The sequence below is a fragment of the Aquarana catesbeiana genome, linkage group LG05 (genome assembly GCF_042186555.1).
Source record: "Aquarana catesbeiana isolate 2022-GZ linkage group LG05, ASM4218655v1, whole genome shotgun sequence".
Classification (NCBI taxonomy): Eukaryota; Metazoa; Chordata; class Amphibia; order Anura; family Ranidae; genus Aquarana; species Aquarana catesbeiana.
Window position 1 is genome coordinate 485326808 of NC_133328.1, and position 144179 is coordinate 485470986.

The following is a 144179-nucleotide window of genomic DNA, read 5'->3' on the forward strand; positions in this document are numbered from 1 at the left end:
TTATGCCCTTTGAAATCCTGAAGGCGGTGCTTGGTTTTCGGGGCCCCGTACGCGGCTAGGCTCCCAAAAAGTCCCACACATGTGGTATCCCCATACTCAGGAGAAGCAGCTGAATGTATTTTGGGGTGCAATTCCACATATGCCCATGGCTTGTGTGAGCAATATATCATTTAGTGACAACTTTTTGTAATTTTTTTTTTTTATTATTTATTTTTTATTTTTTTGTCATTATTCAATCACTTGGGACAAAAAAAAATAAATATTCAATGAGTTCAACATGCCTCTCAGCAATTTCCTTGGGGTGTCTACTTTCCAAAATGGGGTCATTTGGGGGGGGGTTGTACTGCCCTGCCATTTTAGCACCTCATGAAATGACATAGGCAGTCATAAACTAAAAGCTGTGTAAATTCCAGAAAATGTACCCTAGTTTGTAGACGCTATAACTTTTGCGCAAACCAATAAATATACGCTTATTGACATTTTTTTTACCAAAGACATGTGGCCGAATACATTTTGGCCTAAATGTATGACTAAAATTGAGTTTATTGGATTTTTTTTAAAACAAAAAGTAGAAAATATCATTTTTTTTCAAAATTTTCGGTCTTTTTCCATTTATAGCGCAAAAAATAAAAACAGCAGAGGTGATCAAATACCATCAAAAGAAAGCTCTATTTGTGGGAAGAAAAGGACGCAAATTTCGTTTGGTTACAGCATTGCATGACTGCGCAATTAGCAGTTAAAGCGACGCAGTGCCAAATTGTAAAAAGTGCTCTGGTCAGGAAGGGGGTAAATCCTTCCGGGGCTGAAGTGGTTAATAACAACAACACATGGAAAAGGAGCAATACAGCTGCTACCTGATCTGCTGTATGTCCCGCTGGAACTGCTGGATGCTCCCCTTAATGTGGACTGAATCTATGTCCTTCTTCTGGAGTTTGGCATAGAGGAGGTCCACATGTGGCATGATGTTGTGGAAAAGCGTAAGAAAATATTTAAAATCCTGATCCTCCAGCAGCACGGCAAAGCCTGCTGCCTCTCTCATGGTAACAGGGTCAAAGTCACTTGAGTCTCGCATGGTTTCAAAACAGAGGATGAGGTCCTCTCTGTGCTCAAACACTGTATTGATGGCACGGCTGTGGAAGTTCCATCTGACACTGCTTGATGTTGGTAGTCTATGGGCAACTACTTTATCAAGTACATCTGTGTGCTTGGGTGATCTTGCAAAAAAGCTGGCAAATCCTCCAAGGTTAGCAAAAAAAAAGCCTCACTTTGGGTATTTGAGAAGTGGCCTGTTGCATTATCAGATTGAGCTGATGTGCATAGCAGTGGATATAATGGGCATTTGGGTACAAATCCTGAATCTGCTTTTGAACCCCTGAAGTGGTACCCCTCATCACGCTGCCTCCATCATATGCTTGGGAGATAAGTTTATGTTTCTGATCCCCTGGAAGGATGACAGCAAGACGCTCTTGTAGTGCTGTAGCAATGGAATCTGCATTAGCGGAATGTAGAGGAATAAACTCAAAAAACCTCTCCTGTATGTTTTTTTTGGCATCAATGTAGCGCAGTACAAGCACAAGTTGGCACTGTGTGGCACAATCAGTGGTCTCATCAGCCTGGATTGAAATTAAATTGCTGCTCTGTGCTTCTTGAATAATGTGCTCCTTCACTACAGACAACATACAGTCCAACAGCTCGTTCTGCACAGTTTTTGAAGTTCCCTTAAAAACAGTGGCATTCTCAAGGTGCTCTTTCAAAACACCATCAAGAGAAGCAACAAAATTGATCAAGCCACGGAATATCCCAGGATTATCGGAGCTCTCACTCTCATCATGGCCACGCAAAGCCAGCTCAAATGCACCACAAAATTTCACACAGTCTATTATTCGAGATAGGATGTGTCTATTTTTTGTGACCTCTTCATTGTGTTTTCTAACGGCAATTCTGTAGCCTGCATCTAGCTGTTCACCAATGCTACGCTTCCCAAAAAACTCGAGCCTCATAACATTGTCAAGATGGCTTTTGGTAATTTCATGCCGCTTGCACTTTTCAGTGAGATGCTTAAGGTCGTTAACCCCTGTTGATATCCACAGCGTGTCGGTGCCATGACTTTGGAATAGCAAACAGGGAAAACAATAATAGGTGTGAGTCACATCACATCCAGCTAGCCAACTCCATTTTATATAAGAAGCAGTGGAAAAGCTTCGAGTGTAAACTCGACCACGATCACTTGACCTCTGCTGAATTTGCAAGTTGGGTTGATGTGGTTCAAGCTCCTTTATCCTCTTTTTTTCCTCATCTGAACGCCTTGTGAAGGGAAATAGTTTCAAAGATGGAACCGAATTTTCACTCATTTTCAAAACAAATTCTACAATGATCAATACCTACGAGTCAAATGAAAATATGGGTAAGTTTAAAAGAGAGATGGCACTGCCAAATGCAAGTGTCTATTTCATCAAATGCAGCCTCACTGTGCCCATCAATTGCAGCCTTACTGTGCCCATAATGAGGGGTTCCCACCATCCCTGTGCTGAGTTCCCGGGTCTGTACAGCTGCTGGCTGCTGTGCCCATTATAAGGGGTTCCCCCCATCCCTGTGCTGAGCTCCTGGCTGGCTTTTATACTGTGGCAATAGACTTCAGAGGACAAGTGTACAGGGTACATTATGTAGGTTCAATCTGATCACCAAATTTTTCCAGCTGTTCTGGATGCATGTTTATTCAATATTGCCATGTGAAAAACACAGCCAGAAACTTTAAGTTTATCTTGGAAAAACAATAGCTATCAGTTGTTATTTTGGGGTATTTCCCTTTAGATTGCACACTTGAAAGGCAGTATAGACTAGGGGTCTCCAAACTATGGCATGAGAACCACATCTGACCCACTACAAGATTTTACCCGGTCTGCAGCAACTCTGATATGATGGGGGCTTCTGACATAAAGGGCGGAGGGGTGGCTCTTGGATGTGATGAGGGGGCTTCTAATTTGAAAGGGGGATCCTGATGTGATAGGGGGTGTCTGGTGTGAAAGGAGGGACTCTTCTGTCATGGGGAGCTTCTGATGTGAAAGAGGTATGCTGCACATCATATACCAGGCTGTACATTATACACAGGGCTCTGTACATCATATACCAGGCTCTGAATGTGAGTGACTCCCGCGCTGTCACGAAGAACCTATACTAAGGGATACTGCTGCAACACCTGTGTGACTGATCCAAACAGAAAGAGTGTAAACAAAAAGTAAATGGTAGTTGCGCTGTGATAAAAGGGGAAGGGGAGTGGTATGTGGAAGGGGCTAAGTATATAATAAATGTGATAGAGAGGTGAAAACAGCCCAAATGGGGCCACAGATACACTAAAAAAGAGGTATCGATATAAAAAATGATTAAATCAAATGTAAAGTGTGTAACAAATGTGGCAATTATGTGGCCTAGAACAAATATCTCAAAAAATGAATATAGAATGGGTGAAATTGATCAAACTTAAATGAAACACTCAACAAAAAGTACAAATGGTCTAGTCATAAAACTAGCACAAATTGGCTGACATAAATAAGGAGCTGATTACGGTGAGTCCTTATAGGTGAATATATAGCAGTCCCACCATCAAGCAGCATACAGATCTTCAGTGTGATCACCTCCGTGTCTATAAGCAGCTATAAGGGGGAAGGGATGCACTCACTTTTTAAAAATGAGTGTGGGCATCAATCCACGAACGCTGAGTTCGAAGATATCTACTAAGGCATACGAACTCGGCGTTCGTGGATTGATGCCCACACTCATTTTTAAAAAGTGAGTGCATCCCTTCCCCCTGGTCCGTCCCCCTTCTGGTCATCACAGTGTTATACTTGATATATTGCTTATGTAATTTTTCATTATCGTTCTATATATCCACCATTGGAACCATTTCAAACACTGGATGGGATATCCATGTCCGCACGTGGTCTGCATTTAAGCACACGCTCTATACCTTACAGCAGTAAGGTGAGCTGCTTATAGACACGGAGGTGATCACACTGAAGATCTGTATGCTGCTTGGTGGTGGGACTGCTATATATTCACCTATCCGGACTCACTGTACTCAGCTCCTTATTTATGTCAGCCAATTTGTGCTAGTTTTATGACTAGACCATTTGTACTTTTTGTTGAGTGTTTCATTTAAGTTTGATCAATTTCACCCATTCTATATTCATTTTTTGAGATATTTGTTCTAGGCCACATAGTTGACACATTTGTTACACACTTTACATTTGATTTCATCATTTTTTATATCGATACCTTTTTTTTAGTATATCTGTGGCCCCATTTGGGCTGTTTTCAGCTCTCTATCACATTTATTATATACTTAGCCCCATCCACATACCACTCCCCTTCCCCTTTTATCACAGCGCAACTACCATTTACTTTTTATATACCAGGCTGAGGCTCTACATTATACACAGGGCTCTGCACATCATATACCAGGCTCTACATTATACACAGGGCTCTGAACATCATATACCAGGCTCTACATTATACACAGGGCTCTGCACATCATATACCAGGCTCTACATTATACACAGGGCTCTGTACATCATATACCAGGCTCTACATTATACACAGGACTCTGCACATCATATATCAGGCTCTACATTATACACAGGGCTCTGTACATCATATACCAGGCTCTACATTATAGATCAGTGACACTTGTCACTAGGCCTCTCCGTGAGGCGATCGCGGGGATCCCGGAGGCGATCGAGTCCGCGACCCGACTCACGGAGCTTCCAGCAGCGCGCGCGGGCTGGTGGCGCGCATGCAATGGCACGGTGGGGAATTCAAATGGACGTACCTGTAAGTCCATTTGCCCAGCCGTGCCATTCTGCCGACGTACAACAGCGTGCGCCGGTCGGGAAGTGGTTAAGGACACTGCTGCGATGTGGGAACCCTGCGAATCTACTGCGGGTTCCCGCATCGCATGTCTCCTGGCGGCAGTCCTGGTAACTATTTTATAGTTAGTCTCTTGCGTCTTCGAGCAATTTGAGGATTTATATGTGAAGTGAAGGATATTTTGTTTTTGACACGTCGTGAAGGTGCACTGCAAATCCCTTTCCAACGCATCTAGGCAACGTAGGTGATGACCGTCTGGTGGCATAATCAACAATTGATAGATAGCCGATAAGGTGTGGGGCATGGCACCATCCTCCGAGCAATAGGTCTCTAGGCTGGTTATAGTTTGGTCAGAGCTACCTGGTAGTGGTATTAATTTAAGGAAATGACAGAGTTGAAGAGCCCTCCAATAATCTAAGTGAATGGGACTGCCTGGATTCGTAAGATCTGTCACAGATGGCCACTTTCCGTTAACAAGAAAATGGGAGGCTTGGAAATATCCCGCCGTTTTCAGAGAGCAGAAGATGGCGTCTGTGTGACCTGGAACAAACTCTGAGGTTCCCAGTATCGGGCGAAGTGGGGAGTTTAGTGACACAAGGCAAGAGCGTGTAAAGAGAGTCGAGCATATTTGTGTGGTTGTACCTATCCGGGGGTGATTCTTCACGTCTCTTGGCAGTGAGTTATGGCACCAAGGGGCCCTATTCAGGGGTATGTCACATTGGGTCTGTTCCAGACTGGTCCATAGTTTCGTGGATTGGTGACGGTTCCAGTCAATAAGTCTGGTTAGATGAGTCGCTTGGTGATACTTGCAAAGATCTGGTACTGCCAGTCCCCCATACTGCTTGGGCATTGTAAGCTGTCTTCTGTTGAGTCTAGGACTTTTATGGGCCCATATGAAGTCGAAGAATAGGGCTCTGGTCTGGTCAAAGTAACTAGAGGGGATTGGGATCGGGAGGGCTTGGAGTAGTTAGAGGAATTTAGGAAGAAAGCACATCTTAAGGATATTGCATCTCCCAAACCACGAATGTAGCCCTGTTTGCCATTTGGCAAGCAGAGCTCGAACATCTTCCAGCAGAGGGGGGAAATTCAGGGGGAAAAGCTGAGAAATTTTGGGGGGATATGTGTGCCAAGGTATTTCAGGGCTGAGTTTGTCCATTTAAACTTAACCACTTCAGCCCCGGAAGGTTTTACCCCCTTCCGGACCAGAGCACTTTTTACAATTCGGCACTGCGTCGCTTTAACTGCTAAGTGCGCGGTCATGCAATGCTGTACCCAAACAAAATTTGCGTCCTTTTCTTCCCACAAATAGAGCTTTCTTTTGATGGTATTTGATCACCTCTGCCGTTTTTATTTTTTGTGCTATACACGGAAAAAGACCGAAAATTTTGAAAAAAAATGATATTTTCTACTTTTTGTTCTAAAAAAAATCCAATAAACTCAATTTTAGTCATACATTTAGGCCAAAATGTATTCGGCCACATGTCTTTGGTAGAAAAAATGTCAATAAGTGTATATTTATTGGTTTGCGCAAAAGTTATAGCGCCTACAAACTAGGGTACATTTTCTGGAATTTACACAGCCTTTAATTTATGACTGCCTATGTCGTTTCTTGAGGTGCTAAAATGGCAGGGCAGTACAAAACCCCCACAAATGACCCCATTTTGGAAAGTAGATACCCCAAGGAATTTGCTGAGAGGCATGTTGAGCCATTGAATATTCATTTTTTTGTCCCAAGTGATTGAATAATGACAAAAAAAAAAAAAAAATTACAAAAAGTTGTCACTAAATGATATATTGCTCACACAGGCCATGGGCATATGTGAAATTGCACCCCAAAATACATTTAGCTGCTTCTCCTGAGTATGGGGATACCACATGTGTGGGACTTTTTGGGAGCCTAGCCGCGTACGGGGCCCCGAAAACCAATCACTGCCTTCAGGATTTCTAAGGGCGTACATTTTTGATTTTACTCCTCACTACCTATCACAGTTTTGAAGGCCATAAAATGCCCAGATGGCATAAACCCCCCCCAAATGACCCCATTTTGGAAAGTAGACACCCCAAGCTATTTGCTTTGAGGCATGTTGAGTCCATGGAATGTTTTATATTTTGACACAAGTTGCGGGAAAGTGACAAATTTTTTTTTTTTTTTGCACAAAGTTGTCACTAAATGATATATTGCTCACACATGCCATGGGCATATGTGGAATTGCACCCCAAAATACATTTAGCTGCTTCTCCTGAGTACGGGGATACCACATGTGTGGGACTTTTTGGGAGCCTAGCCGCGTACGGGGCCCCGAAAACCAATCACTGCCTTCAGGATTTCTAAGGGCGTACATTTTTGATTTTACTCCTCACTACCTATCACAGTTTCGGAGGCCATGGAATGCCCAGGTGGCACAAACCCCCCCCAAATGACCCCATTTTGGAAAGTAGACACCCCAAGCTATTTGCTGAGAGGCATGGTGAGTATTTTGCAGCTCTCATTTGTTTTTGAAAATAAAGAAAGACGAGAAAAAAAAAATTTTTTTTTCTTTTTTCAATTTTCAAAACTTTGTGACAAAAAGTGAGGTCTGCAAAATACTCACTATACCTCTCAGCAAATAGCTTGGGGTGTCTACTTTCCAAAATGGGGTCATTTGGGGGGGTTTTTTGCCACCTGGGCATTCCATGGCCTCCGAAACTGTGATAGGCAGTGAAGAGTGAAATCAAAAATTTACGGCCTTAGAAAGCCTGAAGGCGGTGCTTGGTTTTCGGGGTCCCGTACGCGGCTAGGCTCCCAAAAAGTCTCACACATGTGGTATCCCCGTACTCAGGAGAAGCAACAGAATGTATTTTGGGGTGTAATTTCACATATTCCCATGGCATGTTTGAGCAATATATCATTTAGTGACAACTTTGCGCAAAAAAAAATAAAAAAAATAAAAAATTGTCTCTTTCCCGCAACTTGTGTCACAATATAAAATATTCCATGGACTCGACATGCCTCTCAGCAAATAGCTTGGGGTGTCTACTTTCCAAAATGGGGTCATTTGGGGGGGGTTTTGAACTGTCCTGGCATTTTATGCACAACATCTAGAAGCTTATGTCACACATCACCCACTCTTCTAACCACTTGAAGACAAAGCCCTTTCTGACACTTTTTGATTACATAAAAAAATAATTTTTTTTTGCAAGAAAATTACTTTGAACCCCCAAACATTATATATTTTTTTAAAGCAAATGCCCTACAGATTAAAATGGTGGGTGTTTCATTTTTTTTTTTTCACACAGTATTTGCGCAGCGATTTTTCAAACGCATTTTTTGGGGAAAAAACACACTTTTTTAAATTTTAATGCACTAAAACACACTACATTGCCCAAATGTTTGATGAAATAAAAAAGATGATCTTAGGCCGAGTACATGGATACCAAACATGACATGCTTTAAAATTGCGCACAAACGTGCAGTGGCGACAAACTAAATACATTTTTAAAAGCCTTTAAAAGCCTTTACAGGTTACCACTTTAGATTTACAGAGGAGGTCTACTGCTAAAATTACTGCCCTCGATCTGACGTTCGCGGTGATACCTCACATGCATGGTGCAATTGCTGTTTACATTGGACGCCAGACCGACGCTTGCGTTCACCTTAGCGCGAGAGCAGGGGGGACAGGGGTGCTTTTTTTTTTTTTTTTCTTTATTATTATTATTTTTTTATCTTATTTTTAAACTGTTCCTTTCATTTGTTTTTTTTTTTAAATCATTTTTATTGTTATCACAGGGAATGTAAATATCCCCTATCATAGCAATAGGTAGTGACAGGTACTCTTTTTTGCAAAAATTGGGGTCTATTAGACCCTAGATTTCTCCTCTGCCCTCAAAGCATCTGACCACACCAAGATCGGTGTGATAAAATGCTTTCCCAATTTCCCAATGGCGCTGTTTACATCCGGCGAAATCTAAGTCATATAATGCTCGTAGCTTCCGGTTTCTTAGGCCATAGAGATGTTTGGAGCCACTATGGTCTCTGATCAGCTCTATGGTCAGCTGGCTGAATCACCGGCCGCATTCTCAGGTTCCCTGTTGAGACAGGAGAGCCAGAGAAAAACACGGAAGACGTTGGGGGGGGGCATTCCCTCCCACTGCTTGTAAAAGCAGTCTAGAGGCTAATTAGCTGCTAGGATTGCTTTTACATGAAAGCCGATCGCTGGCTGAAAAGAATGATACCAAGATGATACCTAAACCTGCAGGCATCATTCTGGTATAACCACTCAAAGTCGTGAATGGCGTACCTGAAGACAAAAAAATGGTTAACAATAAAGCACAGTAAACGGTAAGGTATAAAAAATTGCATATCTGAAAAGCAAACGTGATAAAACACAACAACAATAAAACATTGCAGAATAGAATACAGTAAAAAAGAGCAGAACAATAGAGAGAGAATAGAGAGAGAGAGAACAATAAAACGACAACTATTTTTTTTTTATTTTATATTTTTGTATGTGTTTTTTTTTTTTTTTTACACTTTTTTTTGTAACTAACTTTTATAACTGTAACCGGTTCCAGGTTCGGGTCTCTCAAAATGCGATGGCATCTTGGGAGACCCTGTGAAAGTGTGCCTAGTCTGTGCAATGCTGTACCCTACGCTAATACTCAACTAGTGAATGGTAGCGTTCAAAACATTCACCAATGCAAAGACCAGGATTGTCAGGACAGGAGGGACAATAATAGCGGGTGTCACGCCTATATCCGCGCTTGCTGCAGACACAACATCTTTTTTGGGGGGGTTCGTTGGGTAGGGGTACTCGGGAGGACATAAAGAAAATGCCTCTCATGCAGCCGACTGCATTTGGTTGGGGATGTGAATGGGGGAATTACGGGCGCTGCAGAAGCGGTGGGTTCCCAATTAGGATTGGCGAATGCAGCAGGAAGGGCACTATGGGCACGACGGGCCTGTGTTTGTCTTTTTGGTGGCAGCGGGACACTACTTGTGCTTGCCACCTCACCAGCTTGAACTGCACTTATGGGACTCGCCACATCACCAAGTGTTACTGCAGTGCTGGTTTGACTACGACCGGGGTGTACTAGGCCGCTGGTGCTTGCCAGTTCACCAAAACGCTACAAAAAAAACTGTTAGCAATCGCAGGGATCAGGCCTGACTCTGCGAACGCTGCAGTTATGCGTTTAGTGTTTTGTAAGTGTCAGTGATCGATCGATACTGCACTTGGGTGGGCTGGGCTGGGCCGGGCGGAGGGGCAAAACGCAGGTGCTAGCAGGTATCTGGGCTGATCCCGCTAACACTGCGTTTGTGGGAACCCTAAACTGCTGGGGACGCTAGTATAGATCTGATCAGATCAGATATTGATCCGATCAGATACTATACCACTAAGGGAGGTGTACGGTGTGTGCGTGGGTGTTAGCGGTACTGGCGCTAACCTGACGCTGCCTGGGGCTGGTGCTTGCCAGTTCACCAAAACGCTACCAAAAAAACTGTTAGCGATCGCAGGGATCAGGCCTGACTCTGCGAACGCTGCAGTTATGCGTTTAGTGTTTTGTAAGTGATAGTGATCGATACTGCACTTGGGTGGGCTGGGCCGGGCGGAGGGGCAAAACGCAGGTGCTAGCAGGTATCTGGGCTGATCCCGCTAACACTGCGTGTTTGGGAACCCTAAACTGCTGGGGACACTAGTATAGATCTGATCGGATCAGATATTGATCCGTTCAGATACTATACCACTAAGGGAGGCGTATGCTGCGTGCGTGGGTGTTAGCGGTACTGGCGCTAATCTGGCGCTGCCTGGGGCTGGTGCTTGCCAGTTCACCAAAACGCTACCAAGAAAACTGTTAGCAATCGCAGGGATCAGGCCTGACTCTGTGAACGCTGCAGTTATGCGTTTAGTGTTTTGTAAGTGACAGTGATCGATCGATACTGCACTTGGGTGGGCTGGGCCGGGCAGAGGGGAAAAACGCAGGTGCTAGCGGGTATCTGCGCTGATCCCGCTAACACTGCGTTTTTGGGAACCCTAAACTGCTGGGGACACTAGTATAGATCTGATCGGATCAGATATTGATCCGTACAGATACTATACCACTAAGGGAGGCGTATGCTGCGTGCGTGGGTGTTAGCGGTACTGGCACTAATCTGACGCTGCCTGGGGCGACGCATATCACCGCCGGGCGATCAGGGGGCTAAACCTTTATTCGGTAATAAACGGCGGGTGCCCTGACACTATAAAAAATAAACAAACTAACCAGCGTCACCCGTAACGGTTATACGGTGATCAGTGGTGAAAGGGTTAACTAGGGGGCAATCAAGGGGTTAAAACATTTATTAGATAGTATATGGGGGTCCCTGTCGCTATAAAACGCTGACGGCGAACCTAAATATTTACCTCCCTAACTAGCGTCACCAGCGACACTAATACAGCGATCAGAAAAATTATCGCTTAGTGACACTGGTGACAGGGGGTGATCAAGGGGTTAAAACTTTATTAGGGGGGGTTAGGGGGGTATCCTAGACCTAAAGGGGGGTAATACTCACTGCCCTAACACTGTAACTGTCACAAACTGACACCATGCAGTAATCAGAAAAAAAAAAAAAAATACTGCTTGCTGTCAGTTTGTGACAGGGGGGGGGGTGATTGGGGGGGGATCGGGGGGCGATCGGGGGGGGGATCGGGGGTGTAAAGTATGCCTGGCATGTTCTACTGTGTGTGTGTGTGTGTTGTGCACTCACACGTCTTCTCTCCTCGGCGCTGGGACGGAAACTGCCAAGCCGAGGAGAGATGACATCACATCCTCTGCCTGTGTGAAACTACACACAGGCAGGGGAGGATTCCGATTGGCTGGGAGCGATCGCGAGGGGGGGGCCACGATCGGATGGTCTCCCCCTCGCCTCCCGACGCTCCCAGTCAAATGCCGACCGCCGCTGGCACCGGGGGGGGGTCCGATCGGACCCCCCGCCCGCGGGAGGCAGATCACGTATGGGTACGTGATTCTGCCTGCCCGTGCCATTCTGCCGCCGTATATGTGCGTTAGGCGGTCGGCAAGTGGTTAAAACTGGTTTGGAGGGCTGTGAGAGGACGTGGGGAAACACCTATACCCATTGCTTCGGACTTGCTGAAATTAATCTTCAAGTTCGAGACATTACCATACGTTTTAAATTTGCTTAGAAGGTTTGGGAGAGAGATCGATGGATTGGTAAGTGAGAGCAACATATCGTCTGCATACACGGCAATCTTCTGTTGCGAATCTCCCATAACCACTCCAGTGATGTCTGGGTTGGCTCGTACAGTACGCAGAAACGGTTCCAGTGACAGGGCAAAAAGGAGCGGGGATAGAGGGCACCCCTGGCGTCTGATAGTACCCCGTTGTCACATACACGAGCTGAGGGGTCACCATAGATCGAGTTTATCCAACATAGCATGGTGTTGCCCAGACCTATATGTTTCAGAAAAGAGGTCATAAATCGCCAGTTCACCCTGTCAAAGGCATTCTCCGCGTCCGTGCTTAAGAAAATGCAGGGAATCTTATTCTTATTGACCATGTGTTGGAGGTTAAGGACTTTAATTGTGTTGTTACTGGCCTCTCGGGTCAGGACAAATCCAACTTGGTCCAGGTGGATCAGGGAAGGAAGGTAAAGTTGAATCCTGGTAGAAAGTAATTTCGTGAAAATTTTTAGATCTTTGTTGAGTAGGGAAATTGGCCTATAGTTCCCACAGACGGTAGGATCCTTCCCGTCTTTGGGGATCACTGTGATATGGGCCGAAAGAGTGTCTCAGAGAAATGTTATACCGGATCCCAATGAGTTGAAAAATTTGTGCATAAATTTCTCGAGGGACGGTAGTAGGATTTTATAGTACTGTGCGGTGAGGCCATCGGAGCCCCCGGAGCTTTCCCTAATTTAGTGGCCCCTATCGCTGACTGTATCTCCGCTATGGTAATGGGTTCGTCAAGCAGTTCTCCCACTTCTGTGGACAGTCTGGGCATGCCTGAATTGGTCAGATAGTCCTTGATCTGGGATTGTGAGGGAGCTGGGGTCTGCAGATTGTAGAAGGATGCATAGAACTCCTTAAACTCTCCTAATATGTTGCGTGGGAGTGTGGTCTTCTGGCCGGAGGACATCGTAATATGAGGTATGTAATTAGCCAATACCTGATCTCTCAGGGACCTGGCCAGGAGTCTACCACATTTATTCCCGGATTCATACGATACTCGATGACAGACCTGAATCACGGCCTTAGCCCGAATTTGCATTAAGTCGGTAAGTTTTCTACGTAACATCAAGATTTCTGTCTTCAGGGCTTGGGTCTGGGCATGTTTGTGCCGGCTTCAGCAAGGTTCAATTGATTCAAAAGTGACGTCATCTGTTCCAAACGCTGTCTCTTAATGCGTGAGCCATGCTTAATAAGTACTCCATGAATCACCGCCTTGTGGGCCTCCCACACAATGCTGGGATCACTATCAGGAGTGTCATTGGTTTGAAAATAGCAGTCCAGCTCCCTGACTACGTCTTGAAGTATATCTTTGTCTTGAAGGAGGCTCTCATTTAATCTCCAGGTCCTTGTTCTGGAAGTAAAAACATCAGTCAGGGCATAGGTCAATAGAACAGGGGCATGGTCAGACCATGTAATATGCCCAATTGATGAATCTCGAATTGCATGTAGTTGGGAATGGGGGAGTAAAAAGTAGTCAACCCTCGAATATTGTTTATGAGGTGTTGAGTAAAAGGTGTAATCTCTTTCAGTCGGGTGTATGAGTCTCCAGGCATCAATCAGCTGTGCCTTATGTAGCGAGCGTGCAATGCGTTTCCTAATACCAGGAGTGATTGAGGAATGTCCCGTCGATGTATCTTCAGAGGGAATTAGTGGAACATTGAAATCTCCACCTAGTAGCAGTTGACCCCTAGAGAACTCTAACAATATGTCTGTCATTTTGGTGATAAAGTGTTCCTGGCCACTGTTCGGGACATATATGTTGGCCAGGGTCACCTCCACCCCGCCAATTGCACCCCTGAGGAACAGAAAGCGCCCCTCTGGGTCCGTTTTTATATCCTCACAGGTCCAAGGAACGGTACGGGAAATGAGAATGGATACTCCACGAGATTTAGCGTTCCCGTTGGTGGAGTGGTACACCATCGGGAAAAACTTATTTTTCAATAAGGGAAAATTGCCCCCTTTAAAGTGTGTCTCCTGAATGAACGCTAAGTCTGTCTTAAGATGGCGCAGGTCTTGGAATAACATGCACCTTTTTTCCAGTACATTTAGGCCCCTCGCGTTCAACGAGAGCACATTCACTGCCTCCATGGCCCCCAGGTTTTAGGAAGGGAAGAGGAGGGGAGCAGGGAGGGGACGGGAGGGAGAGGGAAAAAGGCAGGAGAGGGGTAAAGAAAGTGAACTTTAAAAAGAGGTTAAATCAGTAAGAAGAAAAGAAAGTAAAAGAGAGGGAGGAAAAGTAGTTAAAATACCCCGAAAGTGTATTGTATTCTCAATCTAATGAAGTAGCACTTTAAGTGGGTTTGTGGAAAGAAATGAACAGCGAGGTTCTCGCTGATCACCCCCCTCATCCCAAATGTAGTGTGGTATGAAAAGTCAGGTATGTTTACGGCAATCAATCAGAAGCAAGCAGGCTGGGATCAGAAAAGGAAGGTGAAGACAAAATAAGATAAAATAAAATAAAATAAAATGCGGTACGTGCCCCTTGTTATACAATACTAGTATATATCACTCCGACACATCACAAGTAACAAAACATGAACAATGATTATAACATGAACAACCCCTTATAATAACTGGAAGTTGATGGAGAAAAAGGAAGGAAGCCGACTGCTGTCATATCAACAAATCCCAGTCCGCCACAGGGTCATTCAGCTCTAAGGGTCCCTCCCCCCACCCCCTCTCCTTGTTAAAGTGTGGGTAGAGCGCACCTCCCAGGTTTATACTTCCCTCCTGAAGCGCTAAGCCCACAGTCCAAAGATAGTATATTCCCCCTGGGTGGGCACCATAATTGGGGGGAAGGGCATCCCACGGGACTGCCCTCCTATCCGCTTTCTCCTCCGGTCCCCTACCTTAGGTATAAGTGAGATCCCCATCATCATAGGGGCGTCCCAACCCCACCTCCCTCCCAACCAAGGTGGCATCTCATAGTATATGTAACATACATGAAGGAGGGGGGACCCGCACCCTAATCGAAGTAGGCGAGACAATGACCAAGGAAACACAGTATGGCAGTAAATCCTAAAAGCATGCATTTCAATATAGTAAACATAAGAACAACATCCAATGTCTCTCAGATCTCAGACTCAGATCATCTCCAATACAAATCTATAGAACGTTCCGGTATGTTGGAGTGTCCCCTGGGCTCGAAGTCCAGCAATGCATGTAAAGTGCGTCCTACCTTGCCCGTGCGTGGATATAGTGTACAAGTGTCTTACCTCGGGGGCGATAATGCCGGAGACTCCCTTAGCTTTATCTGTACTTACTTCGCAACTATAGCTCCAGATCAGCGTGGTTCGAATCCTCTGCCACATTAATCACGGGTCATGTCCCAGATATTGCAGCGGGCTCCGTCAACAGTCTGGGAGCGCCATCAGTAGTAAGCATAGGTCTGGGGGGTGAAAGTCACAGACTCCAAAGTGGCACAGCAACTCTTTCCGATGTACCCTATATCCCCGAAAATAAGACCTAGAGTGATTGTCGGTGATGGCTGCAATATAAGCCCTACCCCCCAAATAAGCCCTAGTTAAAGTCCTTTTAGGTCTTATTTTCAGGGTAGGGCTTATTTTCGGGGAAACAGGGTAGAGCTTATTTGGAGGGTAGGGCTTATATTGCAGCCATCACTGACAATCACGCTAGGTCTTATTTTCGGGGAAACAGGGTATCATGAAAAATGCATGCAATGCCGGCAAGACAGTAGCAGGGGATGGTCAGAACTCAAAAGTCAGGGGTAACCAAACTGGATGTGTGTTTTCTTCCACATTGGGGCAGCTAACAGGCAGAACAATCATGACTCCCGTGTCCTCTCAGCGGAGGGTGACCGGGCTCTCCTTCTGGGCCACTGCCGACAAGGGAGTTAGTAGTTCTGATGTACAGAGGATCCCGAACGGCCCGAAGTGCAAGGAATAATGGCAAGCCAGTTTGGTACCTGGATCGGTTCCATTCCCAGGAAGGCAAAGAGAGCTGGTAGGTCTGCCGGTGCACGCAGAGTGAAGGAAGCATCTGTTTTGCAGAAGATGACCTCTAAGGAGTATCCCCAGCGGTATGTGCCATCTTGTCTTCTGGCCAAGTCCAGAACGGGTCTCAGCATGGCTCTTCTCTGTAGTGTGGCTCTAGAGAGATCTGGGAGGATCTTAATTGTGCCGCCATCAAATTGTACGGCCCCATGCTCCCATGCTTTGTGAAGAATAAGCTCCTTTTGGTTGTAGTGATGTATCCTGCAGAACCCGTCTCGTAGCCTGTCTGGGTCTGGCGATTTAGGTCCCAGGGTTCTGTGAACTCGATACAGCTCTAGGGATGGTGGAGAGGTGCCCAGAACTTCCTGGAAGATAGCCGCCACAGTCGCTGCCAGATCCTCCGCTCCGGTAGCTTCCGGAAGGCCCCGCAGCCTAAGATTATTGCACTGGCTGCGGTCCTCCGAGTCCTCCAGATGGAGTTGTAGGTCGACGGCCGTGGTCGCCTGAAATTCTTGGGAATGCTCTAATGCTGCAACCTACTGTGTGAATGAGGAGATCAATGCCTCTCCAGAGTCAACCCTTTCCATGAGCGTGTGCAAATCTACTTTGACTTCCTGGATGTCTCTGCTATGCGTCTCTTCAATGTGGAGGATAAGGACCTCTATATCCAATTTGGTGGGGAGGGCCTGCAGGATAGCGCGAAGGTCATCAGGCATGCCACTTGGCTGAGGAGATGTGCCATCCATGTTTGGGAGACAGGCTCTCGATGTCTCCGGGGGAAAGTCCATGGCAATAGATGAGGTTGGGGATCCCGGTAAGTCCAGTGTAGTGTCCTCTGCCAGTCGATGTGCACGTGGCGCTGCTATAATGGTGCCCGGCGATGCTCTCTGTGTGCCTCGAAAGTACCGCTGGATGCTGCTCCGTGGGGTGGAAGAACGATTACCGCCAGCCGTCAATCTCGTTCGGTAATGTCTGGTGGTTATCATGCCTCTCTGTCGCTCTAGTAAAGCTGTAAATTTTGCGGGACAGAACGAGGTGGCCAGGAACTCTCTCAAAATGTGTCCTCACTCGGCCATTGCTAAGCCACGCCCCGCCTATGGAGATTTTTAAGGGTAAGAATTTGTTGCCATTCCACGAGCAGGCGCAATTTTGAAGTGTGACATGTTGGGTATCAATTTACTCGGCATAACATTATCTTTCACAATATAAAAAAAATGGGCTAATGTCTTATTTTTTAATTCAAAAAGTGTATTTTTTCCAAAAAGTGTGCTTGTAAGACTGCTGCGCAAATACAGTGTGATATAAAGTATTGCAACGACCGCCATTTTATTTTCTAGGATGTTAGAAAAAAAATGTATAATGATTGGGGGTTCTAAGTAATTTTTTAGCAAAAAAATTGTTTTTAACTTGTAAACAACACATCTCAAAAAGAGGCTCGGTCCTTAAGTGGTTAAGCATTGGGCAGCTGAAGCTTCATGCAAAAAATATTTAACTGGAGAATGCCTGCATGGGGATGACCTGGACAAATATATCCAGAATATTACCGGGGGTAAAACCACGTTGTTACCGGTCAAAAGGAAGAGTAAACATCATTCATTTAGACATTCTCTATCCCCAGCCCCTGGAGCGTCATCCTCCAGGCAGTGGTGACGGCCTCCCCAATCAAATACTAGGGGAAAGGTCCAAAGTCAAGCCCAAGGACAAAAGAAGCCTTGGGGCCCAAAATCTGGTAAACAGATCCCCAAAGACTCCCTATGAAGGGGTGCCCACGCTCGGCTGAGTGGGGGGAAGGCTGCTGCAGTTTGCAGGCGACTGACGGGAAGAGATTCAAGCCAGATGGGTAGCCTCCACGGTGTCTCTGGGCTAAAAGCTAGAGTTTCGGGTGCTTCCGCCATCTCGTTTCCTAAAGTCAAGAGTCCCCAGGGATCCAGAAAAAAGAAGGCCCTTACTTCTGGCCTTAGAACATCTGTTAACCCGAGGGGTAATTATAGAGGTGGCCCTGGAAGAGCAAAGCTCAGGGTACTACTCAAACCTCTTCACGATTCCAAAACCAAATGGGGATGTCAGACCTATTCTGGATCTAAAAGACCTGAATCAATTCCTAGACATTCATCCTTTCTGCATTGAATCTATCTGCTCAGTAGTCTCAACCCTTCAGGGGGAAGAATTTCTGGCATCCATAGACATCAAGGACGCATATTTGCATGTGCTAATATTTCCCGCTCACCAAAGATTCCTAAGGTTTGCGATAGATCAACGCCACTTTCAATTTGTGGCCTTTCCTTTTGGTCTTGCTACTGCCCCTCGAGTGTTCACAAAGGTTCTAGCCCTGCCCCTAGCAAATCTAAGGGCTCAGGGCATAACTGTGTCAGCTTATCTGGATGATTTACTACTCATAGAACAGTCCGTAACACACCTAAGCCACAATGTGCTCTGCACAGTAAAGTATTTAGAGTACCTAGGTTGGGTCCTCAATCTATAGAAATCCTCCTTGCAGCCCCTAAAGAGGCTTGAGTATTTGGGCATGGTCATAGACACAGTCCAAAGCAGAGTGTTCTTACCCAGGTCAAAAGCCAGGGCCATAAAGGATTTGGTCCGGGTAGTCTTAGCAAAAAGAAGACCCTCTATCCGACTATGTATGAGACTATTGGGGAAGATGGTCGCCTCTTTTGAGGCTGTCCCTTACACCCATTTTTACTCGAGGCCTTTACAAAACAGCATCCTCTGTGTCTGCAACAAGAAGGTTCAAGTCTTGGATCTTCCAATGTGCCTACCCCCAGGGATACGCCAGAGCCTCAATTGGTGGTTACTGACCAAGAATCTTCTAAAAGCAAAATCCTTTGTCCCAGTTACTTGGAAACTCATAACCACAGATGCCAGCCTAATAGAGCAGGTCAGGAAGAAGCTTCCACCCAGGGAAGAAAAACTCTTGCCCATCAACATTTTGGAAATTCGGCCAATTCATTTAGCCTTCAGGATCTGGACTTACAGACTACAGGGTCATCCTGTTTGGATACAGTCCAACAATGCCATGGCTGTGGCTTATATCAATCACCAGGGAGGCACCAGGAGCCTGGATGCCCAAAAGGAGGTGAATCACATTTTTCTCTGGGCAGAAAGGCATATTCCTTGCCTGTCTGCGGTCTTTATTCCAGGGGTAGAAAATTGGCAGGCAGATTTCCTAAGCCGCCAGCAGCTGTGTCCAGGAGAATGGTCTCTACACCCCGACATATTTCAGACCATATGTCAAAATTGAGGTAGACCTGTTTGCGTCCAGGTTCAACAAAAAACTGGACAGCTTTGTATCAAGGACAAAGGATCTGCTAGCACAAGGGTCAGATGCCTTAACAATTCCATGGGATCAGTACACTCTGATCTATGCCTTCCCTCCAATTCTGCTTCTTTTGCGGTTCCTTTGAAGGGTTAAAAGGGAAGCAAAGTCAGTCATTCTGGTGGCTCCGACTTGGCCCAGGTGACCTTGATATGCAGAGATCATAAAGATGGGAGACCTTGGGTTCTTCCACTGCGTCCAGATCTACTCTCACAAGGGCCAATATTCCATCCTGCCTTACAAAGTCTAAATTTGACGGTTTGGCTGCTGAGACCCACATTCTAAAAGGCCGTTGACATGGACATTCACTGTATTGTTCACTTAAGCACAAGAGACTCCATTTTGTTCTCACTGTTGAAATGTGTTCTGTAACCTTCACCTAACACACAGACACTTCTCCTACTAAATGCTCTCTACTCCCCCCTCCCTTCTCAAGGTTTTACTTTTGCAATTGTTCTATTCGCTAATAATATATTTCTATTTGTTAGCTTTTAATAACATATTTCTATTTGTTAGTTTTTAATAACATCTCACACCACCCCTTTCTTATCTATGTATTAAATACATTTTCACTGAACGGACATTTTAAACACAGTGATTGAGTCCTGTGAATCTGTTCCTGCAGCTGGAGTATTAACTTTGTTTTAGAGTTCCAATCAGAAATCAGTCATATCAGCTTGGCAAGTCATAACAGGAGTTTGGCAGAGCCTCCAGAAGGAACCGCGCTTCGATCGGGATCATCTGGATACACAGACCTCAAATGCTGGCTAGGTAAGCTGCCCTTAAGCTTGCTATATTTCTGCCTTTTCCTATGTATCCTATCTGTCAGTTCTCAAGGAAACCAGACCACTCTCTGACCTTTCTGGTTGGGTAACGTGTGTGTGTGTGAATGTGTATGTGTCCCCCTTCACGGGTTGGATAGGGAAAATCCTCTGCAGTTCCCTGCGTTGACTCCTTGTGGGCGACCTGGGTCAGAGGTGCATGGTAGGGTCAGATAAAAATCACAGAGAAGAGAAGAGACAAGGAGGGCCTCTTAATGAGTGTTTTGTCTATTGTCATAAACCCCTTTTATCCACGTAGATAAGTGGAGACTATTCTTGTAAATTTGCAGATTTGCTGTACTATTTGTTTTAGAGGCAAGAGGGTATAGGCACAAGTAGAGAAGACTGGCCAGTCATTATGGGCATTAAATTAATTAATAGAATGAAGGGAGAGAGGCCTCCAGAAAATGCCCAGCGCAGGATGAGCGCTAGAGAATATATGAACCGAAGGTACGGTTCCGCCTATACTGAGCCCTTAGATAAATGGGTAGAATGGACAAAGGGAACAGCTAAATCTTTAAAATCTGAAGGGACTTTTGATTTAAAAGTATGGCAAATTTTTCTGCACGATTATGGCCCACTACTGTGCAGTGAAGGAACGTGGAGAATAGCTTGCACATGGAAGACAGAAGCTAAAGTAGCAAATCAAACTGGCTTGACGGAGATATATAAATAAAAGTACTGCCCAAATTTACTACGTTTGGCCAGAAGACTCTGTAGAGGAGGACCCCCCACCTTATGTGGCTACCAGTTTGGCTTTAAGGGGTCCATCCACAAAAGCAAAAGAATTAGATTACATGGAACACACAAAAGATGAGCTATGCAATATAGTAGAGAGCAGATGTTTAACAGCCCTATATCAACCTACAAAGAGGATTTTGGCTCGTATCCTAGAAACAGATGAGTGGCATAAATCAAAAGGCACATATGCAAAACTAGATCTCTCTGAACTTAAGGCTTTGGCCAGAGAAAGAGAGATAGAGTCTGAACTTCCAGAGCAAACCATAATTTCCAAATTGTGGCAGCAAGATGAAGAGAGAAGGAAGGGAGATGCCAGCCCTTTTGCCCCTGGCACAGAGCAATCTGTTGCAGTTTATCCTGTCAGAACCCAATTAGTTTTTGAAGGTAATGCTGTTGACAGTAAGTCTCAAATTAAATGGCATGTACCTTTTAGTCCCCAAGATATGAGAGCCATATTAGAGGGATTGGGAGATCCTAGAAAGGAACAGGAAGCATATGAGGCTTCTGCTACTGACATTCATCAGCTTCTTATTAAAGCAGTGGGAAGCAACATGTCTGGCTATATACTTAAAGAATGTAGTGTAGACGTCAAAAATCTAGGTAAGACGGTTAGTGTACGGGAGGTTTGTGAGAAATTGAAGGAAAAATTGCCCCAAATATATGGACAAACCAGACATGCTGAATTTATGAATGCTAAGCAAGGGAAAGAGGAAGCCGCAGGGGCTTATTGGAGGCGGTTAAGAGATATGGCTGAGGAAGCAGGCATTAAAATAGAGGAAGAGAAGGCAGGAGAAACTGCAAGTCCATCTACACAACTGGTGAAACAAAGGTTTCTTGATGGTTTAATACCCCAGTTGAAAGAAAAGTTGTTCACAGCAAGGCCTGAGGCAGGCAATATGTTTATTTGAGACGTCCTGCCTATCCTGTTATCCATTGAAAACAGGATTATCCAAAAAGACAGCAAACCCAAGGTAATGTACATGGGGAAGCAGAGAGGAAGAGGAAGAGGAAGAGGCAAAGGCAATTTCAGAAATCATGGCAATCATGGCTGACCGTAGACTGGAAAAGAGCTTAGAGGCACCTCATGCTGATCCCAGTTCTCTGTCAAAAGCAGTGGATCAGGCATAGGAAAATGGCATGCCAGTATCAATCATGTTAAATAGGTGAGACAATGGTCCCGAGGCCAGAGTAAAAGTATTTTTACAAGAACTCCCCTATCCTGGAGGAGAAACAGAATTAACCTGTTTAATCGATACTGGTGCAAGCCGAAGTGTTTTTAATATAGAGGACTTACTTCCAGGATTATTATCTACAAATGTTATCTCTGGTGTTGGCCTAACCGGGACCTCTACTGATTTGGTTGAGTCTAAGCCACTTAAACTCAGGCTAGGACAGCAAACAGAAATTGTCACTAAAGTGTTAGTTTCAGACACAGTTCCTACCAATCTTTTGGGAGCTGACATTTTGAACCAAATTTTAGCAAACATAGACTACACTCGTACAGGAGTCCAAGTGGCCAGTAGTCTTTCAGGAGAAGTTTTAAATTCTGCCTGTGGAGTATTTTTAATCCAGGACTCCACTCCGCCATTTCCACCAGAATTGAAAGTGATTCCCGCTGAATTATGGGCCACCAGCAAATATGATGTAGGTCTGCTGGATTTCACCCCAGTCATGATAAAAATTAAACCAGGAGCCCATCTCCCACAGATTAAACAGTACCCACTGAGTATTGCTTAGACTAAGGGGATGAAAGCAGCACGGGTTGTTGTACCAATTAAGTCCCAGGTCAATACACCCCTGTTCCCAATTGCAAAGAAGCTAGACAAGAAGGGTGGACAGGTGACATACCACATGGTGCATGATTTGAGAGCCATTAACAATATAATAGAGGCAGATACCCCGATCGTGCCCAACCCCCGCACTTTACTAAGTGGAATACCTGCCTCCAGCACCTGCTTTACAGTGATTGATCTTGCAAATGCTTTCTTTTCGGTGCCCCTGCACCCAGATTGCTGGCACCTTTTTTCATTTACCCATGATGCCCAAAAGTTAGCATCGACAAGATTGCCCCAAGGCTGTGTGAGTAGCCCCTCTGAATATAATACTGCGTTAAAGCAAGTATTGGACCAATGTCCCCCTCACACCCAAACACAGTTTTGCTTCAGTACATAGACGATTTGCTTATTTGTTCTGATACAAAGGACATTTGTAGCAGAGAAACAGTAAGCCTTCTCATGTTTCTCTATAACAGTAACAACAAAGTTAGTAAAGATAAGCTACAATACTGCCAAGAGAAAGTGATCTTCCTGGGTCACTGCATTTCACATGGAATCCGTCACCTAACCCCAGATCGAGTTAAAACTCTACAAAACTTTGAAAAGCCAAGAAATGTACGGCAACTACGTGCCTTCCTGGGGTTAGTGGGATATTGTAGGGATTGAATTCCAAATGCATCAGAACTTATGGCTCCTCTATATGAGGCTACCACTAGAAACCCTTTTAAACTCACATGGGACAATGAATTGCAGATGAAGGAGCTTATTAAAATTTTGTCTGAAGCTCCCCCCATTGGACTTCCTGACTATACTAAGACTTTCTCGTTGTTCTGTCATGAAGTCAATGGATTTGCTGCAAGTGTACTCACCCAGCTACATGGAGACAAATAGAGGCCTGTGATGTATGTATCAGCCTCATTAGACCCTGTCATCAAAGGCTCCCCCAGTTGTATGCGAGCCATAGCAGCCTGCATTTTGCTGCTAGACAAAGTAACAGAGCTTGTACTAGATTCTGCTCTGATCCTGTATGTACCACACGCAGTACAGGAAATCATGAATCAAGTAAATACTAGACATGTGTCTGCCAGTAGATTTGACAAGTACCAGTCTGCTCTTTTTTTCTCATGTTTTTTCTCATGATTGTATGGCTCTTATGGAGGTAGAAAGGGCCTCTGTCACACCAGCAAAAGAGCACCAAAAGAGCCTTTATCAGAGCCTTTATCAGATTGTGACACACACTTATTCGTAGATGGTTCCAGATTTTACACTGATGATAGTCAGCCACACACAGGGTTTGCTGTAACAACTACAGACACCATTTTGCATCAGGAAGCATTGAAACCGCAGATGTCAGCACAGGAAGCGGAGTTGTGTGCTGTAGTCAAAGCATGTCATCTCCTAGAGAATCAAAGGGGAAACATTTACACTGACAGCAGATATGCATTTGGAATAGCCCACGATTTTGGGTCTATCTGGAAAGCACGGAACTTTCTGATTAGTGCAGGGAAGCCAGTGAGACATGCAAAACTCATAGCGCGGCTATTTGAGGCTTTTCAGAAACCAGCAGAAGTTGCCATCTTGAAGGTAAAAGGGCATGCAAGGGGAAATGACATGACAGCCAGAGTTAATGCTTTAGCGGACCAAGCGGCAAAGGATGCTGCCCTTATGGCATTTGGAGTCACACCCATTGTAGGGGTTGCCCAGGTAGCGAGGACAGATTACCCTCATCAAGAGCAATGGGATGTAGAAACTCTAATTCAGTTGCAGAACCAGGCCCCTGATGAAGAGAAGGATAAGTGGATCAAATGTAATGCTACCCAAAATCAGCAGGGCCTGTGGAGCGCTGACAACAGGTGGTGTCTACTCAGGAGTTTGTACCCAGTTTTAGCACAACTGGCACATGGCGTCAGTCATCTTGCTAAGGGCACAATGGTGGCACTTACTGACTGCTATTGGATAGCACCTGGATTTAGTGCATTTGCAGCCAGGTTTTGTGCTTCATGTCTCACTTGTGCTCTGTACAATGCAGGGAGGCCTGTCCATGTTCCCCAAAAGCATTCTCCTAAGCCAGATTTCCCTTTCCAAAGAATTCAAATAGACTACATTCAGATGCCCAGAACAGGCACCTATGAGTTCGCTTTAGTGTGTGTTGACATGTTCTCAGATTGGCCCGAGAGCTGGCCAGTAGCTAAAGCAAATGCAAAAACAGCAAAGAAAATTTTGAATGAAATAGTTTGTAGATATGGAGTTCCTGAAACTATTGAGAGTGACAGAGGAACCCATTTTACTGGGGAAGTAATGAAAGAGGTAATGGAAGCACTTCACATACAGCAAGCTTTCTATACACCTTATCATCCACAAAGTAGTGGTAAAGTTGAGAGACTTAATGGAATTTTGAAAAACAGATGTGCAAAAATTAAAGCAGATACAGGAAAAGGATGGGTGGAAGCTTTGCCATTAGCCCTATATTCTGTACGAACTACCCCTAATGAAGGTGTTTAAAAATCTATCCCCGACCCAGACTCTGTTTCAGGTATTCACAGAATCCAACCAGGTGACTGGGTGGTGGTCAAGCGACACGTCAGAAAGCCACTAGAACCAAAATTTGATGGACCACATTTGGTGTTTTTGACAACCGGTTCTGCTGTCAAGTTGGAAGGAAAGCCCACCTGGATTCACGCCAGTCACTGCAAGAAAATCCTGAAGTGATGATATCCTTTGAAAAAATGATGATAATGCTTCTTTTCTTTTTGTTGTTTGTGAAAACTGAGACATGGAAAACGAACCCTTTCATGCAAATGTTAAAATTGTATGCAACCCATAGCAACGCTAGTAACTGCTGGATGTGTTCTCACTTACATCCCCAAAAAGGAACAATACCCATGATAGCAATGCCTCTCAATTTCACTGATCTAAACAGGACCAGAATAAATGGCTCATGCATAGTCTCCACGGCTAATGAGCACAGATCAGTAACTTTGATGGTTTTGAAAAAGATAAACACTCCACAGATGTGTTTAAACATTACATGCTCGTTTAACACTAAATGTACACGGTTGGGCAATTGAGATTGCACCGGAGCAAAAATTACAGTTTATGGAGGAAACTATGGTCAATATTATTATATCCCAGGTCCAGAACTAAATAGAACCCTTTATAGCACAAATTGCTCACAGTTCCCAATATGTGAAAATATCGGTTACCTGAGATTCCATGTTATTGCTTCCAGTTTTTTAGGAGCAGGCATACCGTCCATACGTAGAGGGTTATATTATATATGTGGAAATAAAGCTTACGCCTGGCTTCCTACTAATGTTACAGGTACATGTTATATTGGGAAGTTAGTACCTGCTTTGGCTGTTCGCAAAGATACAGTGCGACCAGATCAAAGTCCAGAATGCCCTTTAGTGTTCAAAAGAGAGCTGTTCACTGAAGGTGACATGGCATGGTCATGGTTCCCTTCCTGGACAGGATGGGGAATTGAAGCAATGAAAAGACTAAATAATTACACTAGAATTGTAGATGAGATTAATAACCTTACTACCACTGATACGGGTTTATTAAATGAAGAAATGGCTCAGCTTAAAAAAAGTAGTATTAGAGCACAGATTAACGCTAAATTATCTCACTGCAGCTCAAGGTGGGATGTGTAAGGTATTTCGCACTGACTGTTGTATATACATTTCTGATAATGAGGACATTATTAAAGGGCATCTTGCTAAGATAAGAGAACTACAGAATAAGGCCAGAGATATTGCTAAAGATGTATGGAACCCCTTTCAGGGTTTAGGAGGTTTTGGTGATTTTTTATATGGCATAGCAACATGGTTACAGAAACCAGGCGCTTACATTGTGATGTTCCTATTTCTCATATTTGTTATTTATTTCCTCATCAGGCTATGCCTCTGTGTGACTACCCGCTATACCAACAAATGTACCACCAGCCCTGATGAACCCATTATTGTGAGAAAGCTAGGAGAGAGCTGAACAAGACGCCGTCTCTCTGCGCTAATGTAACAGGAGTTACCAGCAATCGGCTGAATGTAACGTGGAGAAGAATGGTGTGAAATAAACAAAAGGGGGGAAATGACATGGACATTCACTGTACTGTTCATTTAAGCACAAGAGACTCCATTTTGTTCTTACTGTTGAAATGTGTTCTGTAACCTTCACCTAACACACAGACACTTCTCCTACTAAATGCTCTCTACTCCCCCCTCCCTGCTCAAGGTTTTACTTTTGCAATTGTTCTATTCGCTAGTTTTTAATAATATATTTCTATTTGTTAGCTTTTAATAACATATTTCTATTTGTTAGTTTTTAATAACATCTTACACCACCCCTTTCTTATCTATGTATAAAATAACATGTACTAATAAATTTTCACTGAACGGACATTTTAAACACAGTGATTGAGTCCTGTGAATCTGTTCCTGCAGCTGCAGTATTAACTTTGTTTTAGAGTCCCAATCAGAAATCAGTCATATCACCGTGGACCCTCGGAATCAGTCCTTTCCACTCTGGCTAATGCTAGGAAGCCGTTCTCCAGGCTCATTTACTACAGAATCTGGAAGGCATATGTTTCCTGGTGTGAACCCTAGGAGTACCCATAAAGTATGCCATTAGCAGGATTCTTGCCTTTCTTCAATTAGGCATTGAAATGGGGCTGGCTTTGAGCATGATCAAGGTCCATATCTCTGCCTTATCAGTATTCTTTCAAAAGCCACTTGCCTCACATTCCCTGGTCCAGGCCTTTGTTCAGGGGGCATTGCGCTTGAATCCGCCAGTCAAATCTCCTGTGTGCCCATGGGATCTGAATTTGGTTTTGTCCGTTTTGCAAGAACAACCCTTTGAACCATTACACCAGGCTTCTTTAATTCTTCTGACAAAGAAACTGGTCTTTTTTGATAGCCATTTCCTCGGCTAGAAGGGTATCAGAATTAGCGGCTCTTTCTTGTAAAGAGCCATACTTGATTATTCACAAAGACAGGGTGGTATTGCGTCCTCACCCAACTTTCTTACCTAAGGTAGTGTCAAGATTCCATCTGAATCAAGATGTGGTCCTACCGTCCTTTTTTCCAATCCGCAGAAGAGTCGTTACACTCTCTCAATGTTGTAAGAGCAGTCAGTATCTATCTGCAGGAAACCGCTCAGATACGAAAGTCTGATTGTCTGTTTATTCTGCCAGAAGGCCCCAGAAAGGGCCAGGCAGCGTCGAAATCCACTATTTCCAGATGGATTCGGCAAGTTATTATTCAGGCCTATGGCATAAAAATGAAGATTCCTCCTTTTCAGGTTATTATTATTTGAAGATGTGGGTGAGGGAGCGTAGGATAGAAGAAGAGGGTGGCCGTAGTAGTTGTGAGGGAACAGGATCCAAGGGACAATTGGTTAGGTGGGCATCCGAGAAAATTTTTGTAACCTCTTCAGTAGTAGCCAATTCAAAAGAGGAGAGTGTTGAATGTGGTGCTAGGCAAGGTATGTTGGGTGGGGAAGATGTAAGCACAGTGGAGATGTCCTCACGAATTGCATCGATCTTGTCTTTGAAGTGATTGGCAATCTCTTGGGCAGTGAGTGAGTTAGTGGGTAGAGGGGGTGGTGGACGAAGAGAGAGTTAAAGGTTGAGAAGAGCCGATGGGGACTGGATGACAAGGAATTAATAAGAGAGACAAAGTAGGCTTGTTTGGCAGCATGGAGGCATGAAATGTATTTTAGAAGGGCAGATTTATATAGGGTGAAGTCTTGCAGGCATTTGGTTTTACGCCACAGTCGTTCAAGAGCACGACAATTTCTCTTGAGATTTCTAGTGTTGTCAGTTTGCCAGGGTTGTAACGGTCGGGGCCTGATTCTGCGTGTGGTTAGAGGAGCAAGTGCATCTAGTGATGATGAGAGTGAACTGTTGTAGACAGAGGTAGCCAAGTCAGGACAGGACAGGGGAGAGATTATGTCATATAGGTGGTCAGTAGCAGAATAGAGAAGAGAAGGGTTAAAGTGGCAAAGGTTTCTACAGGTAATTGTTTGCTGCTTGGAGGGATGGGTGGTTGGAGGCAAGGATACAGTGAAAGTAATGAGGTTGTGATCAGAAAGAGGAAAGGGGGTGTTGGTGAGGTTGCCAGGGTTGCAGATATGGGAGAATACAAGGTCAAGGGTATTACCATTGGAGTGAGTGAAAGTATGTGTCCATTGGATTAGGTCAAAAGATGAGGTTAAGTCGAGAAGTTTAGCTGTAGTTGGGCTGTTAACATTGACAGGAATGTTAAAGTCACCAAGAATAATGGTGGGTATTTCAGAGAAGAGAAAGTAGGGTAGCCAGGTTAAAGCGCATTCAACTAGAGCAGTTAGTGTTTCATGGGCAGTGCATCACCAGGCCTCCATGGCTCAGATCTGCAAGGCTGCAACTTGGTCTTCAGTCCATACATTCACTAGATTCTATCAGGTGGATGTAAGAGGGCATGAGGATGCCGCCTTCGGGTGCAGTGTGCTGCAGGCAGCAGTTTAGATCCTCTTGTCCGTCGCCGGTCTATGTATTTTCTGATCTGTGTCTTCCTCCCCTCTATTTGGGCATTGCATTAGGATATCCTACTAAGTAATTACCAAGCCTCTGTGTCCCATGATGTGTGAACAAGAAAATAGGATTTTTAAATACAGCTTACCTGTAAAATCCTTTTCTTGGGAATACGTCACGGGACACAGAGCTCCCGCCCCTCTTTGGAATTATACGTTGGGGTACTTATTGCTTTGCTACAAAAAACTGAGGTACTCTCCATATGGGAGGGGTTATATAGGGGAGGAACTCACATTGTAATTAGGGTTACCAGTGTCCAATCACCTGGAGGTACTATCTAACCCACTAAGTAATTACCAAGCCTCTGTGTTCCGTGATGTATTCCCAAGAAAAGGATTTTACAGGTAAGCTGTATATTAAAATCCTATTATTTTTGAAATGACAATTTACCTAAAGCAGAAAGGGCAGCAATGAAAACTTTAAAATCACAAGCCAATTTAGTGATCAGACAAGCAGACAAGGGAGGAACAGTTGTCGTTTTGAACTCTGAGGACTACAAACTTGAGGCTTTACGTCAACTCAACGCTATGTCAACATATCGTATACTAAAAGATAATCCTAACTCTGATTTAAAACAACATCTGTCTCATCTCTTGGATACAGGACAATATATGGGAATCATAGCACCTAAAATGGTTGAACATCTTCTTGTCGACAATCCAGTCTTTCATCATCTGCCCAAACTACACAAGAACATTGCACCCATTCAGGGACCACCTATAGTTGCGGGCATTGGGTCTCTTTTTGAGAGACTTGGCCACTGGGTTGATCAATACCTACAGCCTTTTGTTATCAGGTTACAGGGATACATAAAAGACACCACAGTAGTTCTAGCTAGTACACAAATTATAAAGTGGGTAGGTACATTCAGCTGGATTACAATGAATATCAAATCCATGTACTCCTGTATCCCTCACAAACTAGCATTAGAAGTGCTTAAATTTCATCTACCCCACTATAGCTTGTATAATATGGAACAAAAAAAGTTAATTGTAACAACTGTTGATTTTCTACTCAAACATAATTATTTCACTTTTGACAATGTTTTTTATTTGCAAAGTAAAGGAGCTTCTATGGGAGCCAAGTTTTCTCCCTATTTAGCAAATCTTTACTTTCCAATTAATGACATCACCTAATTGGTGGCAGTGGACATTATCTTTTTATTCATGTGTATTTATATGTTGTGTCTGTTACTTTGAAAATGCTGTGAACAAGGCTTGTGCCGAAAAGCGTCAGCTGTCATTTTAATCTGGTCATGTTTAAATAAAGATCACAGATGGGATTTCAAAAAGTGCTGGCTCTTTCGTTTCATTGCTCAAGTTCCTTTCACTGACCTTGTGCATTTGTTTACTCACACTGACCACTGAGCCTGGGGCATTGTTTATTTCTACTAACCACTAACACCAGGGGATTTTTTTCTGCACACACTGGCCACAATCTTGTTCCCATAGACAATGAACCGTCCCTTAGTTTAGAAGGTCTGGGGACCCCTGATTTCTTTATAAGCAGGGTTTAGAATATGAATGATTGACACTTTAGTGTCTATTGGTGGATTGGTGAAACCATCAGCTATGGTTCTAGGTGCATTTCAAAGAAGAGATCAATAAAACACACAGTTCAATTAAATATACAGTATGTGCCTGAATGACTTGCAATGTTGGATCCTTCACACGCAACCTGGTTTCTGGTGTGTGGGAGAGTTATATTAAAACATGTATTCTAGGTATACTATAATAAGTTAGAGTTAGAGGATAGAGGGTTAGGGATTTTTTTTTTCAGAAAGTCCACCCAATTTACCCTATGCCAAAGCCATATAATCAAAATGTTCTCACAATTAGCATGTGCTTCTAGCTAAAACTACAGCCTCTTTTCACGTGATTTGGTTTTCTTTCAATGTCCTTGTCATACTCCTGTGTGATGCAAGAATCTATGATCACATTGGCTAGCAATTCTTCAGAGGCTGAATTGAGGTTAACAGCAACACTGAGAATGTTTATAGCTGGGCAGTGTGACAGTGCAGTACCCTGTCACGGTGTCACGTTGTTAAAAGGCAGTCTGGGCCAGATTTTGTAGAGAACTAGCACACTGATGGTGCAGGTGTTTTCTGGGTTCTTAGGGTAAGCAGAACTAGAGAGCAGCCAGAGAAGTGTTCATGTCTGCACGGTGCTGTCTGAGACAGAACAGAGGCCATGTCTGAGAGATGGTGCAGCAAGGAGCTGCAGGACAGAGACTGAGGGGTTGATTTACTAAAATTGGAGAGTGTAAAATCTGGTGCACCTGTGCATGGTAGCCAATCAGCTGCTAACATCAGCTTGTTCAATTATGCTTTGACAAAAAACCTGGGAAGCTGATCGGTTGCTGTGCAGAGCTTCACCAGATTTTGCACCCTCCAGTCTTGGTAAATGAGTCCCAGAAAGCTGACAGAGGTACAGCATTTGTGCACGAGCACTGGGATTTTATGTTAGATGATCAGGAGGGCCAAGGCACAAGGCTTGAGCAACGGGGCTGACAAAGAGAGCCATAAGACTGAATATTATTCATTTTGTATTGATGGTGGAAACCCCCTGCAAGGTAAGCTGATTGCTGTTAACTTGTTTCCTTGTATTTCAACAAATGTAGGCCTACAAGCCCTGAAAAGGCATATCTGGCATAGACTGGACTCATTGGTGAATGCTACATTTGAGTTAAAAAAACCCAAGTTGTCACAGCAGACAGACAAGCCACAAGATCTCTAGATCTCTGAAGGGTATTCATTAGGAAGACTGTGTCTATTAAGTTAGTTTAAAAAAATTAAAAAGTAATGTTCCATTAGAGCTTACTGACTGTATTCAGAGTGAGGTAAACTGAAATCAAATTATAGAAATTGAGTGTTTTCACAGAAAACAAATGCACAATCAGTGAATTTAAGTAAAATGATGTTTAAATGTATTCATTGATTTCTAAATTACCAAAATAAGCTGCAGGAAAGGGGTTGCAGTGATTAACCAATAGCAGTCCTTGTTGCCTTTAAATCGTTAAATTTAATTGGCTGCTAAGGGCAGTTACTCACCTTTACTACTGATTTCTTTTAACAAGTAAATTAGTCTCTATATTCTTTTCAAATGAGCAAAGTAGCTCACACCAGGTTTGCCTATTTCTTATGATATATATATATATATATATATATATATATATATATATATATATATATATATATATATATATATATATATATATATAATTTATTTATTTTTGCAAGTTTGTTTCAGCTAGAATAGGTTTGACTTTAAGCCTTCTAATAGATCTTGATCAACATTGCTCTGACAACTGTCAGTTTAATTATGACCCATCTAAATATACAACAGCCATAGGTGGAATGGAAAGTTCAGGATGCTTTCTACCTCCACTTTGATATAATTCTCTATTTTGCATGAGTGGTATGGCTACTTTTCTGTCTATAAGCAGCTGCATGGCCAGGCGATTTGTAGTAAACCCTCTGGCAGGCCATGTAGAAGAGTAGGGGCTCTCTGGACAGTTTCATCTCCATAGTCCTATTAAACATTAATAGTGATAGTCTAATCCTCACATCTCCCCCACTGATCACAAACTTTGATGAAGCAAAGCATCCACTACCATCTGGAGATGATGTAACAATTTGTCTCTTGGGTTCTAGAGGCAGCAATCATTATTTTAAAAGAATAAGCCTTCCTGAGTCTAGGTTCACTTATTTGCAGCATATTTGTTCAGGGTCTGGGGCTCAGGACAGAATTATTTGAAGTAAATTGAATTAAAAGGAATCTGTATTTATGTAAGAATAAAAAGATAGAGCTTGTCCTTCACATAAAGGATGTTGAAAGTGAACATTGGTTCACTTACCTTTACCTCACATTTTATTTTACATTTACAGTATGTAGCACTAACTCACGGTGGAGCTGCTGGTTTAAAGCGGGCTGTTGCCATCACCTTTGTTACCTCAATTTCACCGGAACTGGGTCCAGGGTCCCGTTGAGTTTAATCCCAGACAGTGTAGACACCAGACACTTGAGTAACTGAAGGAAGTAGCAGGAAAGAGGTAGAACAAGAGTTGCAGGGAAGTTCAAATACCTTTTCTTGATGCAGTATTATGAATTGGAATCTTGTAGATGAATGGACTCTCCTTTTAGAGTTAAATCTTTGCCCGCCCGGATAGGTTTCTCTCACTAACCTAGCAACCAGCACGCAGCACGAACAAAAGTCTCTGCCACAGACTTGAATGGAATAGAAACCCGTACGATCCTCTGCCACAAGATGTAATGGTTTACGATGAATAGCAAACACAGCACTAGAACCTTTAAGCCGACCCGGCAGTACTATGCGGTAGGTTAACTTTAGGATGCGTCCTCCAACTGAGTCACCAGGCCCCTCCCCAGACCAGCACTCTGCATGATCCTTCTATGACGGGTCCTCCCCAGGGATCTTCTCAGTTGTCCAGTTTCTTCCCACAGGACAGACAGTTGAGTCTCTCAACTCTTCTGCTGGCAAATATTTACAAAGAGTCCCAGATATGTTCCCCTTTGAACTCTCACCCATTTCTGACGTGGACTTCTCCGGATCCATGTATTTCTCCGGCTCCGGTTCGGGTAGTCTCTGGGGTAGGCCTCGACCATGGCCGCGGGAATCCTTCACATATCCCACCTTCCTTTGGACAGGTGCAATGGGGATAGGTGTGGTAGAAGTAGAAATGAAGGTGATGTCCGCTGATGAAGCGGTCACAGCGACATCTTCCTCGGAAGCACTCACGGTAGCAGACAAGATCACGGCCTGTTGCTCTCCAGCAGCAATGGCAGTAGTTTCCACTGTGGCAATTCCTGTAGCCCAATCCACATGATAAGCACGGGGCGACATGGTTGGTTGCTCCACCGTGAACAAATATTCTCCGCACTGCAAACATCGGACAAATGGATGGAGATGTATGGCCAGTCCTTCACACTTGTGGCAAAGCATGCCCAGCCCTTTAATATCTTCAACAGTGTATAACACAAACCTCCCCTGCGACTGCAAATGAATGCCTGTATCTGTCAGCAGGGTTCCGGTCAGCATAGCACCCACAGCGGTACTTGTAGGGAACATCTTAGGCCTCACAATCGAGAATCCTCTCAGCACGATCACGAGGCCTCTCTTCTCCTTTGGCGCCAACACACACACACGCGCGTCCCACGCGGTAACAAGTAGGTTAAGCTCCTCCCACTTGTTCTTCTGATCACATAGCTCCCGGGCTTTTACTTCTCAGCCACAGCCTACGCAGTCAGAAATAAAGTCCTGCAATTTAACCCCTTCTTTTCCTGGAAAAAGTGACAAAGTCCAGAAACCTCTTTTACCATAAACTCCCAGTGAAATACTTCTCAGGGCTGCGAGAGGTTGATGGCTAACAATCCCAGATGATGCCCCCACATGTAGCACTAACTCACAGTGGAGCTGCTGGTTTAAAGCGGGCTGTTGCCATCACCTTTGTTACCTCAATTACACCGGAAACGGGTCTAGGGTCCCGCTGAGTTTAATCCCAGACAGTGTAGACACCAGACACTTGAATATCTTATCCAATGCTTTAATAAAGAGTAACTGAAGGAAGTAGCAGGAAAAAGGTAGAAGAAGAGTTGCAGGGAAATTCAAATACCCTTTCTTGATGCAGTATTATGAATTGGAATCTTGTAGATGAATGGACTCTCCTTTTAGAGTTAAATCTTTGCCCGCCCGGATAGGTTTCTCTCACTAACCTAGCAACCAGCACAAAGGATGTAATGGTTTACGATGAATAGCAAACATAGCACTAGAACCTTTAAGCCGACCCGGCAGTACTATGCGGTAGGTTAACTTTAGGATGCGTCCTCCAACTGAGTCACCAGGCCCCTCTCCAGACCAGCACTCTGCATGATCCTTCCGTGATGGATCCTCCCCTGGGATCTTCTCAGTTGTCCAGCTTCTTCCCACAGGACAGACAGCACAGGACCATTCTCTCGTGGCTGTGGTAGGCCCCAGACAGACTTCTGGGCCCACCCACATGCTGCAGCAGCGTGGTCCTCCCGCGGTAGTACTCCTAACACATACCTGTCGGCCAGGAGGGCCAGCAGGTGGAATGGAAAAACCCCTAAAACATGGCATCTGTTCCATAAATACTCTCTCCCAGAATGCAACTCGGAGGACCACCTCCACCAAGTTATCTCCGGGACAGAAGAGCACCCATACGCTTCAGCGCGTTGCCTTTCCAACACTGACCCATGGCGACAACGACACCCACAGGCACAGTGTGAAACTACATGCAACACAGCCAAACTGGAACAGAGGCTAATCTGACTATGTATAAAACAGATAACCCACTAAATTTACCTATAAGCGGTAGATGAAAATCTACCAGCACTACAAGTAGTTAATCGCAGATTTAGTAAATTGATAGCCTGTAGCTTTCTTCCATAGGATTAGACAGTCAATGGCTTGTTCAAAAGCACAGTTTTCAAATATATTCACTTTAAATATATTTTGCTCCTAAAAAATGCAACATTTTACCTATGAACATTAACATAAGCAAGTTTATAAAAGTAATTTATTTTATGTTTAATAAGCCCTCCATATTGTTGATCCTAAAAACAACCCCCAATCCTATTTTACCCTGTCAATTTAGCAATACTTCATGACATAATTTTAATAGGCTCTGGCCTGCTAGTAAGCCCTTCTAAGTTTTATTGGTCCATCTCAAATAAAAAGTGGGATAGTATTTCTATGCATGGTGCATAGAAATAGCTGTTGGGTATGTCAAGACAGGAACAAATGTGTGATGAAACATTTATTTCTGCATAGAATAAGTGTCAAGAGTGAAAAGCTTTTTTACGCAAACAACATTAAATCAAGAGCAATCAAAAGGTTACGACCAGCGTGAAAGAAAAAAATAATATTTTTTCCTCTGTTCCTAGGTAACTAAAAGGAGTCTAATCAAATACATGTCAGGTGTTTGGTGCGCTGTCCAGAACATTCCTGTATTTGTGCTGGTGCATCCGTACATCTAGTTCAAAAACACTTAAAGAGTGAAGAAGTAAAAATTAAATCAGGCACTTTAGCATGTTTTTTTTTCATTTAAGTATGACCTTTTTTATTCTTAGACATACAGTAGTACATTCATGGTTAACCACTTCCCGCCCGCCCTATAGCGGATTGACGTCCGGGAAGTGGTTCTGTTATCCTGACTGGACGTCATATGACGTCCAGCAGGATAACATGCCGCAGCGCGCCCCCGGGGGCGCGCATCGCGGCGATCGGTGGAGCGGTGTGTCAGTCTGTCACACCGCTACACTGATCTTGGTAAAAAGCCTCCGGCGGAGGCTCTTTACCACATGATCAGCCGTGTCCAATCACGGCTGATCACGCTGTCAATAGGAAGAGCCGTTGATCGGCTCTTCCTCACTCGCGTCTGACAGACGCGATTAGAGGAGAGCCGATCGGCGGCTCTCCTGGCAGGGGGGGTCTGTGCTGATCAGGGCCGATCCTAGGGTCACCGGCGCCTGGGTGCAGAAATATTTCTGGCTCCCCCACATGGGCGTGGTCATCTTACCAACTCCTCCCCTTTACAAATGTTTCTATGGCAAGGCAATGACTCAAACACAGAGATGCTCTCCTAAGAACTCTTTGTTACCCTAGGATCCTCCCATGATCTTTTAACAATAAAAAAAAAATACAGGAAGAGCGTACACTAATGAGACCTGGAGGGGAGTCTCTCTGATGCACACAAAGAGGGCTTCTGTTAGAGAGTCTGTTAGAAAGAACCCCCAGACATAGTACAGGAGATGATCAGAGACTGCAGACATAGTACAGGAGATGGTCAGAGACTGCAGACATGATACAGGAGATGGTCAGAGACTGCATACATGATACAGGAGATGATCAGAGACTGCAGATATTGTACAAGAGATGATCAGAGATTGCAGACATAATACAGGAGATGATCAGAGACTGCAGACATAGTACAGGAGATGATCAGAGACTGCAGACATAGTACAGGAGATGATCAGAGACTGCAGACATAGTACAGGAGATGATCAGAGACTGCAGACATAGTACAGGAGATGATCAGAGACTGCAGACATAGTACAGGAGATGATCAGAGATTGCAGACATAATACAGGAGATGGTCAGAGACTGCAGACATGATACAGGAGATGATCAGAGACTGCAGACATGATACAGGAGATGATCAGAGACTGCAGACATGATACAAGAGATGGTCAGAGACTGCAGACATGATACAAGAGATGATCAGAGACTGCAGACATAGTACAGGAGATGGTCAGAGACTGCAGACATGATACAGGAGATTGTCAGAGACTGCAGACACGATACAGGAGATGATCAGGGACTGCAGACATGATACAGGAGATGATCAGAGACAGCAGATATTGTACAGGAGATGATCAGAGATTGCAGACATAATACAGGAGATGATCAGAGACTGCAGACATAGTACAGGAGATGATCAGAGACTGCAGACATGATACAGGAGATGATCAGAGACTGCAGACATGATACAAGAGATGGTCAGAGACTGCAGACATGATACAAGAGATGATCAGAGACTGCAGACATAGTACAGGAGATGATCAGAGATTGCAGACATAATACAGGAGATGATCAGAGACTGCAGACATAATACAGGAGATGGTCAGAGACTGCAGACATAATACAGGAGATGATCAGAGACTACAGACATAATACAGGAGATGATCAGAGACTGCAGACATAGTACATATTGGCCGATCGGCCCTCTCACCTGACCCAGCGATACAGCAACGGTTCCTCTGATCAGGAGTCAGCTCACTCTGAATTGCCCATGGTGACTCCGCTGTATTCCTGCAATGACTCCATTCCTTTCAATGCCAGCGATGGCGCTAGGCTGTGTGACTTTCCCTCTGGTGGCGCAGGGCAGCGGGGTTCTCTCTCTGATGGTGTTCTCTCAGCACTGTCCTCTCCCTCTGGAGTCCTGGGTGTACTTCCCTGAAAACTTTCCCAGGCTCCTGTCTCTCTCTCTCTCTCTCTTTCCCATTCAGCTGAGCATGTTGTGTGGGCTGCAGTTTCCGTGTTACAGTGGGGCTGCCAGTTCTCGGGACTATATGTCCCACAATCCTCTTCTCTGCTCCTTTTTTCTTTTCCATTAGTACAGACCCCCCAGGACAGACCCCCCTCCATTAGTACAGAACCCCCTCCATTAGTACAGACCCCCATATTAGTACAGACCCCACCATTAGTACAGATCCCCCCTCCATTAGTACAGACCCCATTAGTACAGACCCCCCCCTCCATTAGTACAGACCCCACCTCCATTAGTACAGACCCCCTCATTAGTACAGACCCCCCCCATTAGTACAGACCCCCCAGGACAGACCCCCCTCCATTAGTAGAGACCCCCATATTAGTAAAGACCCCCCCTCCATTAGTACAGACCCCATTAGTACAGACCTCCCCTCCATTAGTACAGACCCCATTAGTACAGACCCCCCCTCCATTAGTACAGACCCCCCCTCCATTAGTACAGACCCCCCCTCCATTAGTACAGACCCCGATAGTACAGACCCCCTCTCCATTAGTACAGACCCCCCAGGACAGACCCCCTCTCCATTAGTACAGACCCCCTCTCCATTAGTACAGACCCCCCTCCATTAGTACAGACCCCCCAGGACAGACCCCCTCCATTAGTACAGACCCCCCAGGACAGACCCCCTCTCCATTAGTACAGACCCCCCAGGACAGACCCCCCTCCATTAGTAGAGACCCCCATATTAGTACAGACCCCACCATTAGTACAGACCCCCCTCCATTAGTACAGACCCCATTAGTACAGACCCCCTCTCCATTAGTACAGACCCCACCATTAGTACAGACCCCCTCTCCATTAGTACAGACCCCCTCTCCATTAGTACAGCCCCCTCCATTAGTACAGCCCCCCTCCATTATTACAGCCCCCCCTGCACTAGTACAGCCCCCCTCCATTAGTACAGCCCCACCTCCATTAGTGTAGCCCCCCTCCATTAGTACAGCCCCCCCTTCATTAGTACAGCCCCCCCCTCCATTAGTACAGCCCCCCTCCATTAGTACAGCCCCCCCCTCCATTAGTACAGCCCCCCCTTCATTAGTACAGCCCCTCCATTAGTACAGCGTCCCCTCCATTAGTACAGCCCCCCCCCCTCCATTAGGGTACATATATACACCCGGGCGGCAGCTGAAGAGGAGAGAACAGTGTGCAGCCAGCCGCGCCGCCCGGGTGAAGAGCAGAGGAGTTTAAAATAGGCAGGAGTGGGAGACACAGAGCAGAATGTGTCGGGCACTTACCGCTCCTCCGCTCCCTCCCCCCGCGCGACATCACTGTGCGGCTGGTCTCTCTCCACGCAGAGACCAGCCGCTCAGGAGGGAGGGGCTTGAGCAGCACACACAGCGGCGGCGGCGGCGCCTTTCTTCTTTTAACACCGGCAGAGAGCGCCGCCGCTGGACGCAATCAAGAGGAGGAGGAGGAGGGAAGGGAGCACTCCGGCGCTTCAGCGCCTCCACCTCTCTGGCGCCTGGGTGCACTGCACCCCGTGCACCCCGTCTAGGACCGGCCCTGGTGCTGATTGTTTATCAGCGCAGCCCCCCCTCAGATCACCACACTGGACCACCAGGGATCGCCACTAGGACCACCAGGGAGGGGGCAACATGTGGATGGCCAGGTATGTACCCCATGGCCATCCACATGTGCCCAGTGTGCCCAGTCAGTGCCAATCAGTGCCCACAAATGGGCACTGATTGGCACAATTATGTTGCAGTGATGCCCAACAATGCCACCCTTAGGGGCATCACTGCAAACAACCAGTGCCGTCAGTGCCACCCATCAGTGTCCATTCATGCCACCTGTCAGTGCCCATCCGTGCCCATCAGTGCCCATCTATCAGTGCCCATCCATGCCCATCTGTGCCAACTATCAGTGCCACCTATGAGTGCCCATCAATGCCACCTATGAGTGCCCATCAATGCCACCTATGAGTGCCCATCAGTGCCGCCTATAAGTGCCCATCTGTGCCACCTATGAGTGCCCATCAGTGCCGCTTACCAGTGCCACCTATCAGTGCCCATCAGTGCCGCCTATCAGTGCCCATCAGTGCCGCCTATCAGTGCCCATCATCAGTGCCCGTCAGTGCCACCTCATCAGTGCCACCTCATTGGTGCCACCTCATCGGTGCCCATCAGTGCCGCCGTATCAGTGCCAGTCAGTGCCCGTCAGTGCAGCCATATCAGTGCCCGTCATTGAAGAAGAAAACGTACTTATTTACAAAAAAATTTTAACAGAAACAAAGAAAAACTTGTTTTTTTTCAAAATTTTCGGTCTTTTTTTATTTGTTGCGCAAAAAATAAAAACCGCAGAGGTGATCAAATACCACCAAAAGAAAGCTCTATTTGTGGGAACAAAATGATAAAAAATTTGTTTGGGTACAGTGTAGCATGACCGCGCAATTGTCATTCAAATTGCGACAGCGCTGAAAGCTGAAAATTGGTCTGGGCGGGAAGGTGTCTAAGTGCCTGGTATTGAAGTGGTTAAAAAGTGATTAAAAGTTTTTATGGGTTTGGAAACGTAAATAAATTAACCTTGTATAAAATGAATAGATATCAAAGTCTCCATACAGCTACAGTAATACCTAATGGTTTTTATTTTATGCTTTACCTTTAAATAGTCAATTTACAGGTCCAGCTGCAAAGTTATAGCCTTTTCTGACTGGGTATAGTATTTGTGCAAATAAAAAAAATAGCCTAAACTTTGCGCAGGAAAGAAAAATTTAATAAATTCATGTATATCAGACTGCTGCATCAACCTAAATCCTGAATATTGAATTCAAAAACACTGATACAAAAAAGATGTGCTGTCTAGTGGAAAACTCCAATGATTCTGAAAAAATTCTAAAACAAATTGTGCAACTAATACAATCCATACCAAAAAACATAATTATAATAATGAATAAATAAACTTCTTCATATGTAAATGTGCAATTTATGCAGTTTTATAAAGTTCAACAATTACATTTCATAAAAAAATCATTTATAAAATAAAATGAAGTCAATTGTGCTCTTCTAAGTGCTTGTATCACACAAAGTGCTCCAGTGCTCCAAAATGCTTCTCACATGACAAAGCCTCTTACCAGACACAGCTGATCTCTAAATGATAAGAGATAGATAGCACTTTTACTTTCCAAGTCACTGAGCTGATGTTCTTGCCACTGGAAAACCTTGATTTTCAGTGGCCCTGTCTGTAAGATTTAGCAGCCATGTCTTCACACCAAGCACTCCCCCAAAATGCCGTTTACTAGTGGCCATACCATCTCCAGTGATGGTACAGAATGTAAAAATGTAAAAGAGAAGAGGGCTCATAGCGCAATAATGTAGAAATACCAGTTTAATATAAAAACGTTACACTTACAATCTTCAGGGTACTAGGCAGCAGTAAAAACAGAGCAGTAGCCAGCCCTGGCACACTCTGGCCAGCTCAGACACGATGATATCTCAACTCTAACTCCACCCAACATGTTTCCCCGTAACACCCACCCTCTGGGATTGTAGGGTACCTTTGACTTCATTGTTTTTTTTATGAACATTCATTTATGAACTTTATTTAATTGCTTCATTTGCACATTCACATATGAAGAAATGTATTTATTTTTTATTATAATTATCATTTTTGGTATGGATTGTATTAGTTGCACAATTTTGTTTTAGAACTGTTTCCGAATCATTTGTTTTCCACTAGTCAGCGCATCTTTTTCATATCACATATATGTGCAGAATGTCAATAAAACGTGTCATTTAGGAGCATGGATATATACATGGTACACCTTTGCCAGTTATTAGGTTTTAAATAATCATGTAACATCCTATGATCTTCCACACTCATTTGGGATCTGAAAAATACCTTGATTTCAAAAGGCTGATGAAGCACAAAATCCACAGAACTACAATATTTATTGAGAAAAAAAAAAGAACAGTAAAATGGAAAGACTTTCTCCAGACACCTATACATCTAGGATGTCTAAGATGATTATTTCGGAATATGTATTAACTGGGGAAAGTCGGTGTTGTTCCCACTGCACTCTGGGGTTTGCACTTGCACTTGTGCACTTGCACTTGGACGCACAGCTTCGCCAGGTATCACAGTTCAGATACCTTGGCGTAGAGATACATAGAGACCTTCGTCAATTCATTGGCCTGAATTTGGCCCCGGTGATGTGTCGGGTGACCCAACAATTTTCCTCATGGAAGTCTCTTCCCCTTAGTCCAGTGGGACGCGTAAATTTAATTAAGATGTCTATCCTGCCCAAATTCACCTACTTATTTAGGCAAACTCCTGTCCCCATACCTATTTCTTTTTTTTAACAAATTGGACAGTTTAGTCGTATCCTTTGTATGGAATGGAAAGGCCCCTAGAATCGCAAAAACAATCTTACAACTACCGGTTACATTGGGAAGCCTGGCACTCCCATGTTCCCTAAAATATTACTGGGCGGCGGTCCTGGTGACGTTAAAGTGGTGGTTGGTGGAGGAGCCCTCCAACCCGGCATCCGCTGTGGAGGCCGCGTTGCTTGGTTCTTATTCGGAGCTAAGAAATCTCATACATAGAGGGCCCCGCTCCAATCCAAAAATGTCTGTGCCCATGAAAACGACCATTAAGGTATGGGATACGGTGAACACGAAGCTAGGGAAGCAAATTACGTGGTCCCCAGTGACACCACTTTGGGGTAATCCACGGTTGAGTCATTTTCAATCGATACCAGATCCTGTCATTTGGGCTAGATACGGAATAGTTGCCCTGAGTGATATTGTATCGCAGGGACAACTGATAACATTTGATTATCTGAAGAGTAGAAAAGGCCTCCCAAACCAGATATTTTTTAGATTCCTTCAGATAAGACATGCTTTTCGCTCCCAGTTTCCTGGTCCGGTGATCTTGCAGATGTCAGATTTGGAAACTGAACTCCGCGCACCTGAAGGAACCAGACTGCTGTCGACTATTTATAATAAACTTGCACTCCTGGACACATCTAGAGTCTCACAATTAATGTCAACCTGGCAGCGTGACATTCCTGACCTGACTGATGAGGACTGGGAAGAGGGGGTGCAGCAATACCTAACTCTGACCATCTCCTCCAGGGATAGATTTACCCAATTAAAATTTCTGCATCGGCTTATTACTCCCCATCGCGCCTTGCTAAAATTTACACAAATAGAAAAGCCACCTGTCCTAGGTGTGATGCGGATGATGCTGATTTCTTCCATACGGTGTGGACATGTCCAAGGATAGTGGGTTTTTGGAAGATAGTCCTGGATGATATTAACTTGGTGGGCAAAATCAGGGTCCCCTACAGTCCTATCCCCCTCCTGTTGGGCATATGTGACTCTCTTGAGGCCCCCAAAAGGAAAAAAATATTTATTTTTTACACAGCAATGTATGCCAGAAAGGCGATTCTCCTCAACTGGAACCAGCCTCAATCACACACTAAACAACTATGGCTCTCTCTCATCAATGCAGCCCTGCCCCTATATAAGCTAACATATATGGGGAGAAATTGTCCAAAGAAATTCGATAGGATCTGGGCGGATTGGGTGGAGGCCAAACACCTGACCATTCCATAGATAAATTAAGTACCCTACCTTATACTATTGGCTACCCATTCATCCCTAATTCCTGTAATTTTGCTCCGGACATGGCCTGCCTGATACACAGCTAGTAAATAACTAGGGTTGGGGGACCCCTATCGGGCTTCCCCCTCCCCCCTGGGCCTCTCCCATCCCCCCCCCCCACCCCCTCAAGGGTTTTATAAGGTGACTATGATTTGGAGTTTTAATAGTCTACTTTCGCCACTAAGTGTGAGATTGAATTGTATTATCTTCACTGTACTTATTGACTTGACATGGTATGGATGATCATTGTACATTATCTGTCTTGAGCTAATGTAACTTGTTTTTTTTTTATGTTTGTTCAGAACAAATAAATAAACTTTATGTTAAGATGATTATTTAACAAGGTACTGTAAAATATAATGACAGTATGCATCCTCCACAGACAAATGCAACCAGATTTCAGGTTACAGTTTGCTATTAGGAAAGGAAAAATGTGAACTCTGCTTGCTGTGGGTTACTGCACTCAGCATCTAGTCAATACATTTTTGGTTACCCTATGGAAAAAGCCTTTTATTAGTGGCTTACTGGTTATGTAAGTATATTGTCGTGTCTAGATTTGTTGAAAACACACAGCTCTGACCTTGACCCTTCTAATTATAATTCTTGATACTGGAAACAACTACAGGATCTACTGAAATTTAACAAGAAAAGAACCCCCTTGGGAATGGGATTTTGAAAGTGACTGGAAACAACAGATTATAAAAAATACAAAATGTATTTTATTATTATACAAAATATTCATGGATTAAAAATAAGCTAATTCATGTGGAATATACAAATCCAAGTAGATTATTATTATGATACAAAACGGCTCTTAGTAAGACCCAACGATCGTTTCTGGCATTGATGCCCTTCTTCAGGAAATTTACAAACGTATAGAGCCAGATGTCTGGTGAAAAGACATATTACATTAATATATAAACACACACCTATGTCATACTGTGCTAATGCAATGTACAGGGGCAGTTGAATGAGGGCAATAAAGTAATCTTACATCAATAATGATTCTACATGGTACCCCACATGACCAAAAGATGGAGTGCGGCTAGTATTGCAGGTTCTTTCCAGATACAGCAAATAACATTCAGTGCATCCCAGCGAGGGTCCCCGCACAGTCTCCGCAAAGGGAGCAGCTCACAAGCTAGAGATCTAAAATTAATAGCAAAATAAATTAAATATATTCAAGAGGAGTCACCTAGGACCTTGCAAGATTCGAAATATTGGCAAATAGGGCACCTGCCTAGATGGAAGATCAAAGGGGAATAGTGGTTACCTGAAAGAAGCCCACTATACAGCAACATGCATCCCAGTGTGGAAAAAGGATTAATATGGTCCTATACTCCGAGGGATATACCTATGGATGCAAATGTATATCTATCGTAAATGCCCCAAGGAACCACACAAGTAACCAAGTAGAAGTGCATAAGTAGCACATAGCCTATTTACCTGATTCGTTTGTGAAGCAAGGAACAAGTAGGTATCTCTAAGCAATAAGAGCCGTCACCGCTAGCATGTCATTGCTGCTCAATGGTTTAAATAAGAAGCTAGGTCGCCCGAGCATGCGCAGTGTGCTAGAACAGTGGAATGACGTCATCGCGACGGTGGATAAGAACTGTCGCATGTAGATGCTGCGCCCATAACTGTAGTGGCATTCTGTCGCCAAGACAACAGCCTGGCATCATAATGTTCCTTGCTTCACAAACGAATCAGGTAAATAGGCTATGTGCTACTTATGCACTTCTACTTGGTTACTTGTGTGGTTCCTTGGGGCATTTACAATAGATATACATTCGATACCATAGGTATATCCCTCGGATTATAGGACTATATTGATCCTTCTACTTGGTTACTTCATCGCGACGGTGGATAAGAACCGTCGCATGTAGACGACGCGCCCGTAACTGTAGTGACATTCTGTAAAACAGAATAGCAACACAAAATTGCATGATAAAGTGGCAGAACATTTTCCAAATAATAACTAACAACCAGCAACGAGTAAATGTCCCAATTTAGGAGAAGGCAAGGGCCCCCTGCACAGGAAGCGCAGAGCACCACCCCAGGGAAGGAGTTGTGCCAAGTGTGCACCGATGCAGATTCATGGCAAAAGCCACGAGTATACAGGGATGTCAGCGCCAAATTAATGGCATCCACATCCCTGGGTGCACCGGTTGGAGCGCACTGAAAGCTGAAAATGAAGAGAACCAAAAATTCACATGGGACACCACAGAACCCAACAGATGGATTAAGTGTAAACATGTATATATGAAAAATATAATAATAAGAAGCAAGAGGGAAGGGAAAAAGGGCGCTGACGTCCCTGTATACTCGGGGCTTTTGTGTTAATTCCTCATGATGTCTTCACGTTATGACGCCAGGCTGTTGTTATGGTGACAGAATGCCACTACAGTTACGGGCACGTCATCTACATGCGACGGTTCTTATCCACTGTCACAATTACATAATTCCGCTGTTCTAGCACGCTGCGCATGCTCGGGCATCCTAGCTTCCTATTTAAACCGTCCAGCAGCAATGACAGCTATTATTGCGAAGAGATACCTACTTGTTCCTTGCTTCACAAACGAATCAGGTAAATAGGTTATGTGCTACTTATGCACTTCTACTTGGTTACTTGTGTGGTTCCTTGGGGCATTTACGATAGATATCCATTTGCATCCATATGTATATCCCTCGGATTATAGGACTATTTTGATCCCTTTTCCACACTGGGATGCATGTTGCTGTATAGCGGGTCTCTTTCAGGTCACCACTATGCCCCTTTGATCTTCCATCTAGGTAGGTGCCCTATTTGCCAATATTTCTAATCTTGCAAGGTCCTAGGTGACTCCTCTTGAATATGTTTAATTTATTTTGCTATTTATTTTAGATCTCTAGCTTGCGAGCTGTTCCCTTTGCGGAGACTGTGCGGTGACCCTCGCTGGGATGCACTGAACGTTATTTGCTGTATCTGGAGAGAACCTGCAATACTAGCCGCACTCCATCTTTTGGTCATGTGGGATACCATGTAGAATCATTATTGATGGAAGAATACTTTATTGCCCCCATTCAACTGCCCCTGTACATTGCATTAGCACAGTATGACATATGTGTGTGTTTTATATATTAATGTAATATGTTTTTCACCAGACATCTGGCTCTATACGTTTGTAAATCCCATGAAGAAGGGCATCAATGCCAGAAACGATTGTCGGGTCTTACTAAGAGCCATTTTGTATCATAATAATAATCTACTTGGATTTGTATATTCCACATGAATGAACTTATTTTTAATCCATGAATGTTTTGTATAATAATAAAATAAATTTTGTATTTTTTATATTTTATATTTTTGTTTCCAGTCACTTTCAAAATCCCATTCCCAAGGGGGTTCTTTTCTTGTTTCTACATAACCTGGATGTGGTGACTGCCAACAGCTGTCTTCTGTGAATATTGGGTTTCCTTTTTTCTACTGAAATTTAACTGAAAAGTTGCTTTCTGAAAACATAAATTGCTGATGCTATTAGAATGCACCTTGTTCCATTTTTGGAATAAAAGGAAAACTTTTAATGCACCCTCAATACACCAGAAGTGGTGATTTAAATCAAGGGCTTTCCTAAAAGACCAGTGAGGAATGTCACAGTGAGGAAAGTCAGCAGCTCATAGAACACTGAACAGTGGGCATAGCCAGATTGCACCTGCCAGGGGAATGGCTTAAAGGGGTTGTAAAGGTAGAAGGTTTTTTATTTTAATGCATTCTATGCATTAAGATAATAAAACCTTCTGTGTGTAGCAGTGTCCCCCCAGCCCTCTAATGCTTCCCTGAGCCCCACTTAGATCCAGCAATGTTGCAGGAATGTCTCATCTGCCCGGGACTCCCCTCCTCATTGGCTGAGTCAATCAAAGTCATTCAGCCAATGAGGAGAGAAAGGGGTGGGGCTCCATGTCTGAATGGACACAGGGAGCTGTGGCTCGGCTCGTGCCCCCATAGCAAGCTGCTTGCTGTGGGGGCACTCGTCAGGAGGGAGGAGCCAGGAGCACTGAAGAGGGACCTGAGAAGAAGGGGATCTGGACTGCTTTTTGCAAATCCACTGCACAGAGCAGGTAAGTATAACATGTTTGTTATTTTTAAAAAAAAAAAATAGACTTTTCAATCACTTTAGGAGGAATAGGTTAAATAGAGTCTGAATATACCTGCTGTATGCACTGCACACATATCAGCATCATTGTATTTACAACATATGCCTTATTACAGTGCCACAAGTAAAAGTCTCAAAGTTACAAATAAACCTTGGCACAAAGGATCATATTAAAAAAATTAAACCCTTCCATTACATTTGCTTTTCTGCACATGGAATATACACAGATAGCTAATACTTTGTTTGGTCTTAACTTAACGAAGAACGTAATTAAAATATAGGGAAATTACTTTGCAACCAGTAATTTTTGATTCAAGAAACGCCCCAGTCAGGAGTAGATAATATGCATCATAGTGAATGCAGTGCAATTATCCCAACTATAGGATACACAATAGAGTACAGCAGTCATGATTATGTAACATACAATGCAACGTATAAAGTGCAGCATGCGGGGTTAAGTAATGTACAACACAGCATACAAAGTGCAACTGTCAGGACTGCATACCATACAACATAAAAGTGCAGTGATCAGTGCAGTATAAAATTCAATAATCAGGACTATCTAGTCTATAAAGCATAGCAGTAAGGACTATGTAACATACAACATATTGCAGGGATCAGGACTATGTAGTGTGCAAAATAGCATGACTATGTAGCATGAAAGTGCAGCGATTAGGACTGTAACACACAACATGGCAAGGTTTAGGACTATGTAATTGCACAGCACAGTTCGCACAGTGTAATGGTCAAGGGTAAGTGTATCTGTTGTGTTGGTGGTCAGTGCACTCCCTTACACTGGTGGTTAGTGTTCACCCCTTATACTGGTGGTCAGCACTCAGTTCAGCCTCTTACATTGGTGATTAGTGCTCAGCATGCATATTTACATCAGTAGTCAGTTCTCAGGTGGTCATGCACAGTGTGGTTCTCTTCACAAGCAATCAGCAGCAGCAGCATTCTTATGCAGGTGGCTGGGTAGGGTGCAAGCAGACAGGTAGGCCGATGCTGGCAGTGGCAAGTCCCCAACTTTAATGTGGAGACTAACTGTGCTTCCTGTTTGTTGGGCATATATTCCACTTGATGACAAACCTATGGGAGTTCTTGGAAACAGGAGCAGTGTCCTCCCCAAAAACCCAATCTTCTCCAGAGATTTGCTTACAGCCATTATGATAGGTGGGGGTAGCAATATAGATGGGCATTGTGCAAATTAAAAAGCAGTTATTGTTATTATTGTATAGAATGTATACAGTTACATTAAACGGTGGGTGATGTGCAGCCTCGGGACCCAGGTCACCAACTATCAAATGTGGAGCAATGCTAGCAATAACGATGCTTTAAATACAGTGCAGTTATAAATATACTTTCTAGGAGAACTTCATTGCATTCAATTCACATTTAGAAAACAGCCTGTGTTTTTCACTGCACCATTTTGAAAAAGCCCCTATATATAAACACAAAGTAAAGATTGTACATCAAGGTAAATTCTACTGACTCTTCAGTAGAATTGCCACCTCTGGCTTCACTATTATATTTCTCCCAGCTTTGAAATTGATGTTAATATGATTATTTTAAAATTAGGTCTTTGAATAAGTAGTTGTATGATGCGCCTATCTCTCCTTAGTATTAATTATCAGTTTGTCAAACATATACACATCAGCTTTGAAAAGAATATAACATTTCTACTTTTCTCTCTATAGGAGTGCCCTTATTCTGTATATAACTGTACTTTATGTAAAAGTAAAATGGATAATCCACTCACCAGGGTCCTCCAAATTAAACTATAGAATAATTTGTTAAAGTCGTTATTCTTGGAAGAAAAAATAACTTTTCCAGAGAATGCACAAATCTCTACATGAAGCAATGGAATGCCATTTTAAAATGAACCTGTCATATGTGCAACTTTCTCAACAGACAGAACATACAGGTATAGTTATTATATATTGGGGTCGATTTACTAAAAAAGTAGAGACTGTTCAATTTGCAAAGTAAACATTCACTGATATTAGTAAATAAGATTAAGCTCTGTTCATGTTGAATACCCATTTGTGCAATTTGGACAATTGAAGGGAACACAACTTCACTTTATTAATCCTAAGCTCAATTGACATTCACTTTGCAATGTGAGTATTCACTTTGATAAGTTTTACATCTTTGGTAAATAAACCCCCACATATTTCAGTCATAAAATTCTTTCCCTACAGAAATAAAAAAAAAAGCCAGGTTTTCTGGCCCTGCACACTGTAATGTTGAAGCACTTTACATGCTACATGAGATCAGAACTAGAACAAGGCTTATACACATTTCTACTAAAGTCAAGCTTGTGCCAAAGGCAAGACAATGTGTAATAACTGTGTAAAATGCAAAAGCTTATATTAGATCTATTAGATTTTGCATTAGTGATTAGTTCTGGCAGTTCACATGGTTAAATAGGTTGGATTGTCTTATAGAAACAATTGTAATATTGTACAAACACTTTGGGGTTGGTAAAGGATTAGAAAATGTCCAGTTTGTGACATGCATAAGGTGGAGTTGTGTTCAGTTTATGTTCAGTTTAGTCATTCAGTTAAGTGACAGGATGATCTTTTTTTTTTTTTTTTTTTTTTTTAATGACAAAACTGTCAGTCATCCAAACAATCTGCAGTTTCTAATGACGTGAAACACTCTTGGCAGAGACTATGTGACATTTGTCTAGACTTCAGGTTACACGAAGTCTAGACTATAGTTTATTATTGATGCAAAATGGGGTATTTATCCATAGGAACAATAAACATTAATAGTAGGACCATTTTCATGGTAGAGTTTTCATTTTCCATGAATTCTCCTTCAAGAACAAAACTTTAGAGTGTTGAAGTAAATACTACAATAGAATTATGAAACAAAATTGTTCATACAGATAGTAAGTATCAAATTTGACAACAGAAAGGAGCTTTCCTATGGCAAAGACTGTCCAAAAGTTCTCTGAACACTGCAGATCAATCAAGGAAATTCTCCCGAGATCTTGTTGTGTACAGCTCTGTTTTACCAAAAGGAACAATACTTTTGTTTGGCAATTGGAAAACTTAGATAGTAAACAATATTTGTTAAAAAGAAATGGCTAATTATATTTTGTTATGAATTTTTGTATGAATCACATGTGATATGTTAAGATAAATAGAAATATACTCATATGCAACAGAATACATCAATCTGTAAATTCAATGAGAAAATAAATGTTCTCTGGTACAAAATCTAAACAGATGTCCTCTAACGCAGGCATATTTTTAAAAGAAAGAAACCGAAGTGCATTTTCAGTTAAATAGGTGATAAAAATAAAAGGTGTAGTGCTATAAAAGTCATAATAACAGTCATATAATGAAGATTCCTCTGTTAATGCCAATGAATAAAGTGACAATGTGCTAATATATAATGCAAATAAAATGAATAATTCTGGATCACAATAAAGTGCCAGTGTGCTGGTATGAATGTGAACATTGTGCAATTCATACACTGAAAAACCACCAATGATATACGGTACAGAAAAAACAATTTAAAACAAGTGAATAATGAAAGTTCATCCAAATCCAAATGTAGAAATTACCAAACTAGGGTGAAATTATGTCTACAATAAAAAGTCTATAAGATGACAATGAAGGATCATAGCTAATTGTAAGGGTCACCAAAGTTGTGCATCCACCACCAAGGAAGGAGGGTAGGTACTCTTACCTGAATGTGGGGACTCTAAAACCAGCGGCAGAGAGTAAAAACACACATAGAAGTAGGGAATCAATTGAAACATCATGGGAACAGCAGGCTCGGATGATCCAGCATGGAAGGTGTAACTCCAACAGACCATAACTGGAATTGTGGAAATGGGGTGCCAACGTCTCCTCTGCTGCCTCTTCCAGCAATGTCTCCTCAGACCCCGCCCACAGACCAATGGCCAGGGTCATCCCAAAGAGGCTCTTGTCCCCATCAACATGGGGATAAGGTGCTTTGGAGGGACCCCCAAAGCACCCTTCCCATGTTGAGGGCATGTGGCTGGTATGGTTCAGGAGGGGGGAAGCTTGTCCCCCCCATCCTGACCTCCAGGCTTCATGCTCGGATAAGGGTCTGGTATGGATTTTGGAGGGGCCCACGCCAATTCTTTTAGAATTTTGCCGTGGAGTTCCCCTTAATATCCGTACCAGACCCAAAGGGCCTGGTATAGACTTGGGGGACCCTACTCCATTTTTTTTCTTGACTTTTCATCTATATCGCCGGGAGACGGCAATACATTGCAGCCACGAGCAAGTTTAAATGACATTTTTTCCTTTAGAAATGTCATTATTGCTGCAACACTATTCTACACATCGCACAGATGTGCCACTTTACAGGCAGACTAAAGGGACCCCCAGGCAGGATATTTAAAGGAATATTTAATTTCTATTGTTTCACTTTAAGCATTATTAAAATCGCTGCTCCTGAAAAAAGATTGTCTTAAAAACTTTTTTTTGCATTGATACATGTCCCTTGGGGCAGTACCTAGGTCCCCATACTTTTTTTATGCAATAACTTGCATATAAGCCTTTAAAATTAGCACTTTTGATTTTTCATGTTTGTGTCCCATAGACTTTAATAGGGTTCCCATGTTCTCTAGAACTTTTTGCCTGTTTCCGGGTGTTCGGCCCATCCCTACACACAAGTGATGGTGGAGCACAGATAAAACGATTGTTAGTCACTGCACAAAATCTTTCCACTACGGTGACTGGATGATTCTTCCTGAGGACATTTTCTTTTTTCTCACAATTTATAGTGCTTTTATTGTGGAATGCTATTTTGGACCGTATATATATATATATATATATATATATATATATATATATATATATATATATATATAGTTTATTACAGATTTATATTGATTTATTTATCTGAGTTAGCACCGGACTTTTACTTTATTCTGGTAATCATTTTTTAAGGTGAATATTTTCACCTTTTTTTTCACCAAGGATGAGTGTGGTTCCTACAGTTCCCAGCTTAAAGTAGAACTAATGGCAGCACTAATGGCAAAAAGTTTTTTTTTTTTCATTTTGAGTAGAGTAAGTGAGGGTCATAACCACTGCCAGTTTTTTTGTTTTTTTTTTGCAATTTGTTTCTCGTTGGAGGGATTTTCCTTCACTTCCTGTCCAATAGCCAAAACAGGAAGTGAGAGGAAATCCCTGCAAATTAAGGGAATCCCTTGGGGACTCCCAGGTCACCAGAACTAGTGTCCCCATTGGAAGATTTCCCCTCTATTACTTTTCTGGGGACAACCAAAAATGTGAGTTTTTCTTTTACTTTCACTTTCAATGATAATGATAAACAGATTCAATGATAATGGTAAACAGAACAAATAGAGAGGATGGATCTCCCTAACAGGGGCACAGACAGCATGCCGCTCCACTGTATCCAAAACTAAAAAAAGTGTTGCCTTTACTTGAACTTCAAGACATGTATAGGTTTTTCCTGTCATTGTGGAGATTTCCCTTCTCTTCATGTCCCAGACACACAAAATAAAGTGAGATAAAATCTTCTCTTAAACCACTGTCAATGGAACAGTAGTCCTTATTAAAAGATTTCCTATCACCCCGTCCTGGTGAAAACTGTACATAGAAACACAGAAAAGTGATGGCAGAAAAAAGACCAAGTGGTCCATCTAGTCTGCCTGTTTTTCTCTTTAATTTATATGTTTTTGTATTTTTAACTTTTTTTGTATGGATCTAAGTTTTGTTCCAATCATGTTTGAAACCACTTACTGTTGACTGACTCACTACCTCTGCTGGAAGTCTATTTAAAGCATCAACTACCCTTTCAGTAAAATATTAATACTTTCTAAAATTAGCTTTGAAATTTCCTTCTGTTAGAGGAATTTTTACATTTTTGGATTTGCCTTGACTTTCTGTTCCAGTGGCACTAATACAGGACAAAAAGAGAGCAGAAATTTAAAGAAATACAGGATGCTTCTTGGAAAAAAAATCATGTGTTTTTTTAAATAGGGGGCGTGGTTTGAGGGGTCTACGGGGTCTACGGAATGTGACCGTGTTTCAAGTTACACACAAAATATATGGATGTAACATAAAACATAATCAGAAAAGTATATTATAGTATCACTAAAGGCAAAACTTTTTTTCAGGTTTACATAAAGGGTAGAAGGATTAGAACATCTATCAGGTTTTCATTGTTGTCTGTGCACTTGTAAGGGAGATTCACCCTCTCTATTTATCCTGTTTACCATTATCACCGAAAGGGAAAGTAAAAGAAAAACCCAAATGGGGATATCTTCCAATTAGAACCCTATCTCTGGTGACCCTGGAGACAACCAGGGATTCCTTCACTTTAGAGGGATTTTCTCTCACTTCCGGTTTTGGCTATAGGACAGAAAGTTAAAGGCAATATCCCCCTATGGGACAGAGATTGAAAAAAAATAAACCATACAGGGGTCCTTACCCTATCCAGAATGAAGAAAAAAGTTGTGCCTATAGTTCGATTTTACCTTTAAAGCAATTATTAAAGTTTATCTTCTTCCTTTATTGATGCTAGATACCCCCCTCACAGTTGGAAACTTCTGGTTCTGTGTGTGTTAACAGCATTTTGTAAATGAAGGAGAGGCAGAAAAATGACAAGATCCCCTCCTCCAGTCACAGAATAGTTTGCATGCATCCCCACCCCCTTCTAAACCATATTAAGCCACATGTCCTTAACATGGCTTCCAAAAGAGCTTGAACAGCACATCTTGAAACCCTAGTCTGCTTTGAAATCTTTGCCTGGGAGAGAACTTTCTGATGCATTATAACTACTGTACCTTGTGTCTTGTTGCTGTGCTCAATCTTACTATTTTCATGACCTATGACATGAAACTGTCTTCCACAACCTCACCTTAGTAGCAGAGTTTGGTTTTACCTCTCCCAGTTTTAAGTCTCCTACACAGCTGTTTCTGTTTCAGTTGATGACTGTGTTTCAACTTACATGTGAAGTTGATGATCGTTAGCACCTATATGTATAATTGGATAATCATACTCTTGACTCAAATCCTACAGAATCCCAGATTTTGTGCAAGTGTAAAATGTAATGCTGGTTTGAAGCCAAAGGGTAGTCACACCAAATTCTGATTTAACTTTGACAATTTTTTTTGTTTGCTCACTTTGCATCTTGTAAATTGATCAAAATAAACAATTAAAATATATATTTTTGAAAGCATTCTTTGCTTACAGCATTTCTTCATACCTGCCTAAAACTTTTGCACAGTACTGCATGTACCAGCTTTACCCTTTATCACTTTCTAACTGTTACCCAATGTATATGGTTTGTAGCAGAAATTTTATCTAGACAATGATCATCTCATGTACTAAAGTAGGAGATACGTCTGAGGTAGGACTCCATGAATGATGCCAGAATACTGATGCCACATCTTAGTGTCCACTGGAAATACACACATAGTGTAGCATAGCTTCAACTACCTCGCTACATGTGGGTGGGACTGTGTTTGCATTTTAGAGAAAAAGTCAAGATTTGCATATAAAATCAGCTGCCTACATCTCTGTATCTACAGATCAATTTAAATAGCAGTTTTCACTGAAGATAACTTTGGCTTATACATTTTTTTTTATTTTATGCTTGGTTTGAATTGGTGAGGTATGTGACATGTTTACTATAACTTGAATTTCAGTAAGTGATACAATAACAGTATACATTTTCCTCCAAGAATGTATAAACATCTTTGAAAATAGTGTTGGAGAAAATAGCTTTGGAAATAGATAAGGCATGTGTATTAACCAGAGAAAAAGACACATTCAGTTCTATCAAACTTGAAAACCTTAATAAAAAAGTAATTTAATATAAAGACTTTTTCTGAGGAGCTGAAAGATCATTATAGCAGACAGAGAAATTGAGGCAGCCATCTTGGGAGTTGTAAGCAAAGCAGTGGCAACATTAATTTCTACATTTATGGACATGGCTAGGGGGACTGTTTCACACTAGGTTCTCTTCTACACTATTTTCCCTTTATTTGCTTTCAAGAAAGTTTATTTCATGTTATTCAATTTTGAAGAGACATGCATTCATTTCCTTCATCTTCAAAGATTTATACAGCTAGTGAATGAATTCTAAAAAAAAATTGCAAACATCATTAAACAAGGTACTATTAGAGAATTGTTAAGTACACATGATAACGTTAAACACTCTGAGAACTCTGCTTGATAAAAACTTGTACGAGGCAATTTGTTCTAAATTCTCATGTACATAGATCTTTCACAGGGGAAGGTAAAAAAACTCAGATATAGAGATGAGCAATATATCAATAATTTAATCTGCCAGAGATTTGCCCAATCCATTAAAGCTGTTCTGTCATGTCCACGTGTTCATCTGCCTGCAGCATTGTGGCCAATGGGTGCATCTGCCAATCTGCCAGGTTCTATAATGATACTACTTTTTTTTCAAATAAAAATTAGTTCCTTATCCTATGCCCCCCATTCCTTAATAATCTTTGTTTTTAAACACCCATAAAAATTACTTAAATCCAGTTTCACATGATCTCTAGAGAGAGTCTTTCAGCAGTGACTGGAGGTCAGAATCTTTCCTGCTGACTGATCTTCTGCCAACCCCTTGCATGACATCATTGCTTAATTTGCAGGACCCAGTATGGACCTGGTAATGGGCCCCTTCAACAGGCAATGGGCTACTAAAAGCAACGTAGGCACTACAAATTGGACCCTTCCACACTATAGAGAAAGAATGAGAGCAGGGGGGGGGCTGTTTTAAGGCCACCTGGTGCATGGGAATGTGGCAGAATAATAGTTCAAGGCCCCCCAAGTAGTTAATTAGGCAGTTAGCTAGGTGGGTGGAGCTTGTTTCCTGCCAGTTAATAGAAAGGTTTAAGGTAAAGCTTAAAAGGTCATACAGCCAAGGACCAGGTCAGCTGACCACCAAGGTCAGCTGAACTTTAGGAACATTCCAGAAGATTAGGTCACATGACCTCTTGGAATGTTCTAGAGGGGTCAAAAGGCTATATAAGGCAGTGCAACAGGTGCATTTTTGCCATTTCCTCAAGACCCCACCTGTGAGCTCCTGAAGTGGTATTAGTATACATCATGAAGAGCCTTGTTCAGCGCCTCCTTGAGAGAGCAGGGGCAGAGGATGGGGAAGAATGGATGCAGCATTGCCTCTCATTACCTCAGCCGCAGGAACCACAATATTCATTATCCACCTCTGCACCAGCTCCAGCCGTGTCAGCCGCCTCTGCCTCCGTCTCTGCCTCCGCCCCCTCCTCCATTGCCGCCTGCTTTGAAGTCTCTCCCCCGTTGGAACATGAGGTATCTCCCCCTTGGAATGGGGTAGTGTCTATGGGTGTTATGGGAGGAGGTCCCCTCGGCGGTGGGCGGGAGGAGGATGCCACACTCGAGGTTTCAACTCCAGGCATACAAACAAAATTTTCCCCAAAGAGGGTGGGACTTTAAAGGCATAGATTGTCAGACAAAAAATTAATAAAAAAAGAATACATTTTATTTAAACAATGTACAGTATCAAATAAGTATTTATATATATATATACAAAGTAAACTCAAGTGACAAATGTATGATATATCAAAACATATATAGAATAAATATACCTCAAAAGGGTGCTGTGTGTGCACAAGCACAGGCCGCATATAATGGGAAAGCACCGGGTCAGGAGAATCTGATGTTCATCATTGATTTCACGGAATATAGAATATATATATATGAGGTTTGAGAGCTAAAGAGGAGGTCAGAGCGGAGCTTTACAAGCATCCCATAGATACAATCATCCACCGAAATATAATCTATGAATCATAAAGGGGATAGTCTAAATGAGATCCAGATTTCATATAGCCAAACAGCACCCAAACCTCTCCCTGTTAGAGCAGAAAGTATAACATTTACCTGAATTGGCACTTTCCAAAGACACGCCGCCTTGTGGGAACCACAACACTAAATGCGCCATTACTAAACTGGCTTTAAATACAAGGGCTCAAAAGAGCTGACCTCCACTTCCTAGAAGGTGTGGGTGATCTTGCCTGATGGCAAACACCCACACATGCATACGGCGTCACCCCCTAACCACATCAAAGATGGTGATGCAGGAGGAGTGACCTCATGCGTCACGCTCCCACCGACACATGCGCGGTCACCCAGGGAGCCACTAGACATAGGGAGGAGACTGGGAGAGATGATGGATAGTCTCCTAAGACTGCAGTAATGGCCGCATATATAAAAAAATAATATATGTGTGACAGACCTAGCCGGGAGAGAGACTTTTGGAGGGGACTGTATGCTAGCCTCTTGCCGATCGATCGGGGGCCCTTGCATTTGGGGGAACGGTGCTCTTTGTGAGCTGTATGTCTGGGGACCCTTGAGGTGGTATTACTGTGGATTTGGGTCCTGGTCCCCCAGGACACACAGACTCTGGGGACCCTGGATTTGCCATATTGGAATAGTGGCTGATTCATAATGCTGGGACAGATACTGTTAGGAGATGCTGATGTAAATTCCAACACCTGTCTGTCTGTTGTCTGATAGAATGTGTATTGTAAATAAGTCTATAGTATGGGATCTAAGAGTCATTAGATCCCCATTGTTATTTGTGTTAATTAACTCTGCTATTGTGTGAAGAAGAGTCTATGTTGATTGTGATAATGTTGATTGGATTTTCTGAATTACAAGATGGCCAGTCTGGCCTAACGGTCATGTCTGAGTCATCTAGGCTGTCTAAAGGGATTAGTTAATTCGCTCATGTTAGTTAGGTTATTAGGTTACAGCTGTATTGTTAGAGTAATATGAGCAGGAGGTCTGCACCTCCACTTTAAGTGTATAAAAGCCTGTATTTTGCAATAAAAGAGATTTCTGGTTGAACTTACATACAGCCTGCCTGGTGTTTGTTCTGAGCTATCACAACTGGGTAGAACGGCACAGAGCTGTAGTTCTAATCCCGGAGCATTGGATGACCGAACCATCAGACGTTGCAATCTGATTCAATAGCTGCAGAGGAGTGTCGGGAGAGTGGAATCGAGCGAGAAATGGGCTCGTTACATTGGTTGGCAGCCGTGGGATTTGCTCTCCAGTTACTGGGACACTCCAAACCAACCTGCAGGAGAGCCACACTGAAAGACTTGCTTGAGAGCCATGGAGGGAATGGTGGGATCGTGCTTCCTTGCCGTGAACACATCCAAACCGTCACCTGGATCCAAGGTAACAGGATAGCAGGAGAGGAGAAATACCAGCCACCATGGATGAGGAATTCAGAAGGAGGTTGCGAGAGGAGATACAGCACAGAGGACCAGTATCAGAGCAGGTCCTGCTAGGATGGTTTGATTCTATCCGCTGTGAACTCTGGAAGGAAGCACTAGCCCGTGAGCAGCGACACCAGGGAAAAGTTCTCCCCTCCATCCATGTGAGGTACTGGTCGCAGTATGAAGTGTGAATGCTGTTTTTGGGGGAACAGCCGAACCAGGAGTGGACAGCCGAGTTAAGCAGGCTGATCCAGGCAGAAATGCAGTTGGACGAGAGCTACAGAGCCCTTCAGTGGTATGTAGCCCAAGTGTGCCCATGGACAGCGGATGACAGCCCCATGGAAGGCTTTGACTACGATTGCCTGGGATTGTTATACTGGAGGCTGTCCAGGGACCCTGACTTTGGAAGTGATCGGGAGTGGCGTTTGGAGGAAATAATGGAGCACAGAGAACGAAGACTGAATGTCTCGGAAGTGCATTGGGCACTGGAAGATTTGGAGTTTCTGGCCGTTCAGGAATGGGAGTTGGAGATCGCCTACAAACAGCTGTTATACTCTGCTCAGCAGCAGGGTGGTGCTCCCTTTGCCTGGGACTATCATGAAATACCAGTTGACAACTCTGAAATCCTGGCTGAAGAGTTGACAATGTGGCAGAGTATTGTGTGCTTTGCCAACCTGCACCCGCAGCTATGGAGGGGGAGGTCTTATGGCGGATGCAGCAAGTGCTGACTGACCTTGATGAACCTGTTTCTGCATTGGATGATCTTGGATGGAGGAATGTGCCTGTCCAGCAGAATGCCAGAGAATCGGCAGTGGAAAATCTGAAGATTGCCATCCCCAAACCTGAAGTGCTGACAACAGGGCAGAGCTCTGCTAACCTCTGCCCAGCACTGATAGCATGTTAATTAGGTTAATTAGGTTACAGCTGTATTGTTAGAGTAATATGAGCAGGAGGTCTGCACCTCCACTTTGAGTGTATAAAAGCCTGTATTTTGCAATAAAAGAGATTCCTGATTGAACTTACATACAGCCTGCCTGGTGTTTGTTCTGAGCTATCACAACTGGGTTAGAACGGCACAGAGCTGTAGTTCTAATCCTGGAGCATTGGATGACCGAACCATCAGACGTTGCAATCTGCAGAGGAGTGTCGGGAGAGTGGAATTGAGCCAGAAAAGGGCTTGTTACAATATGCAATCACACTGACAGTCATATGGCTGTGGAAGTGGGGCAGGATGGTAGGGGGAAAAAAGTATCTGCCCACGTGATGGAGGCAGATGATGCCCACTGAGGAGGGGAGATCGCAGGGGAAATTCCGAACGGAATGGTAGGATCAGCGTGACAAAACACTGGATCTCGTAACCGCCCAGAATGACCTGGGCGTGCCGGGATTGCAACTAGATGAATCGCATGAACCACCCCACTACCCACCAACAGGAAAAAACAAAACATGAAAAATGAAAAAGTGCAAATAAAAATGATAGTAAATATGAAATAAAAATAATAATAATAATAATAAAAATGAAAATAAAAATAAAAAATAAAAATAATAAATAAATAATAAATGTGTAAAATATAAATAAATAAGTGATAAAAAAAGGGGGAAAGAGGAAAGGTTGAGATGTGAATGAAAAAAGGCCCTGATTGCACAAAGGCCGCATAGGCACAGCAGATAACACAGATGCAATTGGTAGACAAAAAAGGGGCAGAACAAAAAAAAAAAAAAGCAAAGTCTCCTCCCTATGTCTAGTGGCTCCCCAGGTGCGCATGCATGTCGGTGGGAGTGTGACGCACGATGTCACTCCTCCTGCATCGCCATCTTTGATGTGGGTAGGGGTGACGCCGTGCGTCACGCACTAGGGGGACTGCGACGTCAGCAAGTATGCATGTGTGGGTGTTTGCCATCATCTTTTGAGCCCTTGTAGTTAAAGCCAGTTTAGTATTGGCGCATTTAGTGTTGTGGTTCCCACAAGGCAGCGTGTCTTTGGAAAGTGCCGATTCAGGTCAATGTTATACTTCCTGCTCTAACAGGGAAAGGTTTGGATGCTGTTTGGCTATATGAAATCTGGAGCTCATTTAGACTATCCCCTTTATGATTCATAGATTACATTTCAGTGGATGATTGTATCTATGGGATGCTTGTAAAGCTCCTCTCTGCCATCCTCTTCAGCTCTCAAACCTCATATAAATATATTTTATATTCCATGAAATCAATGATGAACATCAGATTCTCCTGACCCGGTGCTTTCCCATTATATGCGGCCTGTGCTTGTGCACACACAGCACCTGTGACAATTTTAAAGCATGTCATGTTTGGTATCCATGTACTCGGCCTAAGATCATCTTTTTTATTTCATCAAACATTTGGGCAATATAGTGTGTTTTAGTGCATTCATATTTTAAAAAATGCGTTTGAAAAATCGCTGCGCAAATACTGTGTGAAAAAGAAAAATTAAACACCCACCATTTTAATCTGTAGGGCATTTGCTTTAAAAAAATATATAATGTTTGGGGGTTCAAAGTAATTTTCTTGCAAAAAAAAAAATTGTTCATGTAAACAAAAAGTGTCAGAAAGGGCTTTGTCTTCAAGTGGTTAGAAGAGTGGGTGATGTGTGACATAAGCTTCTAAATGTTGTGCATAAAATGCCAGGACAGTTCAAACCCCCCCAAATTACCCCATTTTGGAAAGTAGGCACCCCAAGCTATTTGCTGAGAGGCATGTAGAGTCCATGGAATATTTTATATTGTGACACAAGTTGTGGGAAAAGAGAGAGACTTTTGGAGGGGACTGAATGCTAGCCTCTTGCCGATCGATCGTGGGCCCTGGCATTTGGGGGAATGGTGCTCTTTGTGAGCTGAAGGCCTGGGGACCCTTGAGGTGGTATTACTGTGGATTCGGGTCCTGGTCCCCCAGGTCACACAGACTCTGGGGACCCTGGATTTGCCATATTAGAAATAGTGGCTGATTCATAATGCTGGGACAAATACTGTTAGGAGATGCTGATGTCAATTCCAGCCACCTGTCTGTCTGTTGCCTGCTAGAATGTGTATTGTAAATAAGTCTCTAGTATGGGATCTAAGAGTCATTAGATCCCCATTGCTGTTTGTGTTAATTAACTCTGCTATTGTGATAATGTTGATTGGGTTTTCTGAGCTACAAGACGGCCAGTCTGGCCTAACGGTCATGTCTGAGTCATCTAGGCTGTCTAAAGGGATTAGTTAATTAGCCCATGTTAATTAGGTTTCTGGTCACAGGTGTATGTTCAGAGTAATATGAGCAGGAGGTATACACCTCCTCTTTTACTGTATAAAAGAGCCTGTATTTTTCAATAAAAGAGATTCCTGGTTGAACTTACATACAGCCTGCCTGGTGTTTGTTCTGAGCTACACAACTGGATTAGAATGACACATAGCTGTAGTTCTAGTCCCGGAGCATCGGATGACCGAACCATCAGATGTTGCGATCTGCAGTCTGATTCTATAGCAGCAGAGGAGTGTCGGGAGAGTGGAACCGAGCGAGCCGGGGCTCGTTACAGCAACGTTTTGAGGTATATTTCTTCTATATATGTTTTGATATAGCATACATTTCTCACATGAGTTTACTTTGTATATATATATATATATATATATATATATATGGATATATTCTTTGGATTGGCCCTGTTTTTGATTTCTTGGCCAAACCTCTTTTGTGAGCTTTTTATACTCTGCTCTCTTTCATTCTCAGCTTCCTGCTGTTTGCGATCCCGGTTTGCTCCCAGCTGCTTTCTGCGTCCACCTTTCTCATCAAACAGGAACTCATCCTCTCAATCTCATCCTTACTTATTCAATCATTTTTTGGCCTTTGGCCAAACTGCCCTTGGACGCGTGAGTACAGTAGCTTAAAAGATGCATTTTCTGTGCCATGTGTTGCCTTTGATGGATACAAGCACTGATTCAGCTATGTTGTTGATAAAAATATATATTTCTTTATATTTTAGATGGCTACATGTATAATACTATTGCATATCGGATCATCCCTGAAGAAGGAGTGTGGAACACTCCGTAACGCGTAGGATTCATCGAATGCTTATGTTTACATGTTTATGCCTACTACATTTTGGGTGTATTTTGTTCATCTGAGATTTCCGGAGATACCGCACACACTCGAAAGCTTTATGCATAGATAGCAATAATTTTAATCATATTTTGTACCAATGATATGTGATGAAATTTTTCAAATACTTTTTGATACATTGTTTAAATAAAATTTATTATTTTTTATTATTTTTTTGTCTGAAAATCTATGCCTTTAAAGTCCCACCCTCTTTGGGGAAAATTTTGTTTGTATCTAAATTTGGGATGTTGGCTGACCTTTAGCAGATGAGTTATTTCAATTATACCTCCAACCTTTTTTGATATTTCTCCAAATTGGCAGTAAATGCCTTTTTTCCTTTCCCGTTTTTTGGAGGCTCTCTGCTATATAAGTTTTTAATGTGCATTTTTGAATAGACAACATAGACTGATAGGGTGCATTGTACATATTTTTTACATAACACTATCCTTCCTGATTCGGTCTTTTTGTTCCCCACCAGATGGCAAACTTCAAAGGCAAAGATTGGGATGCACACATGACTGGGTACCTCACCAGTTTTGGTTAAACGGAGCGTCCTGAATCTGATCTTGCTTTTCTGTTCTTACGCCTAAACAAACTGTTGGAGAAGAAATCATCACTATACTGACATATACAATCCTTTGAAAATTATATAAGAGAAGATATCAATCCCTTTGGGCTTCGAATTCAAATTTTCCCTACTTTTGAAATTAAAGATATGGATTTCAAGGTGGAATGGGAAAAAACATTGAATAAATGCTCAAGAGAGATGATGAAACATCTAATAGAGGCATATAAGAAACAAATGAGTGAGTTAGACAGAGATATAGATCAGACCACGGACCTCTTGCAACCCCTACAAAATTTAGCATCCTATAAGGAGCGGGAAAAAATTATGACTGAATGTTTAGAAAAATTTAACAAGGGGATTCTAATGAAAAAAGAGAAAAAAATCGTAAGGGACAGGAATGCCTTTAGAGAGGGAAGGGCATATAAGTGGCATACCCATCAATCCCAATCTAAGGTGAATCCCAACTCATCTAGTGTGCAGGGTTGAAATATTTCACAATCCTCTTCTAACATATCTTCCTCTCAGCATTAGTCTTTTTCTAGGCAAAGAGGGACAGGGTGGGTTAAAAGACAGAGATACCACGAAGAACCTCACGAACAATCGGTCAAAAAAGCCATGCAAGGACAGAACCCTCATCCAACACAAAGTGCACAGATTTCTGGGTGCTCTATTTGCTTGGTGGCATGTAACCCACATGCTAGTGTGGTCTCAGAACTATCCTCTATTTCTTCTTGTGAAGACATATATGACCACACTAACTCTAGACATCTAGTAGATAGGAGGGAAACTGTATCAACACTATATGCACCTATTTTCTCTTCTTTTCCAAGTCGCCCACTTTCAAATCCAACAAAAGGGAACATAACTCCCAACATACCTACAACTACTTAATTGATGTAAATGATGGGTCCGTAAAATCCAACACCCTCATGAATATAGTCAATTTATCTTCACATATTTTGAATACACATGAAGTCGATGTCCTTATGAAGGGGTTGGGCTTCTGTCCCAATGAAAACTTCAACAAGTTTGAGACCTCAACCTCTTCGTAAGGAAACTTCTGTTAAAAAACATGTATGGTAAGAACCCCGATGCCAAGACACAGCTAAGCTTGGAGGAAGACAAAGCCATTGAACAGCTTGTTTCCTTCCTTGAGGAAAATGATGAATCAGATCTCACTGAATGTGTTCACATTGACAAGTTGTTGGCCAATGTCGACAAGGCATTCAATGAGAAAGCAGCCAAACCTAAATCGATGCTTAAGAAAAAAATCAGATCAATTTCCTGCACCCAGCTCCAATCCAAATGTAGCTACTTTTTTGAAGCTTGTATCTCGAGATTTGAATAAAATACCACTGAAAGTTAACCCCAACGATAATATGAACCCTTTGGAAAAACAAGCACTTAAAGACCTATCTAAGAATTATTCACTAGTGATCAAACCGTCCGATAAGGGTAGAAACACCGTTATCATGGACAACGATCAGTATACTGCTATGTGCAAAAAAATTCTCCAAAATGAGAATTGGTATCGTCCCATTCCTGTACACATGATCGAGAGGTTCAACGCCAAGTTTTATGATCTAGTGGACACTGCAGGCATCAAGGGTATTATAACAGCTACAACTTGGAAATATATATGTACTGAGCACCCACGAATCCCTACATTCTACTCGCTCCCAAAGATCCACAAGAACCAAAATGACCCAACTGGTCACCCGATTATTTCAGGCAATGGCTCCATCTCTGAAAGATTGAGCTGTTTCATCGATGAACATCTTAGGCCTTTTGTAATCAGTCTCCCATCGTATGCCAATGATACTATTCACTTTCTCAAAATTTTAGATGGTCTCTTCATTACAGAGCACTCAACGTTAGTCACGATTGACGTGAGGTGCTCTATAGTTCCATTCCACATACTTTAGGGTTGGCTGCAATTCATCACATCCTGTCCCAACAAGTAGAGGATGACTGGCCATATAATGATTCCATTGTTCAATCCCTGGACTTCATCATAACCACAATGTTTTCTCTTTTGATGGCTCCCACTACCTCCAGGTACAGGGTGTTACGATGGGGACTTGTTGTGCCCCATCGTACGCCAATCTGTACCTGGAGGAGTGAGAGTGTGCTCTGATGGCGGATGAAGATCTGACGATGTATACTGACCATATTACGATGTGGTTAAGATACATTGATGACGTTTTTCTAATTTGGGATGGCCCAGTGGAGATGCTGTCCGCCTTTCTGGCTAGGCTCATTAAGAATTAATTTCATCTAAACTTCACCATGACATATCATTCTAATGAGGTGACTTTTCTGGATGTCACAGTCCTCCATGGAGAGGGAGGTGCCATCCAGACTCGCCTGTTTAGGAAGCCGACAGCAGGAAACTCTATACTCCACGCGTCCAGCTTTCATCCACGTCCTCTCATCACCTCTATCCCCTCCAGTCAGTACCTACATACTAGAAGGAACTGCTCCGATGAGAAAACTTTTCAAATCGAAGCAAAACAATTACAAATTAGATTATTGGAGCAAGGATACTCAAAAACATGCCTGAAGATGGCTTACAAAAAATCTTTAGAAAAAACAAGACATGAACTCCTATATTCTTCTAAAAAACAAATAAGTGATTCCCATAATATCAATACAACTGGAATTATTATATCCTATTCCAACCAACATAACAAAATCCGTAATATAATACAGAAGTATTGGCATCTTCTTTCTATGGACACCCAATTGGGCAGGTTTGTACCCACTAGACCACTTATCACTTTTAGATGTGCCAAATCAATTTGAGACTGTATTGTTCAAAGTGAGTTCAAGCGTGACAATTGGGGTGATCCGTGTACAATCAAAGGCACATACACATGTGGGGGTTGCACCTTTTGTCAATACATACAGGTGGGACTCACATGTGTGTTGCCTAATGGCAGACCCTTCAAAGCAGCACACTTTGCTAATTGCAAAACAAAAGGGGTGGTTTATTTTTTTCCTTTTACTTAGGTAAAACCAAGCTTGAACTATGCTCTAGGATGTCCAAACACATCTGGAGCATGAGCAAATGTTTTCCAGATCTCCCCCTTGGAAGACATGTTCTATCTTTGCACTGTGGTGTCTGTCCAAGGATCAAATGTTTGGTCCTTGATAGAGTTTACCCCAGTGCAAGAGGGGGAGACTGGAACAAAATCATTTTACAAAAGGAGCTCAAGTGGATCTTCACGCTCCAGGCTACAACCTTCCCAGGCCTAAACGAAGCAGCCAACTATAGGTCCTTTTTGGAGGGCTTTGTATCTGGGGGCATGGAGAAAGACTGATTTCCATTCTTATCGGATAGCTCATTCTTTTTGCCCATATTATTCACTTTATGGGGACTCTCGGTGTGGGAATACGTGCATTTTACAGTATTGATTTTTTCCTGTTTGTTTTTTTTTTGTTTTTTTGTTCTGCCCCTATTTTGTCTACCAATTGCGTCTGTGTTATCTGCTGTCCCTATGCGTCCTTTGTGCAACCAGGGCCTTTTTTCATTCACATCTCAACCTTTCCTCTTTCCCCTTTTTTTTATCACTTATTTATTTATATGTTAAACATTTATTATTTATTTATTATTTTTTATTTTTATTTTCATTTTTGTTATTATTATTATTATTTTTATTTCATATTTATTATCATTTTTATTTGCACTTTTTCATTTTTCATTTTTTGTTTTTTTCCTGTTGGTGGGTAGTGGGGTAGTTCATACAATTCATCTGGCCGTTCTGGGCGGGTACGGGATCTAGTGTTTTGTCATGCTGATCCTACCATATCCGTCCGTTTGGCATTTCCCCTGTAATCTCCCCTCCTCAGTGGGCATCATCTGCCTCCATCACGTGGGCAGATGCCTTTTTTCCCCCTACCATCCTGTCCCACTTCCACATGTGGGGGTTGCACCTTTTGTCAATACATACAGGTGGGACCCATATGTGTGTTGCCTAATGGCAGACCCTTCAAAGCGGCACACTTTGCTAATTGCAAAACAAAAGGGGTGGTTTATTTTTTTCCTTTTACTTAGGTAAAACCAAGCTTGAACTATGCTCTAAGATGTCCAAACACATCTGGAGCATGAGCAAATGTGTTCCAGATCTCCCCCTTGGAAGACATATTCTACCTTTGCACTGTGGTGTCTGTCCAAGGATCAAATTTTTGGTCCTTGATAGAGTTTACCCCAGTGCAAGAGGGGGAGACTGGAACAAAATCATTTTACAAAAAGAGCTCAAGTGGATCTTCACGCTCCAGGCTACAACCTTCCCAGGCCTAAATGAAGCAGCAAACTATAGGCCCTTTTTGGAGGGCTTTGTATCTGTGGTCATGGGGTCATTCTTATCGGATAGATCATTCTTTTTGCTCATAATATTCACTTTATGGGGACTCTCGGTGTGGGAATACATGCATTTTACAGTATTGATTTTTTACTGTTTTTTTAGTTTTTTTGTTCTGCCCTTTTTTGTCTACCAATTGCGTCTGGGTTATCCGCTGTGCATATGCGTCCTTTGTGCAATCAGGGCCTTTTTTCATTCACATCTCAATCTTTCCTCTTTCCCCCTTTTTTTTTTATCACTTATTTATTTATATTTTACACATTTATTATTTATTTATTATTTTTTATTTTTATTTTCATTTTTGTTATTATTATTATTATTATTATTATTATTATTATTATTATTTCATATTTATTAGTGGTGGTTTTAGTGGTGTGGTTCATGCGATTCATCTGGTTGCAAGGTCGTTCTGGGCTGGTACGGGATCTAGTGTTTTGTCACGCTGATCCTACCGTATCCGTCCGTTCGGCATTTCCCCTGCGATCTCCCCTCCTCAGTGGGCATCATTTGCCTCCATCACGTGGGCAGATGCCTTTTTCCCCCTACCATCCTGTCCCACTTCCACAGCCATATGACTGTCAGTGCGATTGCCGCTACTGCAGTCTTAGGAGACTATCCATCATCTCTCCCAGTCTACTCCCTATGTCTAGAGGCTCCCCGGGCGCGCATGCATGTCGATAGGAGCGTGACGCACGACGTCACTCCTCCTGCATCGCCATCTTTGATGTGGGTAGGGGGTGACGCCGTGCACCGTGCACTCGGGGGACCGTGACATCAGCAAGTATGCACGTGTGGGTGTTTGCCATCAGGCAAGATCACCCACACCTGCTAGGAACTGGAGGTCGGCTCTTTTGAGCCCTTGTATTTAAAGCCAGTTTAGTAATGGTGCATTTAGTGTCGTTTGGAAAGTGCCGATTCAGGTCAATGTTATACTTTCTGCTCTAATAGGGAGAGGTTTGGGTGCTGTTTGGCTATATGAAATCTGGATCTCATTTAGACTATCCCCTTTATGATTCATAGATTACATTTCGGTGGATGATTGTATCTATGGGATGCTTGTAAAGCTCCACTCTGACCTCCTCGTCAGCTCTCAAACCTCATATATATATATATATTCTATATTCCATGAAATCAGTGATAAACATCAGATTCTCCTGACCCGGTGCTTTCCCATTATATGCGGCCTGTGCTTGTGCACACACAGCACCCTTTTGAGGTATATTTCTTCTATATATCTTTTGATATATCATACATTTCTCACTTGAGTTTACTTTGTGTATATATATATATATATATATATATATATATATATATATAGATAGATATAGATAGATATAGATATATTCTTTGGATTGGCCCTGTTTTTGATTTCTTGGCCAAATCTCTTTTGTGAGCTTTTTATACTCTGCTCTCTTTCATTCTCAGCTTCCTGCTGTTTGCGATCCCGGTTTGCTCCAAGCTGCTTTCTGTGTCCACCTTTCTCATCAAACAGGAACTCATCCTCTCAATCTCATCCTTACTTATTCAATCCATTTTTTGGCCTTTGGCCAAACTGCCCTGACTCTGGTTGCTTTTTGGACGCGTGAGTACAGTAGCTTCACAGAGGCATTTTCTGTGCCATCTGTTGCCTTTGATGGATACAAGCACTGATTCAGCTATGTTTTTGATAAAAATATATATTTCTTTATATTTTAGATGGTTACATGTATAATACTATTGCATATCGGATCATCCCTGAAGAAGGCATGTGGAACACTCCGTAACGCGTAGGATTCATCGAATGCTTATGTTTACATGTTTATGCCTACTACATTTTGGGTGTATTTTGTTCCTTTTGTTCCTCCAGATTTCTGGAGACACCGCACACACTCGAAAGCTTTATGCATAGATAGCAATAATTTTAATCATATTTTGTACCAATGATATGTGATGACATTTTTGAAATACTTTTTTGATACATTGTTTAAATAAAATGTATTCTTTTTTATTAATTTTTGTCTGACAATCTATGCCTTTAAAGTCCCACCTTTTTTGGGGGAAAATTTTGTTTGTATCTAAATTTGGGATATTGGCTGACCTTTAGCAGATGAGTTATTTCAATTATACCTCCAACCTTTTTTGATATCAACTCCAGGCATAGAAATGGGCGGTCTCCCGCAAAAATAGGAGGTCTCTTAAGCAGAGGTTTTTTCCTTCATTAAGGAGCGGGACTGATATCTCCAGGAGCCGTGGGCCGGTCAGCATGGGGCACGAGGGCAGAGCTTCCATTCATGAGGGCAGAGCAGGAGACACAAGGCAACCCCCAGCAGACCTTCCTTGGGAGTCTGGTCTACTAGGCAACAGGATTTTGAGGCAACTTTATCTGTTTCATCAGCCATTCCCCCCCATAGTCTGGGCATTCTTGCCAGGGATGCCAGCAGCACCAGCCAGCACAGCACCAGGAAGGGGGCTGAGGAAGGCTCTTCTAGATCCAGTATTTCTTCATCTCTAGAGGCACAGCATATCCCTGTTGTGTGTTATCAGGCAGCTATGAACATAGATAGTGTTAGATAGTGTTAAATCTAACCCATCAGTTGTTAACCAGAATTTTTCAAACTCTGCTGCTGCAGTCTGGGCTAGCTCTGCTGCAGCACTTAACAGCAATAATGTGGATTCCGTTAATACAGCTCCTGCTATTGCAGGGTCTGCACTGACATCACCATTATCTGCTGACAATGCTATGTTATACCCATTTCTGAGATTTCACAGGTGTCAGCTAATGTTCCTGAAATTTGTGGCAGAGAAGCATTGCCTTGTACACTGTCGCCGCTGGGTTACCATTTGTCACCAAGTGTGAAAGATAAAATTATCCGGAGGGAATTTGTTGATCTGCTGTCTCTTCTGCCATCCTCCAAAGATTTTTTATTTAACCACTTGACAACTGGGCACTTAAACCAGAGTCCAGACCAATTTTTAGCTTTCAGTGCTCTCACACATTGAATGACAATTACCCAGTCATGTAATACTGTACCCAAATGATTTTTTGTCCTTTTTTTCTTTTGGTGGTATTTGATCACCTCTGGTTTTCTCATTTTTGGGCTATGAATGAAAAAAGACCGAAAATTTTGAAAAAAAAAGCATTTTTCTTAGTTTCTGTTATAAAATTTTGCAAATGATTAATTTGTCTTCATAAATTTTGCCCACAATTTATACTGCTACATATCTTTGGTACAAATAACCCACATTAGTGGATATTATTTGGTCTTTTAGTTAGAGAGTCTACAAGCTATGGTGCAAATCATAAAAAATTGATCACACCTGATGTACTGGTGGCCTATCTCATTTCTTGCGACCCGAACAAGCCAGGAAAGTATAAATACCCCCCAAATGACCCCTTTTTTGGAAGTAGACATTCTGAGGTTTTTAGTAAGATGCATGGTGAGGTTTTTGATGCTGTCATTTTTTCCCACAATTCTTTGCAAAATGAAGATTTTTTTTCCCCACAAAATTGTCATTGTAATAGGTTATTTCTCTCACATGGCATATGTATACCACAAATGACACCCCAAAATACATTCTGCTACTCCTCCTGAGTATTACAATACCACATGAGTGGGACTTTTGATACATGGCACTGATTACACGTGACACTAATGTGGCACTGATGACAGATGCCACTAATATGTGGCACTGATGACACGTGACACTAATACATGGCACTGATGACAGATGGCACTAATACGTGGCACTGATGACAGATGGCACTAATACGTGGCACTGATGACAGATGGCACTAATACATGGCACTGATGACAGATGGCACTAATATGTGGCACTGATGACACGTGACACTGATGACAGATGGCACTGATACGTGGCACTGATGACACGTGACACTGATAACAGATGGCACCTGACACTGACAGGTTGCACTGATGACAGATGACACTGATATGTGGCACTGATGACACGTGACACTGATGACAGATGGCACTAATATGTGGCACTGATGACAGATGGCACTAATACATGGCACTGATGACAGATGGCACTAATAGGTGGCACTGATGACACGTGACAGTGATGTGGCACTGATGACAGATAGCACTTATATGTGGCACTTATACGTGGCACTGGGGCAGATGGCACTGACAGGTGGCACTGGGGACAGATGACACTGACAGGTGGCACTGGGGACATATGGCACTGCATATATTCAAGTATTATTTGTGAGCAAGCTTCAGAAAAAAGTGTGGGTTTATTCCAGCATCTGGACATTGTTCTGGAAGCATACAAGAATTTTGGAGGCATATCATGGTTTGTTTGCGACGAATCGTTCAGGCAGAAGCTAGCAGTGCATCCCAGCTTAAAATGGGGTTGCAAAGACATTGGGCTGTGGCTCAATCTTTTTCTGCCTCAGCGATCATTTAGTAGCAAACAGCAACTCCCTGTTCCGGCAACAGCTAATGCTTACAGAAAAGGTATATGTTTCTCATTCAATGACACCCAGTGTAAATGGCCCGGTTCTTGCGGATATAGACATGAATGTGCATTTTGCACGGGAGCACATCCCGTTTCAAAATGTTTTTTAAAAAATGGCGTCTGCCAGTCAATTTCAAGGTAGAGACCCCTTTTCAAAAAGCTCCAATGCCGGTGAAGTTGCAAAAAATGCTGCCTTGGCTCTGTTGGTACACAGACAGACAGACGGCCCTTCTGCTGTTTAAGGGATTCAGTGAAGGTTTTTTACTCCCTCTTTTCCAAGGTCAGGGTTGTGTGTTTGAAAAAAATTTAAAATCAGCCTTATGCCCTGTACACACGGTCAGACATTGATCGGATATTCCGACAACAAAATCCACGTTTTTTTTCCGACGGATGTTGGCTCAAACTTGTTTTGCACACATACGGTCGCACAAAGTTGTCGGAATTCCCGAACGCCAAGAACGCGTTCACGTACACCACATACGACGAGACTATCAAAGGGCAGTTCAGTACTAAGCGCGGCACCCTTTGGGCTCCTTTTGCTAATCTCATGTTAGTAAAAGTTTGGTGAGAGACGATTTGCACTTTTTCAGACTCGTGGTTTTCAGATCGTATTTCTGCTGTTCAGTTTGTGCTTGTGGGTTTGTATCTGGTCTTCAGTGCGTGCAGCGAGTTACCATTGATTTTCCATTGTGTTCTTGTTCGTTTGTTACTGATTTTCAGGTCGCTCTTCACAGGCCTTGCTGTTCTTCAGTGCATTCTGTTACTTCGTTCTGACCAGCCGACCGTTTTCTAGCCATGTTGCGTATACGTACTCATCGTATAGTTCGTGCTGTGTGGGGGCTTGGTGTTTGGGTCCTTACTTTGACACAAGCCCAGTTCATGAACAGGGCGAGGAGGAGTTCATGGACCAAGAATTGGTTGCTCCAGCATGACCAGTTCTGTCACATGCCCACTGCTCTGTGAGATCCCTGAGAATAATCCTGATGATTTCAGGAACTTTCTCAGGATGACGGACCCTGTATTTCACTGTTTGTTGGCTTTGCTGTCTTCCTATATCAGCAGGCAGGATACCTGCATGAGACAATCCATCACTCTGGAGCAAAGGTTAGTCGCCATCCTGCGGTACTTGGTGATGGGGAGAAGCCTGCAGGACCTAAAGTTCTCGACAGGCATCTCCCCCAGGCTCTGGGGATCATTATCCCAGAGACCTGTTCTGCCATCCAGGTCCTGCAGAAGGAGTATATTAAGGTAAGATTTTTATCCTTTAACATCACATTTTTTTGTATTTAATGTTTGCTAATATATTGTATTTCTTTCCTCATTCCCTAATTACCATGATTGTAATATGCTGTGAATGTCCCCTTTGTCCTCATGCATGCTGGATTTTTAGGTACTTTTTTTTGTCCTTTATACATATTTGCCTTCACTTACCTCCCCAGCATGCTCTCCTGGGCCTATATTCACCTTGTGTAGTCACTTAACAATGTATTTTGTCAGCTCCATAGTAGTGCTTTACCCTAAATACCCCCTAAAATGTTGAAAATTGTGACTTGTGCTTGAAATTCATTCAGAGTGCCAGAGGCTTTTTTTGGGGGTCCCAAAATCATTTGGAACCCTCCCTTCCCCCAACTGCTAACTCAGCTGATACCAATCCTCTGCTGACTTTGCCAAACCCATACACACTATACCCACCTCTTTAGTGGTCATATTTATGGATGAATTCCCCAAAGCATGTAGTGCAAGGGCCTGCATGAATACTTTCAAATGGTAATGTTCAAAGTTTTTGTATCCTATTATTATCTAGATAGGTAATAGCAGAATGTAAAAATGTGCTAAAATGTGTACAGTGTATTTATATCTTTGTATTATGACACTTCTTACCTGTCCAGTGGGCTGACAATAGTGTAAGTAAGGAGGGGATGGCCAAAGTAATACACATTATTAAGGCATTCATCTCTCAATGAAGTGGAGAGGGTTACCTGTCCAAAACATCTCCCCCCCATAAATTTATTTAAATGGCCCATGAGAGGGTGGGGGGAGGAATCTGATAGGTGGACCTTATACCTTTGTCTTTAAATACTCCCTAAAAAAAAATGTAATACTGATGTTGTCCAAGAATGTTTGTGTCTAATCTGCTTTCCATGTTTATGTGCAAAATGATTCATTTTTTTCACAGTTTCCTTCCAACCCACAGGAATGGCAGACTGTGGCCTCCCACTTTGCCCAGCAGTGGGACTTTCCTAACTGCGGAGGGGTAATTGATGGGAAACACGTCCACATTGTCCCACCACCCAACTCGGGGTCATACTATTACAACTACAAGGGGTTCAATAGTATTGTGATGTTGGCGGTGGTGTCGGCTACTTATGAGTTCCTGTATGTGGACGTGGGGAAGAATGGCTGGATGTCAGATGGTGGAGTCATCACCCACATGGAGTTCTACAGGCATCTCCAGAATGGCAGCTTGGACTTGCCACCTTCAGAAGACAATGCGGAAGGACTCCCATTCATCTTCGTTGCGGATGAAACGTTTGCACTGGGGGACCATCTTATGCGGCCATTCCCTATGGGGTCCCTCACCCTGGACCAGAGGGTTTTTAATTACCGGCTGGCCAGAGCCAGAAGAGTGGTGGAAAACACGTTTGGAATAATGGCCAGCCGGTTCCACCTATTTCTTACACCGATACACATGGCAGAGTATAAACTCAATCACATCATCCTGGCTTGCTGTGTTCTCCACAACTTTTTTAAGGAGAGATTCTGTGAACTATGCTGGCTCAGTTGGGCCTGAAGCCAGAATTAATCTCAATGAACCAACCCTGACGGCGCTTGAAGCTGGCCGTCCTGGTTTGCCCCCCCTGAGTGCCCGTGAGGTCTGTATAAGATACATGGAATACTTTGCGGGTAGGGGGCCATCAATATGCCAGACAATGTCTGAGACATTTTCTAACTAAACATTTTTTTAAAACTGAACAAATATTTGCTTACATTTACTGCTTGTCTTTCTTCTAGCTGACCATGACTGAAATTTTGGGAGTCCTGAAAATGGCGTGATTGTGTAAAATTATAAAGCACTCTTGCGTGTTATTTACTAAAGGCAAAGACACTTTGTACTACAAGTGCACTTGAGACTGCACTGAAACTGCACTTGTAGTGCAAAGTGGATTTGCCCTTACGAAATAACCCTCATTGTCACTGAAAACACCAATTTTACCACAGAAAATGCTTTTGAGCATTGAAAGAAGAAGCCACACATTGTTGATTATCAATCTTTTTAATACAAGCACAATCACATGTGCATTTATAAAAGGTTTTTTAAAACAAACCAACTTGTTTGTTGTATAACAAATTTTTAGGTCACATTAATAAAAGTAGAAATGTCCTTTTAAGGTAAAACAGACATGTTTAAAACCAACAAGAAATACACAAATTTGGAAATTACAAAGTTCAACTTTTATAGAGATTTAAGGCAATATCAGACATGAGTATTTACAAACTGTGTATGATATTGCGTTCAGATGGGGTGAAGTCACCCCTGGAAAAGCCAAATTTTGAAGATGCACATAAATTGCCGAATGTCAACATATGCTAGCTGCTATCATGGGGGATCAATGGACGTGTTTTGTGGGTGCAACCCCTTTCTCTCAGCTATTTTATTATTGAGGAAGGGGTTGCACCCACAAAACGTATACATTGATCTCCTGTGATGGCAGATAGCACATGATGACACACTGTGTGCATCTTCAAAATTTGGCTTTTCAAGAATATGTCAAAAAAAGTTCTAAAAATTCTCTGGACAAAAAAACTTAAATAATTTGAGATTTTGAGGGGTTTTAAATTCTCCCTAAAACATCAATGATGTTCTTCATTTTGTTTTGAACATCATTGATGTTTTGCTTGATGTTTTCAAAGTCTCCCCGATCAGGATCTGGGCACTTTCACTGGTAAAATGACCTTCATCCACAACATCACGATCACCTAAAAATATATAAAAAAAAAACCACCATGTATTATAAATATGCAGGCATCCATCTCTTACCTGAATCTGTGATCGCAGACACTAACCTGTTGTGGTGACAATTTCTCCCTCCTCCTCCTCCTGTTTTGTTTGTGGGATTTCCACTTCTTCATGAGGTGGGGGGTCTGTTGTCTCCTCTGATGAGTGGTGTCCTCCGAGTCTTTTCTCCCCTATGTAAAGAAAAATAGGTATACTTAGCACACAGATATTTGATGGCAGAAATAGGAATATGAAACATTGCTTGGAAGTGGGGCACAATTGTCTATTTTGGCAGAGTTGCAAGATGAAGAAATATTTTTTTCCTTTGTCAAGCTTGAATACTTACCTGTTTTGTACAAGCTTCACAGATGGAGACACCCCTATAGTATACACTGGAGCACCTGTGTGGGGCCCCCTAATAAAAAGGGTGTTCTGGTGTCCCACACTAGTGCTCCAGCGTCCAGATGTGTAAACAGCTGCTGAGTGTCCTTTCCTTACACAGAATCTAGTTTGCATTTCATTCTAGTTACAAACCCATCTAGACACCAAAATTATTTTAAGAGAAGTAGGCCAGAAAAAATGTATTGAACTGCATCTGGACAAAACATGGTGTTTTATAGGCCAAACAAACAATGTTTCCTACAAACGAATAATGTGTCCATGGACATGAAAGTTGCCATTTTAAACCATACAACAGTATAAAGAAAAGCACATGGAGCAGCACAAATGTAATAAAGATAAAGAATAGGAACACAGGACAACTACTTACTTTTTTGCAGCACTCTCCTGATCCTTCTGTACTGATCGTGCTCCCTTAATTTGAGGTCCGACCACCACTTCCTCAGTTGATTCTTGGATCGCCGTACCCCAAAATTTCTGTGCAGACTCTTCACAACTTTCGCCATGATCTTGGCCTTTCTGACATTGGGGTTGGGGTAAGGTCCATACTTCTCATCATAGTCGGCCCTTTCAAGATGTCCAACTTCTCCAACATCTCTACAAAGGACATATTTGATGCCTTAAATCATCTCCTCTGGGATCGTGACGTTTCTGGCTCCAGGCTTTCCTCCTCCTCGTTGTTGTAATTAGCATGCACCTGCTCTGTCTCCGCCATGTGCTCTTCCCCACAGCGCCAAACAAGAAAGGGCGGGGAATAGACTAGAAAGAACATCAGGGGTGGGCGGAGTTTCACGCATGCACAGTGTATATAAAGCGGAACACGCGTGCGTCGGAAGGAGTAGAGGAAGCTCCGATCGTGATAACGAAAGTAACATTTAAACTTGGGCCTATACTGCTTAGAGATTGAGGCCTATATTGGGACAAGATTAGGAGAGTTTAGCCTGACATTAGGGTTTGTCTTGTGTTGTGTCTTGCAGAGAAAATGGATATATTGAAGGATCAGGACTTTATCACCATATTTATTGATATGTTCAGGGAGCTGCCCTGTCTGTGGCAGGTAAACCACCCACATTTTAAGAATCAAACAAAGAGGAAGGCAGCGCTGGATAAATTGTTGGAAATTGTGAAGCCGGTGATCCCCGTGGCAGACATCGCCTATTTGAAGGCCCTAATTGGTGGCATGAGGAGCACTTATCTAAGGAAGCACAAGAAGGTCTAGGATTCCCAGAGATCAGGAGCTGCAGATGACATTTATCTCCCCAGGCTGTGGTACTATGACAGGCTGCATTTTCTGGCAGGTCAGACTGAACCCAGGCCAGCACTCTCAAATCTTCCTTCCACGCTTCCTTCCCCCTCAGCTGAGGCTTCTGACGTCCAACCTGGGCCTTCCAGGCAGCAACATGTGGAGGAGCCCAGCTTGAGTCAGGTATAGCATTCTTCTAAATATTTTTGGTTGTCAAATGAATGATGTTAAATATATGTTAGTTTTGAGTACTAATTTATGATTGTGATTGATGAACCAAAAACTAAAAAAATGTCCCTTTTTCATACACAGGAAAGTCCCAGCCAGGAGGTGGCTGGGCCAAGTAAGCTGCCCGATACCCAGGTCCCTCCCCTCCGCCTTCAAAGAAAAAGTGGCAGGAAGAGGAGTAACCTTGAGGAGGCTGCAATTGGCCTATTTTGAAAGGCTACTGAGGCCCTGAGAACCCCCCCCCCACACACACAGTGTTGAAAAGGATTTTGCTGACCTAACAGTATGCAAAATGCTGCAAATGGAGGAGGGCCAACGCCTCTTATGTGAGTTTCTCATTTTAGAAGCACTAAATAAGGGGTTGAGGGGCCAACTCACATGCCAAAGCCAAATTTGTGAGCTCACCCATGGTCCTCCTCCTCCTCCAGGTCCTCCTCCTCCTCCTCCAGGTCCTACTCCTCCTCCTGCCTCACCTCCAACACCAGAGCCACAGCCGGGAAGGAAGTGTGTAAGGAAGACCAGAGAGTGATGGCCCTGGGTTCAGTCTGGTCTGGCAAAGGATGCAGGCCCTTGTATGACCACAGCCTGCGGACATACATGTCATCTGTTGCTGTTCATGATTCTCTTGGACTTCTGGACCAGATTGTACTCCCTTATATATGGACTCCTCAGGCCACCAATTTTGCAGTAAAATAATTGATGTGTGCCCTGGGGGCCAAAGGCTTCGCCAATTTCTGCTGTTCATCCAGCGTTGCCTCCCTCTTTGTTTGGTTATGAGCCATTAATAAAGGAATTTTTTTTCAATTATACTTGCCTATGTGTGTTTTCCTTCAAAAAGGACAGTTTGTTTGTGAGTAGGCAGGTACATTTCAAAAATACAATGTGAAATTAACAAGAGACACCAACACCAAACAATCTCCTTGAGATTAAATAATACAAGATAACAATGGTGTTGTGGTAACTTGACACACAAAACACACCCAAAAATATGCTGGAGTAAAAAAAAAAAAAAAAAAAGATAAATAAAAAACAAGATCAGGCTTTAAAAAAACTCAAAAAAATTATTTAATCTAAAAACATCCCAAAAATATTATTTTTGTTGGTAGATGTTACAAATAAAAATATTATATTGATGAAATCACGAGAAATAATAAAGAAAGAAGTTTGTGAGAAGTCTGTGTGAATATGAGCAGCAAAACAACTTAATTCTTCTAGCATTATAAAGAAGAAGAGAGTGCGCTGCATTAAACTATTTAAAACATTGCAGCCTGACGAAAGTGCTATATCAATTCTGAATGCTAATTTTACCAGACCGAGCAGTTCCATCTCAGAATTTATTCTGAGCATGCGTGGCACTTTTTGCATCGGAATTGTCCACACACGGTCGGAATTGACGCAATCGGATTTTGTTGTCGGAAAATTTTATTGCCTGCTCTCAAACCTTGTGTTTCGTAAAATCCGATGGAAAAAGTCCGATGGAGCCCACACACGGTCAGAATTTCCTACAACAAGCTCCGATCGCACATTTTCCATCGGAAAATCCGACCAAGTGGTAAGAGAAAAGATTTTCAAAGAAATACAGGAAGGTAGGGTTGCAGGCCCTTTCCCGCACCCTCCTTTCCATAATTTCAGAATCTCCCCATTAGGGGTCGTTCCTAAAAAAGAACAAGGTTCTTATAGGCTAATCCACCACTTATTATTTCCTAAGGGTAGTTCTTTGAACGATCAAATAAGTGATGACTTAGCCTCAGTTCATTACTCTACATTCGAGGATGCATTAGTGAAGATCCGCAATTTAGGTCTGGGGACTTTGCTTGCTAAAGCGGATGTCCAATCTGCTTTTCGTTTATTACCCATTAACCCTTTATCTTTTAATTCTCTAGGTTTTTCTTTTGATGACTGTTTCTTTCTCGATCAGTGCCTCCCAATGGGACGCTCACTTTCCTGTACATATTTTGAAGCATTCGCAACATTCATTGAATGGGTAGTCAAGGTTCATTCAGGTTCTTGCTCTATATTACATTATTTGGATGACTTCCTTTTTCTTGGGAATTCCTTTACTGAATGTGCCAAGGATCTGAACTTCTTTTTAAAAATCTGTGATGAATTTCACATTCCACTAGCTCAGGAAAAGACTATACCCCCCACCATGCATTTATTTTTTTGGGGAATCTTTATTGATACAAGTGCTATGGTATTTGAGCTACCAGCAGACAAGATTGACAATTTAAAATCTACTATTAATATCATAATTAGAAAGAAAAAAGCCATTTTGAAGGAGTTACAGAAACTACTTGGCTTACTGGCATTGGCATTTAGAGTCATACCTGTGAGTCGGATATTCTCTAGACGGCTGTATTTGGCCATTTCCGGGTTTAAATCCCCGTCCTCACATGTTGGGATTACTTCAGAGATTAGAGAGGATCTGCTAGTGTGGGCTCAATTCTTGGAGGAGTTCAATGGTAGGGCAATATTTCAATCTGAATCTATAGCGGACTGAGATTTCTGTCTTTTCACTGATGCAGCAGGCTCGGTGGGTTTTTCAGCCTTATGGAAGACTCATTGGTGTGCCTCATTAGATTTTGGGATTATTAAAAGCATTGGAAGATGACAGTCGGATGCTTATAAGTTGTACATTCATGCTAATTGTTTATTCTGATTCAGAGGTCAGTCCCTGTCTGTATGGATCCTGGGGCACTTGTTCATATTCTGGGCTGAAAGGAGAGCTTTGCGAAGAATATATTCCGAAAGCTTGAATTTTAACCCCTCTTTGGTAAATATCTGTTGGCACGGTAAGAGGGGTATGCGCTGGCAGGATCTTTTTGATGAGTTAAGTTTAATGTTTCAAATGTTACCGTTGCCTGATATTTTAATTTTACACTTGGGGGGGAATGATATAGGTCTCATCAAAACTCTGTACCTAATTTTTCAAATTAGGGACGATTTGCATCAGTTTAGTTTGTCATTTCCTAATGTAAGATTGATTTTCTTGGAAATCGTTCCAAGGTTGGTGTGGTTAAATGATCCTTTTGATAAAGTAAGAAGGCAAATCAATAGGGCAATGGCAAAGTTCTTGCCCACTATTGGTGGTTTCTCCTTTAGACATATAGATCTAGAAGGGGGTGTAGTTGGCCTTTTTAGAGCTGATGGCATCATTTATCAGACATTGGTCTAGATATATTTAACAATAATTTACAAACTATAGTAGAGTTGGCCGTGATGCGGGGTTAATGGGGCCAGGCTTGTTTCCTTTTAAAAAAAAGAGGAAACAACCCGGGCTCGTGGGGAGTGATTAATAGAAAATTGTTATACTTGTCATTAACCTGAGTCGTTGTGGCTGGGTTGCTTATTGTAAGGTTGTTTTGTGTAATTAAGTTATTTGTGAATTTATTTATCTAACTATGAATGGTTACATGTTTAATAAAAAATACATTGAATACCAACTATAAAGGCCGCGGCCAAGTTTACTCCACTATTTTGTTTGTTGGTTTTATTTATAGGTTAATTGTTTCTGTCTTTATTCCCATGAGAGCAAGGGAGGGCTGTTTTAAGGCCACCCGGCGCATGGGAATGTGGCACAATAGTAGTTTCAAGGCCCCCCAAGTAGTTAATTGGGCAGTTAGTTAGGTGGGCAGGGCTTGTTTCCTGCCAGTTAAGGTTAATAGAAAGGTTTAAGGTAAAGCTAAGTAACCAATAAAAGGTCATACAGCCAAGGACTAGGTCAGCTGACCTTTAGGAACATTCCAGAAGTTTAGGTCACATGACCTCTTGGAATGTTCTAGAAGAGTCAAAAGGCTATATAAGGCAGTGCAACAGGCGCATTTTTGCCAGTTCCTCAAGACCCAATCTGTGAGCTCCCCTCTCCCCCTCCCTCCCTTTTCGCGGCCTTATAATATTATGTGGTTTACCCCTCCCTTTCTCTTCAGGGAGTGATTAATAGAAAGTTGTTATACTTGTCATCAACCTGAATCATAGTGACTGGGTTGCTTATTGTAAGGTTGTTTTGAGTACTGTATTTATTGGCGTATAACACTAACTTTTTCACCATGAAAATCGGGAGCAAATGGCGTGTGCGTGTTATACGCCAATACTTCAATTTTAGCTGCCTCGGAGGGGACAGGGAGGGGGGCAGGACGGGCGCCGTCAGATTACATATAGTGAGAATCTCCTGTTTACCTGGCGGCCTCTGTAATAGGAAGTCCCGTCTCCTGGGCCGCCATTGGACCACTGTTCTGTTCTGTCTATCATAGGAGATTCTCACTGTATGTAATCTTTCAGCGCTCATCCCGCCCCCCTCCCTGTCCCCTGTGGGCTGCAGATGGGCATCGATCAGGCTACACTGATGGCAATGGTGAAGCTGCATTGATATGGACTGATGAGGCTGTATTGATGGCACTTGTGAGGCTGCAGATGGGCATTGATCAGGCTGCATTGATGGCAATGGTGAGGCTGCAGATGGGCACTGACCCTTATTTTGCTTCAAAGTTCCTTATTTAAAATTTAAGTTTTTTTCCTGAAACTTCCCTTTTAAAATGAATGTGCGTGTTATACGCCTGTGCGTGTTATATGCCGATAAATACGGTAATTCATTTATGTGTGAATTTATTTATGTAACTACTGAAAAGTAAGCTCAGAGCTATAAATAAAGGGAAGCACGCGTGGCTAAGAAACATTGAACATTATGCACATCCTGCAGTTATAGCTCTCTTAATGTGCAGTTTGGGGTCTATAGACCTACAGTGAATTATAGCTGAATTATGGCCATAGACTCTAGAGGCATGTCTATATATCTGACTGCCTAAGGATATTTTTGCACATTGTACATGTACATTGGTATCACCCAAACATGTTTTTGTGCCTATAGAGCGAGAATAAAAATCAAAGCATGACACCTTCAAAGTCAGAGTATTTTGGGAGAAGCAGGAGCAAATGACTAAGATTATACAACAAGTATTTCTCACCTAGATCAGCTTGCCAATCCCTTAGGGTCTAATGTATAAAAACTGTAGCAGGGAAATCTGCAGGAAAGTGGAACACTTACTCATCAAGATTAGTTAAGTTTCATCTTTTTCATAACAAGAAATGAAAGAAGCAACCTGACTTGCTGCTCTGGGCTTGTAGTCCAATTTTCTCTGTATTTCTTGCTCCAGTTTTTAATACATCAACCCAGGCAGGTGATACATGTCCTGACAGCAGCAATGTGACAGATTAAACCATTGATCATGATGACTATGCATTGTAGGGGCATTTACATAAACTTCAATGTGCCAAAAGTCCAAATATTCTTTTCAATTGTTTTTTATTAGAATATAGCATTGTCACATAAAGTACAACAGTAGCATTGCATATGCTTAGAGATAGTAGTAGTAAGTATACATTAATATTACCTGAGTATTATCTTTTAGTAAAAGGGGACGTAAATCCTACTACACATGTGGATGTTGCGTCCCCATGAACACACTAGTCCCAGGTTAGAAATGAGATTTCAACTCAATCACATTGTCTCCTGGGTTTGCAGACTACCAGTGCATTATCTGTGATAATTGTAAAAAACAGAAAACACAAGTATAAAAAGTACAACGAACATAAAAGAAAATATGAACACTGTACTTGAACCTATGAGTACTTCTTTTAATACGCATTGGTGAGGGTTTTACTAATGATGGCAATCGATACCAATAAATCTTGATGTCCATGGTGCCCATTGGTTATTGAAGGAACTTAGGTTATTTGTTTGGATGTCAAAGTATTTTTTATAAGAGTGTTGAATTTTAACCCTGCGTAGCACTTCTTCAGTATTAGGGGATAGGGTGGTTTTCCATTTGGCTGTAATAGTTAATCGGGCCTCTATTAGTATATGTGTTACAATAGTTCTAAGTTGGGATGGTATAGTGCCTATAGAAAGATTAAGAAGAGCTAATTGAGGAGAAGGTTTAATAATTAATCCAGTTACCTTTGTTATTAGTTTGAAGATTGTGTACCAAAAGCTGTGTATGTTTTTGCAATCCCAAAGTATATGGATAATACTACCTTTAGATCCACATTGCCTTCAACAGGTATTATTTTCAGATGGAAAGATGAAAGATAGTCTAATTGGGGTGAGATACGATCTGTGAAGAGTTTTGAGCATTTGATCCCAATGATTAGTACAAAGGAAATAGCGGAAGCTAGAATGGATGGCAGATTGCCACTGTTTGGGAGAGTATACTGAGTCAAGTTCTTTTTCCCAGTTAGACATATTAGTCGTTTTTACAAAATTCGTATTATTTTTTAGTAGGGAGTAAAACCAGGATAGACCTTTAGGAGTATTGTATTTTGTCTTCAGGTAGTGTCATACACCTTTCTGCAATTCGTAGCGTGAATCTGGGTGGGTGGCATGGAAATGTTTTAGTTGAATCAGGGCATAAGAGGAGGGTCTTGGCTGTCTGGAAAGTTGTTCTTTATATGTTATTATGTTATCTTGTAGCCATGGTTGAACTCTGAGGTTAGGAATCAAATATTCATACACCTGCAGAGGTAGATCTTGGCGTGTTTTAGAAAGACGATCACGCTGCATATTACATTTTCCCAAGCTGATAGGGTTGCTATGATTGAAGGAAAGTTTGGGCATTTTAATTGGCTATTTGTCAGTTTGGCTATGAGGAGGGAAGGTAAGTCCCTATTCTGCAATGTGGCTTTCTCAATTTGCACCCAGAGTTTATCAGACTCTAGCTCAAACCAAGCTTTCATCTGGTTTAATAATGCTCCTATGTAATAACTATGGAGTACAGGGAAGCTGGCTTCCCTTTATGTCTGTGTCTCTGGATGACTGAGAATGATATTCTGGCCATTTTACTTTTCCAAATGTATTGTCTGAAGAGTTTGTTGGTTGTGTTAAAGAAGGCCTCGGGAATACTAATTGGAATAGTTCTAAAAAAGAAAATAATCTTGGGCAAGAGAAGCATTTTTAATGCCTATATTCTTCCTAACCATGAAAGTTTGTAAGTAGAAATATGGTGCAGGTCCTCTTTTATTGTTTGCAACAAGGCTGGGAATTTTTTTTCATATGTGGAGAATGTAGGAGTTGTTACTTTAATTTCCAAATTTCCAAATTTCCAAATTTTAAAATAAGGGATGGATTGAGACGGGAATTTCTGTTTTAGCTTGGTTATGTGATGTTTAGAGACATTTACAGGGAGAATACAAGATTTAGTAATATTGAGTTTGTAGTACGACACTGCACACTATTCTTGCAGTAAAGAGTATACTTTAGTTAGGGAAGAAGCCGGATTGGTGAGTGTGAGAATCACATCATCTGCAAAAAGGCCTATCTTATGGGTATGACCTGCAACAGTAACTCCGGAAATTGTACTGTCATTTCTGATGGCCTCCGTCAGGGGTTCCATCATCAGAGTGAATATGATCGGTGATAAGGGACAGCCCTGGCGAGTTCCATTTGTACTATAAAAATTTTCACAGATGGCATTGGACGTGAAAACTGTGACTGAGGGTTTAGTATACAAAGCTGAGATTGCTGAGAGTATGGGTCCATGAAGGCCAAACTGAAGAGTCGCGGTGAGGTAGCCCCAGTGTACTCTGTTAAAAGCTTTTTCAGCGTCCAGTGCCAAAATTACAGTGGGTGTATGCTTTGTTTCTACTATTTTGAGGAGGTTAAATAATCTCCTGGTGCCATAAGGGGCTTGTCTTCCCTTGACAAAGCACACCTGGTCAGCTTTCACCAGTGATGGAGTTATTTTAGCTAGCCTATTGGCCAAAATTTTAACATAAATTTTGAGGTCTGTGTTCAACAGAGAGATAGGTCTAAAATTTTGTGCGGTGTCCAGCTTCTTCCCTGGCTTTGGAAGAGTAATAATAGTGGCCTCTAAGCTTTCCTCAGGTAAATCGGCTGCTGATACAAAGCTGTTGAACAACACTCCCATATGAGGGACTAATGTTTGAGAAAGGGCTTTATAGTATTATGACGTGAAGCTGTCATTACCTGGTGCTTTGTTTGCTGGTAGGGCTTGAACGTTATCTGCAATTTCTTTGTCTGAAATTGGGGCATTAGGTGTATTCCAGGTTATCTACAATCAAGGTGGGTAAAGTCACTGAGTAAAGAAAAGATGTAATAGTTTGCGTGGATGGTTGAGGTGTCTCTTTGTCTAGTTTAAGACTGTATAGATCTCTATAGTATTCCATGAAGGCACTGGCTATGGAGGTAGGGTGGTGTTCTAAAACTCCACTGTGGGTGTCCTTAATGCAGTTCAGTTTGGAGTGTTGTTGTCTCTTTTTTATGTACCCCTGTACTATGTTCAGGGGAATACCTGCCTTATTCCCCTGAACATAGTACCTAGCTTTTGTTCGTTTCAAATAGTTCTCTGGGCTGAGATGAGCGCTGAGCAAATTTTTTGCCTACAGTCAAACAGGTCAGATTCTACTTGGGGAGATTTTTGAATTTATTTATGTTGTTGCTCTAAGTTTTTGAGCTCTGTTAGTAGATTGTTCCACAGCTTTGCCCTTTTCCTTTTTTCCCTAGCAGCCACCTGGATGAGAAGACCCCTGCTACATGCTTTATGAGCGCACCATAAAGATGCCACATTAATGTCTTCAGTGTTTTTTTTTTTTTTTTTATTATTTTTATTCACATTTTGCTTTAATTACAACAATAACAGAACCCCAATAAAGACCCCCCTCCCCCTCCCTCCTCCCTATTGTGCAATGCCCCAAAAATTTTCAGACAGTCCAACACAATTACTTGCCCTTTCGGCATACTTAGATTAGTTTAACAATGCTAACTTAGGTAGAATCTGAAGCAGTGACCACAATCATCTGGTTGCTATTAAGCCTGCCAGGCCTCTTCATTTAGTGTAAATTCCTTAATGCGACAAGCAGTTCATCAGTTATACAGTATCATCCGAGGAGAGCCAGCATTGCCACATCTTCTCAAATTTTTTTGGGCACCCTCTGCTTAAATATGTTGCTTTATATAATGGTAATACCTTATTCACTATACCTTTCCAGAAAGCCAAAGATGGGGCTTCAGTTTTTTTCCAGTATAAAAGGATAGCTTTGCGTGCATAAAACAGCATGAGGGAAAGCATGGTTCACTGTGCCCTTAGTGGAGCTATTTCCTCCACCAGGCCCAACAAACATACTGATATTGTCATGGGAAAAGGTAGAGAAACCAGTCCCTGAATGGTTTTGGTAACCCCTGTACAAAATTCCTGTATCAGCCGACACTGCCAAAATACATGGTTAAAATCCGCCCCCACAGCGGTACAACGCCAACAGGTTGCATCATCCAGGCCATAAATGCCGGCTAGTCTGGCTGGGGTATAGTACACCCTGTGGAGTATTTTAAATTGAATATACAGATCACGTGCCGAGATTAGGACCCGAAAAGGGTGGCCCCACATATCGTCCCAATCATCCCCGTGGAAATTGGAGACTAGGGAGCTCCACTTCTCTCTACATTTGTTGAGTGCTGGAAGCCTTTCGGCAAATAACTTTTTATAAGTGGCTGACAGTATCTTTTGCATGGATTCATCACAGAGCAACTGCTCCAGAGGTGAGGACTGAAGCACCATCGTGCCTGTGCCAGATTGTGTGATAAAAGCATGCCGCAGCTGCAAATAGCGAAAGAAGTACCAGTTCGGGAGGTCATGCCTATCTTTTAGTTGGTTAAAGGAGAGCAGTTTCCCTTCCCCCACTATGTTGTTTAGTTGTTTTATACCAACTCTGGCCCATATGATTGGATCTGGTATTTCGCTAAAATGGGCTAATCTGGGGTTAAACCACAACGGTGTATCTGGTGACCACACCTCCGTATCAGTACGCATTAGCACCCTTGCCCTGTCCCTTGCGCGAATAGTAGCACGCATGGAGCCGGTCAAGGGCGCCCTTGTCCATGGTGCTCTATATAGCAGGAAACCAAGACTCTCATAGGATCCTACCAAGGCAGCCTCCAGTACACTGTATCACCATCGTCTCTCACCAATCAACGCCTGGCAAAAACCATCTGCCCTGCAATGAACTATTTGAACAGGTCAGGTAGAGCCAAACCTCCCTGTCCATAGGATTCTTGTAATGTGCGGAGTCCTACTCTAATGTGTCCAGAACTCCATAAAAATGAGCTGAACAGGCTGTTTGTGTACCGAAAGAAAGAGCAGGGGTTTCAAATGGGAGTATTGCGCAAGAATTACAAAAACACTGGTAATATCTTCATTTTAAGGAGATTCACCCTACCAATTAAGGAGAGTGGTAAATGTTTCCAGGCCTCTAATTGTCTTTTAACCTTTAACAGCAGTGGCATTAGATTAAGTGTCAAGTAGTCTGTAACTTTAGGGGATACCCGCACACCCAAATATTTAATTTCAGAGACCCAAGCAATTGGTACCAAAGGAGATGCCCGTGCCTGAGCTCCATCATCAATAGCCATGATATTGGACGTTTCCCAATTTACCCGTAGACCTGAGAATTTTGCAAATGTGCCTATAATTTCAAATGCTGCCTCCAATGAAGGTCCGGGGTCTTCTAAAACGAGGAGTATATCATCTGCATATAAGGCCGTGCATTCATGAATGCCACCTACCTGAAGGGCTTTAACTTCTGTGGACGCCCTTAAAGCAATAGTTATGGGCTCAATGGCTAAGGCAAATAAAGACGGGGAAAGTGGGCATCCCTGCCTTGTCCCTTTACCCACTGAAAACTATGTGGAAACTGATGTGCCTATCTTAATTGTTGCCTTGGGTGGGCTGTATAACAGTGATATCCATGTAAGAAACACTTCTCCAAACCCCATTGTGCTGCAACACCATGGACATGTAATGCCAGTCCACCGAATCGAAGGCTTTGGCCATGTCTAAAGACACAATCACCCTGGCCCTGGGATTATTATGATCAATCTGTAGGTGCGCAAACAGCCTGCGGAGATTTGTATCAGTAGATTTCTGCGGAATAAAACCCGTTTGATCTATAGCTACCAGTGTGGTTATTACTCTTGACAGTCTTGTGGCCAGTATTTTTGTGAGAATCCTAAGATCCTGATTGAGAAGAGCTATAGGTCTATAGGAAGAGCAGCTCAAGGGATCCTTGCTTGGTTTAGGCAATAGGACCACCCGAGCCTCCATAAGAGAATCTGGTAAGATCTTATGTTCCAAGCAGAAGTGAAACAATGTCCTGAGTCTTGGCACAAGAGTCTCCAAGTGTGACCTGTACCATTCAATGCAAAAACCATCTGGCCCAGGTGATTTGTGAGGTGGGAACGACCTTATGGCAGACTCTATTTCTTTTTCTGTTATCTCTACTTCTAGGCTCTTTTGGTCTGACTCTGATAGTTTAGGTATACCTATGGAGGTAAGCAGGGATTCTAGATCTTGTTTGTTATATGCCGGGATAGGCATGTAGAGTGAGCTAAAGTATTCCACAAAGGTGTCAAGAATATCACTTGGGTCTGTCAAAAGAGTTCCTTGAGAATTAGTGATACAGGGTATACTGGTCTGAACTCTCTGCTCTGCCACCAGCATAGCCAGAAGTTTCCCATTTTTGTCTCCTTGCTCGAAGAGGGACTCAACCCTTCTCGTCCAAGAAGTGTGTGTTAATTCAGTATAATGCAACGTCAGAAGATGGTGCACCTCAAGCAGTTCAATATAAGTAACATTTAATTGGTCAACTGCCTAGGCTACCTCACACCTCCTCTCCTTGTCCTGCAGTTCCTATAATTTAATATTGAATTGTGTACGTGCTTGCTTAATTGCCGAGATGTACTGTCCTTGCATACACGCCTTAAAGGCGTCCCAAACTATCGCAAGGGGGCCTGATTGCAAATTATCCTCCCAGTAGCCAGAAAAAGTTGGCACCACCTGGGAAGATACCGACTCTACCTACAACCATCCCGGATTAAATCGCCATGTCCCCCTCTCACTTGCGAAGGGATACCAATATGAACCCGTAGGGGAGTGTGATCTGACAGACCTCCAGCAATATAATTGGCTCCCCTCACCAGCTGTAACATGGGAGCATGTTATGAGGATTTATGCTTTTTGGATAGGTGTGAGAAACTTTTGGTAGTGGGATTTTTCCACCTTCATAACTCCGTGAGAGCAGCTGTCTCCGCTCACGCAGCCAGCTCTACCGACGCCATTCTCCTAGAGCTAGAGGAATCCAAAGAAGAATTCAAAATGGCATTAAAATCCCCGGCCACAATAAGAGGTAAGTGCATGAAGGGAGCCAACCTACCCAGCAGGTCATATAGTACTTGAATTTGAAATGGTGGTGGAATATACATACATACTGGCCCCCTGGATCTGTGAGAACCCGATGAATACTACATGGACGCTGGATCCAGGAGCGCCTCACAGTCAGAATCCTATTACCATCTAAATGTGTCTCTTGTGAAAAGACGATATGTGGTTTAAGTGGTTTCAAGTATTGGAACATCAAGGCACGCTGAAACTTGTCGTTCAGGCCTCTAACATTCCAAGACAATATATCAAATATATTTCCTGCCATAGAAATACCTTAAACATAAGACAAAAGAGTGTATATCCTTACAATAATTGCTAGCAATCACTAAATACTGAGATTCTTGCCCATAATACAAGTCCCAGGTAGCACCAGGCAGATTCTGGAACATTGCACATATAAGAAAACCAATGCCCCCCCCCAAAAAAAAACGTAACTCCCTGCTGCTGTGCGAAACATTCACTGATACACGCAGCGTAGACCCAAAACTAGTCCAACTTTAACTTGAAGGTGACCTAAAATAGGAAAAAAGATTAGTATGTCCAGATCATTGCAATCCGTCCAGAAAAAGGAACAAAAATAAAATGGTGAAAAAGTGTCTGTTTCTACTTCACTTTCGATCCTTGCCCCTGAGAAGGGATAAAAGGCCCACCTGTCCCCCACAAAAAAATATCCAGGAGAGTCAACTCGACACCCACCCTATGTGAGAACACTGAGAGTACGGGTATAGGAAAATAAGTGTTGCATAGGAAGTCCCAGTCTCCTCATCCACATGGTGTCAAGGATTCTGTATAATCAGCATTTCAGCTGTGTGGGTGTATAAGTAGCTCCCCTAATGCGGGCCCCCCGCGGGTATGAATAACAAGGTCCCCAGAACTAAATGAGGAAATGGAACCTCTGTTACCTTTCTTCACAAGGTGTCGATCCAACCATTTGCGTCTTCAGGCGTATAAAAAAACAGATTGTGTCTTTGTGAAGGATCTGCAGCCGGCTAGGGTACAGCATACCATACTTAATGTTCTTTTCCCGGAGACGGCACCTCACCTCATTGAAGGATCTGTGATGTTTCTGAATCTCGGCTGAGAAATCCGGGAACAGCATCAGCTTGGTGTTTTCGTATGGCAATTCCGGATGCTTTCTTGCCTCCGCCAGGATCATATCCCTATCTCGGTAGTTTAGCAGTCGTACCAAGAATGGCCTAGGTGGTGCGCCTTCTGGACGTTTCCCTGTGGGAACTCTATGTGCACTCTCCACAACGTATGTTGGTGGCATATCTGGAAGATTCAATATTTGCTTGAATAGCGTTTCAGCAAAGATGGCGGGCCTCTGCCCCTCCGCGCCCTCTGGCAGGCCTACCACGCAGACATTGTTTTGCCTCTGTCTATTTTCAGCGTCGTCTACTGTATGTGCCAGGGATCTCACCAGTGATTGTAACTCTGCAATTTGTGCCGTGTGTGTGCCCTGCTGATCTTCCACCGCGCCGATCCGGTCTTCCACCTCATTAATTCTCCCCCTCATTTTGTCCAAGTCATGGCGAATCAGGGTACACTCTGATGCCAGGTGGTCTATGCGGACCATCATCATGGATTTAAACCCCTCTATAGTGGCTAGAATGGGTTTTGTTATTGCCTCTGGTGCTGTCTCCAGGGCAGCAGATGGGAGATCCATGTCCTGTGCATCTGAGGGGGCCAACATGCCTGCAGAGGATGTCACATATCAATATTATGTACCTGCCATTTGGGTCACAGACTATATCGTGCAGTTGGAAGGCGACAAAGTGTTTGAAAGTATAAGAAGTGGGTGCTGCGCTGATCTGATATAATAAAGGGATCTAATACCCTATAACAGTGTAAAATCAATATATAGGAACTGTGGGATTATGTGTGAATAGACAATAGTAAAAGATCATACGTCGTATCTATTTAAAAAAATACACACAGTGTGTAATCTATAAAACACTAACCCGTGCTCTACTCATCAACATGTATCAACTGTGATAATACTAAGCATGCAGGGAACAAACATAGTCAATCCTCATGCATGCATAGCAGCATGTGCAAAAACTTAAAGTGCTATAGTGCTGATGTGTAAACCAAAAGATACATGAAAAATCTTCTATAAATTCATCTATCTGTGCAAGCAAACACTGTGAAATTGCAGGAACCATATAAACAATTCCTTCTGCATATAAAACAATGACATATATAATATATATAGGGCAAATAAGCAAAATTGTGCAAACCAAGCAATATATTGCAAATTGTGCAAACAACGCAAAAAGTGCAAAATGAGTGTGTGGCGTATGTGTAGATCACTGCTCAGACCCTATCGCCACAATAACATAAAATCCAGGAAATGTCCTTAAACACACCAAACATGTGTGTCAGTGCAAACGCAGAGATAAACCATATGGTGATTTCACTCCTTTAAAAGTTCGATGTGCAACAAAACAGCCAGTGGGGTGCCAAAAGAGAGAGAGTGTGTCTGTCCTCTTCATGCAAAACACACACAAGTAAAAGGTGGCCCCTTACCTTAAGGTAATGGGGCAATCGCATAAGAGGTAAAAGCTGGAGGAGGTGGTCTCTCTTTGGGGTCCCTGGACCGGAGCCGGTGGTCCCTGTGCTTTAATCCCTCAGTGCCAGTGGAGCACACACATAAAAGAATAGAGGGGTACCAGATAGTGTAGTAGTTTCAAACAAAGCGGTATTTTATTAAGGTTAAAAATGCATGTACTCACATGAAGTAAATGCACAATGCATACATCTCCTACGAGCGGCGAGCTCGTCAATCTCCGTCTGTGTCAGTGCCTATGCCGTCCCTACGTGTGACGTCACCCGATCACGTGACTTCTTCAAACACTTTTGACAGAGTGTTTGATCATTATTAAAACCCCCCTCTTTTTAACTGGGGCTGTAGTGGTAAAGATGTGTGGGAAAGCTTTGTGTGAGCATTTAGGTTGTTTATTGGACATAAAGTGTGTCTCTTGTGCACAGAGCACTTCTCCCTTCAGTTTGTCTATTTCTCTCCACATAGAGCTTCTCTTAAATCGGCTGTTCAGGCCATGTACATTTAGAGAGATAATTGATAGTGCCATGGGTCCTTCTGAAATGGGATGACTGTAGTTGCTGTAAAGTTATTCAGAAATAAGTGCAATGATACTTTTTTACCTGTAGGTGGTGCTGTTAGGGCAGAGATGGGCGACAGGATCTTATGAAGATGAGTTTTTCAGTCCTAGTTGTCCAGAATAGGGTGAAGATGTGATGAACTTTGAGATCCATGGGTACAGTGAGAACATGAAAATTAAACAGAATTAGGAACAAAAACATGAACATAAAAAAGTGAACACGTTCACAGCGTGTGAAAATTTTCACAAAGGTTTAAGGGGGGTTTTGGCTCCCAGTAACCTGAAACAGACATCCTGATAGAGATGTGGCCGTGGCAACTTCTATATAGGTATCTGGAGGATAGTATTGTTGTGTGACTTATGTGGATTGCCTGTCTGGAGCTATCCTAAATGATAGGGATTTGGAGGGAGGGTTGTCATTCTCTTCAGGGACCAATTCCCATTTCCTTGCAAGATTTAACCCATCTTCGAGTGTCGTTATGACATGGGTGCGATTATCTCTTGTGATGAGGATTTTAGTGGGAAAACCCCATGTGTATGGGATCTTATGATTCTGGAGCAGTTTGGTAAGAGTAGCCAGACTCCTGCATGCTGCCATGGTATGTTGAGACAGGTCTGCGAACACTGATATGTTAGAGTAGGAGTTTGGTAGCATTTTGTTTTTTCAAGCAAATCGCATAACCTCATCTTTGACATGAAAAAAATGGATGCGGGCAATAACATCCCCGGGGACTTTTTCTGGTAGGAACTTTGGTTTGGAAGGCGGTGGCTCTGTCCACTATTACTGTCAGGGGTGTCAGGTAAGATCGTTGCAATAAACTGTTGGATACAGTGCCTGAGTTCTGCTGGGGTCACAGCTTCCTCCACTCCTAGCAATTTTATATTGTTCCTTCTTGATCTGTCTTCTAAATCTGCGATTTTATCTTTCATGGCTTGCATTTCCCCCTCTGTGTCGTTATGTGCGTCTACTAGTTCATTGTGGGCAACTGTAAATTCTCCCATTTTGTCCTCAATATAGTTGACTCTGTCACCAATAGAAGAGACATCCTTCCTCAGTTCTGTTATACAGGTCATCATATCTCTATGCAGGGAACCCCTGAGTGTAATCAACATGTCCCTCATTACAGTATCACTTAACTGTTGTCCTGTGGTGGGGAATTCATTAATCTGCTCCACAAACTTCCTAGTGCTGTCCTGAGACATATTCTGATCCCCAGGCTCACCTTAATATGTATGTGCTGACGATCGTTTCTGGGACGATTTCTGAGGGCTGTTGATCGGTGAAGCTCCTAGTGTGGACTCTCCACTGCCTCCTCGAGAGGATGAGCTGTGTGGAGGTGGTTCAGAGACCATGTAGTGACCGCTGTGTTGCAGACAGTGCCACGGACCTGAGGTCCCGGCGCCATTTTGAGACCTAGGCGTGCTTTCGACCTGGTAGAAACCAGTACGTTTCCGTGGCATTTTGACATTTTTTCTTTTACCCATGATGTTCAGGGTGATCTCCAGAATGTAGGGAGCCGGTTAGATGTCATGGATGGTTTCCCACATCGCTGGATTAGGCTGGATGCTGCAGGTGCACTTGGAGCTCTCTTACTACACAGCCATTAGCTCTGGCTGCAAAAGTCAAAGCTTTCAGTTTTTTAAAACATTAACAACAGAATGACACAAAATCCTTAAAATAACACAATAAAATACTAATTCTTACAGTCCTAGAAAGATTGTCAATGTGGGTTATTAGCCTATTAGCACTTTATCGAGATTTATTTATTTATTTATTTATTTATTTCAGGTACTTATATAGCGCCGTCAATTTACGCAGCGCTTTACATATTCATTGTACATTCACATCGGTCCCTACCCTCAAGGAGCTTACAATCTAAGGTCCCTAACTCACATTCATACATATACTAGGGACAATTTAGACAGCATCCAATTAACCTACCAGCATGTCTTTGGAGTGTGGGAGGAAACCGGAGTACCCGGAGGAAACCCACGCAGGCACAGGGAGAACATGCAAACTCCAGGCAGGTAGTGTCGTGGTTGGGATTCGAACCAGCGACCCTTCTTACTGCTAGGTGAGAGTGCTACCCACTAGACCACTGTGCCGCCCGAGATTCAATTATACATTCCAAACATATACCCTACAGGCTCTCATAAGAACAGTTAACTTGAGTAAAATTTTACAAATATGAAAAACACTTAAAAATATCATCCTCAGAACTTATATATACAATATAAATAGTATACTAATCTCACACCCTTGAATTCCACCCCCGTCAAGTACTGGGCAGTAAAGCCTAACAAAGAGTTGCATAGCACCCTGTTACCTTATGAGTTGTATTTTGTAGAGTGGATGTGTTCATACACAAAGTGTGGACCTGCCTGTGTGGTATCTTTTCATGATGTGATTTTATTAGTAGTTCCAATGAATAAATGGTTTTAATCTTTGTTTCAATATGGTAAATTAAATGTTCTAATGAAAGCTAACTGCCTAAATACAGGGGTATATATGTATTGTGTTTGAGCATGTACAATCTAGCAATCACAAAGTGCCACCAGGCAGTTAACATGTTAGCTACCTGCTTCCATTTTTCTACTTCTCACCTGTTGTTACTGTAAATTATGTAAGATTTGCCATGTGTCGGTCATCCTCCATATAAGGAACATATCCTACTCTCTGATACTGGTATTAGCATCTGAGTGGATGTGCTTACTAAAAGGAAACATATGCACCTTTTCCTGCTGCTGTTAGTTGATATTGATTGTTCTCCTTTCTGTAGAAAATAGAAGAATAACACTTTTTACATGCACAACCCATCCACACATTATTGGTCTCAATAAACACATGTAAAGAGGTAAAGTGAAATGGTAATCCCGTGCTGTCAAAATATTAAATAATAAAACTGAGGTATAACTGCTGCAATCACCAAAAGGTCAATCCATGACCAATAAAGGAATGTGTAAAGGTGAATAGTGCTGCGCTGTTAATGATTGTGACAAGTGAAATAACTCACTATAGATAATAATAAACATCAAATAAATGAATAGCAAAAACCCAAACAGTGTAATAACATCATAACAATAATGAAAAGACAAAAACTAGAGTCCTAAGTGATATTTCTGGCAAAATATAAAGAGGGGTGAATAAAGTGATGAGGTCCCTCTACCACTCTTGTACAAAATAGAAGAATAAAGTGGGTGTCTTTTTTATTCTTGTGCAGTTGTGGCCGCTCACCTTACAACTGTAAGGTAACAGCATAAGAAGATAATAATGGAGGTCCTGGATGGTATAATCAATCTTGCTGCAAACTTCTATGGAGGGATACCAGCAAATTCCTCTAGGGGGCCTTTTTCTCCTGATAGATAATTCCCACCGGGATTAGAGTGTTTGATATACTTCTTTAAAACTAATGTATATTCTGGGTATCCCTCCCGGGCTTACCCATATGATATATAGAAGAAAAGGGGTTCTAGATAGTGTAATATTGTAAAACAAGTAGTGCTTTATTCAGCAAAGAGCTGTGGTAATCACATAAACATGCAGGATAAAAAACATGCAATCCAAGAGCGGCGAGTTTGTACACAACCGTCACTTCCGGTGTGCCTGTCTGTCCCACGTGACTTCATCAGGGGTTAAAGACTGGCACAGAAAGTGTCTTTAAATAGGCTACGCAATTACATAATGAAGCGGCCATTTTCTTGTAGCTCATATTGTAAAATATTGCGGCGTTCATGTTCTAGTAGACTCCCATATAATCCTACTATCCCGGCCATTTTCTTGTAGCACACGCTGGAAGACCTCATGGCGGCCATATTCCAATAGATTTAACCATTAGCCTAATTGTCCAGCCATTATCAGAAAATTCAGAAAGGTGCATTTGGATGACAGAACCAAAAAACATATAACTGTATTAAGGATAAAGATCCAAGTCAAAAAACTATTAACGCTGATCTCCCATATAAAAAAATAATACAATAAATGGTGCAAAAGCCGTGAAAAATAGGATGGACCTGTCCCACGGATGCAAACAGGAATATGGGACACTGGAAGTAATGGCAACAGCTATACAATTATAACACAGCTGGAATGAAATAAGTAAACAAACATAAATAATAATAAAAACGGTCATATGAATATAAAAGGTAGATTAAATGAAAAGAGGTTTATGGAAAACTGCTTAATAAGGCCACATCCCTAATACTTTGATAGGAAGGAAACTCCCCAAAAAACAGACAGTGCTGGACAAAATGTAAATTCAAAAAATTTATTAGCATCAAAAGTTAAAAGGTAGCCATAAAAAATGTAATACATACAACAATGTCACATAGCATGAGATAGTAAGTGGCCGCAAGGCACAAAATAGCACCAATCAATGTACAATGGTCGAATATGTGAATAAACTGAACACCAACATGTTTCAGAGTCCTATATGATCCTTTTTCAGGGTAGGTTTAAACAATCTTGGTAAATATCTTCTATAAAAAATTTATAAGAACATAATCGCAGATTGTCTGCAATGTATACAAAGCAGATTGAAAACAGGGAAGGAAAATGAAGGGTAACAGAAGAATTACTCACAGTGCCTGAGTGGATACACAGCACACAGCCAACCAGAATATAAAAACAATATTACAGAATCCAATAGAGTGGTTAAGAAGAGAGCAAAAAATCCCCACCGGCTCATGCAGGGCCCACGGGGTGTACAGAGATAACGTAATGTGAAAAACAAGGGGGAAAAAATGGAATATATGTATATATATAAAAAATACACACAAATATATAGGGATATATTGAAAGAAAGTAATAAGTGAAATGTGCATGAATATACATATCATGTATGAAGTTACCTCACAAGCAATGAGACAAACCCCAGCCTCTGAAGCAACCAAAAGTATTAAGTAGTCCCTCCAGCATAGTGCTAATGGCTAGATACAGCTTGGAAGTCCGTTCCCAGGGAGAGGGTTCAGAGCAGTAGTGGATGTCAGATGGAAAATGATATACTCCAAAGAGTTTCTTAAATGGAACAAAAAAATATCTATATATATGTGGTTAGTAAGTAAGGGTAGTATTAAAATGTGGGGATGGCAGCAGAAACGTAATCATGCCACCTCCTTTCCAACGGTGAATGGCGCCAAAACGATAATCTGCCGGGAACGGAGCTTGCGTTGTCACCCCACAGCCCCACAGGAGGGGGCGTGGTATGCACGGTGATGCCACACACTCGGAACCCGCTGACACAGTGTGGCTATCCCAGCCTGTGGCCGTGGCTGGCATCACCAGAGGTGTGCGGCAGCCAGACAGGCGGAAATGACGCCCAGAGGTCATGGGTGCAAGGGAAATCCCAGTCCAGAAATGGATGGAAGATGCAGACAGTGATGACACAAGGGGACACATCCCCTAAGTGTCAAAGTATATATGAATCCAACTGGCCTGGGTGTGCTGGGTGTAACAGCCAGGGGGAACACAAGCATAGCCAGCATGATGATAAAAAAGAAATAATAAATATTAAAAATGAAATGAAATGAATAAAGAAATAAAAAATCCAATTCTTGTGATGGCAGCTTTCCAGCAGAAAGAATTGGCTTTTCAACATCCCCAAAGACCAAGTTATGCGCCTGTGACACAACTGCACCAATCTAGATGATCAAGCTGCCCAAATGGGACATAGGTTCATCAAGCAAGGCTACGGTAGGCAATATATAAAAGGAAGAATAACAGAAGTAGCTGAAATGGATCAAATCAAATTCATTAGGGATAAGAAAAAACAGGACCTTCCATTAGATACAGTACCGACCATTCTTGATTATAATATTCAATACAAGAAAATAGAGAAGATCATAAATTGGCACTGGCATATACTTTTGACAGATAGACACCTTCAGGATATACTACCTGGTAATCCTAAATTTGTTTATAAGAGAGCACCTACAATCTGCGATAAGGTCGTTAAAAGGTTATTGGATCCACCCAAAAGAGGTTTCATGTTTTTTACTGGAAAGGGCTTTTTTCCCTGTAAACTTTGCTTTTCATGTACAAAAACAAAATGACCGAATGAGAAGGAATACAAGTTTATATCAACAAGCACAGGAAATACATATGAGATAAATGACTTTATAGGTTGCAACACAGAGGGGGTAGTATATGCCTTGCAATGTAGTTGCGGACTACAGTACATAGGACGCACTAAAAGACTCCTAAAAATATGCATTAAAGAGAATGTACAGAACAGCCATAAAGGATATGACAAACATAGCATATCTAAACATTTTGCCAAAAGCCATAAAAAAGATCCTACCCATTTGAAATTCTGGGAGATAGAGCCATATAAAAAACACTGGCAGGGCAGCCATAAAGTGAAAACACTCATTCAGCTCGAATCCAAATGGATTTTCATAACGGATACTTTTGCACCTCGTGGATTGAATATTGAATTCAATTTCAATTGCTTTATCAATGATTTTATTGTATATTTACATACTCCTAATTCCTGCTCCACATGCCCTTATTCACTTGAGAGCCACTTCCCTTCATACTGTCCCGTAGGACCTAGTATTTATTAACAGGTCCATGTATTTATCCACATGTTCATTGGTAATCTGCTTTTTACATATATTGGGGCTGATTTACAAAGCATATGTGCCATGAGTTGTGGTGCACGCTGATGCGCAAATGACATTTTCGTATTTACAAAACATATGCGCCGGTAACACAGCGCAATCCCCCATTTACTATTCTCTTCCCAGCGCACGGGAGGAGGTGATCGGTACGCCACTATAGACATGGCGCACGGCATCTTTAACTTAAAATGTAACCACTTAAGGACTAGCCTCGTTTTGGAATTTAGGTGTTTACATGTTTAAAACAGGTTTTTTTGCTAGAAAATTACTTAGAACCCCCAAACATTATATAGAACACCCTATAGAATAAAATGACTGTCATTGCAATACTTTTCTCACACTGTATTTGCGCAGCGGTCTTACAAGCACACTTTTTTTGGAAAAAAATCAATTTATTTAATAAAAAAATAAGACAACAGTAAAGTTAGCCCAATTTTTTTTTATATTGTGAAAGATAATGTTATGCCAAGTAAATTGACATCCAATGAATGGCGTCAAACTTTTACCCTCAAAAATCTCCATAGGTGACGTTTAAAAAGTTCTACAGGTTGCATGTTTTGCGTTACAGAGGATGTCTAGGGCTAGAATTATTGCCCTCACTCTAACGATTGCAACGATACATGTGTGGTTTGATCACCATTTTCATATGCGGGCACTACTCACGTATGCGTTCACTTCTGCGCGCGAGCTCGTCGGGACGGGGGGGTTTTAAAACATTTTTTTTTATTTTTCTTATTTATTTAACATGATTTTATTTATTTTTACACTGTTTAAAAAAATTGTGTCTCTTTTATTCCTATTACAAGGGATGTAAACATCCCTTGTAATAGAAAAAAGCATGACAGGACCTCTTAAATATGAGATCTGGGGTCAAAAAGACCTCAGATCTCATATTTACACTAAAATGAAAAAAAAAAAAAGTCATTTAAAAAAATGACATTGAAAAAATGTGCCTTTAAGGCATATGGGCAGAAGTGACGTTTTGACGTCGCTTCTGCCCTGCAGTGTCATGGAGATGTGTGGGCACCATCTTCCCCTCACTTGTCTCCAGGTACAACAAGAGGACAGACGCGATCGCCTCCACCGCTACCGACAGCTCCGGTAAGCGGCAGAGGGCACCGGATCACGGCGGGAGGGGGGCCCTCTGATCTCACAGCGAATCTGCCGCAGAGACCATTTTTATCTAAAAGCCGACCGCCGCACAAAAATGGGGATACTGGGGTTATGGCAGCTAGCTGCTACCATAACAATGATATGCGCTGCCAAACTTAGGACATACATGCGTGCGGTGGTCGGCAAGTGGTTAAACAAGCTGGAAGTGCCAATATTATGGGGGTGATGTAGGGTGATATGAGGAAGTGTAGTACTAACTGCCCAAGTCACAAATATGCCCAAAATAGAAGGAGAAAGTAACTTTCACTGAACCAGTCTGCAGCGCCGGCAAATACATTTAGAACTGCGAGGTCAATTACTGCGCATGCTCAAACAGCATTTGCGCACGTTCAAATGCTTTTGTTTCAGTGTGCCAGCAAAATCTTAGTAAATGTCAAGCAGCGTAAATGCATTTGCATAGGTTGAATGGGCGCACCTCTAAACTTTTTTTTTTTTTTTAACTCTGGTTCACTTCGCGGCTATAATGAAATGTCTGTCCGGCAATAAACATAAAAGTTCATTGATAAAAACAGCATTAAGAAAAAAAACAAAATTAAGAAAAAAAATGCATGGGGTTCCCCCGAAATTCCATACCAGCCCCTTCAGGTCTGGTATGGATATTAAGGGGAACCCTGCACCAAAATTTAAAAAAAAAAGCCATACCAGACCTTTTTCCGAGCATGCAACCTGGCAGGCTGCAGGAAAAGAGGGGGGATGAGAGAGTGCCCCCCCTCCTGAACCATACCAGGCCACATGCCCTCAACATTGGGAGGGTGCTTTGGGGTCCCCCCCAAAGCACCTTGTCCCCATGTTGATGAGGACAAGGGCCTCATCCCCACAACCCTCGCCTGGTGGTTGTGGGGGTCTGCGGGTGGGGGGCTTATCGGAATCTGGAAGCCCCCTTTAGCAAAGGGACCCCAGATCCCAGCCACCCCTGTGTGAAATGGTAAGGGGTACAAAAGTACCTCTACCATTTCACAAAAAAGTGTCAAAAATGTTAAAAATGACAAGCGGCATATCTTCTTCGGGTCTTCTTCCTTCTTCCTTCGGTTTCTTCCTCCATTTTCTTCTTCCTCTGGTTCTTCCGCCGATCCTCTGCTTCTTACTCCGGTGTTCTCGTCCAGCATCTTCTTCCACGGCGTCTTCTTACCCACTTCGTTCTCGGGCCGCTCCATATTCATGATGGGAGGCTCCCGCTTCGCTCCACGCTTCTCTTCTTCTGACACTTCTTATATAACGGAGGGCAGGGCCACAAATATAAGTGTCAGAAGAAGAGACGCATCACACAGCGGGAGCCTCCCATCATGGATGTGGAGCGACCCAAGAACGAAGCGGGGAAGAAGAAGCCGTGAAAGAAGATACCGGACGAAAACACCGGAGCAAGAAGCAGAGGATTGGAGGAAGAACCAAGGAAGAAGAAGATGGAGGAAGAAACCGAAGGAAGGAAGAAGGTAGATGAAAGAAGATAGAAGAAAGAAGATGGAAAGAAGAAGTCTTTAAATAAAGGAATTGTCAAAAAACTGTCTCTTGTCATTTTTAACATTTTTGACACTTTTTTGGTGAAATGGTAGGGGTACAAGTACCCCATTATCATTTCACACAGGGGGGGCCGGGATCTGGGGGTCCCCTTGTTAAAGGGGCTTCCAGATTCTGATAAGCCCCCCGCCCGCAGACCCCACAACCACCGGGCAAGGGTTGTGGGGATGAGGCCCTTGTCCTCATCAACATGGGGACAAGGTGCTTTGGGGAGACCCCAAAGCACCCTCCCAATGTTGAGGGCATGTGGCCTGGTATGGTCCCCCCCTCTTTTCCAGTTACTTTCCTGGTCACTATCCATGGCAGCATATGCACAATCCATGCATGTGCTAACATGAAGGCACCAGGAAAGTAACTTAAAGCTAAAAAAATAAAATAAAAAAGGTATTTGTCTAAGACATGCCAATCAGCCTAGTTAAGCTGCAGCTGGGAAATCTGTTGCATTAAAAGAACACACAAAAAATTTGAAACAATTTTATTGGTAAAAAAAAAACAAAAAAAACAAAAAAACACAGGATTTGGAAGACCAAGGAAAGCAAAATACACACATGTATGTTAATTTGAGACACTAACAGAATATGTTTGAGGTTTGACCCTTTTGCAGTGTAAATTAACAGGAATGCACCCACAAATGGACATCTATTAAGGATTAACACAACATTAGGCACAACATCTTGAGAAATAATTTTAAAAATAATGCAGCACAGACAGTTAAATCAAAGTGAACAACGTAAAAAACACAAAAATTGCCAACATAAAGATTTCATGGTAAAATAACCACCACCCAAAAAAATACAACAAACCAAAGTAACAAATAAATTGCATAAAAACACATCTGTTTTGCAACAACATAACAAACAAAATACAAATAGAAAATACATGTGTTAGACACTCAATAAGGACACCCACATGTACTCTCTTTCCGGCGCCCCCCATCTTGGCTCTTTTCAGGGCAAAGTAAAGAATGCTATCTGCAAGCTTTATATAACATAGGATTGTGTGCTAATGAGGCAATTGCAAACACATAGACAGTCCATGAAACACACAAAATGCAAGTTCACCCAGTGTAGAGAGAACTTCAAAGTGGGTACACCTGTTAAGGATGCCCCCCCCCGACAGGACATGTTTAGGAAATTTATCTTATCTAACATAGCTGTCCAAAATACAAAGCCATTGACTTTGATTTAAAGCACCTGTGCAAGATGAAGGAAAACCTGCAAACATGGCCTCTTGGGGGGTACTTAAGGACAGGGTTGAGAAGCACTGATTTAGAGCACTGAACTAAAATCAAGCTGAAGACAATCCTATTCTAATTGTGGACATTTGAGGGAATTTTTTTTTTTGGGGCTTTGTGTCCCTTTTTCTTAAAATTGGCTTTGCTTCCTGTCAAATAGCCAAACAGGAAGTGAGAGTAAAACCCTAACAATATTTTTCCTTGGGGACACAGGTCGATCTAACTAGTGTTCCCATTATGCAAATTGCACTTTGTGTACACCCCAAATTATTAGGTATTTTGGGGTTTATTAAAGGCAAATCCTTTCTGCAATACAAGTGTAGTTGATGAAAATCAGAGGGGAAGCACTGGTGATTTTATCGTCCAATCAAGTAGAGGCAAAGATGCTGTTTTTTTATTTTCCTTGCATGTCCCCCTCGGATTTCCAGCAACTGCACTTGTAGTGCAAAGTGGATTTACCTTTTAGTAAATAAACCCCAAGATACATAATAATTTGGGATGTACATGGCAAAATGCTAGAGTGCAATTTCCCGAATGGGGAAACTATTTAGATTGACCTGTGTGTCCCCAAGGACTTACATTGGTGGGATTTTACCCTCATTTCCTGTTTGGCTATGTGACAGGAAGTGAATAATTTTGAATGAGAAATTGGCAAAATTTGGGAGTTGTCTTCACCCTATCGGGAGTGTAGACATCTGACAAAACTTCTAATTTTGCAGTCTATCCCCAAGCAAATCCCCAAGCAAAAATAAGAAAGGATTTTAATTAGTTTAACTTTGCAAAGACACATTCCTAAATTCAATTGTGATGCACGTTAATGGCCCATTTAAACCTTTAATAGAAAGTCATCAGTTGCCTTTGACTCTAAACATTATTTTTGGCCAGTCCTAGAAATCTGCATCTGTTTTTCTTTTAACCACTTGGTGTCTGTGCTATAGCCAAATGACGGCTACAGCGTGGACCTGAATTTCTGGGCGGCTGTCATAGGACAGGCTCCCCGTGTGCTCCCTGCAGGGCGTGCAGCGAGCACGGAGTCACTGAGACTCGGGTGATCACAGATCAAAATAAGGGCTGATCCCGGCCCCTTACCACACGATTAGCTGTCAGCCAAATGACAGCTGATCACATGATGTAAACTAAAGCTTGGTAATTGTTTATTTTGTTCTCCTCACGCTGACAACATGAGGATAATAATAAAAGCTGATCACCGGCTTAGGTGCAAGGGACACTGGTCCCGAAGAGGCAATTCTGCCTCATCTGTGCCCACCAGTACTACCTATCAATGCCCACCAGTGCTCCAAAGCAGTGCCGCCTCATCGGCGTACATCAATGAAGGAGAAAAATTACCTGTTTGCAAAATGTAATATCAAAATATTCAAAAATATACAAAATTATTTATAAAAATCTGTCTTTTCTTTTTTTGAACAAAAGAAAAAAACCACAGAGGTGATCAAATACCACCAAAAGAGTGCACTATTTGTGGGAAAACAAAAACAAAAAAAAATTTGGCTAAGTATGACCGTGCAATTGTCATTCAAAGTGCATCAGAGCTGAAAATTGGTCTGGACAGCAGGGGGGTTTAAGTGCCCAGTAAGCAAGTGGTTAATTTCCATGCCAAATATGGATTTCTGTAATAAAGATGTGTGCCCGCTGTGTATACGGCATGTGCGCATGGGCGTAATCAAGTCCCACACATATGAATGGTACTGATTGTAAATCATGGGGTACAACTTGTGATGCAACTTTTCAGTCCCAAGTGGCCTTAGGCTCTCTTTCCACTACTGCGAGTTGTTGTCCGACTTGACACATGTCAAGTCGCAGGACAAGTTAAAACACATGTATTTCAATGTTCCCCATTCTAATTGGTGCAACTCCAAAAAAAGTTCTTGCACTACTTTATCCAACTTCAGTGTGACTTTTTCTCCGATGTTTTGAACTAGTTGCATGACATGGCATTAAGGCTCGGTTTCCACTATTGCAAGACCAAAGTTGCGTGTTTTTTGCCACAAGTTTCCCGCAAATTTTTGCAGAAACTGGAAGCAATGTCTGTGTTATTTTGAGGTCTATGGAGTCACATCAAAGTGGGACCAAAGTAGTGCAGGGACTACTTTGAAGTTGCTGCGACTTGAAGTGGCACACATATGAACGCTACTCATTGTAAATCATGGGGTAGAACTTGTGATGCAACTTTTCAGTCCCAAGTAGCATGACAAGTCGCAATAGTGGAAAACAAGCCGAAAAAGCACATTGTAAATCACACAACTTTGGGGTTGAAATAGTGGAAACAGAGCATTAGGTTAAAGCGGTAATAGGTAGATACACTGTAAGAATTACTTCTAATTGTAGAAAATCAAACAGGCTCTTGCACTGAATCTAATTTATGGAAGATCTAACTGATTGACCAGTGTATGGTGACCTTTAAAGACTGAAAACTTGAATTTCTGGTGTTTAAGCTGTGTTTAAGATGAGACTTTGTACAAACTTTCCCGTGGATTTTTGTACAAAGGGCGTTGGCCTTAGGGTTCTTTCACACGGACGTGTCCATGTACGGAGCCCGCTCTGCTCAGCGGGGGATTGCTCCATGGATCCCCACTGAGCAGGCAGATGACAGGTCTGTCTCTGCACACTGTGCAGGGACGGACCTGTCAGAGCGCCGCTCTTCTCTATGGGGATCGGATGATGACGGACCGTATAGTCCGTCGTCAACCGATCCGCAGACAGATGGAAAAATAGGTTTCCTGACAGGCTCCATGGCAGCATACGTGTGGGTAGGCCCCGCCTCCATAACTACCCAATAGGACCCCTCTCCCATAAATCTTTGCTCTAGGCTGCTATCCATGTTCCTTTTTGTCCTCCTTCGTAGGACCAGCTGTTGGTTCTCCTACCTGAAGATAATCCTCCCTATGATCGATTCAGCCGAGTGCCAATTTTATTCCTCCGATAGGCCCTGACTGTTAAGCAGGGTATGGAGTGTATAGCAGAGTAGCGCTGAAGATTGGATCGGTTCATCTATGTGCGCATGGTCTGTTTGCCTCTTGTTCCAGGCGACCATTATCTGCTGCCAAGTCCGGTGTGTGTGTGTGTGTGTGTATGGCGGTTCCTCGGCCCAGGTGATCGTAGGTGGAGGGGTAAGTTTTCAGATTTATATACACATGGCAGCAGTGTTTATGTGTTGTTTGTACCTTTCCTGTATGTTTCTCCCTCATCACTAGTGTCTAAGCTGGCGCAGACACTTCCTACGTTCCAGCAGCCAGTCTCTCGTTCATTTCCGGGTACCGGCGTGTGCTCTGCGCATGCGCGGACCCGATACGAAGTCGAGGGTTGGTTTGTGCATGCGCGCGAGCGTCTCGCATCTGACGTTGGTGATGACATCACGGGCACCACTTTTAAAAGCTGTGGTAAGCTTTCAGAGCCCCGGGAATGATCGTGGGGGATACGGCGACTTCTCGGGGCAACTATCTTGACGATTCAATGTAAGACAAGCTCTATTGTCTGGGTATGAGGTCTTTGTCAAGCCAGCTGATGTGTGAATCTGTCTCTGCAGTTTCCTATTGTGTTGACACTATGGACTCCTCACTGCCCCCTAGTGGCCAGCCTGCTTATAGCAGGTATGTTTGCATTTATGCTTTTTTACCTGTGCAAGGATTGAGAGTAGGATTTTGGGACACTAGATGATTTCTGTCTCTATCTTTTCTGTGCTTCTTTTCTTACAACCCTTCTAGGTCTGATCCACACCGTAGTTCCCATAAAGGAAGTGGATCATCAAAATCACACCACCGGCAATCTTCCTCCAGGTCTAGCCATCATAGATCTCCTTCCAGATCTGAACAGCGCAGTAAAAAATCCTTCTCACCCCCCTTCATCTCACTCTAGCAAGAGATCAGAAAAATCATGCTGGGGGTGCAGGATGCCTGTTCCAGTAGACAAATCTGTCTGTGATCACTGCTTCTCTAAAGATGCGGATGAGAGGGATAGTGCAGACCAGCGTTTAGAATCTATGGTGAGATGGGTTGTGAAAGAATCTCTACAGGAAAGAGAGGCTCAACAGCCCCATGATTCCCCATCAGACCCATTATGCCCTCCAGTGGGAGAAGGCTCAGTACATGAGACATGGGAGTCTTCCCAGCCAAGTCACCATTCTGCTCCTGTTTCAGACAGTGAATCGGATCTGGAAGATCCTGGCGTGGGGTTTTAATACGCTTTAGTCCCTCCTTTGGTGAAAGCAGTAAGAGAGGCCCTGAAGTGGGAAGATCCTGTTACTTCCCCCCAAAAACAGAGAAAATTTTTCAAGCAGCTCAATAAGGAGCGATAATATTTTCCTTTTCTCTCTGAGCTGGGCGATATCATATCTGACGAATGGTGCAAGATGGACAAAAAGAGTTCCATGCAATCAAAAGTCTTGAAACTGTATCCTTTTAAGGAAGAGGAAGTAAAACACCTTGAGTCAGCTCCTTTGGTGGATGCAGCACTGATGAGATTAGCAAGATATGTAACTCTTCCCTTAGAAGACACTGTATCTTTTAAAGATCCTCTGGAAAGACGAATTGATCTAAAAAGGATTTACCTGATGTCAGGAATGGCATGCAAGCCAGTACTTGCGATAGCTGCAGTATCCAAAGCTTTAGAATCTTGGTCTGATAATGTGGATGAGTTCCTAAGAGGTATCTCTGTTGAAACAGCTAAAGATTCTCCTATCCAGGAGATCAGGCTGGTGTCGACTTTTCTTGGGGAGGCCTCTATTGATGTCATCCGCCTGATGTCCCGGGTTATGTTGGCAGCTGTTTCAGCACGTCGTGCCTTATGGATCCGTCCTTGGCTTCCAAACAAGCTTGGTGCCGAATTACTTTTGAAGGAACTTCATTATTTGGCAACAAGCTTGATAGCGCCATAACCCGGGCTACAGGTGGTAAGTCTGGTTTTCTCCCTCAAGACCGACGCCTACAAAATCAGAAAAGCAATATTCATAGAAGACAAAATTCTGATCACGCTAGGGAAGCGCGCAGCTACAGGCCTGGTCGAGAGTTTTTAAGGTCCTAGAAATCCAGGCAGCCCTCTTTCAAAAAGCCCACAAAAGGTGGTTCTTCTGGCAACCAGGACTCTGCTAAGTCCTTTTGAGATTGGGCCCGCTCAGGCATGCCAGGCAGGGGCCACTTCAGGCATGTCTGGGCGGCCTCAATCTGGGATTACTGGACCATCAAGACGGTCTCCTCCGGTCCCAAGTGGGTCTTCAACAACACCCCAAGACTCAGATTTGTTCCTACATCTCTTCCAGGTTCAGAAGAGAAAAAGCAGGTCCTGTTAACCTACGTGAATTGTTTATTGGATTAAGGCGCAGCCGTCCCTGTTCCAGAAAACGAACGAGGCAAAGGCATGTATTCTCCTCTGTTCATGATACAAAAGAAAAAAGGTACATGGAGACCAGTCATAGACTTAACTCATCTCAATTCCTTTATCCAAAAGGAAAAGTTCAAAATGGAATATTTACTTACGATTCAACAGTCAGTACATCTGGGAGATTGGATGATTTCAATCGATTTAAAAGATGCTTACTTTCACGTGCCGGTGGCAACGGATTTCCAACAATTCCTCCGCTTTGTGGTAGGCAATCAGCATCTGCAGTTCACATGTCTACCTTTCGTCCTAACAACGTCACCTCGGGTCTTCTCCAAGGTCCTATTATCTGTTGTAGCTCTACTTCGCATCAAGGGGGTTCGTCTCCACCACTATTTAGACGACCTACTTCTCCTAGCTCAAAACAAAGATCAACTTTTAGAGCACAAGAGCTTAGTCATTTCCACCCTGCAGGAATTCGGGTAGCTTCTGAATGTAGAGAAGAGCCATCTAGAGCCAACACAATCCCTTGTGTTACTAGGGGCTCACTTCAACACATTGGAAGGCACCATCTCCCTTCCAGAGGAGAAGATTGAAATGATTTGAGACAGAATACACACAGCCCTTGCGTTATCTTACCTCTCCGCTCTCCAATGCCTGAAAGTAATTGGCACAATGACAGCCACCATTCCTATGGTGAAGTGGGCCCAATGGCATACACGACCCTTCCAAAAAGGGTTCCTTCAACAAATGGGATTCTTCCAGTCAAGTCCAGCGCATACACCTTACTCCAACCATGAGAACGTCTCTCCTTTGGTGGCTTCAAGGGAAAAATCTGCGCAATCACCATTCAATCATTCCCATCTCATGGGTCACAATAACAATAACCGTTAGCGGTGGGGGTTAAAACTGCCCCGTGGAGGGTTAAAACCACCCCACTAGCAGCTGAATAACGCCGCTAAAATGACGGTAAAGTGGCGCTAAAAATACTGCTACTTTACCGCAGACGCCCCCACTGCCCCAGTGTGAAAGGGGCCTTACCGTCCTGGAGCCACTTCTTTAGGGCGTTTTTCAGGTGCTATAGCGCCTCAGGCCCCTTTCACATGGATGGATAGAATTGTGCTTTTAGCTACATTTTCTACCACAGCTAAAAGCACAAAATGCTTTCCTATGGCCCCATTCACACACTGCGTTAAGCTGCGTTTTGATTACATGCAGTTTGGTGCGGATAGAAAAAATAGAATTGACTGCGTCCAGGAGCAATTTAGCACAGCTCTCCGCACATAACCGCAGGAAATCTGAAAGTGCACTGTGTCAGCTGCAGATATCAGTGATGAGCTGGTTTGCTCATCGGGAAAGGAAAACATTTTTTTTCCTTTCCCAATGAGCGACAAGCACAGGGATCTGCCTCGTATCCCCGCCAATGCCAGGCACTGTGGTATGAATCTTGAGGGAGAACTCCACGCCAAATTTTACATAAAAAACCGGCATGGGTTCCCCTCCAAGAGCATACCAGGCCCTTTGGTCTGGTATGGATTTTAAGGGGAACTCCCTACGCTGAAAAATGGCCTGGGGGTCCCCCCAAAATCCATACCAAACCCTTATCCAAGCACGCAGCCCGGCCAGTCAGGAAAAGGTGTGGGGACGAGCGAGCGCCCCCCATTCTCAACCGCACCAGGCCGCATGCCCTCAACATGGGGGATGGGTGCTTTGGGGAAGGGGGGGCGCGCTGCGGCCCCCTCCACCCCAAAGCACCTTGTCCCCATGATGAGGACAAGGGCCTCTTCCTGACAACCCTGGCCGTTGGTTGTCGGGGTATGCGGGCGGGGGGCTTATCATAATCCGGAAGCCCCCTTTAAAAAAGGGGGCCCCCAGATCCCGGCCCCCTACCCTATGTGAATGAGTATGGGGTACATGGTACCCCTACCCATTCACCTGGGGGAAAAAAGTGTCAAGAAAGAAACACACTAGACAGGTTTTTAAAGTAATTTATTAGGCAGCTCCAGGGGTCTTCTCCTGACTTCAGGGGTCTCTTCCGTGCTCTCCGGCCTCTTCTCCGCATCTTCTCCCGGTGTCCGGTTCTTCTCCATGCTGTCCGGCCTCTTCTCCTGCTCTCCGTCCTCTTCTCCAGGCCTCTGGTTCTTCTGCCAGGCTCCTCCGCTATCTTCTGCTCTTTTGCCGCTCTTTTGCTAGTGGTGGCCCGGTCTTCTCCCGCTGTCCAGCTCTTCTGTCGCTGTCCGGTTCTTCTCCGGTATCTTCTGCCGGACTCCCCCACTATCTTCTTCCAGCTCTTTTGCTAGCGGTGGCCTGGTCTTCTCCGTCGTCCTGTTCCCTCCTCTCTTCTTCTTATGATGTTGACATGACGCTCTCTCCCGCTGTAATGCTGTCTGCGAGGTGCGTGCCGACTTATATAGGCATGGGGCGGGGTCACAGGGTGACCCCGCCCCATATGACGGCACTGTCCCGGGGCATGATGGAACTGTGCCGTCATAAGGGGCAGGGTCACCTGGTGAAATCACACGGTGACCACACCCCATGCCTATATAAGTTGGCGTGCACCTCGCAGGCAGCATTACAGCAGGAGAGAGCTGTCAACATCGGAAGAAGAGAAGAGGGAACAGGACAACGGAGAAAACCGGGCCACTTCTAGCAAAAGAGCTGGAAGAAGATAGCGGGGGAGTCCAGCAGAAGATACCGGAGAGCGGAGAAGAACCGGACAGCGACAGAATAACCGGACAGTGGGAGAACACCGGGCCACTGACATCCTGCATGTTTATGTGAGTACCACAGCTGTTAGCTGAATAAAGCACCACTTGTTTTACAATATTACACTATCTGGAACTCCTTTTCTTCTATATATTCATGGGTAAGCCCGGGAGGCACACCCAGAATATACATTTGTTTTTAAGAAGTATATCAAACACACTTATCCTGGTGGGAATTATCTATCAGGAGAAAAAGGCCCCCTAGAGGAATTTGCTGCTATCCATCCATAGAAGTTTACAGCAAGATTGATTATACCATCCAGGACTTCCATTATTATCTTCTTATGCTGTTACCGTACAGTTGTAAGGTCAGAAGCCACCCTGCACTTAGGTGTCACTGCACAAGAAAGAAAAAGATACCCACTTTATTCTTCTATTTTGCACAAGAGTGGTAGAGGGACCTCATCACTGTATTCACCCCTCTTTATATTTTGCCAGCAATATCACTTAGGACTCCGGTTTTTGTCTTTTCATCATTGTTATGATGTTATTACACTGTTTGAATATTTGCTATTCATTTATTTGATGTTTATTATTATCTATAGTGAGTTATTTCACTTGTCACAATCATTAACAGCAGAGCACCATTCACCTTTTACATATATAAAGAGGTATGTCCCAGGGATTCAATGATTCAAGCAAGGGCATGCAGATGTCTCATCAGCCAACACACATATGGGTAAAACATAAATTCCAGGCAGAAAATGCTCTGGACGTGAAGATAATACCCAGCAACCTTGTGTTGCAAAACATGAATTCCCACTTTTGCACCATTTGTTGCAAAGACTTTAGTATCCTACTAATGCTTTCACAACAGTATGTATTGTACTCTGTTTAAAAGTAATGTTAATTTGTAACATGGAATGTCCTCATTGGTTTAAAATACTACTTGGAAAAATATCTAAATCTAGATCCTTTGGTAGTTGAATACATTTTGGACTTTTTCTTCTTTAATCGATTTCTGTTGTATGTTTGTCCAACCATTTAAAGTACATTATATCCCCCACATATGAAATTAACAATGGTATCACATCATATCATAACAAGCCACTTAGAATTTATAACCTTGTTTAAAAATGTGTCTATTTTCTCCCAAAAGAGACGTACAATCAATGAAACTAAGATAAATAAGAAAAACTCTGCGCTTAAGTGAGAAAACAAATAACAAAAAAATGAAAGCAACAGCAGTCAGCACTACAGCTCTTGATACCAACCCACAACACACATGTCCGCTGTGACTAAATGCATTGGGAAGGGCCAGTGTAGGTGACATGATCACGCCAGCTGGGACCTGGAAGTGGACAAATAGGCAGCACGAGGAAGAAGTTTTGATGCTTGTTTATGACTATACAATCATGCTTTTTGTAATTTTGATCCCTTTACTTACTACACTATGAGAGCCTCTTCCATTTTATATAACCTGTTTGGAGGATATTTTGAGCATTTATGGAAAGACTGTTGGAGCTCCAGTGATTCCCTTGCCACAGTGATTACACATAGAGCATGTTTTGACCAGCCGTTATAGATAATCTCCTCATTTGGTAAGGTGGATTTATATACACGAGTACAGCTTTGGTGGAGGCTTTTTCTGCTATTTCTTCTGTTTAGGGGAAGCCTATCTTCTTCAAAAGGATTTATTGCTCATTTTGTTTTTGGGACATTTTCATTTGTACACATTGTTTGTGGGGTTTTTTCACACAGATACAGTATCTCACAAAAGTGAGTACACCCCTCACATTTTTGTAAATATTTTCTTATATCTTTTCATTTTCACAACACTGAAGAAATGACACTTTGCTACAATGTAAAGTAGTAAGTGCACAGCTTGTATAACAGTGTAAATTTGCTGTCCCCTCAAAATAACTCAACACACAGCCATTAATGTCTAAACTGTTGGCAACAAAAGTGAGTACACCCCTAAGTGAAAATGTCCAAATTGGGCCCAAAGTGTCAATATTTTGCTTGGCCACCATTATTTTCCAGCACTGCCTTAACCCTCTTGGGCATGGAGTTCATCAGAGCTTCACAGGTTGCCACTGGAGTCCTCTTCCACTCCTCCATGACAACATCACGAATCTGGTGGATGTTAGAGACCTTGCGCTCCTCCACCTTCTGTTTGAGGATGGCCCACAGATGCTCAATAGGGTTTAGGTCTAGGGACATGCTTGGCCAGTCCATCACCTTTACCTTCAGCTTCTTTAGCAAGGTAGTGGTCATCTTGGAGGTGTGATAGGGGTGGTTATCATGTTGGAATACTGCCCTGCGGCCCAGTCTCCGAAGGAAGGGGATCGTGCTCTGCTTCAGTATGTCACAATACATGTTGGCATTCATTGTTCTCTCAATGAACTGTAGGTCCCCAATGCCGGCAGCACTCATGCAGCCCCAGACCATGACACTCCCACCACAATACTTGACTGTAGGCAAGACGCACTTGTCTTTGTACTCCTTACCTGGTTGCCACCATACACGCTTGACACCATCTGAACCAAATAAGTTTAGATTGGTCTCATTGGACCACAGGACATGGTTTCAGTAATCCATGTCCTTAGTTTGCTTATCTTCAGCAAACTGTTTGCAGGCTTTCTTGTGCATCATCTTTAGAAGAGGTTTGCTCCTGGGATGACAGCCATACAGACCAATTTGATGCAGTGTGCAGTGAGCATTGACAGGACCCCCCACCCCTTCAACCTCTGCAGCAATGCTGGCAGCACTCATACATCTATTTCCCACAGACAACCTCTGAATATGACACTGAGCACATGCACTCAACTTCTTTGGTCGACCATGGTGAGGCCTGTTCTGAGTGGAACCTATCCTAGTAAACCGTTGTATGGTCTTGGCCACCATGCTACAGCTCAGTTTCAGGGTCTTGGCAATCTTCTTATAGCCTAGGCCATCTTTATTTTTTTTTTAAATTGTTTATTTTTCAAAAGTTTTAACAATTATAAAACATCGTATCATAAGGTACAGAGATCAAGCCAAGTTAACATCAAAGAAGAAGTTATATATATCAAAACAAAACAATAGACAAAATAAAATAATATAATACATCTTGGTGGGGATACCAGTATGGTCAAATGTCAACGGCTTCCATCATTGGATCATTTCAACAAAAAGTGTCCATACCGTATCTGAATTTAGGTCAAAAATAAAGTAAAATGTGTCAACTACACAATCGGGTGTAAAGGATGGTCGAAGGATATTTCTAGCGGACTTTAAAAAGGTGTGACATCTACAGGTTCAGAAGAAAATATTGAAACATCCCAAGCCTTCCATATTTTGTCAAATAGGAGTGAATTACCTTCAATCTTAGCAGTCATTTGCTCCATCCTGCGTATATCTGCTACTATGGAGAGGGTATGATGTAAAGTGGGGGTGGAAGTAGAGAGCCAAAGCCTAGGAATGGCTCTTTTTGCTGCTAATAATATGAATGACACTAGTTTCTGTGATGATTTAGGGATATCTGGGAAAGGAAGACCCAGAAGAAAATGTATGGGATTTAATGGAATGGTTGCAGAAAGGAGTGTTTGTAATAATCTTTGGACCTCACTCCAATATGGGCCTAGGATGTGGCATTCCCAAAAGATGTGGAGGAGGGTTCCAACAGACTGACCGCATCTCCAGCACAGATTAGAAAGGGTAGGATTCTGGGCATGTAGCAAATCAAGAGTTCTGTACCAAAAGAATATTATCTTGATATCAGTTTCCTTATGTGCTACACATCTTGAGACTTTTGAAGATGATTCCCAAATTTTCCCCCAGTCTAACAGTGAGATTGGACGATTTAACATCTTAGACCATTTTACCATGTAGTTATGTGAGGTGTCAGTTAAAGGAGGTACTGCGTGTAGCATTTTATATATAGCTGAAATTAGTTTAGTTTCATATGGACCATTTGCACATAGTATTTCGAAGTCTGTAGGTTTTACTAAGGACAATGAAGGTGAAATGGTATGGAAAAAATGTTTAAATTGTATATAAGAGTACTCCATAGAGGCAGAGAGAGTGTTTTTTTTGGAGGTCTGGGAATGATAGGAGTATGCGTGTAACCGGGTGTACCAAATGTCGCAGCTGAAATATACCCACTTGAGTCCATGGGGTTGTTCATACAAAAGACAGTCCATCTGGGATGTCTGGATTAAAAAGGACGTTCTGGAGCGGGGAACACAGTGAGGAAAGAGAAAACTTATCTGCACATCTCTTCCAGATAAGGTAAAAAGCATCGGGGACAAACAAAGAGATCTCAATTGGGTCATGAATTTATTTGAGAAAGGCCATAACAGGTAACAGGGATGTACTGGAGCCGTGATCCCCATTTCAATTTCAGCCCACCTACTAGGAGCTTTCCTTGAGGTCCAGGTAGTCAATATCCTGAGGTGGAAAGCGTAGTAGTACTTGATGAGGTCAGAGGCGGCCAATCCCCCTTTAGTTTTGGGGGAAAAGACTACTGATTGCTCAATTCTATGGGAGGCATTATTCCAAATAAAATGAAGGCACTTTCTCTGGAGATTTTTCAGCTGCAAGATTGGGACTGGGATTGGTAATGTTTCAAATAAGTACAGCAGTTTGGGGAGTATCGACATTTTGAGGACATTGATTCTGCCCAGGAGAGAGAGTGGGATGGGGGTCCAGAGGTTTAAAAGTCTTGAGATTTCCGCAAACATAGGAGGGAAGTTGGCCTGATAGAGTGAATTATATGAGGGGGTAAGGTGAATTCCTAAGTATTTCAAAGAGGTCTGACACCACCTGTATTTAAATCTGTTTTGCAGAGAGCTAAGCATGTCTGGGGGTATATTGATGAGGAGGGCTTCTATTTTAGTCTGGTTAATCTTAAAACCGGACAAGGCTCCAAAGGTGGATAATATATCATATTAAAAGGGTAGGGAGGTGTCAGGACAGGTGATGGTCAATAAGATGTCGTCCGCAAAAAGGGATAATTTGTAGTCTTGTTGGCGTAAAGAAACTCCCCGGACTTCAGGGTGGGATCTGATAGCTGCTGCTAATGGTTCGAGACTCAATATAAACAGTAAGGGTGACAAGGGGCACCCTTGTCTAGTGCCATTGCTAAGGGCAAATCTTTGTGATGTGTGGGAAGACAACTGAACTTGAGATGTGGGGTGAGAATAAAGGGTTCGTAAGGCTTGTATAAAGGAGCCTGAAACTCCAAATTTGGCCAGGACTGCAAACATAAATGGCCAGCTCAAACGATCAAATGCTTTTTGTGCATCTAAGCTTAATACTATAGTGGGACGTTTAGTTTTAGTTATTAAATCAATCAAATCTATGGTTCTTCTTGTATTATCTCCAGCATGTCTTGTGGGTACGAATCCCACCTGGTCTCTATGAATCAGGGCTGGTAATAGGGGGGATAGTCTGTTAGCTAATATTTTAGTAAAAATTTTATATTCCGAATTTAATAAAGCAATGGGGCGATAGTTGTCTGGTAACGCGGGATCTTTACCTGGTTTAGGAATAACTGTTATGTTAGCATGCAGGAACTGTGAATGTGGGATGGTACCTTTAAGAAGGGAAGAGTATAGAGATTGGAGATAAGGTGTTAAGGTCTGTGAGAATGTCTTAAAGTAGGTATACGGAAGGCCGTCAGGGCCCGGGGATTTGTGAGCTGGCAAGTTTTTAATCACTTCTCCTATCTCTTCTACGGTGATCGGGGAGTTAAAAGATGTGATATTTTAAGAGAGTTTGGGTAATTTTAGAGAAGACATGAAATCGTCAAAATGGGATTGTGAGAATTGAGGATGTGAGTCAGGGCCTAAGCAGTTATACAGTATAGTATAAAAATCTCCAAAGACTTTTGACATAGTTTTGGGACAATATGTGGGAGTACCATCAGGGTGCATCAAATGATCGGGGATTGCTAGAAAGGGCCGTGGCTTCAATTTGTTAACTAGCATTTTATGTGGCTTGTTTGCAAAATCATAGAATTTCTGTTTGGCCCATAACATAGATTTAGAGGTTTTATGCAAGTCAAACGACTTGATTCGGTCTCGGATAGCAGTAACAATCCTTAATTTTTCCACCGTGGGGGATACCAACAGGCGCCTTTCCGCAATTGAGTAAGTAAGTCGTTTTTAAGTTTTGCAGAGTCTCTCTTTAAGCGGGAGCTTGCAGATATACATTCACCTCTAAAGAAAGCCTTGTGGGCCTCCCACAAGGTGGAAATCTCTGAGACTGAGCCATCTTTAATTTGAAAAAATTCAGTTAGTTTCTGTTGTAGTTGATTTTGGGATATTGGGTCTTTGAGCAGAAATTCATTAAGACGCCAGTGGCATGTTTTAGTATATGTTGACGTCAGCAGGATATCGAGTTCAATGGGTGCATGATCCGACCAGGTAATAGGATTTATCTCAGAAGAGACTACATAGGGAAGTAGAGGGCCTGTAACCAGAAAATGATCTAATCTAGAATACAACTTGTGAGAGTGGGAATAGAATGTGTAACTCTTTTGGATAGGATGTTTTACTCTCCAAGTATCGAATAGATTGTGAGATCTGGTCAGTTTACGAAAAGATGCAGATATTTTCTGGGAAGCTGATTGTGGGGCAGTTTGGAATAGGGATCTGCTATCTCTGGTCGGGGACATGCACACATTGAAATCGCCTCCTAATATCATAAAAGGCTGAGAGAAAGATTGTAACTTTTCAAAAACAGTTGTGAGAAAACCTATTTGTCCCACATTTGGGGCATAGATGTTAGCTAAAGAAAATTGAGTGTTGAGGTGACTACAATTCAGAAATATAAAGCTGCCATGAGGGTCTAGGTAGGAGGAGAGTATCCGAACTGGGCAAGATCGCCCAATAAGAATAGCCACCCCTGCTTTTCCGGAAGAATCGGATACCATATAGGCTCTAGGGAAATATCTGGAGGCAAATTTAAAGGAGCCTCCAGCTTTAAAATGAGTCTCCTGAATCATAATCACCTCCGCTCTAGATGACCTAAATTCCTTTAATGCTTGCCATCATTTCCCGATGGAGTTTAGACCTTTAACATTGCATGAGTAGATCTTAAGAGCCATGCCTAATCAGAAAACGTAGTGCTAACGTTATATAAAATGTAGACAGATAAATGAACATCCTTAGGTTATAACATACAAAGTTGTACATAAATCGGAGCTGACACATTATTGTAAGTATATCATTGAGTACCATAAAAGGGTCATACCAGGAACAAAAAGAAGACCTGTAAATTGAGAAGTCAAGAAAAAACATTAAAAAAGAAAAGAAAAATGAATAGAAAAAAAATATATAACAGATCAAAAAAAGAAAAAATTTTTTTTTTGAAAAGTCTGAAAATAAAAAAATTTCAGGCTACCCAGGCAAAAGCCTTGGGTTATGGTGGGGGGCATGGTAGCCTACAGGTGCTGGCGAGGGGGGGGGGTCCTAGGCTCTGCTCAAAAAACCAAACAAAAACTGGCTCACAAAAAGCTGAAGATACAATATAGGAATGTAGGAACGTAATAAAAAAAAAGGGGAAGAAACGACTTCCAAGAGGTTAACCAAAAAAAAAACCCAGCAACGAGGGGTAAATCTCTCTATATTATGAGAGAAAGTGACCTATCTGCAGGAAAATCACCGGAGTGGCCATGACACAGATCATCCAATCATGGAGTAACAACCATGAAGATTAGTGATTAGAAGGGATCTTCAGGTCGGAAATCTGTTGGAGTTGGATCTTTGCGGTGTGGAAAAGGCCTTCTGGGATTTTCGTCGGACTGGGGTCCAGATCTGGGCTGGGGTGGTGAGTGGCTTGGGATTCGGAGTTTGAGGTGGAAGATCTTCTTCGGGCAATGGTGGAAGGCCCAGGTTGCGGATAAAAGCTTCACTTTCGAAAAGATCTCTCAATGAATATTGGACGCCATCTTTAGAAGCAGATAAGCAAATAGGGAACCCCCAGCGGTAAGGGACCTGATAATTCTGTAGGTGTGTAGTGACAGGTCGAAAGCTACGCCTTTTGGCCAGAGTTATTGGGGGTAGGTCATTGAATATCTGGATCTTATTTTGCTTAAAGTCAATACGTGACTTGTTGCGTGTTGCAGCTGTGAGAACTTCTTTGCTTTCGTAATACTGGAAACGAACGATAACGTCCCTGGGGTTAGCGTAGGAGGAGGTTTTGGGGCAAGGGATCTATGTGCCCTGTCCAGGCGCCAATCTATGTCCGGTATATGGGGCGCTAGAGTAACAAACAGGCCCAAAAGATAGGGACGTAGCTCCTTGTCATTTACTGCCTCAGGGATTCCTCTAATTCTCAGATTCTGGCATCTTTCGCGATTCTCCAAATCTTCCTGTTGTAACTGGAGTTGGGAGACTGTATGTTTCATGGAGGCATTATCCTCCTCGAGAACATGTACATATTGGGTCAGTTCATCAAACTTATTCTCCAAAGTATTGGTACGTTCTCCTAACTGGTCAATTTCCCCCCGTAACTCGTGTGCTATTTTACCAACCTCTTTGGCAATGCTGTGAGTCAGGTCATGTAGTAAAGAATTCAGTTTCACATCGAGGACGGCCACCGTCATGACATCTGTGGGGTATTCGGGTGGATGAGGGTGCTGAGTTTGCTGGGATCTGTTGTCCTCCATGGATGTGTTTCCCAGTGTCGTGCAGGGGACAGCTTTATCCGGCAGGCCGGGCTGTTCACTCGAGGCCGGGGATTGCGGCTTGTGTAGAAAACGCTCCATATTGTGAGAAGGCCGCAACGGTGGTGGCGGGATAAAGCCACTATAGTTTGTTTTCTGGAAGCCGATCTTACCCATGCAGTGCCAGGGGATATCTGGTAGGTTGTCGTGTCATTCCCGGAGTTAAAGATGGTCTGTTAGCTTTACAGGAGCCGCTAATAAAGAGACGGGGAGCTATCCTCTTATGCGTTCACCATCTTGCTCGCCGCACCTCCTCGAGACCTTGGGTTTATTTAGACAGTATTCATCTTATAGGTAAGATTGTGCCTTGTTTGGATTAACAGAAACACCAGTTTGCACCACCTTCCCTCACCATTAGCAAGGCAGGAGGAAGACAGTCTCTTCAAGTCCAGATGCCTTATGAGGGTTCGGGTAGGAGAAGAGGGGATAACTGCAGGGTGTATTGTGGAGTCCCAAGATGGCCGCCGGCTTCGAGAACTAGGCCGAAGCCGCGGTGTATCCTAGCAGACGGCTGCCGGGTGAGGGGACACAGCTTTTGATCCCTATATTTCCTCCAGGACAAGCAGTGGTGGGGAACCGGGTGGCCTAACGTCCTCTGGGGACTTGACTGAAGGCGGATGTGTAGTATGGGCTACTCATTGTGTCAAAGAGGGAAATCCGTCTGGATTAGTGCAGGGTTTGAGGAGCTGAGTTCTTGCACGTCTCTTCAGCTGTACGTCCGAACACGCCCCCCCAGGCCATCTTTATGTAGAGCAACAATTCTCTTTTTCAGATCCTCAGAGAGTTCTTTGCCATGAGGATCCATGTTGAACAATCCAGTGATCAGTATGAAAGAGTGAGACATGACACCGGGGAGGCAAAACGGCTATTTGGACATTTTCACTTAGGGGTGTGGAGTTATTTTGAGTGAAACTAAGATCACATACAATAGAAGAAGCTTTGTGCAGAGGAGTAGGGATGAGCCGAACACCCCCCTGTTCGGTTCGCACCAGAACATGCGAACAGGAAAAAAATTCGTTCGAACACGCGAATGCCGTTAAAGTCTATGGGACACGAACATGAATAATCAAAAGTGCTAATTTTAAAGGCTAATATGCAAGTTATTGTCAATAAAAGTGTTTGGGGACCTGGGTCCTCCCCCAGGGGACATGAATCAATGCAAAAAAAAGTTTTAAAAACGGACGTTTTTTCAGGAGCAGTGATTTTAATAATGCTTAAAGTCAAACAATAAAAGTGTAATATCCCTTTAAATTTCATGCCTGGGGGGTGTCTATAGTATGCCTGTAAAGGGGCGCATGTTTCCCGTGTTTAGAACAGTCTGACAGCAAAGTGACATTTTGAAGGAAAAAACACATTTAAAACTACCGCGGCTATTGCATTGCCGACAATACACATAGAAGTTCATTGATAAAAACGGCATGGGAATTCCCCACAGGGCAACCCCGAACCAAAATTAAAAAAAAAAAATGATGTGGGAGTCCCCCTAAATTCCATACAAGGCCCTTCAGGTCTGGTATGGATATTAAGGGGAACCCCAGCCAAAATTTAAAAAAAAAATTGACGTGGGGTTCCCCCTAAATTCCATACCAGACCCTTCAGGTCTGGTATGGATTTTAAGGGGAACCCCACGCCAAAAAAAAAAAAAAAAAAACGGCGTGGGGTCCCCCTAAAAATCCATACCAGACCCTTATCCGAGCACGCAACCTGGCAGGCCGCAGGAAAAGAGGGGGGGACGAGAGTGCGGCCCCCCCCCTCCTGAACCGTACCAGGCCACATGCCCTCAACATTGGGAGGGTGCTTTGGGGTAGCCCCCCAAAACACCTTGTCCCCATGTTGATGAAGACAAGGGCCTCATCCCCACAACCCTGGCCGGTGGTTGTGGGGGTCTGCGGGCGGGGGGCTTATCGGAATCTGGAAGCCCCCTTTAACAAGGGGACCCCCAGATCCCGGCCCCCCCCTGTGTGAAATGGTAAGGGGGTACTTACCCCTACCATTTCACTAAAAAACTGTCAAAAATGTTAAAAATGACAAGAGACAGTTTTTGACAATTCCTTTATTTAAATGCTTCTTCTTTCTTCCTTCATCTTCTTCTTCTTCTGGTTCTTCTGGCTCTTCTGGTTCTTCCTCCGGCGTTCTCGTCCAGCATCTTCTCCGCGGCGTCTTCTATCTTCTTCTCCTTGGGCCGCTCCGCACCCATGGCATGAGGGGGGAGGCTCCCGCTCTTCTCTTCATCTTCTTCTCTTCTTCATCTTCTTCTTCATCTTCTTCTTCTTCTTCTCTTCTTCCTTCTTCTCTTCTTCATGTCTTCTCCGGGCCGCTCCGCAGCCATGCTGTGGCATGGAGGGAGGCTCCCGCTGTGTGACGGCGTCTCTTCGTCTGACGGTTCTTAAATAACGGGGGGCGGGGCCACCCGGTGACCCCGCCCCCCTCTGACGCACGGTGACATGACGGGACTTCCCTGTGGCATTCCCCGTGACGTCACAGGGAAGTCCCTCAAGTCACCGTGCGTCAGAGGGGGGCGGGGTCACCGGATGGCCCCGCCCCCCGTTATTTAAGAACCGTCAGACGAAGAGACGCCGTCACACAGCGGAAGCCTCCCTCCATGCCACAGCATGGCTGCGGAGCGGCCCGGAGAAGACATGAAGAAGAGAAGAAGGAAGAAGAGAAGAAGAAGAAGAAGATGAAGAAGAAGATGAAGAAGAGAAGAAGATGAAGAGAAGAGCGGGAGCCTCCCCCCCCATGCCATGGGTGCGGAGCGGCCCGAGGAGAAGAAGATAGAAGACGCCGCGGAGAAGATGCTGGACGAGAACGCCGGAGGAAGAACCAGAAGAGCCAGAAGAACCAGAAGAAGAAGAAGATGAAGGAAGAAAGAAGAAGCATTTAAATAAAGGAATTGTCAAAAACTGTCTCTTGTCATTTTTAACATTTTTGACAGTTTTTTAGTGAAATGGTAGGGGTAAGTACCCCCTTACCATTTCACACAGGGGGGGGCCGGGATCTGGGGGTCCCCTTGTTAAAGGGGGCTTCCAGATTCCGATAAGCCCCCCGCCCGCAGACCCCCACAACCACCGGCCAGGGTTGTGGGGATGAGGCCCTTGTCTTCATCAACATGGGGACAAGGTGTTTTGGGGGGCTACCCCAAAGCACCCTCCCAATGTTGAGGGCATGTGGCCTGGTACGGTTCAGGAGGGGGGGGGCCGCACTCTCGTCCCCCCCTCTTTTCCTGCGGCCTGCCAGGTTGCGTGCTCGGATAAGGGTCTGGTATGGATTTTTAGGGGGACCCCACGCCGTTTTTTTTTTTTTTTTTTTGGCGCGGGGTTCCCCTTAAAATCCATACCAGACCTGAAGGGTCTGGTATGGAATTTAGGGGGAACCCCACGTCAATTTTTTTTTAAAATTTTGGCTGGGGTTCCCCTTAATATCCATACCAGACCTGAAGGGCCTTGTATGGAATTTAGGGGGACCCCCACATCATTTTTTTTTTTTTTTATTTTGGTTCGGGGTTGCCCTGTGGGGAATTCCCATGCCGTTTTTATCAATGAACTTCTATGTGTATTGTCGGCAATGCAATAGCCGCGGGTAGTTTTAAATGAGTTTTTTCCTTCCAAATGTCATTTTGCTGTCAGACTGTTCTAAACACAGGAAACATGCGCCCCTTTACAGGCATACTATAGACACCCCCCAGGTACGAAATTTAAAGGGATATTACACTTTTATTGTTTGACTTTAAGCATTAATAAAATCACTGTTCCTGAAAAAACGTCCGTTTTTAAAACTTTTTTTTGCATTGATCCATGTCCCCTGGGGCAGGACCCGGGTCCCCAAACACTTTTTATGACAATAACTTGCATATAAGCCTTTAAAATTAGCACTTTTGATTTCTCCCATAGACTTTTAAAGGGTGTTCCGCGGCATTCGAATTTGCCGCGAACACCCCAAATTGTTCGCTGTTCGGCGAACTTGCGAACAGCCAATGTTCGAGTAGAACATGAGTTTGACTCGAACTCGAAGCTCATCCCTACAGAGGAGGTTGCAAGTTCATACTTGCAAAAAAAAATATAGCTAGTCATACCATAAAAAGCTGCAGTCCTAGAACAGATGGACTACTACTGGCCACAATGAGTTACATAACAAACACACTTTTATCCCTATTATGAGTTTTGCATTGTATTTATTATCCAAATTACAAATACACCAATTTCAATCATCTTGACCCATTCAGGCAGTTTCTTGAGAAGCTTGTGGTTTTCTTCACAATCATTTAGAATAGCTAGGACTTTAACATGGAGAATGGCCTCCACACAACCTTGAAGGAAATCCAAAAACTCTCTTAATGCTACAGGGTCGTTTGCTGATATCTTTGGCCATTTAGTCAGCCTTTTTCTAAAAGCTCTTTGCACTATGAATGGACCTCCATACCTGTCCTGTAGGATGCCCCAGGCACCTAGATAAGCGTCTTCTGAATTTCAATAGAAGAAACCTTCCACTGCATTATGAGCTTCTCCACCGAGATACCTCTTCAAGTACAGCATTTTTTCGCACAAAGGGAGTGGTTTTTGGTCAATCAGCGCTATAAAGGATATCTTCCAATTTATGAACTTTAAAGGATCACCTGTAAATACAGTTGGTTCAGGTATAGGGAGACGGTTGGAGATGAGCAGACTTGCAAGTCCTGGAATTAGACCAACTTCTTCTTGGTCTTGACACCTCAAGTGGTGTATTTGAAGGTTGAAATGGCACAGCTTTGGATTCAATGAGGTTTGTGGTTCATTTTTTTTTAAAGGTTTTGCACCTTGTGGTCTGTCTCCTGTTCATAATATTCAAAACTATCACAGGCGTTGTAAGCTTTCATTCTTGCTGCAGCTACCTTGACTTCATTTTTTGCTTGTAGCTGTTTCAGTCTTGTCTTTTCCTCATCTAACTTAAAGTTGTTGTTAACCCATCTATACAAGTCTATGTCAGCCCCTCTATTAGAGGCTGGCATAGCACACTATGTCATTCATTTTAAAAAACAAGCGCTGTAAATACCTAATTTGAGCTGTCTTCAGGCCGGTCACTTCACTCGCGGCCGCTTTCCATCTCCGATACATTGCTTCTGAGGGAGGGGCCGTGATCTTCCTCTGACATCAGCCAGGGAGATCACATGTCAAAAAGCCATGTATCGTAGCTGCAAAGTGGCCTCAAGTCACATGACCGGCCTGAAGACAGCTCAAAGTAGGTATTTACAGCACTCGTTTTTTAAAACAAATGACATAGTGTGCTATGCTAGCCTCTAATAGAGAGACTGGCAGTGAAAATTTTGGAGATTTAGTTTACAATAATAGTGGTGGGGGTGGGGCTGGGCTCAAGACAGACACAGAGGGGGATGACAGGCATGAAGGGAGGGGGGAGAGAGGAGAGCGGAGCAGGCAGCCTATCACAGAGGGAGGCACTTTGACCACGGTGATCAGGGCAGAGCAGTCCTGGTTATTGTGGTCTGTTTAGAGAGGACATACAGGAAGTGGTAGGTTTAGGGGTTTTTTTTTTACAGTTTAGAGGGGACAGATTACATGGCACAAGCGCTGTGCTGTATAATCTGCTTTAAGGGACCAGAATCTACATTTTTTTTTAGTTAACAAGCACTTTAAAGCGGAGTTCCACCCTAAAGTGGAACTTCCGCTCATATCATTCCTCCCCCCTCTGGTGCCTCAATTGGCACCTTTCAGGGGGGAGGGGGGTGCAGATACCAGTGTGTTCTTGTTTGTTTCTTCTGGTTAATTGTCATTTGATATGGGGGTATGGTCCCATACTAATATCCGGGTGCAGATAAAGGAAATTTGTCGATTGGATCTTAGATCCAGACAGCCTTGTAAACTGCAGAAAATCCCTTGGGGACACATAAATACTCCTAGATCAAAACCTAAAGAAGCCCCCTGTTGATACAAGGGTGTGGCCTGATAGCTTTCCAGGCATATAAATACCCTTGGATCAAAAATATTTCCAGATAAAGAACCCCCCCCTCCGTTGATACAAGGGTGTGGCCTGATAGATTTCCAGGTAACAAACAGAGGACATTTGGCGGACCGCAGTGTTCATGCCAGCCTCATATGTTGTATTAATCCTGAGCAGGCACATAAATACCCTTGGATCAATGACTGAAATATTAAATGTTTTGATAGGATGAAAGAACAGTCGGGAGAATTCAGTCTCCTCGTAATTCTGTAAATGCTCTCTACAAGTTAGTGAAGTAACGATGAAAGAACAGTCGGGAGAATTCAGTTTCCTCATAATTCTGTAATTCTCTAAGACACCAGTGTTTTAGCAATACACAAGATCAGTAATCTAGAAGTGATATATCATGACTAGAAAGTCTGTGAGTGATTGCAAGTGATAAGATACTGTGTGCGTGTGTTGTGTCATCGTGAGAAGACATTAACAAAAAAAGAGCTCCGTGTGCACGATAAACAAAGTAGGTATGATCCATGGAAAATCTGTTGGTATGAATGAAGATGTTAAGTATATGTGTAGTCTAGACAAAGAGAATGTGACATTTCCTAAAATGTTTGAAAACAAAGTATGATTTTGATGCATTTTTAAATAAGGATTGTTGTATAATACTGTGTAGAAAGCTTAAAAATGATGCCGGCATGAAAATAAGAAAACAGAAGAAATTAGGCCTTCCCCAGGCAAAGAAATGGCTTGAGGAGGCTAACCATAGGTTAAATTCAGAAAACCATAAAAAGACTATGTTTTTGAACAAAGAGGAGGACAATAATATGACCGTCCTCTGAAGTTTAGTTCAGCAAGTATTGACTGAACAAAATGTAACAAACCAAATGCAACCTGACTCTCCACTGTTTGTTGTTCCCCCGTGGTCACCTGGGTCACCCGCAGATGCAACCGATTCTCCTATGGCTGCAGCTAAACCCCCTCTCAAGATGACTCTTGCTGTCCAGAGGAGTCCACAAGGAACCCCCTTTACAGCAACTGTTACAAAATTTTTCAGGGACCTGGGGAACCAATTGATATTCCCCTCAGCAGGGGAACAAACAGAATGTGGAGAGGAAGAATTTCCACTAATTGAAGTTCCCAACCCTAGGGCAGGACAAAATGTAGGTGGTATAGTAGTCCCCAACACTATGATGGTATATCGCCCCTGGACCCCTGAGGATGTTCAAAAAAACTACTGAAGGGGTACCACATCCCAAGGTCAACATAGCTCAAATCAGGGATGGTATCATGGGAATGATTGCTAACTATCATCTTATTGGGAGGGAAATAGAGCAGAATATCAGACAGATCCTGGGTCCCGGGTCCTGGGAAAATGGTGAGGTACGGAAAGCTATTGATAAAACATGGTTATCAGAAATGCAGAAAACATCACCGGCAGGTGAAAAACAAAAGTGGTTATCTAAAGGGGCAACGCTGGTCAATGGTATATACACAAGTACAGAAGGTAAACCCATCTTACCTACATCACTATTTAGATATGCTGCGTTATTGAGCCATGGGCAAGCCCATATCTCAAAAGGAGGGATGGTACAGGTGATCAATAAGGTGTTCACAACATATGGGTTTACGAACGACTCTAGAAATTTTTGCCTCACATGTCCACTTTGTAAGAGATACCATGCTCAAGGTGCCCTAAGACCCTTAAGAGATCATTTCCCACAACCCTCTTATTCTTTTCACACGATATGCATGGATTTTATGATTATTGTTGTTTATAAAGTGGGCGGAAGCTTTTCCTGACACACCCAAATGGGCAGTCAGTAGCCAAAGTACTTAATAAAGAGGATGTTTCCACTTCATGGGATCCCCTCTGTGATTTACAGTGACAACGGCTCCCATTTTGTAAACCGAACAATACAACAAATTGGTAAATGGTACAATATTGACCTAAAAAAACACTGTGTCTACCACCCACAATCTGTGGGCACAGTGGAGAGACAATGGTATCTTAAAGAGTAAACTAAGCAAATTGTTGAAGGAAACAGGGAAAAATAAATGGGTTTAGTGTTTGCCAATGGCATTGTTGAGTATAAGAATTACCCCTACTGCCAAAGGACTAACACCGTATGAAATGCTGTATGGTAAACCTTATTATATTCCACAACTAGCCACCGTTCCTCTTCCTAAAGAGGAAATAGACTTGACTTGTATAATAAGAATGTTTTCATTACTGGGTCAGAATGTGTAAATGAGAAAAAGAGCTACCCTAAGACTAAAATGCAAAGTATACCCCCATCAGTACAAGCATTACCAGGAAATTTTACTTGTTTTTCTAACAATGACAGTAATGGTACAAATGTTGGCACCCTATCCCCTGAATACTGTGCAACTACAACCCTTACTACAGACATTAAGTACTAACTAAAATGGTTTCAGGAACAAAAACAGCAATTGGCTGATGTTTGGTGTTTGTGTGGAGACAAGAGACTAAGGCCCAGACTGCCACCTAGATGGGAGGGTAGTTGTGCCCTTACCCGATTGCTGCTTCCCTTTTATATAGTTCCTACGAGTGATGAATCAATGAAACTACCAGGTAAATACTTTTTTAAACGAATTAAGCGAGAAACACCACAAGAATCATTTGACAACCGAGTGTATATAGGTGTTCCACAAGGAGTTCCAGATGGAATTAAAGCGCAGAATCAAATAACAGCAGGACTCACCTCACTCTTCATATGAGTCCAGCCCAACAAGAATGTCGACTGGATAAACTACATCTACTACAACCAGCAGAGGTTTGTGAATTACACCAGAGATGCTATCAAAGGTATAGCAGCACAATTGGACGCCACCTCTTTGACAGCGTGGCAAAACCGTATAGCGTTGGATATGTTGCTGGCAGAAAGGGGCGGGGTATGCAAAATGTTCGGCACCTTCTGCTGCACTTTTATTCCAAAAAATACGGCACCTGATGGAAGTATCACCAAGGCCTTATAAGGCCTACAAATGCTATCCGAAGAATTAGCTGAGAACTCTGGTGTAGAGAACCCCCTGACGAGACTCTTTGAAAAATGGTTTGGTAAATGGGGTGATCTTGCAAAAAGTTTGCTTATCTCTATTGTCATGGCAACCGCAGTTCTTACATTGTGTGGATGTTGCTGCATTCCCTGTATTAGGGGAATTCTTCAAAGACTGATTGACACATCTTTAACAAAAACTATGCTCCTCCAGAGCGACACGGAACTATATTTGGAACCTGATGATGAATTTACAATTCTCGCTAAGGACTTATCTGTCTAAATGATAATACCTGGTAAAATGAAAAACCTGGATATTTGAATTATTGACATTATTAGTATAAAAGGGGGGAGATGTTAGAGAAATTATACTTTAAATGTCAGTTATGAAAGACGCCATTTTGTTTATCATGGCCTAGAAATAAACTATAGATAATATGGAGTCAGCAATATGTAGACTCAGCAATATAATATGTCTAGATCTGCAGTTTTGCATATATCCTATCTTTTCGTGTTGACTTGGGGAGTTTTCAAGTCAGTATCCTGTAACCATTGTTAGATGAAGATAACAGTCTGTAACAGACACTTCCACCTTTCCTGTTATGTCCAGAATAAAGTTGAAAATACATGAGACTGGGCATGTTTTAAGACAGGAAAGGGGGGTGTCCAGGGCTTATAAAAAGACATGTACCACAGTATTTTCCTTAGAAATGACGATGACAGCATGAAGATGTAATGCTATTCATTTCTCTTGCATATGCAATAAATATTACCTTGATGCCTGAGGACGGTCTGAGATGGTGAATTATTTCCCTAACAACTTCCGGGAATAGCTAGCCGCAGCTAGCCACAAATGCCTGCCCCCCCCCCCGTTGTGTTCTGGGAAACACACAGTTCCCACAACACAACGGGGACCAGTGTAGATGCGCAGCATGACTCGCGCATGCACAGTAGGGAACCGGGCAGTGAAGCCGCAACGCTTCACTTCCTGATTCCCTGACCGAGGATGGCGGTGGGGCAGCCGAGAGACAAGCGATCGATCGGCTTCGTCTGCCAACATCGCTGGACCCTGGGACAGGTAAGTGTCCATTTATTAAATGTCAGCAGCTGCAGTATTTGTAGCTGCTGGCTTTTAATATTTTTGTTTAAGGTTGAGCTCCGCTTTAAGTTTATTTCATTTTGCATTTTGCTCAGCTTAGCTTGTTGCTCATGCATCAGTTGCGTCCCCTTTGCCTGTTCTATTTTGGCTGCAAGGTCGGCTTCTGCGTCTGCGTATTTGCTAGAAGATCTGGAAGTGACTCTCGAGCTTGAGCTAGAGTCTGGTAATGACTCTGAATGGGCAGTTTCTGTTTCTGTGTTTCCAAAGACTGGCTCGTGCTCTTCTTTATCATGTACCATCCCCACTCTTTCCTTCTCAAGTTGATCATTAAAGGTTTCCTCTACATTCTCTAGCCATTTGCTGGTGAAGTTGCAGATTTCAGCTGTTAACGTGATGCATGCATCCATTCTTTTAACAACGTATGGGGTAGTGGAATGATTACAGCAAATGGACTCATACTGTTGGTGTACTAACGCTTCTTTGGCTTTAATCTCCTTCATTCTTGTATCAAGGTCTTCGGCTAAGCAGAAGTTCTTTAACTACATCCTAATTTCTTTTGCTAGCCCTTTCCAAGAGTTGTACACCTTGTGAAATGCTGTTTCATTTTTTCTTAACTGTTTCTTTGTGCATTTCTTGGCCCTTTTCTGTTAAGCTTCGTTCTCTGGAGCTGGACCGCACTTGTTGTGACTCAGCGGGTTTGTCTGTTTCTTTAGTGGGTGACAACGTTTTGTTCTAGTGTGCCTTTGCCTTTCAAGTGTGTGTGTGCCTGAAACCTAATTTGAATGAGAGTTGGCTCAAACTTGCTACTAAGGAGCTACAAAAGAAAATAGCCATTTACACTTGTAACTTATAAAGATTAGCAAACAATGCATCCCATATGACAAAATGATTTTAAACAAATATACTGCTGATATTTTTTAACCAGACAATTTACCCTTTACATAATTAACAACAGTTTAGTGGATTAGGAAACTTAGGAGATAGCGTTGCTTACAATTTGACATTAGGCCTCTAAACACTAGGCACTCATATCACAAATATAATAACTTAATCATTGCTTTAGTAAAATATTAATTACTTGGTTCATATACTAATTAAGTGCGATTTCTATACCGCCTATAGAACAGCCCACTTATATTTAATTGTCCATGTGATGCGTTTACTTTTCGGCCTATTCCCTGTTGCTAAGATGGCATCCGCACATGTCCTTGGGAGGCGTTGGGAAGCCTTTATTCACAATTTAATGAAGACAGCGACGCAGCCAGTGATGACAGAGATGCAGCATTGAGTCTCCACCCCAGCGAGAAGTTTTCAAGGAACCGGCTCCATTGGATTTGAGTTAGGCTGCATTCACATCTGAGCATTTTCAGCTCATAAAACGGTTGTAAAATGCCCAAAAAAAGCCTTAAAAATGCCTAACAAGTAAAATCCCATTCATTTCAATGGCACCTGTTCATACCTGAGCGTTTTGTCACCTGAAGCAAAATGCCTGGAAAACACCCTAAGCTCAAAAAGAACAGGAGCTTCTTTGGGGCAGATTACAGACGCTTTTCTGCCTTTTACAATGGTGACCTGAACAGAATAACGGCAAAACCGCGGTAAAAACGCGTGAGATTGAGAAAAATTCTGGACAGCCACACTCCAAAAAGTAGCCTTTATTTGTCAAGAAAAATCAAAAATACATGCCACAGCAGAACGGACAAAAGAGCTGGCGAGTTTCACACTATCAAACAGTGCTTAATCATAGCTAACAATCACAGAAATGAATATCATATAAATACTTGTGTCTTTAGATCATGTGATCAAATGAGTGATTAATTGGGTCCAATCAACAGATAGACAAATGCAGTGGACTCAATCAAAAACATGTGTGATTGAATAAAGTGCTCAAAATTTGTCTAGGTGAAAAGATAAAAGTGAAAAACTATATATGTATATATATGTACATTTAAACCCTAAATAAAGAGTTTATGTAAAAAAAAAAAAAAAAAAGGAAAGAATAAATAGTGACACTTTCTCAATTCCTAACAAATCTAAATCTGTGCAAAAAAGAAAGATGAAAAATAAATGTGAATGTAAATACCATAGATCTCTGTATGTTAAATGTAAATATTATTCATGTAAATATTATATTTATCAAGTACTTTCTAGCATATAAAGAAAAAATATGTGAAATATGTGAAAACATATAAAAATAAAAATTAATAAAGATGAGATGAACACATGCATATATTGAATACATACAATGCACATATCTCAACTTTCATCATATTGATCGTTTTAATACTATGAGGGCACCTCTCATTTAAAAATGCTATGGAGACCTCACCAAGATCTCCAGTGAATTTCAAGTTGAGAGAGTTGTCATTCAAATAAGAAAGCCACAGATCTTTGCAGATAATGTAACTTGATTTGGTGATCTGTTGTAATGTTTGAAAACTTTAAAAAAAAAAAAAAAAACAACTCTAGATCAACCTTATCGTCTGATGTGACGAACAGGAGATCGTCAATGTAGAAACAGAAAAAAAAAAATTCTGTCCCTACATGATGATGATGATCTCCTTTTTTTATTATTATTTCTTTTACTTTATCAAAACTTGATACAATATACAAAAGGATAACATAAACTGCACAACACAGTTATCAATTTACAATACATTTTAACTCTACCAGTGATTTCCGTTATTAGTTGTAAAATTTCTTTCCAGTATTTTTTAATTTTGGGACAATTCCACCACAGGTGGGCCATCGTTCCAATATCCTTACACCCTCTCCAACACTCATGTGATTTCTCTAAATTAAATTTACTTAATTTGTTGGGGGTGGCGTACCACCTTGTCAAACATTTATAGTTCATTTCAGCCATCTTGCTATCTATGGCGGAATTATGTACTGAATACAAAATCTTCCCTATCTTGTGTCTAAACCCCAGTGACCCTAATTCTTTTCCCCATTTTGTTAAGAATGGTGGTGTCTCTAGTTCGTCACTTTCTAATAGCATCTTATAAAGCCGAGAAATATCTCCTTTTAGATCTACAGCTATACACAGCTGTTCAAATGGTGTCAATTCTTCTGCTGTTCTTATTGGTTGAGGCAGATTGTCTACAAAATGCTTTAACTGGAGGTAGAGCCATTTATTAATCAATAATAGATCCGTGTTTTGTTGTAACTCTAAAAACATGTTAATTTTCCCTTTATTAGTTGTGCTTGATCTCTTTTTATCCAATTCCCAACACCTAATATCCTTTTCCCTGGTGCAAAATAATCATTATCTTTCAAATAAATTAAAGGTGAATTGTACTTCCATTTACTTTGTTTGTGCACCAAATCCCAAATTTTTAATGCATTTTGTGTAATCTCTTGCGTTTTAACACCCAATACCCTGTGTTGAGGAGGATTCCATATTAAACTTTTTAACCGTGCGTCACACAGACTATTTTCAATATTAACCCATCGTTTTACACTTTTCCCTCTTGCCCACTCCACCACTCGTGATAATACCACTGCATAGTAATACTTTTTAATGTCAGGGACCGCTAAACCCCCTTGTTTTTTCCCCTGTCTCAACACTGCAAAAGAAATTCTAGGATTTTTATTTTGCCAGATAAATTTAATTAATATAGATTTTAGTATTTTAATGTAAAGGTGCGGTAGTGCAATGGGTAACATTTGAAACCTGTATGTGATTTTCGGAAGAAGAACCATCTTGACTGCATTGATTCGCCCTATCCAAGTGAGGGGACTTAATGCCATCCTTTTAATTTCACTTCTAATTTCATCGAGTAGCGTGATATAATTTGCTTTAAAACATTTTTTAAGGGAAGTCGTTATCTTGACCCCCAAGGTATTTTAGACCCTCCTTCTTCCATGGAAACCTAAAGTTCTTTTGAAGACTCTGTTCTTCCTGTTTATTTATATTTAAAATCTCAGACTTGTTAAGGTTTATTTTAAAGTTTGAGAGTTCCCCATATTGTTTAAGGGTTTTAAGTAAATTAGGTAATGTAATCCTGGGATTAGAAACGTAAAACAAAACATTGTCGGCAAATGCTGCCAGTTTATGTTCATCATCCCCAATTTTAATACCCCTCATGTCTACATTAGCTTGAATCCTTGCAAGAAGTGGTTCCAAGGATAGTACAAAAAGTAGCGGGGAGAGGGGACACCCCTGTCTCGTCCCATTTTTCATTTCAAATAGGGGAGACAACTCCCCGTTAGTTTTGATAGCCGCAGTCGTGTGTTTATAAAGGACTCGGATCCACTGAACCATTCTAGGGCCCATTTCCATGACTTCCAAAGTTTTTATCATGAATCCCCAGTATACCCTGTCGAAGGCTTTCTCAGCATCTATCGACAGGAATAGACCTGGGGACCCACTATTCTTTATTTCTTGGAGGAGGAGCAAAGTTTTCACTCCATTATCTCCCCTCTCCCTCCCAGGGATGAAACCCACCTGGTCCGGGTGTACTAAATCATTCATCAGATTTTTTATCCTAGTAGCTAAAACTTTTGCAAATAGTTTTGTGTCAACATTTAGAAGGGATATTGGCCTGTAACCTGAGCAGAGTGTTCCATCTTTCCCCTCCTTCAAGATAACTGTTATTGAAGCTAATGTCACAGTCAAAGCCTTGAAATTAAAATTCCCTTAAATTTTTTAAGATAACTCATTGTGTACCCATCTGGTCCTGTTTCCCCGGGGGCCGAGTCCTGTAATGCTTTATTAATTTCTTCTTCAGTTATTGGTTTATCTAATGCCCTGTACACACGGTTGGAAAATGTGTGATAGGACCTTGTTGTCGGAAATTCCGACCTTGTGTAGGCTCCATCACACATTTTCCATCCGATTTTCTGACACACAAAGTTTGAGAGCAGGCTATAAAATTTTCCGACAACAAAATCCGTTGTCGGAATTTCCGATCGTGTGTACACAAATCCGATGCACAAAGTGCCACGCATGCTCAGAATAAATAAAGAGATGAAAGCTATTGGCTACTGCCCCGTTTAGAGTCCCAACGTACGTGTTTTACGTCACCGCGTTCAGAACGATCGGATTTTCTGACAACTTTGTGTGACCGCGTGTATGCAAGACAAGTTTGAGCCAACATCCGCCAGAAAAAATCCTAGGATTTTGTTGTCAGAATGTCCGATCAATATCCGACCGTGTGTACGGGGCATAACAGTTCCCTGTCACTTTCAGATATTTGGGGGAGAACCGCTCTTGCTAGAAATTCTTCTATTTTCCTTGTTTTGTCTTTGTCTTGTTGCCCCATATGGTTAACAGAATACAGCGCTCCATAGTAAGATTTAAACACCTCTGCAATCTCCTTTGTCTTTCTATACTTCTCCGTGTTTATTTTGAATCTTATCTATATAGTTTATTGATTTTTTTCTTTTTTTATATCCTGGCCAAGTGTATACTCATTTTATTTCCCCATTGATATCTGTCCTTTAAGATTCTATTAAATGTCCTTTTCGTGTCCTGTGCTATGAGATCCTTTAACTCATCTCTCTTTACTACCAGTTGATGGAATGTTTCTTGGTGCCTACCCTTATATTTTTTATGTTCTTGTTCCAATCTAAATATTTCATCTAATACTGATTTCATATTTTTTGTTCTTTCTTTTTTTTTAACGGTCCCTAAGGAGATGAAAATGCCCCTAATGTGGGCCTTGTGGGCCTCCCAGAGGGTAGCATGAGAGGTTTCTTTCGTATCATAGTCCAGCGCCTTCTGGACTATTTGTACGTCTTTCTTATTTTGTATCAATGATTCATTTAGTCGCCAGTTATAAGCTGGTCTTTGAATTCCTGTAACCCTGATTTTCATAGTAACTGGGGAATTGTCGGATAACATGGAAATTTCTATGTTTGATTCAGTTACCAACTCCAGAGCTTTATGATCTACCATTATGTAATCTATTCTGGTGTACGTCCCATGTACAGGGGAGAAGAACATGTAATCTTGCGTTTTAGGATGCATGATTCTCCAAACATCTGAAAGTTGGTGCTGATGCATTTTATGTTTAATCGTTTTTAATGCTGCGTCACTAATCCCCTGCACACAAGACGAACTATCCAATTCAGGGTCCATGCAAAAGTTCAGATCTCCCATCATTATCACGGTTCCTTGCTTAAAGTCCATTAATTTCTCCATAACCTCTTTTAAATATTTTATTGGGTTTACATTGAGGGCGTATATATCTACCAATGTACATTCCATTTCCCCCAGGAAGCCCCTCAAAAAGAGGTATCTGCCTTCGGGATCAACGATCCTATCCCCCAATCTAAACCAAACCCCGGCAGCGAATCCGATTGCCACCCCCTTGGCTCTTTTTGTTGTCGAGTCAGCATAGAACCATGTTGGAAAATCTTTGGAGAATAATTTGACATTTGTATCCTGTGATAAATGGGTCTCCTGTAAAAAAATTACTTCTGCCCCATAGGATTTTAATTCTTTCAAAATTCTGTGTCTCTTAGTGGGGGAGTTCAGTCCGCAGATGTTATATGTCAGGAATTTAATAGTTACCTTTTAATGTTAAAAGCCATATTAAGTTGAGAGGGCCCTCTTCCCCCCACATCCCCTTTCCCTCCCCTCCCTCCACCCATTTCCTCCATCCCCTCCCCCCTCTTTTGCCTCTTCTGGCACCTGAGCCGAGAGTGGAAATGTACTCCGTTTCCATCATTGGCTCTCCTCTCGTGAGGTGAGGCTCTGACCCTGCCCCCCCGTTCCCCACCCCCCCACCTCCACCATAGGGAGGGTGGTAGGGGCAGGCAACGCACCAGCAATTCCCAAGGTGTCCAAACTCAAACTCCTTATACCCCGATCCCCCCCTTCACCACAGGCCTCTTTCTGTTTCTCTAAGTATGCTGTAGCCTGTTTAGTATCCCAAGAGAGAGGAATAAAAAAATATATAATTTCCCTCCCTCTTTTCCCTTCTTTTAATTGTTCATCATCCTAGGAAAAGCTCTCTCCCTCCAGCCAAGCTGGGATCGCTGGAGCTTGTAAGTCCAACTGAGTGCAAAAATCCTGTAAATCTTCCGGGAACCTCAGTCTCGACAATCTACCGTCTTTATGGCCTATCAGGCATGCCGGAAATCCCCAGTTATACTCGATGTTCAATGTTCGCATTTGCTCTAGCAATGGTTTGAGAAGTCACTGCCTGGCTAGTGTTTCTGGTGCAAGATCTGCAAAGATTTGCAGCTCTGCCCCTCCATACTTTATAGGAGGTCTTCCCCTCATTTTGCCCCAGATTGCTGCTTTATCCTCATACTTCTGGAATCTACCTAGAATATCTCTGGGACGATCTATTGCTATATTTCTAGGTTTTCGAATCCGATTAATTCTATCGATCTTTAATCCGTCATCAGCACCTTTATCCAACAAAGGGTTAAATAAGCTTTTCATAATTTTCCTTAGGTCTTCACCATTCTCCTCTGGAAGAGCCCGAATTCTTAGGCTTTGTCTTCTACTTTGATTTTCCTGGTCTTCTAATTTGTAGAGAATTTTTCTTTGATTAATTTGTGTTGTTTTTACTTGCTCTTTAAGTTTGGTAAGTTCCTGAGCCTGTTTATCTGCTTGTTCTTCCATCTCTTCCACTCTAGTCAGCAGCATTCCCAGGTCTGCACGAAGGGCAGTAATTTCCCCTTTAATTGAATTTTCCAATCTCAATAACATCTCTGACATTTCTAGTTTTGTTAGCATTTGGGCTCCTTCATTTTGAGCTTCCATCCTGCTGGTCCCTGATTCGCTCTCGAAGCCTGTAATATCTCTTGAGAGGTCAAGAGTATCTCTTTTCTTTTTTACTAGATCTCTTCTCTTATCTTGTTTTACCTGCTGTTGTTGCCTGCTGGATCCTGAGCACTCAGGACTTGTCTCCTTTGACAGATATTGTTTGATTGTACTGGTATTTGCAGTACCCTTGTGGGTTTTAAGGTCACTTCCCTTTGAGGTCCTGCCTTTCATACTGAATTTTTTGGTCATGATTTTGCATTTCCCCAGTTTTGTAAGTTTTAATTCTTCTGTAATTTCTTTCAGTATATCCCAAGACATTTAGACGTGTACCGTCAAATGAAGAATTACGCTATTTACACAGAGTTGTCAAAAGGAAAAAAAAAATGTTCTTTTTCTTTCCCTTTCCTTTGCAAGTTTTCACTCCTGTGTGCAAAATGAGCTATGACCAGTCCTGGTGCTTGTTCAGAGTGTGTGCTCATGCAAGTGAAATCAAGACTCCTGTAGCTTATAGTGATATCTATATGTATGTTCCCACGTCTGTTGATGTTTGTAACCTTAGGCTGAATTGAGTACTGACATATGTAGTTATTAATATAAGCCTGAGTGACCGAAGCATCACCTAATTTAAGGACTGTTCAGGCAGACCTATAAGTAAGATTCAAGTCCACATAAATAGCCTGAAACAAGTGTAACCGGATGGCTAATTTTGAACTAGCTTGCTTTCTATCAGCTATATCTACTCCAAAAGTAGGCTGATAAGCAGATTTATAAAGAGTAGTAGTCCATGCTTCTATCTAGAATACTAATGGTCAGGCCCCAAGGGGTACAGTAGCAAATTTACTTTAGGAATATATCCCGACGTCTCCAGATACATTCGGATATTATATTTTCCCTCAGGGAAAGTATATTCAAGAATTATAGTTGTCTACAGAGAGGTAAAAGTAACAACGGATTTTTCGTTAGTGATCACCGGGGTACGCGGCTTTTTCATCTGTAGCAGTTATTTGATGCTGTACACAAAAATACGCAGCCTTGCACCTCAGTTCCCTCCAGTGCTAATATAGTTGTATTCAGAACCAAACAGGAACAAACACAATTCCATCACAGATATGCTGACAATTTTAGGCACAGACAAGCAGGCCCAGACAGGGCTCTAATCGTGTATATAAGATTGTATTGAAGTATGCGTGTCAAGGCTGGTATAATTTTTTTTTTGTGCAGGTAGATAAAGTACTTGTGCGGGTATGATGTAAAAAGCTGAATTATGCAGATGTTTGCTTTATCTGGCTTTAGCACAGTTCATAGTCCATGGCAAATCACAAAGAAAAGTGTACCTTACAGCTTCTACTGCCCATCTTGCTTGTTTCCCTGCTACTGCGCTCCAATCGAGTGTTCGACCCTCCGTTGCATCTCTCCAGGGGTCTGACGCTTTAAGGAATCCTCTCCAATCTTCCACCTGTTAACCAGCCTCTCATGCTGTCACTTGTCAAAGCGTCCGACAATAAGCCTGAGCCGCACTTCAATTGCGTGGTGCGAGGGGGGAGGCAGCGAACCCTCAGCCCTCCTGCATTCCTCCATGTCTCAGCGGTACGTCTGTCTCCCGGGCCAAGTGAGAGATCTCACGCAGGTCTCCGAAGGGGTACTGGGTCATCATCAATGGGCCACCACTGCCTCTCACTCAGCGGTGACACCACAGCGTTCCCTGGATCGCCTCGTGCGCTCCGACGGCAGCACGGTCAGGCCCCTCGCTCTGTGAGGCTCATCACATCCTCACATGATCTCCCATGTGACATTGATGATCTCCTGATCGTCACATCAGACGATAAGGTTGATCTAGATCTGTGGCTTTCTTATTTGAATAACAACTCTCTCAACTTGAAATTCACTGGAGATCTTGGTGAGGTCTCCCTAGCATTTTTAGATATGCAGCTGACAGGTATAGGTGGTACAGTGGTCACAGGCTTACATAGAAAATCCACAGCAGGTAATGCTCTTTTAAGAGCTGACTCTGCCCATCCAGGGCACACCATCAAAGGTTTGCCTTATGGTCAGTTTCTTAGATTTTGTGTAGTACACCTGCTCATTTTTAGAGGGAAGCCATAAATATGACCCAAAGATTTAAAGACAGGGGATATCCAGACAAAATTGTCAACAGGGCTTTCCTTGCAGCTGAAAGCATTCCTAGGAATACCCTGTTGATGGAAGATACTAACAACAGTAAAAACAAAAATAATAAAAAATATTCCCCGTCCTTTTGTAATATTCCTGTTTTCTCCACATCTTATAGCTCAGAATTCACTAGAATCAAGAACACAGTCAACAAGTATCTTCCGATTTTGTTTAACGACCCTATTTATAGTGAAATTCTTTCAAAGGGCATTAAGTCCATATCCCGAAGAGCACCTATGTTGGGGAGTTCCCTTTCACCAAGCTTATTCTCTACTTAACCTTCAGGTTCCAATTGGCTGCATCTCAAAGGTAATTTTAAATGTGGCATCAAAGGATGCGACTATTGTCGCTTCATTAAAAAAGGCAAATGTGTAAGTTCTAGCACTAATGGCAAAAGTTTTGACATCTTATCATTTATCAATTGTAATACCAAATTTTTAGTGTATTTAATCACATGTGAGATATGCCATGTTCAATACATGGGTCGTACCACATGCAGACTAAAATACATTTGAACGATATTGAGAAGAACAAATCCACCAATGTGGCTAAACATTGGAATCTCATTCACTTTAAAGATGTTACAAGCCTTTCAATTCAGGGTGTGGAGAGGATAGTGACCCCCAAAAGAGGAGGGGACAAATTCAGAACACTTTGTAAATGCGAAGTGTTCTGGATATTTTCTGTACATACTGTACAAGGATCCCTTCTGGGTTAAATTTTGAGTGGGATGTTTTCCACTATTATGACTGACCCTTTTATTTTTTGGCATTGTTGTTTGAGATATTGTCTATTTGCTGTTTTTCCGTTTCTTCTTCCCCTTTCTCCTCGATGTTCAATGTCTCGCATTGTTGTTGCATGTATGTTGGCCAATATCGCTTAAGACCAGCCCAGGCCAATTGTAGTTTTTTGAATATGCACACATTTGCATACATCTATGATCATATAGATGAATGTGTTCATTATATACAGCTTAGTTAAATACATTTATTAAATACTAAAATATATACATTCATCTATATCTTCAGCTTATCGTGCCTTAGAGCTATGTGTTATATTCTGTGGGTTAAAATGGCCATGGATACGTTTTTCATTTTATTTTTTCTATTTTTTATTTATTTTTTAGCCTCTGACATAGCATTCTGTTATTATGGAATGTATATGTCTGGTTTAGGCTTTATACATGCAGTGAGGGTTCTGCTTCAATTTTATATGACCACTTTCCTTTGTTCTTCTGCACCTTGAAGATTATGCTCATTACAACAATATTATCTACACTATCGGTACATTGTACATTGTACATTGTACACTGTATTAGTAAACTATTTAGAGTGGATAAATTGAGCTGGTTTTAGATCAAGATATGAAGGAATAAGTGTTCATTAGTGCACATTATAAATCTTGTGCGTATTGATTGTTTTATGGGTTTGAGGAGAATATGCGTTTTAATGTAACAATTTCTTTTTCATCTATTTTAATAATGATTTTCTTTTTGGAATGAAGACTGGGCAGAACTATGGTGTTAGTTCATTGAGTCGGGGTTAACCCGCATCCATGGTTCACATACACAGCCATATATAGTAGGATTGAGTTTCATGCTGACATTTTTAGTTTGATTATATGCAATGGAGACTTATTGCCTCCATTGTTTCTGAACATTTACACTAGCACATACTCATTTTCTTACCTTTTTTTTCTTATTTTTATGTATATAATTTTGGTTTGTCTAGGTCAGGTTCACTAGTCTATGAACACATTCCAATATTGTCTTCATCATTGACATACTTATAAGATTATTCTTTATTGTTACACGCACCATATGTAATTTCTTGTTAAATATATTTATTGAGTTTTCACAGAAGAAGAAATAAAACTAGAAAAGGTACAATTTCTGGGGAAATTGTGAAAAGTGTTCTTGCCTCTACAACTGGAGTGGGCGGAGTAACTGGGTGGAGTGGCTTGAGTAACTGTTGTGTGGTTGGAGTGGCTGGCGTAACTGTGAAAAGTGTTAAAAAGCTTAATATTTTAAAAAGTATAAATAGTAGTAAAAAAGTTGAAGTCTCATCATTAGCTGAAAGAGCTAAACAATTTTTTCAAAAATTATGATTTTTTTTTTTTTCAAAAATTATGATTTTTTTTTTCAAAAATTATGATTTTTTTTTTTCAAAAATTATGAATTTTTTTTTCAAAAATTATGAATTTTTTTTTTCAAAAATGATTTTTTTTTCAAAAATGATTTTTTTTTTCAAAAATATTTTTTTTTTTTCAAAAATTTTTTTTTCAAAAATTTTTTTTTTTCAAAAATGATTTTATTTTTATTTTTTTCAAAAATTTTATTTTTTTTCAAAAATTATTTTTTTTTTTTTCAAAAATTATTATTTTTTTTTCAAAAATATTTTTTTTTTTTTTTTTTTACATGGGGCGGTCATAATGTTTTGGTTGATCATGGGGTGGTCATAATGTTTTGGCTGATCATGGGGTTGTCAGCTTTTGTCACCTCCCACTCTAGTTTTGAACATTTCGCCATTCATTCCTATATGACCAATTTCGCCGCAAAAACGACATTTCGTGGACCATTTGGCGAAACGTTCCACAAAGTAATAACACACCAATTGGGAACAATCCGCTCGTTTCGGTATATTACTTGTCTCTGTAGTGTAAAAACTGTGGGAGGAGTCTACTAGCATTATCAAGTCTAGCAGATGAAGTCACATGCATTTGGGGTGTCTCAGCATCTTGTGTTTACAACCACTGTTTCCTAGCAACGCTCATGCCCTGTTTATGCTTCCCAAATACTACTTCATCAAAACTGCCCCATCAGAATTACCCCATCAAAACTGCCCCATCATATTCCTCTATTATAAATCAGTACATGGTGTGTCTGTCCCCTCCCCCGGGCTCTGTAATCAGAGCTGAGATGCTCCAGCCACCTCCCC